The following is a 144,179-nucleotide window of genomic DNA, read 5'->3' as shown; positions in this document are numbered from 1 at the left end:
TCAATGCAAGGACAGAGCAGCCCACTTGATTGGCCCCCATCTCATTCACTTCTTTCACCCTGGCACACCATGGCAGTAGCGTGTATCATCTACAAGGTACACTGCAACTATGCACCAAGGATTCTTCGAAAGCACCTTCCAAACCTATGACTTTTACCATTTAAGGCAAAGCCAGCAGACATGTGGGAACACCAAGACCTGCAAGCTCCCCTCCATGACACACATCATCTTGACTTGGATCTTAGTGGGCGGCACGATGGCACAGTGGTTAGCACTGCTGCCTCACAGCGCCAGAGACCCGGGTTCATTTCCAGCCTCAGGCGACTGACTATGTGGAGTTTGCACGTTCTCCCCGTGTCTGTGTGGGTTTCCTCCGGATGCTCCGGTTTCCTCTCTCAGTCCAAAGATGTGCAGGGTCAGGTGAATTGGCCATGCTAACTTGCCCGTAGTGTTAGGTAAGGGGTAAATGTAGGGGTATGGGTGGGTTGCGCTTCGGCGGGGCGGTGTGGACTTGTTGGGCCGAAGGGCCTGTTTCCACACTAAGTAATCTAATCTAAAATCTAATCTAATCTATATTATCAGTCCTTCATCACTGGATAAAAATCTTGGAATTCTGACTTAACTGTACATAACTTAAGGACTGTAACAGAACAAGACAACAGCTCACCAGCAACCTCTCAAAGGCAATTAGGGATGGGCAAACAAATACCAGCCTAGCCACAAAGCTCATTTCCCATGAATGAATAAGTAAGTAAAAATTTATGCATGGTCTATTTTAAGCACTTTTATACAAAGCTTCATTGGCTATAAAATGCTTTACAGAGATGTCCAGAGGGCATGAAAGGCAATATATTAAGGCAAGCTTTTCTGCTCCCAAGCTCTTCCATATAACATGCAGACATTCATGCAGTGTGGGGTAAGTAACAGATAACCATGAGGCATTCATTTCAAGAAAAACAAAACCCAATTATTTCAACTGCAAACAGCCACAATTCTCTGCAAGCCACACTGAGGTTATAAATGTCTTTTCTAAACACAGCAAACTGAATTTGTAGTTTTTTTAAAAAACAACTTCTGCACAGAGGAGGAGGACAGATATTATTGAGCGAGAACAGCTCATTCCTGCGTCAGCTAGCTAACCTCATTGTTATTGCCTACATTGGTATACCTCGTTCAGCTGGGCTCTTTACCTCTGGACTGAAACAATAATTTTTGAATCAACATGAATGTTTTGCTCCGATGGTAACAGTGCACTGCAAAAGCTGCTTCAATTATCAAGCACCCCTCATTTCTACATTCATTGTCACTAGTCTGGTTTGACCCTCATGGTTTAAAACCTGCTGTTCCTGTTATCCCATACAGGCTGTAAGCAGCTAGGATGACACAAACTGAAACAGACATGCCTTTGATCTCATAACAGCGAATCTGCGAAAGCAGGTGTCTGCCACAGATTAGTAATTGTTATGTTAGAATAATATGTTAAATATTCATTGGTACGTACTTCATAGCATTGGACAGATTGCCTTGAACTTTAAAAGGAGTTGCAATTCTTATTGAGATTTTTCTAAATAACCCTTTCTAGGGTTTAAAGCTCAACCAGAGATCAAATGAAAGTCTATGAATTTTATTTTTGTTGGAACATTTCAGTGCTCCAAATATGAGCAGGATATCATTGACAAATATCACACTCTTCAAACATTCCGCATACATAAAGGTTCAGTACAGAGAGGTGCAATGAAGTCAGACACAATTATACATGCACAATATATAAAAATTAACAGTGTAACCTGATCAAGAGTTTGCCTAGCTTAGACAGACTAAACAGTTACCTGGGATTGATTAAAGTGTGATAATCTAATCAAGGGACTGGTTATAAACTATAACATTGCCCTTGAATGTGGCAATATAATTAGAATCCCTGGGCTCAATTACTAGTTGTAATTAATTTCCAAATTTCCATTAATCTATACGAGCACAGAATACATAGCACTGAAGTAGGTCATTTAATGCAACTAGCACATGCTGGAATCAGAGTCCTGCAATGATATTCCAGTATATCACAACCATCTGTTCAATATGCAACAAATTATAGTGAAAATGTTTATACTCACTGGGAAAGTAACAAGTTACGAAATCATCCTCAAAAGAAAGAAAATATGAACAACATTTCTGTGGTCTAGAAACATAGCAACAGGAGCAGACCATTCAACCTTTCAAGACTACTCCGCCATTCAATATGATCATGGTTGATTGAGCTATACACCCTAATCTCACCCTCTCCCCATATCTGTTGATCCCTTTAGCCCCAGCAACTATATCTAGCTTCTCCTTGAAAACACAATGCTTTGGCCTCAACCAATTCCTGTGGTAGTGAATTCCACAGGAATTTATCCTTATCCCCATCTTAAGGTTTACCCTTCACCCATAAACTAATGACCTCTGGTTCTGGATTTACCCGCATCATAAGGAACATTGTTCCTTCATTTAATCAGTTTAGTCCTGCTAGAATTTTATAGATTTCCTTCATTCTTCTAAACTCCAGTGAATTCAATCTCTCCTCATATGTCAGACCTGCTATCCCAGGAATCAATTCAGTAAGCCTTTGCTGCACTCCCTCTATAACAAGAGTATCCTTCCTCAGATAAGGAGGCCAACTGCACACAATATTCCAGATATGGCCTCACTAATGCCATGAATAACTGCAGCTAAAGATCCTTGATCCTGTACTCAACTTTGTTGCTAAGTAGGCCAGCATGCATTTTGCGAGACACATTAATCTTTTGTGTGGTACTTTGTCAAAGGTCTTTAGAAGTCCAAACAAGCCACACCAACTGGCTCTCCAATTCCCTCCCCAATCAATTCTTATAGCTGGATCCTCAAAGAATTCCAGGAGATCTTGCAAGTATGATTGCCCTTTTGTAAATCCACTCTCACTCGGCCTGATTCTACCACTGTTTTCTAAGTGCTCTGCTATTAAATCCTTGACAATGGACTCTAGCATTTTCCCCATGACCGACGACAGACTCCCTGGTCTATAATTCCCTATTTGCTTTATATCTTCCATTAAATAGCAGGGTTACATTAGCAATCTGTAGGAACTCTTCCAGCGTCTTAAGAATCTTGGAAGGTAACCACCAATGAATCCACTATTCCTAGGGCCACTTCCTTAAGTACTCTGGGATGTAAACGATTAGACCCTGAGTATTAATCTTTCTTCAATCCCACCAATTTCTTGAACACCATTTTGTTACTAATACAGATTTGCTTTAGTTCCTCCCTCTCAATAAACATGTGTTCTCCATTATTTGTTGTATTATTTGCATCCTCCTTTGTGAAGGCAGAAGTAAAATATAAATTTAGTTTATCAGCCATTCCTTCTCCCCATTATAAATTCTCCTGCTACTGACTGTAATGGACCTACATTAAGTTTTACCGATCTTTTTCTTTTTTCAGTGTCGAGGCACTTTTAGTCAGTTCTTATGTTCTCTGTAAGTTGACTTATTTTTCCCTGTGTCAATGAATCCCTTGGTCCTCCTTTGCTGACTTCCAAACCGCTCCCAACCCTCAGGTCGGTTTCTTTTTCTTGTCAATTTATATGCCTCTTTCTTGCATCTAGTACTATCTCTAATTTTCCTCATAAGCCATGTCTTAGGGACTCTTCTCTTTGCATTCTTGTGCTAGACAGGAATGACAATTTTAATAGTTCACCCATTCACTCTTTGAATGCTTGTCCTTCCCTACCCACTATCATTCCTTTCAGTAACATTTCCCATCCATCAAGGCCAACTCACACCTCAAACCATCATAGTTCCCCTTAAGATTCAGAACCCTCGTCTCAGACTCAGCTGCCACAATCTCCATCTTGAAAAATTCTATCACATTAAGATCACATACCTCAAGGGGTCTCACAACTACATTACCAATTATTCATTTCTCAACACATAGATTAGTCATGCTACAGCCTTCTGGATTCAATACTCCATTCAATTATTTCACATCATAACCGTTGCTCCCACTTGTTCAGAAAACAGGTGTCGGTTCTGCCTTTGTCATTTTCTGATTCTTGAGACGCACCATGCTCCTTTCATTACTGCCCTCTTTCACTGTGCACCATCAGTCCTTCTGGCATTTAATTGCTGCTACCTTTCACCCAACCAGAGCATCCCTTCTGTCCTTGCCCTCCTCCATCTCCTTCCTTACTGTACACTCTCATACATTTTCTGAGTTCTAATGAAAGGTCATACACTGGAAATATTAACTGCTTCCCTTTCCACGGGTGCTGTCTGACCTGCCAAGCGTTACTGCATTTTGGTTTTACTGTTCTACATCAGTTCTCAAGCAGCTTGATAGTGACTGTTTTATTTTAGTATTTCTCCAAACTTTACAAAGAACTGTGGATGTGAAGACCTGGAGAAATTGCTGAAGAAACACAGATCTGGAAACAACTGTGGAGAGAAAGCAGTGTGCTAAAGAAGAGTCACTGGATTCAAAACTTAATTCTGCTTTCTCTCCATAGATGCTGCCAGACCCGCTGTAAATTCTCCAGTAATTTCTGTTTTTGTTGGAGAAAATGTATTGCCTTCTTCAGCCAATACCTTTTGCCAATAGATAGTGACAATCAAAAACTACCCTCCAGTTTTATTTTGTCACTTCTGGGAAAAGTTGGGCCTTGGGAGGAATGAGGGAGAGAGAGAGACAAAAACCACACCAAGACAAATATAGCAGCAGGAGGCCATGAGACCCAACAAGTGGGTTCCACCACTCAATGTCATCATGAACTGATAATTCCTAAATTCACTTTCTTGCCTTTTCCCATAACCCTAGATTCCTATAATAATTAATATCCTGTCTGTCTCAGGCTTAACAATCCAGCCTTAACAGGGCACTATTGTAAAGAATTTCACAGATATTCACTACCCTCCTAAAAAGGAAAAAAATCATTTGTATTGGTCTTAAATGGACAAGGTCCTTAATTGGAGATATTGCTGTCTGAAACTAGTTCCGCCAAGTCCCTTATATCTTGCAGGATTTAATGAGTCTGCCTCTCATTGTTCTGAGGTTCACAGAGTAAGGGCCCAAATTCTAAGAAAATCCCTCCAGACCCAGAATCAATCTGTGAAACTCCTCTGGCCTGCCTCTAATGCCAGTATATCTTTCCTTAGACAATGACAAAAAATTATTCATAGTATTCCAGCTGTAGTCTGATTATTGCCTAGTCAGACTAGAGTTTTGATCAACTTTGCTTTTTTGACCTGAAAATCTGCCCAGGCCCCCACTCAAGCATAAGGATGAGGGTGCTTTGGTCTTGATCAGGAGCAAAGTGCTACACCAAAAGATTACTGAAAGGACATTTATTTTAGGGGAGTGTTTGGGTGAATCAGACCAGACAGATCAAAGACAATGTCTGTTATTGACGGTAATGGTTCTGAAAAGTTTAATGTTCACATTACACTAGTCCCATTCTACTGATGGGACTGTCTGTGGGTGGAGTAGGGGGTTCAACCTTATGTTTCCGAGGTGAGGCGTGGGGCAGGGGCACAAAAACAGAGATAGGCCATTCAGCCTTTATAGCCTCCTCTGCCATTTATTATGATAATGATTGATCATGTAACTCAAGAGTTTGTCTCTGTTTTCCCCCCCCATATCCTTTGAGCCCTTTAGCCCCATGTCCCATATCAGACTCCTTGAAATCACATGATATTTTGGCCTCAACTGCTTTTTCCAAATTCCACAGGCTCACCATTCGTTGGGTGAAGAAATGTATTCTTGTCTCAGTCCTAAATGCTATCATCAGGAACATCCTTCCTGCATTTACCCTGTATAGTACTGTCAGAATTTTATATGTTTCTATGCAAGTGTTCTCCTCCAAACCACCCTCCACTCTTCTGAAGATCATTACATGCGTCAGTTCCGCCACCCCAGGAATCAGTCCTAGTGAACCTTTGCAGCATTACCTCCATCACAAGAACATTGTTCCTCAGGTATGACAACCAAAATTGCACAGACTGCTCCAGATGTGGTTGCACCAAGGCCCGATACAATTGCAGCAAGACATCCCTGCTCGTGTAGTCACATCCTCTCACTATGAAGGCCAACATACCATCTGTCTTCTTTATTACCTACTGCACCTGCATTCTTATCTTCAGCAACTGGTGTCTGAGAAAACCCAGCTCTCATTGCACTTTCCTCTCTCAGTCTATAGGCATTCAGATAATAATCCACCTTCCTGTTTTAGCTATCTAAGTGGACGATCTTACATTTATCCACATTGTACTGCATCTGCCATATATATGCCCACTCACTCAGCTTGTCTAAATCCTCCTCACGGCTCATCTTTCCACTCAGCTTTGTTATCTGCAAGTATGGTGATAACTCATTAAGATCCTGGCAATTATGATGAAGTGTAGTTACCTACTGCTATCATGCAAAAAAACCTTCCCTGAGCATGGATGTCCTGCTGAGATTCTGGTGAAACCGCATTTGGAATACTGTGAGCACCTTTGTGCGTGTACCTAAGGGTAGAGGTGATGGCCTTGGAGGGGCCAGGACTGGTCATCTAGGAAAACACCACATCCTGAGCAAGATTTATCAAACGGAAGCAAATTACAACTCAAGAGTAAGTTTCTAATTAGTATTTGTGCCAAAGCTTTCCACCTTTCAGCGAGGAATAATTTGCATTTAGAGTAACAGCTACAATAACAAGATCACAATTACATGCAAGCTGTTTTTGGGATTTTCTTCATACGGCAATAACTCATTTAATGTTTTGTAAATAGTTAAAAAATCATGGGTTACACGAATATTCGGGCTGAAGAACAGGATCAAATCTGAGGAAATATGCCATGGTACCCAAGCAGCCTCACTTGTTGAGAGATTTATCATAACTCTGCTGCACAGAACACATCTATTTTTTAAAAAATTCCTACATCTCAATCCAGTGACCACACAATGTCAGAACACTTCATTGCCAAACCATAAGTCAATGCATTGACCTGTTAAAATTCACCTCAATAGTGATGCATTGACCTGTTACTTTGGGGAGAATTCTGATATTAATTCATCTTTCAACACTAAAGATTTTGCATATTCAAGTTTCGTTCAAGTCACAACTTTGGTGACTGATAAAGTTGATCTGAAGAGTTTTTAACCTGCTGCCATGGCTTATTAGTGACTTGTGACATTTCCTGTTTGTGTAATCTCGTGAGTTGTTGTGATCTGGGATGCAATGTCTCAAACAGAATATTAAATAAATATTTGGATAGAGAAAATGCACAGCACCACTGGGAAAGAGCAGGGATTTCAAATATTAATGTTCTAAATGAAGGGTAAAGATAGATTTCAGGTCAATAATATGAAAAGCATGAATCAATGCATTTTAGACTGGAAACCATGCATTAAGGCTGTGCACAACATACACCAGCTCAGGATTAAGCTGTAGTATGGGGACATAACAGTGTTGACAGCATTATACAAATGTTTCACATATCCATTAAAAGAGACAGCACTTATAGGTCATAACTGCTTCTGAAGTTACTGTTTAACCAGCTGATCTTCAAACTTGCAAAAGTACACAAGCCAAAGGAGATCAGCTGAGCCATCTGACTAACTGGAATTTGAACAAGTCTCAAGTCTCCAAAACCCAGATTTTGTAACTGGGCAATACCTTGATGATATGATTATGTGGATATGTGAATCTGCTTTTGGAGATTTCCTGGGGCAGTGAGTGTGGTGGAACTCAATATTCACTTGTGAATATCCAGGCATTTTCAGCCATTCAATTCCCTTACTTAGGATACCATAAAGAGCCGTAGCAGATTTTCTCAATGGTGCGATCAATATTTCATGTATTAAACCATAAGTCACTGTTTCAAAAGCATAGTATTACAGACCAAATCAGTGGCAGAGCCTTTAACCGGTGAGGTTAATGATGAGTCTCTTACCTTGGAAGAGAGAAGCATCATGAAAACAAATTTGGAAGATTTGTCATCTTCATTAAAGAAATAGGTACAAAACTGCCTGGAACTCAATCACAGCAGGAGGTTAACAAGGTGGGAAAGGGATGAAGCACATCATTAGGTTCGGTGCATATAGCTATATGTCCAACATATTCTTCACATGTCTTCACAAGTGCTAGATGTTGACACTTGAGGTGAAAGAGAATTCGATTCATTGGCACGAACACCACTCACCTCTACAAGTTATTTTTAAAAACAATTAAGAGACTTAAGTTTTTATTAAATATCTACAAATTTGACAATATAAGAACTAAAATCTGGGGTAAAACAAGTTGCAACATTGATCTCTGTAGAGCTTAAAAGGAATCCTACTGAAAGAAAACATTGTTACTTAAATATGTAGTTTATTCACTCAAAACATAATTAAATTTCTGATTATATCTACATCAGCAAGATACATGTTGCGGGAAAAGATTTTCCTTACTAGGCTAGAAGCTAAGAACCCAAACCAGTTCCAGCCAGTCAAACTCAACAAAATGCCAGAAGTCATTGGTCTGGTTTATTACAAAGATCAGCTGCAGCACATTATAACCTTCAACAGTTCATTGTACAATAAACTTGCTGTAATAGTATCATAATCAATCATTAGCCTGTACAACAGTGACTACACTAAAAGTACAATAATTCATTACAGGTGGAATTCTTTGCAGTGTTTCTGAGAATTAATCAGGGGTTATATAAACATGGACCTTTCTTTAGAATGAATGCCATCAGATTCTGGACAAATTGGTACTAATGCACTTGACAATTATACCCTTGCAGCCACTACCTTTACTCTCATCAATAAACATGAAAGAAAACAAAGCTCCCATTTAGTGGTGATCTATATAATAACCATTTGATATGCATTTTACATTGTGAAAATACATTTTACTGTGACTTTAGTTGAAATTTAATGGCATTACCTTCACTGAACTGCCCACTATTAACATCTGGGGGAGGGAAGGAGGGAGGGAGGACCATTGACCAGAAATTGAACTGCACTAGCAACAAAAATAGTGCAATTAGGCACTTGTACTGAAGTGATAGCGTCCCCACTTGTGGGCCAGAAGGCCAGGTTCAAGTCTCAACTGTCCCAGAGGTATGACGTAAGATGTCAGAACTGGTTAATAAAAAGTTTATCAATACAGTTTTGAATTCAGTAGCAAGCAACTAAGGTCCCAATTCCCCAAAGCCTAGCTGCCTTTACAAGTCAGCAGTCTGATGGAATATTCTCCAGTTAACTAGGCAGGTGTTGCTCCAACACCACTCAAAAAGCTTGACATCATCCAGAACAAATCAGCCCCACTTGATTGGCACTTCATACACCAACTTCAACATTCCCACTCTTCACTGATACTAGCTGCAACAGTATGTACCATCTGTGTCATGCACTGCAGTAACTCACCAAGCTCCATTCACAGCATCTTCCAAAGACAAGACCATTGCCACAAAGTTCAAGAGCAAATGACACACAGGAACCTGCCAGCTCCCCTCCAAGCCCTACATCTTACTTGGACGTATATTGTCATTCCTTCACTGTCACTCAGTCAAGTTCTGTAACTGCTTCTCTTACAACACTGTGCGCCCTCAGACCACAAAGATGGCAGCAGCTCAGCACTACCTTCCCCCGAGCAATAAATGGTGTTCCAGCCAGCAATGTCCACATGATAAAATTAATATTTTTTTCAAAAATTAAGTATTCTTGGAAATCCTGGCAAAGCAGTAAGTACCTATCAGCAGTGATTCATTGCCTATGAAATGCCTTAGGCATACAAAGCCATTGCAGACCCATGTCCTTCAAGGTAGTTTCTTTAGAATCTCTGAGCAACATTGGACATCTATAATAAATCAAAAAGTCCAGCTATCATATGCAATCAGTCAGCTGATGGATTTTTTTCATTAAAGGGTTTGTTAGAGGGGTTGAGTAAAATCAGAGTTAACCTACCAACAATTTTGGACAATTCAATATTTTGATGTTAGAGAAATTTCTGAAAACTTTGTAAACTTTCACTGACCCTAACAATGATTTTCCCAATGAAGTTCCAATAAGACGCATTATTTATTTTTAAATTTCTCAAGAATTGCTTGACAGCGCCCAATGAGGCAGCCACATACTTTTCTACAACAGGTACATCAATATAACAGCTCATGTTAAACGATACAGAAGCTGACTTTTGTTAAGAGATGGCAATAAACTGTCAGACTGCCCTGCCACCTGTATCAGAGATAACAGACAAGAGAAACCCTGTCCCACTGAACCGTCTGCCAGAGTGAATCTGTTAAGATTGTTGGTATTAAAACTGATGAGTGGATTCATTGGAAGTATGAGCATGGTTAAACTATTCAGCTCTTCAAACATGTTCTGCCATTCTTAACTCTTTCATCCTACCTACCTTTGTAGGTCAATCAAAGCTCTAATTCAGTCTTGAGAATATTCATGTTCCAGCCGCCACAACCTTCTCTGAACTGCTTCAAGTGAGTTGATCCCACCTTAAGCAAAAAGACCAAAGCTGTGCATGCATTCCAGATGCTGCCTCAATGCTTGTAACAAGACTTCCTTACATTTATTACAAAAGGGGTGGAGTATAACATTCAATTCACCTTTCTAATTTTTTTGCCATATCTGCATGGTGTTTTGTGGTTAGCATGAGGATGGATAGATCCTGCTGCACCCCAACATTCAGCAATATACTCCATTTAAATAATATTTTGCTTTCCTATTTTTCTTACAAAAGTGAATAACCCACCATCTGCCAACTTTTGGCATACACACTTAACATACCTCTGTTCTCTGCAGATCTTTTACACCTTCCTTAGCAGACATAGCCACAATACAGTAGTCCCCTCATCCAAGTCAATTACATAAATGAGAAGATAGTTAAGGCTCCAACACTGATCCTGTATCACTCTGCTAGTTGCTTTGCCAACCTGAAATGACCCCTTTATCCTGACTCTGGCTAACCAGTGGTAAACAATCCTCTACCTTGCTAAGAGATCACCAACAAACAACATGAATTCTTATCACATGCAGTAAATCTTTGTGTGGCATCTTTTGAAATGCCTTTTAGAATTCCGAACGCATGACTGACTGGTTCCCTTTATCCAACCTGTGTCACTTCTTCAAAAGAACTTCAATAAATGTGTCAAATAACGTTTGATTAAGTTGGAGGGCCTGGAATAAGTGAATGGAAAGGACTTAATTCTCTTAGCAGAGAGATCATTGACTAGGCGGTCAGATTTAAAGTGATTGGTAGGATTAAAAAAAAACAGCGGAGGAAAACAGCACTTCATCCAAAGTGTGGCAGGGGTCTGGAACTCTTGAAAGAACCTTTGAATCATTTAAAAGTTATCTGGATAGCTACCAACAGTCCTAACTTCTCCAGGGATACCAAGCGTTAGAAGATGTGATTAGCCTGGGTAGCTCATTTTTCAGTTTGCACAAACATGATTGGTAAAGTGATCGCCTTCGTATTGTTAATTTTTCAATGTTTTCTAAATGTTAAATAGCTGAGAGGTGGAATTCACAGGGAACGAGAGAGGATGGGGAGGGACAGTATATGAATTACACTTTAGGAGGACTAGAACAGACAATGGGCTGAATGGCTTTCTTCTGCAGTATGATTATTGTTTGATTATTACCCTTTTACAAATTCAAACGGACCTTGCTTGATTGTATTCTGATTTTCTACATGCTCTTCTTCCATCTCCTTAATAATGGATTAAGAATGCTAGACTAAAGATGATGCTAGACTAACTGGCTAAGAGTTCCCTACTTTGTGCTTCCTCCCCTTTCTGGAATAGTGATTTACACTTGCAGTTTTTCATTCCAACTGGTGCTTTCCAAAATCTAGACAAAGTTTTAACCAATACATCCACCTCTGTAGCCGCTTCCTTTAAAGCCCCATGATGCAGGTCATCAGGTCCAGGAAATTTGTCAGTCATCATGGACACCATCCATGGATTGCTGAACCCGATAAAGTTGTGAGATAATTAAGCATAAACATCAATACATCATGCCAAATGCAATGCTCTAGAAATCCACTCTTACCAGGTCGGAGGGACAGGAGGAGAGACCGAGAGCAAACAAAAGATCGGAAAGCAAAATGCCAAATGAATAATTATTTCACAGTGCTTTTCCAGACTTCCCTACAGTGAATTACAGAATGGAAGTTTGGGAAGGTAACAGCCAAAACCAAGTTCTGGAGGCTAATTCATACTTTCATAGAATCTCCTAAATGCCCACCTCATTTAGATGTACAAAAAAACAGGAACTGTAGTCAGCCATACAGCTCCTCGACCCTGGTCCACCTTCCCATACAATATAGACTAATCTTTTACTTCAACTTCACTTTCCTTCCTGCTACCCATATCCTTTGATTCCAAGAGATCAAAATCAGTTTGTCTCATCCACAGTTCTCTGGAACAGAAAAACAACTGAGCCCTTGGAGTGGAGAAATTTCTCCACAGCTTCGACCTAAATCATTAACTCCTTATCCTAAGACTGTGACCCCATGCTCTAAATTACCTCTTAGCATCAATAGGCCGTCCATAATTTTCCTGATTTTAAATTAAATAACCCCTCAATGAAGGAATAAATTTAGTGAAACTTTGCTATATGGCCTCTAATGCAAGTATATTCTTTCTTCAATATGAAGATCAAACCTCCCACGCTATCCCAGGTGCAATCTCACCAAAGTGCCATAGAATTGCTGCAAGACTTCTAGATCCCTGTACTCAAAATGCCTTGCAATAATAGACAACATAACTGTATTCCTTATTACTCACTGTAAAAACATGTTAACTTTGTTTTGGTTGTACAAATACATCCAAGTGCCTTTGACCATCAACATTTACAAGTTTCACATATTTTCTGTTTTTATGACAGCTTGGTCTAAGTGGTAAATTAGTGGTAGAAGAGGAAATGTTCTCCAGAGTCTGGGGCTAAGGGAAATTGTTAGAGCAGAGCAAGTATAGCTTTACTCCACATCTAACCATACCATTCTTACACTAGATATGATTTGATATCAAGCAGCCAAAATAGAAGAATATCATTCTGATCACAAAATTAGGCAGGAGCTGCACTGCTGTGAACTCCTCCTTCATGTTTCAACAGTTCAAGTAATGAATAAGATATTCACTTTTTAACATCTTGAATACCTACATCCTACAGGAATACCTACATCCAGAGTACAAGAACTGAAGGCCTTTGAAATAAGGCCCACAAGAGCACATACAATGCAAGGAATGTACTTCTATCACCTTGATTTGTACCCCGATTGTGGTTTATTTTGTAATATGCTGTGTTCAGACTAGAAAGCTGCCTATCTGAACTAGAAAAACTGATGTTTTTCTTTGATTGTTTTTAATCAGCTCCACTTCTGTTTTCAAGGTGACAGCAGCAAGTTTGTTCCCAGTACATGAACTCATGGCAGGGTGGCATTGGTACAGGTGAGATTGCGCTGAGAGAGGCAACATTTTGCTCCAGTGGTGAAGTGCGGTTGCAGCAGTGTGGGTTTGGCAGCACAGACTTGAGGCATCAGGGCGAAGGAGCCCGAATCCAGATCAATGGCTGAGCTAGAAGCGGGAGCTGCCCCAAAGACACCTAACTTTATGGAGACAGGACTAAAAGATATTTCTGGATCTATATTCTGTATTTTGGTTTATTTTCTGTATTTTAAGACAGTACTCGACAGTGGCAACACTAAATAAAACTTTGCAATATATACAAAATATGCATGAGAATAAATCAAAAAATTAATCTACTTAAGTACAAAGCACTTGTGGGAAACACTGCCTAGATCATTAGAGATGCTCCAATGGTTTATATGTGAGAGATATTTTAACACATGGCAACATATAAACCAACAGAAATGAAGAAATTCTTAAACCCAGAAACAGCCCATTTGACCTAAACATCTGTTATGTTCTTGAACTGAAATCATTATAGAGGTCTTCAGCATCACATTTTACCATAATTCAAAGTATTCATGACCAAAGAACAAAGAAAAACCAATACAATTCAAGGAACAGATGCAAAAACTCAGATCAAACTAACTGTTGGGATGAATATTGAAGCGATCATAACATTGTTCAAGGAAGTTCATCCCATTTCTTAACCAATAGCCTCATTTCAAAGCCATTTTCAGAACAAGAATACCCATCAACCAAGGATGTCTGCTGATCACCACTAAATATTTAAAATCCAATTGCCCATTCTGAATCTAGAACAAAAACCAAAAATTAAGATACACATTAGTGTTAAAAAAAAGAAAAGCTCTGTTTAAAAAGTCTCCTTTTCACAAGAAAGTGATCCTGCTTTCCAATCACATTCAGACCCAAAATCAATCGAGCCTATCAAAATGTGAATCTACATTCAAACTAAAGATACAATTTTTAATCCTTAAAATCAAGTGGAAACACGTTCCAGTTGTCAGGGCCTCTGTGTGCCTGTCCCAGGACACTTTCCAATGGATGACAAGGTGGGCCGTGTTTCTGGAAAATTCTGGTTCGTTCCCAACATCCAGCTAACTGGGCAGCACGGTGGCTCATTGGTTAGCACTGCTGCCTCACAGCACCAGAGACCCAGGTTCAATTCCCACTTCAGGCAACTATCTGTGTGGAGTTTGCACATTCTCTCCGTGTCTGCGTGGGTTTCCTCCCACAATCCAAAGACTTGCAGGTTAAGTGAATTGGCCACGCTAAATTGCTGGTAGTGTTAGGTGAAGGGATAAATGTAGGGGAATGGGTCTGGGTGGGTTGCTCTTTGGCGGGTCAGTGTGGACTTGTTAGGCCGAAGGGCCTGTTTCCACAATGTAATGAATCTAAACAAATCTAATCTAAATTGGTTCAGGGGGATGGAGACAATAAAATTCAACCCAAGACCATGATATATGGTGGGATACCAGCACGGGAGACAACAGTGGATAGTAGATGAGCTTCACAAGATGGAAGGGGTGGGGTCACCTGATACTTCAGACACAGAGTCCAATGTTTAGTCTTATGCATTCAGCACTGAGATTGATTTACTACTACTTACAAATGTCGTGGAATATTAGAAAAATGAATGAAAATTGTGTCAGAGTACATCAGCCACAGTCTCTATGCAGAATGGACACAAAGGACTAAACTTCTGCTTCTGTCTTTTTAATGTTCAGGAAATTTCCATGACTTTCCAGACAGAGAATATTTGAGATACAGCATATGTTCCAAAACACTTTTTTTGACAGGGGCCTGGCAGAGAGCGGGGATACGGCAGGAACTGGGCGGCATGGCAGGGAACTCAACAGCTCGAGCCAAGAGATTCACCTCCCTTCCCAAAGACAAATCCTCAGCAACAGCTCGCGGCCTCTCCCCCAAACCGAGGGACCCTTTCTCTCACCGAAACTCGAGTCCTCCTCCTCCTCCTCCTCCTCACCTTAGCCCGGCTCCGCTCAGCCTGGCTCTCCTCCTGGATGCTGTAGCCCTGTTCCCTCTGCTCCTTGTTGGCCAGGGGCCGGCAGCCGCTCATGGAGCCCGAGCGCTCTGTCCTGATGAAGAAGCCAGCCAGGGCTCCGCTCTGCTGGGAGGCCGCGGTGGTCTGATGCGGGGAGTTGGAACCGTCCGAGTCCCGGCAGTACACCACCCCGCTCTGGGACACATGGATACTCGGAGCGCAGCCCATGGCGAGCGGCCGGCTCCAGCCTCCCTGCCGGCCCCGGCCCCGGCCCCTCCTCAGGCCCAGGGGCAGCCGAGCATGGTCTCCCGGCCCAGGGACAGGGACAGTCCCCGCCGGAGCCGGGCCCCCGGGGGGATGGAGTGAGGGCGGGGGGGACGGGGAGCTGGTGTCACAGCCGCATGGCCCCCGGGCCTGGACTCGGGCTGTGGTACCGGACCGACTCTCTCCCACTCCCCCGGGGCTGTCCGCAGCTCCACTCCCCCGGGACCAGATCCTCCGACACAGTCACCGCCCGCGTGTAGATCCGCGGCTTTCTCCCGGGTCCGCCTGCCCTCTGACCCCACTGCTGCTGACGTCAGCGCCGGACGTGCTCTGATTGGAAGCTGAAGCCGAGGCGGGAACTCCCTCATCATTGACACCCACAACACCCTCCCCCCACTGACCCCTGACCCCTCACTGACCCCCCACCTCATTGACCCCTGACCCCTCACTGACCCCCCACCTCATTGACCCCTGACCCCTCCAGACCTCCCCTCACAGATTCCACCACATTGACACCCCCGAGACCCCCCAATCGATCTCCCAGTCACTGACATCCCCCGCTCATTGACACCCCTCTCACTGACCCCCTCATTATTCATGCCCCTCACTGACTGCCCACAGACAGACCTGCCTCACTGACCCCCCACTCCCAAGACCGCCCCAACTGCTCCACTGACCTCCCTCCCCCATTACTGACCCCACCCCAAGGAGCCATCCCTGCTAACTGACCCCCCTCACTGACATTCCCGACCGATACTCCCAGAGACCCCCCGCAAAGACTGACCCCATTCACTGAGACCCCTCCCCTCACTGAACCCCATTCACTGACTCCTCCCCTTACTGACTACCCACACTGATGCCCCAAGACCCCTCCCCTCACCAACACCCCTCACTGACCCCTTCCAGAGAAACCTCTCACTCAACCCCCTTCGTCGACGCCCCCAAAGTGACCCTCACATATGCCCCTTCACTCACTCCTCTCATTGACACCCCGCACAGAACCCCTCCCAACAAACTCCCCCCATGATCCCTTCACTAAACCGCCACAGAGCCCCTTCACTAACCCCTGACCCTCCTCATGGACCCACTTACCCCATCTTTCAGAACCACCCCCACCAACAGATTCCCCATCATTGATTCCACAATCTCCCTACCCAGAACTTGTGCCCAATTTAGACCTGGACAGTACCTCACACGACAAATTAACCTCCACAACCAAAATAGAAATTGCTGGAAAAGCTCAGCAGAGGTGGCATAGTGGTTCAGTGATTAGCACTGCTGCCTCACAGCACCAGGACCCAGGTTTGATTCCAGCCTTTGGTGGCTGTGTGTGTGGAGTTTGCACATTCTCCCCGTGTCATGTCTGTGTGGGCTTCCTCTGGGTTCTCCAGTTTCCTCCCACAATCCAAAGATGTGCAGGTTAGGTGAATTGGTCCTGCTAAATTGCCCATAATGTTCAGAGGTGTGTAGGTTGGGTGCATGTGTCATAAAACATGTAGGTTTATAGGTTGAGGGAATGAGTCTGGGAGGGATACTCTTCGGAGATTTGGTGTGGACTTGTTAGGCCTGTTTCCACACTGTAGGTGTTCTATGGTTTAGGTCTGGCAGTATCTGTGGACAGAAATCAGATTTAATGTTTTAGGTCAGAACCTTCCTTAGGTTCTGCCAGACTTTCTGAGCTTTTCCATCAATTTCTGTTTTTGCTTCTGATGTACAGCATCCGCAGTTCTTTTGGTTTTTATTTAAGCTTATCCTCATTCCCCCCAAATCCCCACCTATCCTGAGGCACCAAACCCTTTTCCCCAATACCCTTCAAAATTCATTCCAACTCTCACACAGACATGCCCCAACACCCCAAACCCCCCAAAACCCCCTGTAAAAAACTTGCAGATGCCCCCAAAACTCCAAACTTTCCTCTGAGAACCACAAACAGCTCCAAGATCCTCAAAAAAGCTTCACGGAACCCCCAAACCCCTCAAAAATACTCCAGATGCCTCTTGGGATGTGAAACCCCAACTCCCCACTCCGCAAATGCCTTGACTGTCCCAACAGATTCCCACAAATACCCCACCACCACCAACCATCCCACACCCACATCAACACCGCTAAAGAGCCTGAATTCCAAATATATCCTAAATCTCCCCTCCCAAAAAAAACCAAACATCCACTCCACATAGATCAGGTGTCTCAAACGATTCTAAACCTCCCTAACCCACCCACAGAAACCCCAACCTCCTCTTTACCACACACTGCCCCCATAGATCCAACCAACCTCAGCTCTGTCTTGCACCTCTAACCATCATTCCGCCTCTGCCTCTCCCTCTCCTTCTATCTTTCACTCCCCCTCTTATCTTCTCCCTCATTCCCCTCTACAGCATCTATGTGACTGTTCTGTGTGCAGTCTATTGCATTCAGAGCGAAACAAATAAACTGATAATGCAAATAGAAACAAATGAGGACATGGGACAGTGGTTAGCACTGCTGCCTCACAGCGCCAGAGACCCGGGTTCAATTCCTGCCTCAGGTAACTGACTGTGTGGAGTTTGCACATTCTCCCCGTGTCTGCTTGGGTTTCCTCCAGGTGCTCTGGTTTCCAAAAATGTGCAGGTTAGGTGAATTGGCTACGCTAAATTGTCCATAGTGTTAGCTGAAGGGGTGAATGTAGGGGAGTGGGTCTGGGTGGGTTGCGCTTTGGCGGGTCGGTGTGGACTTGTTGGGCCGAAGGGCCTGTTTCCATACTGGAAGTAATCTAATAATCATTATAGAGAGATGGCTGCAGCATTAGATAGATGGTAGAGTCCTGTGGAATGTTACCAACCAAAGAAACCTTGTGGTGCAGATGCATAGTTCCTTGAAAGTGGAGTCATAGGTAGACAGGGTAGTGAAGAAGGCATTTGGTACACTTGTCTTTACTGATCAGTGCATTGAGTGTAGGAGTTGGGAGGCCATGCTGTGGCTGTACAGGGTATTGTTTAGGCCACTATTGGAATACTGCATGCAATTCTGGTCTCCCTCCTGTAGGAATGATGTTGTGAAACTTGAAAGGGTTAAAAGATTTACAAGGATGTTGCCAATTTAAGCTACAGGGAGAGACTGAATAGTTTGGGGCTATTTTCCCTGGAGCATCATAGGCTGAGGGGTGACCATATAGAGGTTTATAAAAACATGAGCATGGATAGGGTGAGTAGCCAAGATCTTTTTCCCAGTGTATGTTCAAAGGAGTTCCAAGCCAGACAGTCTAGGTCTAAGTGAGAGGGGAAATGTGTTAAAAGGGATCTAAAGTGCAACCTTTTCCCATAGACAATGGTGCTTGTATGACATGAGCTACCAGAGGAAGTGATGGAGGCTGAACAATACTACATTTAAAAGACATCTGGATGGGACTATGAATAGGAAGGGTTTAGAGGGATATGGCCAAATGCTGGCAAATAGGACTAGATTAACGTAGGACATCTGATCAGCATCGATGAGTTGGTCCGAAGGGTCTGTTTCTGTGCTGTACAACTCAATGACTATCTGCATAATTTCCTTTGTTCAGAAATGATAAAATTGCATTATTAGCAGTTCTAAGACTTACTCATCCTGAAATGATGGTTTATCAAATGATGAAAAGTTGAGCAGGTGAGGCCTGTATCCATTGGAGTTAAGAATAATAAAAGAAGATCTTATTGAACACAGAAAGAACCTGATGGGACTTGACAGAAGCTGTTCAACTCGGGAACACAGTTTCAAACTTAGGGGTCTCCCATTTAAGGCTGAGAAAAGGACATTTTCTTTTTTCTCTGAGGTAGTTAGCCTTATAATTCTCAAAAGACCATATGATATAAGAGCAGAATTAGGCTCCATTCAATCATGGCTCATTTGTTTCTTAGCTGAAAATGTGTTGCAGGAAAAGCGCAGCAGGTCAGGCAGCATCCAAGGAGCAGGAGAATCGACGTTTCGGGCATGAGCCCTTCTTCAGCCCCATTCTCCTGCCTCATCCCTGTAATTCTTGATCCTCTTACTAATCAAGAACCTATCCATTTCTATCTTAAATACAATCAACAATTGACCTCCACAGCCCACTGTTGAGTTCCACAGATCTACCACCCTCTGGTTGAAGAAATTCCTCCTCATCTCAGTTGTAAAGGGTTAACCCTTCACTCAGAAGCTGTGCCCTGGGGTCCTATGTGAGTCAGTCGGCTGAAAAATGGCAGATGGGGTTCAATCTGGATAAATGCAAGGTATTGCATTTTGGTACAACAAACAAGGGTAGGACTTATACAATTAATAGTACAGCCTTGGGTAGTGTTGTAGAACAGGGGTACGTAGGAGTTCAGGTACATGGTTCTTTGAAGTTTGCATCACATATAGACAGAGTGGTTAAAACGGCATTTGGCATGCTTGTCTTAATTGCTCAGTCCTTTGTGTATACAGTTAGAAGTCATGTTGAGGTTGTACAGGACTTTGGTGAAGCTTCTTCTGGAATACTGTGTCCAGTTCTGGTTGCCCAGTTATATGAAGGATATTATTGAGTTGGCAAGGGTTCAGAGAAGATTTACCAGGTATGGAAGGTTTGAGTTAGAAATAAAAGCTGGATAGGCTGGGATGTTTTCACTGGAGCGTAGGGGATTGTGAAGCGACTTCATAGAAGTTTATAAAATAATGAGGGGTATAAATAGACTTAATGGTAGTTGTCTTTTCCCTAAGATGAGGGATTTCAAGACTAGGTGAATGGAGACAGATTTTAAAAAGACATGAAGGAAAAAGTTTTAACACAGAGGGTGGTTCGCCTGTGGAATGAACCTCTTGAGGGAGTGGTGGATGTGGTTAAAATTACAACATTTAAAAGACATTTGGCTCGATACATGAATATGGGCCAGGATCAGGCAGGTGGGACTAGTTTGGGATTGTATTCTGCATGGACTGGTTGGACCGAAGGGTCTGTTTCTGTGCTGGATGACTCTATGATTCCATGAGTACAGACCCAGAGTCATCAGCTGCTTCTTACATGACAAACCCTTCATCCCTAGGATCATTCTTATAAACTTCTTCTGGACCCTTTCAATGGCCAACACATCCTTCCTTAGATGCAGGGCACAAAACTGCTCACAATATTCCAAATGTGGTTTGACTAGAGCCTTATACAATCTCAGCAGTACATCTCTGCTCTTGTATCCTAGCCTTCTTATAATGAAAGCTAACATTGCATTGGCCTCTGTACTGCCAACTGAACCTGCATGTTAATCTTCAGGGAGTCTTGAACTAGGACATTTAAGTCCTTTAGTGCTTAGATTTCTGAAGCCTTTCGCCATTTAGAAAATAGTCTATGCCTCTATTCTTCCTACCAAAATGTATAGCCTCACACTTTTTCACATTGTATTCCACTTGCTCCTCCTTTGCCCATTCTCCTAACCTGACCTTCTACAGCTTCCCTGCTTCCTCAACTCTTCTTGCTCCTCCACCTATCTTTGTGTCACTTGCAAAATTAACGACAGCGCCCACAGTTCTTTCATCCAGATCATTAATGTATAACGTGAATAGTTTTGGTCCCAACATGGAACTCCACTAGCCACTGGCTGCCATCCTGAAAAAGACCCCATTATCCCCACTCTCCGGCCAGTCAACCAATCCTAAGAGAGGACTGGAGGCTGGGTCTTTGAATGTATTCAAGGTTGGGTGAAATAGATTTTTGATCAACTGCAGACTCACGATTGAGGGATTGTAGGAAAGTGGAGTTAAGGCCCCATTCATATCAGCCATGACCTTATTGATTGGCAGAGCAGGCTCAAGGAGCTAAAAGGCATACTCCTGTTTCTGATTTTTGTATTAAACAATTCATTGAAGGGCAAACAGTTTGAGAACACCGTTAATAAAGCATTACATTTTCTGGATCATAAATAAGAGCAAAGAGTACAGAAGGAGATTATCATTTATAAATGACTGGTTCGACCTCAACTAGTATATTGTGCTCGGTCGTCAGCAGTGAACATCGACAAGGATGTAAAGGTTTTAGAGGGAGTGCAGAAAAAAATTCATAAGAATGGTTCCAGTAACGAGGAACTTCCATTATTGGATAGATTATAGAAGCTGGGACTGCTACTTGGAAATGAGGGATTCAAAATCCATGAAGGGTCTGGTCAACAGTAATTGTTGGCATCGGAGGATCAAGAATCAGAGCATACATTTAAGGGCAGCATGGTAGCTCAGTGTCAGCACTGCTACCTCACAATGCCAGGGACCCAGGTTAAATTTAACTCTTGGGCGACTGGCTGTGTGGAGTTTGTGTATTCTCCCCATGTCTGCGTGGATTTTCTCCCACAGTCCAAAGATGTGCAGGTTAGGTGGATTGGCCATTGGAAATGCATGGTTGGGGTGGGTTTAGGTGGGATACTCTTGAGGAGGTTGGTGTGGACTTGAAATACCTGCTTCCTCACTGTAGGGATTCTATGATAGAAAAAAGTTATGGGGTCATGAAGACAATTGTGTGCAGTGGTTGATTAACATCTGGAATGGGTTCAGTGGTGGATTGGATCAATTGTGGCTTTCAAAGGCGAGTTCATTCCCCAGACACACTGTGTATGGATGATGTGTCGAGTGTACGAGGGAACAGGGGTCTGGCCATTGCCCTGAGTAACCTCTCTGTTCACGAGACAGAGGGAATCCATTGCCCGGTCCTTGGAGCTAAGCTGCAAGGGAGGGGACATGAATGGCATTCAGGTCCCACTCTCACACTGGCTGGCTGCAGTCAGAGAGCCATAGAGATGTACAGCACAAAAACAGACCCTTTGCTCCAAATCGTCCATGCCAACCAGATATCCTAACCTAAACTAGTGCCATTTGCCAGCACTTGGCCCATATCCCTCTAAACCCTTCCTATTCATATAGCCGTCCAGATGTCTTTTAAATGTTACAATTGTACCAGCCTCCACCACTTCCTCTGGCAGCTCATTTCATACACGTACCACCCTCTGCATGAAAAAGGTGCCCCTTTTATATCTTTCCCCTCTCAGCCAAACCTATGTCCTCTAGATCTGGACTCTCCGACCCCAGGGCAAAGACCTTGTCTATTTATTCTCTCCATGCCCCTCATGATTTTATAAACCTCTATAAGGTCACACCTCAGCCTCCAACACTCCAAGATAAATAGCGCCAGTCTATTCAGCCTCTCTTTATAACTCAAATCCTCCAAGCCTGGCAACATCCTATTAAATCTTTTCTGAACCCTTTCAAGTTTCACAACATCCCTTCGATTGGAGGCAGACCAAAATTGCGTGCAGTTTTCCAAAAGTGGCATAACCAATGTCCTGTACAGCCAAAGCGTGACCTCCCAACTCCTATATTTAATATTCTGACCGATAAAGGAAAGTATACCAAACGCCTTCTTCACTATCCTATCTATCTGCAACACTACTTTCAAGGAGCTATGAACCTGCACTCTTTGTTCAGCAACACTCCCTCGGACCTTACCATTAAGTGTATAAGTCCTGCTTTGATTTGCTTTCCCAAAATGCAGCACTTCGCATTTATCTGAATTAAACTCCATCTGCCACTCCTCAGCCCATTGGCCCATCTGGTCAAGATCCCACTGTAATCTGAGGTAACCTTCTTCGCTGTCCACTACACTCCAATTTTGGCGTCATCGGCAAAGTTACTAACTATAACTCCTCCGTTCACATCCAAATCATTTATATAAATGACGAAAAGTAGTGGACCCAGCTCTGATCCTATGGCACATCACTGGTCACATTCAAATTGAATTCCCACCAAATTCACCACGCCACAGAATTTGTGTAAACATTTGACTCTCAAACATAATGCCGAACTTCAGTCCATTCAAACAATTTAAACTCAACACCAGAAATAAGATGCAATTAAGCTTTTATTGAGAATAACAAATGAACTAAAAATCACTTACAATGTTCATAACATATTGCAGAAAAATACGAACAAACCATTGAACCATTGCATACTAAACCTCATCTTTACTGAGAGTATCAAATTTTCAACACAGTCATCTGTTTTAATGGAAGGAAATAGTGTTTGCAATATTGAGCTGCTAAATCCTATCATACAGTTCCAAGGAAACAGTGGCCTATGACGATTACCAGGAGGGAGGGAGGTCATCTGGGATTCAGACCATGGTGTAGTGGTTATGTCTGCTTCAAGAACAGAATTCCCAACTTCCACTAACGGAAGTTAGTCCCAAGAAGTGGGTATCAAATCAGTCTCTGAGACTGGCTCCTTTCTATATATGAAAATGTTCCAACAGCAAAATTCAAGAGGACCAAAAAAATGCAAAACCCCTACCAGCAAAAGTGGGCGAAGAAATGCTTACGTATTCTGAGAAAGGGTCATTGGACCCGAAACATTGAATTTGATTTCTCTCCACAGATGCTGCCAGATCTGCAGAGCTTTTCCAACACCTCCTGTTTTTGTTAAAGTGAAAAATCACACAACATCAGGTAATAGTTCAACAGGTTTATTTGGAAGCATTAGCTTTCAAGATACTGCCTCTTCATCAGGTGGTTGTGGAGCAGGACCACAAGACACAGAATTTATAACAAAAGGTTACAAAAAACTGCGCCATGTTCTTTGTGACCTGCAACACATTATCGATGAGGATGGGCACCTCACCAAGACCTTCCCCACACCTCCATTTCTCACCTGAAAACAACCACCAAACCTCAAACAGACCATTGTTCGCAGCAAACTGCCCAGCCTTCAGGACAATACTGACCACAACACCATACAACCCTGGCAAGAGAACCACTGCAAGACATGTCAGAGTGTCAACACGGCAACCGCCATTACACGTGAGGACACCACCCACCGGGTACGCAGCAGGTACTCATGTGATTCAGCCAACATTGTCTATCTCATTCGCTGCAGGCAAGGATGCCCTGAGGCATGGTACATTGGCGAGACCAAGCAGAGGCTATGACAATGGATGAATGGACACCATACAACAATCACCAGGCAAGAATGTTCCCTCCCTGTCAGGAACACTTCAGCGGTCCAGGACATTCAGCCTTGAACCTTCGGGTGACCAGCCTCCAAGGCGGACTTCAGGACAGGCAACAACGCGAACTGGCTGAGCAGAGGCTGATAGCCAAGTTCAGTACCATTGGAATGGCCTCAACTGGGACCTTGGGTTCATGTCACACAACAGGTGACCCCACTGCACTATTCACTCTCTCAACACACACACACACAAACATCTACATATTCACACACTCACGCAGACCCTCTCTCATATACAAGCTTTCTCTCATATGTACATACGTGCACCTGCCACACTCACACCCACACACACACCCTCTCACAGACTTACATCCCAACTCTCTCTCACACACACACATTCTGTCTTCTGCACACACACACATGTAAGTTTGTGGGGTGAATTTGTATTTGCAGAATTACATTTTATTTTGCTCACAAACTGCATAAATCCATTTAAGATTCTGTAAGTCCCACTTTACAAATAGAACCAGTCTGACTCAACATTGGGACACAGACAGACTTTAACCTCACACCTTTAATGCATTGTCTGAGCTGAGATGGCACCTATTGTTAGAAAAGCTGAAGCTATCTTGAGAATGTAACTTAAAAGGAGTTCTGGGATTTACATATTGAAGAACCGAAACTAGCATATCCCATTGTAAAAGATGAAAGAATTAATCTAAATTTGTTTAATAGATCATTACAGCTCCATGACACTGTAACCCTTTTGCTATAAATTCCATGTCTTATGGTTCTGTTCCACAACCACCTGAAGACCACGTGGTGCTTCGAAAGCTAATGCTTCCAAATAAACCTTTTGGACTATAACCTGGTGTTGTGTGATTTTTAACTTTGTACACCCCAGTCCAACACTGGTACCTCCAAATTATGTTTTTGTTAAGGAAGGGTTAATTCCAGTTCCTGAATAGCAAGCACTTTCCAAACAGTCAGACTGCAGCACCCTCCCCTGGACAAGTGTTTTTAAAGCCGTCTCTATTCTTCCGCTGTCTGGTCCAAGGATCAGTTTACAATAGTAAAATCCCTGAAGTAAACAGCTTTAAATCTGTGAATACCATCTTTTTTAAATGATTTCTAAACAGAAAACTACAGCACAACTTTTAGCTGCTGGCAGTGTTTGAGGGACAGTGCGGCAACCAGGTTCCAGGGTTCAACTGACTCCAGCATTCAAACAAAACCTAGAAGGGACATTTTGAGACCTAAAACAAAATATTTGAGGACAGAAATTATTGTTTTCGTATTCAAAAGACTCGTTAACTTTTAAAACGGCTTCACAAAAAGGAATCCCACGTGTGGCTGATTAAATATTATGCAAAGTATTAGCAATCATCTTGTGATCTTCAGCCAAGCACTGAGATGTCATTGTAAAGCAGCAATTACACAGATTTGCCCAGTCATTGTCCAGAAAGAGATGTGATTTGAGCACCAGCTGACACGGTGTGGGGTATGTGCCGACATTTACAAAATTTGGCAAATCATTTGCCTTGATTTGGCCGTCAAATTGAGACAAGAGACATTTTGTTTTTATATGGGTATTGTACAATTGCCAATTCAAACATCAAATACAAATATGGTCCTTAATAAAATTCCTGTCAATTTAACAAAAAATATAAAATGATCCAGTGTAGTAACTAGCCAAATTTCCAGTAATGAGAATGTCATGGGTAAAGGGAAGAGCAGGTATAGCCTGTCAATTACCCTGAAACAACTGCTGACTTTCACAGGGGAAGTTGCAATGCCAGTCTCATTAGAAGAAGAGGAAATGTTTGGAAGCTAGCCAGAGAACCTCTGTTGTAGATCACAAGGGAATTTTAACACGTTCTCTGAAAGGAAGAATAAATGATGAAAGGAAGCTTTAAGCAAAAAGGCATTGTTCAAAATAAACCTAGAATTCATGCATGTGCTTGACCAAAGTGATTCACCAGCTTGTGTAGGTGTTCAGGTCCGATTCCAGTTATCAAAGGAAAATGAAGAGGCCATTCCAGCCTTTAAACTTGTTCTGATATTATGTTAGATCAATTACTAACCTTGACTACCAACAATTTCTCCATATCCATCTTTTCTGGGGGAGCATTTAATTTCAACAACTGATCGATATGATTAGTTACAGTAGAAAGAATGGTAAAAGGCAATATTATTAAAAGGTTATAATTTTAAAGGGGGTGGAGGAACAAAGAGAGCTGGGAAGTATATTAACACCAAATTTGATGATAATAAGACAATTTGAGAGATTGTGGCATAAGTGTATGGGATCATTGGCTTTATTCATAGAGGCATGAAATACAAAAGCAAATGGCTGATATATTGTGTATAATTCCACACTTTAGGAAGGAGTTTGAGGCCTTGGGGAGAAAGCAATGGAGTTTTATTAAAATGGGTCCTGGGATGACAGACTTCAGATGAGAGAGAGGAGAAACTATAGACATTGCAGAAGGAGTAGTAATTCAAGAGAATACATTTAACATAGGTGGCAAAAGAACCAGAGGTGAATTGAGGAAGAAGACTTTACACAGTGAGTTGTTTTCATCTACAACTCACAGTCTATAAATTGCAGAGGAAGGATATTCAGCAACAGATCTACCAAAGGAATTGATAAATATTTGAAGGACATAATGGTCAGGGTAGTGGAGGAAAAGTATGGGAGTGAGGAACTGTCTTGTTCTTACAAATATTAGACATAGGCACAATGGAGCAAATGGCCTTGGTGCTGTCTCAGTATAAAACCCAACCCTTTTGTGTGAAGTGTTTGCTGGCATTACCCCCAATGGCTGAGCTCAAAGTTTGAAATAATTCACATGTTTAAGATTCCCCAAAGCAGAATTTTACTCTATCTGCTCTATCACATCCTTCAATTTTATTAATCACCTTAATTTATCTCCTACCATTAAGTAAATAGAAGTCTAGTCTATGAAACCTATTTTGCCCGAACACCGTATTTAACAAACAAAATTTTCATCTCTTTGTATTCCAGGCCCCTGAAATAAAGATCAATTTTTCATTAGCCTTTTAATTATTAATGACATGATCCCCTACAATACTCAGTCAAAATACGATTGGAGAGTGCCATGGCGACGAATGTCACATGTCCAGCAATGGAAGCCTCCCCCCAACGAATTTGCATGGCGGATGGCGACTTTAATTGTTGCAATTCCTGGAGAAGGAAAACAAGAAAAAAATTGAATTAATAGTAGACTAGTTACTTGATAACCCCAATGTGGTCTTACAATAGTGGTAATATGATTTACTGAGCTGTAATTCTCACACCAAAATCTGAAGACCCATGAGGACAGGACCCATTGCTTCAATGGTATGATCTGGTAGGTAGGAGCTTGGGAAGCAGGAACACAGTAACAGGGCCTGATGCACTCATATGGAGATTGGTAAGCAATCATCGGGAAGTTCTGGCACCAAGGTTGTTCCAAAAGCAGAAAAATAACAAATAACCAGAGCCTTGATTAAGAACCCCAAAAGAAAAGACAAAGAGCTGTCAGAGGCAATGTGAATTGATTAAATAAGCAGGGAAGGAAGGAGTCCTCACGTTAGCACATTAAGACTCTAGAATGTCAAAACTTCTGCACCTTGTTCACCAAGTACAGCAGCTGGGCCTCAGATTAAAGTTATTGTCTGCATTACTGGTTGTGTCCTGATGTCAGAAGTATGACCTGCTGGTAGCAGGTTAGTCAAACAGCAGCAAAGGCAGAGAGTGTGCAACAACCCAAAACACACCAGCTGTGAAATGTATGGGTGAACAGTGGAGAATTACACCTAATGGATGCCAATGTTCCCAACATTGAGCCTAACTCTACTCCAGGAGTGGTGATGAGGTGAAATTTTCAACAAACACATTGCTGAACCTATCTTGCTCCTTTCAAATGAAAAATGATTAAATTTTCATGTTTCCAATCGCATCAATGCTCACTCCACCCTGCAGTCCTGGTAGAATTTAATGTAAATCCTTTTAAGAAGCCATCAAGAACTTTACATTCAACAATATAAATTTGTAAAGAATTTGTAAGATTATAATTTAGATGAGGTTTCGAAAAACACTAAGCCATTTGAAAAGTGAACCTTTAACTGTAAAAATAACAAATACATTTACAGAACAGACATTAAGGAAGATACCATTGAATCCCTACAGTATGCAAGCAGGCCATTTAGCCCATCGAGTCCACACTGACCCTCTGAAGAGCATCCCACCCAGACCCACCCCTCAACCCTTCATAAAACGGAGTAACTAAAATCAGTTTGATTTATGTTCATCATTCTGTAGTCTTAACATTCATGTGGCCATTCAATTCCTGACTCAAATTGGTTTTTCTGGAAGGAGAGATGAGTCTGATTAGCTAACTGACTAAAGGCAAAGCTACAAATCACACAACAACAGGTTATAGTCCAACAGGTTTAATTGGAAGCACTAGCTTTCGGAGAGACGCTCCTTCATCAGGTGGTTGTGGAGTATAACTTTGTAAGACACGGAATTTATAGCAAAAGTTTACAGTGTGATGTAACTGAAATTACACATTGAAAAATACTTTGATTGTTAAGTCTCTCATCTGTTAGAATGACCATGATAGTTTCACTTTTTTCATATATAAGTCACAAAACTTTTTTTAAGACTCTGTTAACTCACTTTTAGATTAGAATCAGTCTAAGCATTATGGCACAGACAGGGAACACAGGGGGCAAACACCTCCAACATCTCAACATCTTATCTGCACTGACACCAATTGTTATAGTTAACCTAAGAATGGAACTTTTATAAAAGGTTTTGTGATTTACATACGAAAGAAGTGAAACTAACATGGTCATTCTAACAGATGAGAGACTCATCAAACAATCAAGGTATTTTTCACTGTATAATTTCAGTTACATCACACTGTAAACCTATGCAGTCCACAACCACCTGACGAAGGAGCAACGCTCCAAAAGCTAGTGCTTCCAATTAAACCTGTTGGACTATAACCTGGTGTTGTGTGATTTTTAACTTTGTACACCCCAGTCCAACACCAGCTTCAGCCTGAGCTCAGTGCATCGTGCAATCTAATCAATTGAGTTGAATGGTAACAATACTCAAGATAGATTCCCAGGCTTTAACACAAAAGGATTATTTTCTTTAAAAGTGAATTCTAAGGAATTAAAAAAATTTAAAGAAATTGAATTGATGAGGAAAGTAAAAAATTGAGTTTTGGATTTTTTCAGAAAAACACAATCAACAACTTGGATGAGGCAATCAAGTATAATATTTCCAAGTTTACTGATGACACAAAATTAGGATTGTGAATGATGACGAGGAAGTAGGATTTCTGGGTGATTTTACTGAGTGAGTGGATAAGTCTTAAGTTGTTCACTTCTTTTGGAAAATCAGAATGGCAGAGTATTATTTCATTGGTGATAGATTGGGGAATGTTGGGAGTTGGTTGCCCTTATGTACCAGACATTGAAAGCAAGTATGCAGGAGAAAGCAGTTAGGGGAGAATGGCATGCTGGCCTTTCTTTGCAAGAGAGTTTGAGCAAAGAAGTCTTACTGCAGCTGTACAAGGCCTTGGTGAGACCACATTCAGAGTACTACTTGCAGCTTTGGTCTCCTTAACCTATGAAAAGACATACTTGCCATAGAAGGAGTGCAATGAAGTTTCACCAGAGTGATTTCTGGGCTGGTGGATGAGAAGAGGTTGGGTCAACTGGAGTAGATTTCCTCGAGTTTAGAAGAATGAGAAGGGATCTTATTGAATCAAACAAAATTCCGACAGGGTTGGACAAACTGGGTGCAAGGATGATGTTTCCCTGGTGGGGGCAGTCACAGACTCAGGATACATTTTGGACCAAGATGTGGAGAAGTTTCTTCCCTTGGATGAATTCCCTACCAAAGAAATCTGTGGAGGCCAAGAAACTGAGTGTAATTCAGAACAACATAGATTTCTATAAGCTAAAAGTGTAAACTGGTATGGGGAATGTGGCAGCAGGAGTAAGGTGTTCAAATAAAGAATCAGGCATGATTGAGTTGAATTGTGGAGTGGGTTGACTTGCCTTCTCTTATTTTTGACTTTTTTTTCTACGTTTCTAGAACTTTGTGAAGTATTGGACTACCTTTTTTAAAAATGTATTCACAGGATTTGGACATCACTATCAAGGACAGTAATTACTGTTCATCCCTAATTCCCTGAGAAAGTGGTGAGCCATATTTTAGTTGTGTCGTTTGCTCAACCACTTCAGAGGCTCAGTCAGAATCAGAGTCAGAGTCATAGAGTCAATCACAGGAATCCAGACAGAGTAAGAACAGCAAATTTTCTTCCTTAGTGAACATTAGCAAACTAGATGGGTTTTCATGATAGTGCAGTAGTTTCATGGTTATCAATGTTGATACTAGTTTTAGTTTATTCAAAATTAATAATAAGTAGTAATTTTAAAAATTAAAAATAATGTTTGATTTTTAACCATGTTTCACGTATTGTCGCTCTCTCTTACTCTAGATTGCCTGTGGATTGTTCCCAATATTCAGCTCTTTCATGTGTACTTTCTTATTGTCTAACAAGCAGCAAGTAAAAAAGCATTAGTTTGAGTTAGCACTATCCAAGAAAAGAAAGGTTAATGATCACAGTCAGTTGGTCTAACAACAGTAGAACAGAGCAACATGACTGATTGAGATGGAGTACAATGACCCAAGCTCATGTTCTGAGTGCACATGAAAGGAGAACTATTAATAAGGAGTGAGCTGCAGGCTGTAATCACACTGAGTAAAGTTAGGATAGCACATTAACTCCTCTACCCACGAAAGTGTGCCAGGCAATATGGCACAGGACTCTGCAAACAGACTGGAAAATGTGGCCATGTAAAATAATCAATAGTTCAAAAATACCAATTTTCCAGAAGTCAGTGAAGGAGATTTAGTGTTCCTGATACTGACAGCAATGCAGAAGGTTCCTTGTCAAAACAGTGCAGCTGAAGGCAGTGTGTTATAATCAAAGAAATACAAGTCATTGTGATTCATGAACTACCTAGTTTCTCAAACATCTTTTGAATTGTTGTCTCTTCCTTTTCAACCATCACTCTCTTCTCATCCAACATCAGAACGTTCATGGATATCCATTTGGAAGACATCCACATAGGATGATCTGTGGAGAAACATGAGATAGAATTATCACAATCTCTCTTCAAACCATGGGTTTATGCCAATCTGTCCTCTTGGACAATGTTACAGATGTATTTGATAAACTGACCAGATAAATTGACCTTCAAGAAATTTCTAACTTTTTTTTAAAAATAGAGGCATGTTCTCTGTAACTTTTTCTGAGTTTTAAATCCAATTCCAGCCCCTAGTCCTCTCTCCTGATTGACAGCTCATCTCAAAGTGCAGCAGTCCGCTAGTTGGAAAATCACTTTCTCACCTCCTGTTGAAAATGATCATAGTCTCACTCTGCACTCATTCCATAGTCTCACTCTACACTCATTCCATAGTCTCACTCTACACTCATTCCATAGTCTCACTCTGCACTCATTCCATAGTCTCACTCTGCACTCATTCCATAGTCTCACTCTACACTCATTCCATAGTCTCACTCTACACTCATTCCATAGTCTCACTCTGCACTCATTCCATAGTCTCACTCTGCACTCATTCCATAGTCTCACTCTACACTCATTCCATAGTCTCACTCTGCACTCATTCCATAGTCTCACTCTGCACTCGTTCCATAGTCTCACTCTACACTCATTCCATAGTCTCACTCTGCATTCATTCCATTCCACTTGCATCTGACTGGAAAGGTGAATTCTCCCAGACTAATTCAGAATGACAACTATCAGAAAGCTTCATTAAAAATGAAGAAAGTAATGATATTTTTGCCTAATGGACATAGCCATAACTCTTTAAATTCATCCATCACTCCTTTGTAAACAAACCTTAACTTCTGCTTATTGGTCCCCCACTCACCACCAAACAATACCTTCCAGTCCCAGTGGCCATGTGATGGGATACTTACAGGAGCAGGAATAGGCCACTTGGCCCTTCGACCCTTCTCAATCACTCAATTAAATCATACCTTCTCTTCTACCTCATTTTCCTATATTATCCCCATACCCCTGAATATTTTTAAATAATTATCCATCTTGGTGCTCTCTAGAAGAGCCTGGATCACAGATGCCAGTCTAAAGGCTATTCAATTCACTCCATGTGATACCAAGAAATGGCTATGGGCTCTGACAACATGTGTGATGGAATACTCCCCCCTTGCCGAGATGGTGCACCTCCAATACCATCTCGGCAAGGGGGGAGTATTCCATCACACATGTTGTCAGAGCCCATAGCCATTTCTTGGTATCACATGGAGTGAATTGCCACTGTCGGCCCAAGCCTGGATATTGCCCAGATTGTGTTGCATTTAAGCATGGACTGCTTCAGTATCTGAGGAGTCACAAAAGGTTCAGACCACTATGCAATCATTGGCAAACATCCTCACTTCTGACCTTATGACAGAGGGAAGGTTATTGATAAAACAGCTGAAGATTGTTGGGCCTAGGACACTACCATGAGGGACTCCTGCAGAGATGTCCTGGAGCTGAGATGACTGACCCTCCACAATCACCGTGGGCGGCACGGTGGCACAGTGATTAGCCCTGCTGCCTCACAGCGCCAGAGACCCGGGTTCAATTCCCGCCTCAGGTGACTGACTGTGTGGAGTTTGCACGTTCTCCCCGTGTCTGCGTGGGTTTCCTCCGGGTGCTCCGGTTTCCTCCCACAGTCCAAAGATGTGCAGGTCAGGTGAACTGGCCATACTAAATTACCCGTAGTGTTAGGTAAGGGGTAAATGTAGGGGTATGGGTGGGTTCGCTTCAGCGGGTCGGTGTGGACTTGTTGGGCCGAAGGGCCTGTTTCCACACTGTAATGTAATCTGTAATCTGTAATAATACACTCAAGAAGCTTAACACCATCCAGGACAAAACAGCATGGCTTGATTGGCACCATATCCACAAACGTTCACTTTCACTATAATGAGAGCAATGTACAACAAATGCAAGACGTATTACAATAACTCACTAAAGCTCCATGAACAGCACTTTGCAAACCTGTAACCACCTGCCTCTACCATGCACTATATACACTGGAAGGCAATCACCAGCAAGTACCTCTCCGAGCCACACAACACCCTCACCTGGAACTGTATCACAGCACCATCAATGTTGCAAAGGAAGATGATTGTGGAGGGTCAGTCATCTCAGCTCCAGGACATCTCTGCAGGAGTCCCTCATGGTAGTGTCCTAGGCCCAACAATCTTCAGCTGTTTTATCAATAACCTTCCCTCTGTCATAAGGTCAGAAGTGAGGATGTTTGCCAATGATTGCATAGTGGTCTGAACCTTTTGTGACTCCTCAGATACTGAAGCAGTCCATGCTTAAATGCAACACAATCTGGGCAATATCCAGGCTTGGGCCGACAGTGGCAAGTAACATTTGCGCCACACAAATGCTAGACAATGACTGTCACCAATAAGAGACACTCTAACCACTGCCCCTTGACATTCAATAGTATTACCATCACTGCATCCCCCACTGTCAACATCCTTGGAGTTACCATTGACCAGAAACTCAACTAGACTCACCATATAAACACAGTTGCTACAAGAGCAGGTCAGACACTAGGGATATTGCGGCAAGTAACTCACCTCCTGACACCCCAAAGTCTATCCACCATCTACAAGGCACAAGTCAGGAGTGTGCTGGGATACTCCCCACTTGCCCTGGATGGGGGCAACTCCAACAACACTTAAGCCTGACACCATCCAGGACCTGATCAGGTGTACCCGAGGACTCTGTGGGAAACTAGAGAAGTGATTGCTGGGCCTTTTGCTGAGATATTTGTATCATCGATAGTCACAGGTGAGGTGCCGGAAGACTGGAAGCTAATGTGGTGCCACTGTTTAAGGAGGGTGGTAAGAACAAGCCAGGGAACTATAGACCAGTGAGCCTGACCTCGGTGGTGGGCAAGTTGTTGGAGGGAATCTTGAGGGACAGGATGGACATGTATTTGGAAAGGCAAGGACTGATTAGGGACAGTCAACATGGCTTTGTGCATGGGAAATCATGTCTCACAAACTTGATTGAGTTTTTTGAAGAAGTAACAAAGAGGATTAATGAGGGCAGAGTGATAGATGTGATCTATATGGACTTCAGGAAGGCGTTCGACAAGGTTCCCCATGGGAAATTGGTTAGCCAGGTTAGATCTTATGGGATACAGGGAGAACTAGCCATTTGGATACAGAACTGGCTCAAAGGTAGAAGACAGAGGGTGGTGGTGGAGGGTTGTTTTTCAGACTGGAGGCCTGTGACCAGTGGAGTGCCACAAGGATTGGTGCTGGGTCCTCTACTTTTTGTCATTTACATAAATGATTTGGATGCGAGCATAAGAGGTACAGTTAGTAAGTTTGCAGATGACACCAAAATTGGAGGTGTAGTGGACAGCGAAGAGGGTTACCTCAGATTACAACAGGATCTGGACCAGATGGGCCAATGGGCTGAGAAGTGGCAGATGGAGTTTAATTCAGATAAATGTGAGGTGCTGCATTTTGGGAAAGCAAATCTTAGCAGGACTTATACACTTAATGGCCAGGTCCGAGGGAGTGTTGCTGAACAAAGAGACCTTGGAGTACAGGTTCATAGCTCCTTGAAAGTGGAGTCGCAAGTAGATAGGATAGTGAAGGTGGTGTTTGGTATGCTTTCCTTTATTGGTCAGAATATTGAGTACAGGAGTTGGGAGGTCATGTTGTGGCTGTACAGGACATTGGTTAGGCCACTGTTGGAATATTGCGTGCAATTCTGGTCTCCTTCCTATCGGAAAGATGTTGTGAAACTTGTAAGGGTCCATAAAAGATTTACAAAGATGTTGCCAGGGTTGGAGGATTTGAGCTACAGGGAGAGGCTGAACAGGCTGGGGCTGTTTTCCCTGGAGTGTCGGAGGCTGAGGGGTGAACTTATAGAGGTTTACAAAATTATGAGGGGCATGGATAGGGTTAATAGGCAAAGTCTTTTCCCTGGGGTCAGGGAGTCCAGAACTAGAGGGCATAGGTTTACGGTGAGAGGGGAAAGATATAAAAGACACCTACAGGGCAACGTTTTCACACAGAGGGTGGTACGTATATGGAATGAGCTGCCAGAAGAAGTGGTGGAGGCTGGTACAATTGCAATATTTAAGAGGCATTTGGATGGGTATATGGATAGAAAGGATTTGGAGGGATATGGGCCGTGTGTTGGCAGGTGGGATTAGATTGGGTTGGGATATCTGGTCGGCATGGACGGGTTGGACCGAAGGGTCTGTTTCCATGCTGTACAACTCTATGACTCTCCAGGACAAAGCAACCCATTTGATTGGCACCACATCTACAAACGTTCAATCCCTCTATCACCGGCATTCAGTAGCAGCAGTGTGTACTATCTACAGGATGCACTGCAGAAATTCACCAAAGATCCTTAGACAGCACCTTCCAAACCCACAACCACTTCCAACTAGAAGGACAAGGGCAGCAGGTACTTGGGAATACCACCACCTGCCAGTTCCCCACCAAGCCACTCACCACCCTGACTTGGGAATATACTGGTGTTCCTTCACAGTCGGTGGGTCAAAATCCTGGAATTCCCTCCCTATCGGCATTGTGAATCAACCCACAGCAAGTGGACGGCAGCTGTTCCAGAAGGCATGTTACCACCACCTTCTCAAGGGCAAATAAGAATGAGCTTTCAATGCTGACCAGCCAGCAACGCCCAAGTCCCACAAATGAATGAATCCACCCCCCCGCCCGCCCCGCAACAACCAGCCCTGAGGGTAAAAAATACTGTGTGGTCTTTAATGCTTCAGGAAGATGCCTCGCCATCACCTTCTCAAACACCTTTCAGCAATTTGGGGTAAATGACGTCAGGAATACATTCACAGAAAGGTGACTGCAGTGTTCCACATCACAAAGAGTGAACCCAGCTGTCCCAAAGTAATTTGTTAAGGCAACATGATCCCACCACATTAGTCAGTCAGTCAGTCAGTCAGGAGGGTGCGATGCTGGTGTTTTTTCCTCCAGGATTGACTACAGAAGACCGTTTGCGTTTACCATCAGGGATGAGAGGAGTCGGTGGGTAAACGATTGTCCAACCAGCTTTCTTGAAAATCTCGATCTGCAGGGGAAAAGGAACAGAGTCAGGTCATGGTTATGCCCTTGATCAATTGCCAGCCTTCTCCCAGTACGTCTCTATGAAGGCACAGACTGTTATTGGGATGTATTTCAGCTGCCCCCTCAAACATCCCTCAATGCCTATTATTGATGTAAAATGAAAGACCAGTCAGCAGTCTCCAGCAGAACTTTTGACGATCTAATCAGTCAGAGCTACAAAAAAAAGGGCAGCGTGGTGGCTTAGTGGTTAGCACTGCTGCCTCAAAGCGCCAGGGGGGAGGGGCAGAGTGCTGTAAAACGTCAGGCCCTGGGGGGACAGAGTGCTGTAAAACCTCAGGGCCCGGGGGGCAGAGTGCTGTAAAACCTCAGGGCCTGGGGGGACAGAGTGCTGTAAAACCTCAAGCCCTGGGTGGACAGAGTGCTGTAAAACCTCAGGTCCCGGGGGGCAGAGTGCTGTAAAACCTCAGGCCCTGGGGGGTGCAGAGTGCAGTAAAACCTCAGGGCCGGGGAGACAGAGTGCTGTTAAACCTCAGGGCCCTGGGGGACAGAGTACTGTAAAACCTCAGGGCCTGGGGGAACAGAGAGCTATAAAAGCTCAGGGCCTGGGGAGACAGAGTGCTGTAAAACCTCAACCCCGGGGGGGACAGAGTGCTGTAAAACCTCAGGCCCCTGGGGGACAGAGTGCTGTAAAACCTCAGCGCCCGGGGGGGGGGGGGGGGGAGGGGGACAGAGTGCTGTAAGACCTTAGGGCCCGGGGAAAAGAGTGCTGTAAAACCTTAGGGCCCAACAGGGGACAGCGTGCTGTAAAATCTTAGGGCCAGGGGGGACAGACTGCTGTAAAACCTCAGGGACCGGGGGGACAGAGTGCTGTAAAATCTCAGGGCCTGGGGGACAGAGTGCTGTAAAACCTCAGGGCTTGGGGGGTCAGAGTGCTGTAAAACCTCAGGGCCCGGAGAAAAGAGTGCTGTAAAATCTCAGGGTCAGGGGGGACAGCGTGCTGTAAAATCTCAGGGTCCGGGGGGACAGAGTGCTGTAAAACCTAGGGCCCGGAGGACAGAGTGCTGTAAAATCTCAGGGTCCGGGGGGACAGAGTGCTGTAAAATCTCAGGGCCGGGGGGACAGAGTGCTGTAAAACCTCAGGGCCCGGGGGGACAGAGTGCAGTAACATATCAGGGCCCGGTGGCACAGGGTGCTGTAAAACCTCAGGGCCAAGGGGGACAGAGTGGTGTAAAACCTCAGGGCCTGGGGGGGAGGGGGACAGAGTGCTGTAAGACCTTAGGGCCCGGGGAAAAGAGTGCTGTAAAACCTTAGGGCCCGACGGGGGACAGCGTGCTGTAAAATCTTAGGGCCCGGGGGAACAGAGTGGTGTAAAACCTCAGGCCCGGGGGGACAGAGTGCTGTAAACCCTCAGGGCCCGGGGGGACAGGGTGCTGTAAAACATCAAGGCCCGGGAGGACAGAGTGCTGGACAATCTCAGGGCCCGGGGGGACAGAGTGCTGTAAAATCTCAGGGCCTGGGGAGACAGAGTGCTGTAAAACCTCAGGGCTCGGGGGGACAGAGTGCTGTAAAACCTCAGGGCCTGAGGGTGGACAGCGTGCTGTAAAATCTCAGGGCCCGGGGGGACAGAGTGCTGCAAAATCTCAGGGCCCGGGGGGACAGAGTGCTGTAAACCCTCAGGGCCCGGGGGGACAGGGTGCTGTACATCAAGGCCCGGGAGGACAGAGTGCTGGACAATCTCAGGGCCCGGGGGGACAGAGTGCTGTAAAATCTCAGGGCCTGGGGAGACAGAGTGCTGTAAAACCTCAGGGCCGGGGGGACAGAGTGCTGTAAAACCTCAGGGCCTGATGGTGGACAGCGTGCTGTAAAATCTCAGGGCCCGGGGGGACAGAGTGCTGTAAAATCTCAGGGCCAGGGGGGACAGAGTGCTGTAAAACCTCAGGGCCCAGGGGGACAGAGTGCTGTAAAATCTCAGGGCCCGGGGGGACAGAGTGCTGTAAAACCTCAGGGCCCAGAGGGACAGAGTGCTGTAAAATCTCAGGGCGCGGGGGCACAGGGTGCTGGAAAACCTCAGGGCCAAGGGGGACAGAGTGCTGTAAAACCTCAGGGCCCGGGGGTGAGGGGGACAGAGTGCTGTAAGACCTTAGGGCCCGGGGGACAGAGTGCTGTAAAAACTCAGGGCCCGGGGGAGAGGGGGACAGAGTGCTGTAAGACCTGAGGGCCCGACGGGGGACAGAGTGCTGTAAAATCTCAGGGCCCAGGGGGACAGAGTGCTGTAAAACCTCAGAGCCCGACGGGGGACAGCGTGTTGTAAACTCTCAAGGCCCTGGGGGGACAGAGTGCTGGAAAACCTCAGGGCTCGGGGGGACAGAGTGCTGTAAAACTTCAGGGCCCGGGGGGACAGAGTGCTGTAAAACCACAGGGCCCGGGGGGACAGAGTGCTGTAAAACCTCAGGGCCCGGGGGGACAGAGTGCTGTAAAACCTCAGGGCCTGGGGGGACAGAGTGCTGTAAAATCTCAGAGTCCGGGGGGACAGAGTGCTGTAAAATCTCAGAGTCCGGGGGGACAGAGTGCTGTAAACCCTCAGGGTCCGGGGAAAAGAGTGCTGTAAATCCTCAGGGCCCGATGAAAAGAGTGCTGTAAAACCTTAGGGCCCGACGGGGGACAGCATGCTGTAAAATCTTAGGGCCCGGGGGAACAGAGTGCTGTAACATCTCAGGGCCAGGGGGGACAGAGTGCTGTAAAACCTCAGGGCCCAGGGGGACAGAGTGCTGTAAAATCTCAGGGCCAGGGGGGACAGAGTGCTGTAAAACCTCAGGGGCCAGGGGGACAGAGTGCTGTAAAATCTCAGGGCCCGGGGGGACAGAGTGCTGTAAAACCTCAGGGCCGTGGGGACAGAGTGCAGTAAAATATCAGGGCCCGGTGGCACAGGGTGCTGTAAAACCTCAGGGCCAAGGGGGACAGAGTGCTGTAAAACCTCAGGGCCTGGGGGGGAGGGGGACAGAGTGCTGTAAGACCTTAGGGCCCGGGGAAAAGAGTGCTGTAAAACCTTAGGGCCCGACGGGGGACAGCGTGCTGTAAAATCTTAGGGCCCGGGGGAACAGAGTGGTGTAAAACCTCAGGCCCGGGGGGACAGAGTGCTGTAAAACCTCAGCGCCCTGGGGAACAGAGTGCTGTAAAACCTCAGGGCTGTGGGGACAGAGTGCTGTAAAACCTCAGGGCCGGGAGTTCAGAGTGCTGTAAAACCTCAGGGCTCGTGGGGACAGAGTGCTGTAAAACCTCAGGGCCCGGGGAAAAGAGTGCTGTAAAACGTTAGGGCCCGACGGGGGACAGCGTGTTGTAAACTCTCAAGGCCCTGGGGGGACAGAGTGCTGGAAAACCTCAGGGCTCGGGGGGACAGAGTGCTGTAAAACCTCAGGGCCCGGGGAGATAGAGTGCTGTAAAACCTCAGGGCCTGGGGGGACAGAGTGCTGTAAAATCTCAGGGTCCGGGGGGACAGGGTGCTGTAAAACCTCAGGGCCAAGGGGGACAGAGTGCTGTAAAACCTCAGGGCCTGGGGGGGAGGGGGACAGAGTGCTGTAAGACCTTAGGGCCCGGGGAAAAGAGTGCTGTAAAACCTTAGGGCCCAACAGGGGACAGCGTGCTGTAAAATCTTAGGGCCAGGGGGGACAGACTGCTGTAAAACCTCAGGGCCCGGGGGGACAGAGTGCTGTAAAATCTCAGGGCCTGGGGGACAGAGTGCTGTAAAACCTCAGGGCTTGGGGGGTCAGAGTGCTGTAAAACCTCAGGGCCCGGAGAAAAGAGTGCTGTAAAATCTCAGGGTCAGGGGGGACAGCGTGCTGTAAAATCTCAGGGTCCGGGGGGACAGAGTGCTGTAAAACCTAGGGCCCGGAGGACAGAGTGCTGTAAAATCTCAGGGTCCGGGGGGACAGAGTGCTGTAAAATCTCAGGGCCGGGGGGACAGAGTGCTGTAAAACCTCAGGGCCCGGGGGGACAGAGTGCAGTAACATATCAGGGCCCGGTGGCACAGGGTGCTGTAAAACCTCAGGGCCAAGGGGGACAGAGTGGTGTAAAACCTCAGGGCCTGGGGGGGAGGGGGACAGAGTGCTGTAAGACCTTAGGGCCCGGGGAAAAGAGTGCTGTAAAACCTTAGGGCCCGACGGGGGACAGCGTGCTGTAAAATCTTAGGGCCCGGGGGAACAGAGTGGTGTAAAACCTCAGGCCCGGGGGGACAGAGTGCTGTAAACCCTCAGGGCCCGGGGGGACAGGGTGCTGTAAAACATCAAGGCCCGGGAGGACAGAGTGCTGGACAATCTCAGGGCCCGGGGGGACAGAGTGCTGTAAAATCTCAGGGCCTGGGGAGACAGAGTGCTGTAAAACCTCAGGGCTCGGGGGGACAGAGTGCTGTAAAACCTCAGGGCCTGAGGGTGGACAGCGTGCTGTAAAATCTCAGGGCCCGGGGGGACAGAGTGCTGTAAAACCTCAGGGCCCGGGGGGACAGAGTGCTGCAAAATCTCAGGGCCCGGGGGGACAGAGTGCTGTAAACCCTCAGGGCCCGGGGGGACAGAGTGCTGTAAACCCTCAGGGCCCGGGGGGACAGGGTGCTGTACATCAAGGCCCGGGAGGACAGAGTGCTGGACAATCTCAGGGCCCGGGGGGACAGAGTGCTGTAAAATCTCAGGGCCTGGGGAGACAGAGTGCTGTAAAACCTCAGGGCCGGGGGGACAGAGTGCTGTAAAACCTCAGGGCCTGATGGTGGACAGCGTGCTGTAAAATCTCAGGGCCCGGGGGGACAGAGTGCTGTAAAATCTCAGGGCCAGGGGGGACAGAGTGCTGTAAAACCTCAGGGCCCAGGGGGACAGAGTGCTGTAAAATCTCAGGGCCCGGGGGGACAGAGTGCTGTAAAACCTCAGGGCCCAGAGGGACAGAGTGCTGTAAAATCTCAGGGCGCGGGGGCACAGGGTGCTGGAAAACCTCAGGGCCAAGGGGGACAGAGTGCTGTAAAACCTCAGGGCCCGGGGGTGAGGGGGACAGAGTGCTGTAAGACCTTAGGGCCCGGGGGACAGAGTGCTGTAAAAACTCAGGGCCCGGGGGAGAGGGGGACAGAGTGCTGTAAGACCTGAGGGCCCGACGGGGGACAGAGTGCTGTAAAATCTCAGGGCCCAGGGGGACAGAGTGCTGTAAAACCTCAGAGCCCGACGGGGGACAGCGTGTTGTAAACTCTCAAGGCCCTGGGGGGACAGAGTGCTGGAAAACCTCAGGGCTCGGGGGGACAGAGTGCTGTAAAACTTCAGGGCCCGGGGGGACAGAGTGCTGTAAAACCACAGGGCCCGGGGGGACAGAGTGCTGTAAAACCTCAGGGCCCGGGGGGACAGAGTGCTGTAAAACCTCAGGGCCTGGGGGGACAGAGTGCTGTAAAATCTCAGAGTCCGGGGGGACAGAGTGCTGTAAAATCTCAGAGTCCGGGGGGACAGAGTGCTGTAAACCCTCAGGGTCCGGGGAAAAGAGTGCTGTAAATCCTCAGGGCCCGATGAAAAGAGTGCTGTAAAACCTTAGGGCCCGACGGGGGACAGCATGCTGTAAAATCTTAGGGCCCGGGGGAACAGAGTGCTGTAACATCTCAGGGCCAGGGGGGACAGAGTGCTGTAAAACCTCAGGGCCCAGGGGGACAGAGTGCTGTAAAATCTCAGGGCCAGGGGGGACAGAGTGCTGTAAAACCTCAGGGGCCAGGGGGACAGAGTGCTGTAAAATCTCAGGGCCCGGGGGGACAGAGTGCTGTAAAACCTCAGGGCCGTGGGGACAGAGTGCAGTAAAATATCAGGGCCCGGTGGCACAGGGTGCTGTAAAACCTCAGGGCCAAGGGGGACAGAGTGCTGTAAAACCTCAGGGCCTGGGGGGGAGGGGGACAGAGTGCTGTAAGACCTTAGGGCCCGGAGAAAAGAGTGCTGTAAAACCTTAGGGCCCGACGGGGGACAGCGTGCTGTAAAATCTTAGGGCCCGGGGGAACAGAGTGGTGTAAAACCTCAGGCCCGGGGGGACAGAGTGCTGTAAAACCTCAGCGCCCTGGGGAACAGAGTGCTGTAAAACCTCAGGGCTGTGGGGACAGAGTGCTGTAAAACCTCAGGGCCGGGAGTTCAGAGTGCTGTAAAACCTCAGGGCTCGTGGGGACAGAGTGCTGTAAAACCTCAGGGCCCGGGGAAAAGAGTGCTGTAAAACGTTAGGGCCCGACGGGGGACAGCGTGTTGTAAACTCTCAAGGCCCTGGGGGGACAGAGTGCTGGAAAACCTCAGGGCTCGGGGGGACAGAGTGCTGTAAAACCTCAGGGCCCGGGGAGATAGAGTGCTGTAAAACCTCAGGGCCTGGGGGGACAGAGTGCTGTAAAATCTCAGGGTCCGGGGGGACAGAGTGCTGTAAAATCTCAGGGCCGGGGGGACAGAGTGCTGTAAAATCTCAGGGCCCGGGGGAGAGGGGGACAGAGTGCTGTAAGACCTGAGGGCCCGGGGAAAAGAGTGCTGTAAAACCTTAGGGCCCGACGGGGGACAAGTGCTGTAAAATCTCAGGGCTCGGGGGGTACAGAGTGCTGTAAAACCTCAGGGCCCGGGGGGACAGAGTGCTGTAAAATCTCAGGGCCCGGGGGGACAGAGTGCTGTAAAACCTCAGGGCTCTAGGGGACAGAGTGCTGTAAAATCTCAGGGCCCTGGGGGACAGAGTGCTGTAAAACCGCAGGGCTCTAGGGGACAGAGTGCTGTAAAATCTCAGGGCCCGGGGGGACAGAGTGCTGTAAAACCTCAGGGCCTGGGGGACAGAGTGCTGTAAAACCTAGGGCCCGGGGGGAAGGAGTGCTGTAAAACCTCAGGGCCCTGGGGGACAGAGTGCTGTAAAACCTCAGGGCTCGGGGGAACAGAGTGCTGTAAAACCTCAGGGCCCTGGGGGACAGAGTGCTGTAAAACATCAGGGCCCGTGGGGACAGAGTGCTGTAAAATCTTAGGGCCCTGGAGGACAGAGTGCTGTAAAACCTCAGGGCTCGGGGGGACACAGTGCTGTAAAATCTCAGGGCTGGGGGGACAGAGTGCTGAAAAACCTCAGGGCTCGGGGAGACAGAGTGCTGCAAAACCTCAGAGCCCGGGGAAAAGAGTGCTGTAAAACCTTAGGGCCCGACGGGGGACAGCGTGTTGTAAAACCTTAGGGCCCTGGGGGACAGAGTGCAGTAAAATCTCAGGGCCGGGGGGGACAGAGTGCTGTAAAACCTCAGGGCTCGGGGGGACAGAGTGCTGTAAAACCTTAGGGCCCGATGGGGGACAGCGTGTTGTAAACTCTCAAGGCCCTGGAGGGACAGAGTGCTGGAAAACCTCAGGGCTCGGGGGGACAGAGTGCTGTAAAACTTCAGGGTCCGGGGGGACAGAGTGCTGTAAAACCACAGGGCCCGGGGGGACAGAGTGCTGTAAAACCTCAGGGCCTGGGGGGACAGAGTGCTGTAAAACATTAGGATCCGGGGGGACAGAGTGCTGTAAAATCTCAGAGTCCGGGGGGACAGAGAGCTGTAAACCCTCAGGGTCCGGGGAAAAGAGTGCTGTCAATCCTCAGGGCCCGATGAAAAGAGTGCTGTAAAACCTTAGGGCCCGACGGGGGACAGCATGCTGTAAAATCTTAGGGCCCGGGGGAACAGAGTGCTGTAAAATCTCAGGGCCAGGGGGGACAGAGTGCTGTAAAACCTCAGGGCCCAGGGGGACAGAGTGCTGTAAAATCTCAGGGCCCGGGGGGACAGAGTGCTGTAAAACCTCAGGGCCCGGAGGGACAGAGTGCTGTAAAATCTCAGGGCGCGGGGGCACAGGGTGCTGGAAAACCTCAGGGCCAAGGGGGACAGAGTGCTGTAAAACCTCAGGGCCCGGGGGTGAGGGGGACAGAGTGCTGTAAGACCTTAGGGCCCGGGGGACAGAGTGCTGTAAAAACTCAGGGCCCGGGGGAGAGGGGGACAGAGTGCTGTAAGACCTGAGGGCCCGACGGGGGACAGAGTGCTGTAAAATCTCAGGGCCCAGGGGGACAGAGTGCTGTAAAACCTCAGAGCCCGGGGGGACAGAGTGCTGTAAAACCTCAGGGTTCGGGGGGACAGAGTGCTGTAAAATTTCAGGGCCCGGGCGGACAGAGTGCTGTAAAAACTCAGGGCCCGGGGGAGAGGGGGACAGAGTGCTGTAAGACCTGAGGGCCCGACGGGGGACAGAGTGCTGTAAAAACTCAGGGTCCTGGGGGACATAGTGCTGTAAAACCTCAGGGCCCGGGGGGACAGTGTGCTGTAACACCTCAGGGCCAGGGAGGACAGAGTGCTGTAAAATCTCAGGGCCCGGGGGGACAGAGTGCTGTAAAATCTCAGGGCCCTGGGGGACAGAGTGCTGTAAAACCTCAGGGCTCGGGGGGACAGAGTGCTGTAAAATCTCAGGGCCCTGTGGGACAGAGTGCTGTAAAACCTCAGGGCTCGGGGAGACAGAGTGCTGTAAAACCTCAGGGCCCGGGGAAAAGAGTGCTGTAAATCCTCAGGGCCCGATGAAAAGAGTGCTGTAAAACCATAGGGCCCGACGGGGGACAGCGTGCTGTAAAATCTTAGGGCCCGGGGGGACAGAGTGCTGTAAAACCTCAGGGCCCGGAGGGACAGAGTGCTGTAAAATCTCAGGGCGCGGGGGCACAGGGTGCTGGAAAACCTCAGGGCCAAGGGGGACAGAGTGCTGTAAAACCTCAGGGCCCGGGGGTGAGGGGGACAGAGTGCTGTAACACCTTGGGCCCGTGGGGACAGAGTGCTGTAAAACCTCAGGGCCCGGGGGGACAGTGTGCTGTAACACCTCAGGGCCAGGGAGGACAGAGTGCTGTAAAATCTCAGGGCCCAGGGGGACAGAGTGCTGTAAACTCTCAGGGCCCTAGGGACAGAGTGCTGTAAAACCTCAGGGCCCGGGGGGACAGAGTGCTGTAAAACCTCAGAGCTCGGGGGAACAGAGTGCTGTAAAACCTCAGGGCCCTGGGGGACAGAGTGCTGTAAAACCTCAGGGCCCTGGGGGACAGAGTGCTGTAAAACCTCAGGGCTCGGGGAGACAGAGTGCTGTAAAACCTCAGGGCCCGGGGAAAAGAGTGCTGTAAATCCTCAGGGCCCGATGAAAAGAGTGCTGTAAAACCATAGGGCCCGACGGGGGACAGCGTGCTGTAAAATCTTAGGGCCCGGGGGAACAGAGTGCTGTAAAATCTCAGGGCCAGGGGGGGCAGAGTGCTGTAAAACCTCAGGGCCAGGGGGACAGAGTGCAGTAAAACCTCAGGGCCCGGGGGGACAGAGTGCTGTAAAACCTCAGTGCCCGGGGGGACAGAGTGCTGTAAAACCTCAGGGCCGGGGGGACAGAGTGCTGTAAAACCTCAGGGCCCAGGGGGACAGAGTGCTGTAAAACCTCAGGGCCAGGGGAGGGGAGGGGGACAGAGTGCTGTAAGACCTTAGGGCCCAGGGGACAGAGTGCTGTAAAACCTCAGGGCCTGAGGGTGGACAGCGTGCTGTACATTCTCAGGGCCCGGGGGGACAGGGTGCTGTAAAACCTCAGGGCCAAGGGGGACAGAGTGCTGTAAAACCTCAGGGCCTGGGGGGGAGGGGGACAGAGTGCTGTAAGACCTTAGGGCCCGGGGAAAAGAGTGCTGTAAAACCTTAGGGCCCGGGGGAACAGAGTGGTGTAAAACCTCAGGCCCGGGGGGACAGAGTGCTGTAAAACCTCAGCGCCCTGGGGAACAGAGTGCTGTAAAACCTCAGGGCTGTGGGGACAGAGTGCTATAAAACCTCAGGGCCGGGAGTTCAGAGTGCTGTAAAACCTCAGGGCTCGTGGGGACAGAGTGCTGTAAAACCTCAGGGCCCGGGGAAAAGAGTGCTGTAAAACGTTAGGGCCCGACGGGGGACAGCGTGTTGTAAACTCTCAAGGCCCTGGGGGGACAGAGTGCTGGAAATCCTCAGGGCTCGGGGGGACAGAGTGCTGTAAAACCTCAGGTCCTGGGGGGACAGAGTGCTGGAAAACCTCAGGGCCCGGGGAGATAGAGTGCTGTAAAACCTCAGGGCCTGGGGGGACAGAGTGCTGTAAAATCTCAGGGTCCGGGGGGACAGAGTGCTGTAAAATCTCAGGGCCGGGGGGACAGAGTGCTGTAAAATCTCAGGGCCCGGGGGAGAGGGGGACAGAGTGCTGTAAGACCTGAGGGCCCGGGGAAAAGAGTGCTGTAAAACCTTAGGGCCCGACGGGGGACAAGTGCTGTAAAATCTCAGGGCTCGGGGGGACAGAGTGCTGTAAAACCTCAGGGCCCGGGGGGACAGAGTGCTGTAAAATCTCAGGGCCCGGGGGGACAGAGTGCTGGAAAACCTCAGGGCTCTAGGGGACAGAGTGCTGTAAAATCTCAGGGCCCCGGGGGACAGAGTGCTGTATAACCTCAGGGCCCGGGGGGACAGAGTGCTGTAAAACCTCAGGGCTCTGGGGGACAGAGTGCTGTAAAACCTAGGGCCCGGGGGGAAGGAGTGCTGTAAAACCTCAGGGCCCTGGGGGACAGAGTGCTGTAAAACCTTAGGGCCCGACGGGGGACAGCGTGTTGTAAACTCTCAAGGCCCTGGGGGGACAGAGTGCTGGAAAACCTCAGGGCTCGGGGGGACAGAGTGCTGTAAAACTTCAGGGCCCGGGGGGACAGAGTGCTGTAAAACCACAGGGCCCGGGGGGACAGAGTGCTGTAAAACCTCAGGGCCCGGGGGGACAGAGTGCTGTAAAACCTCAGGGCCTGGGGGGACAGAGTGCTGTAAAATCTCAGAGTCCGGGGGGACAGAGTGCTGTAAAATCTCAGAGTCCGGGGGGACAGAGTGCTGTAAACCCTCAGGGTCCGGGGAAAAGAGTGCTGTAAATCCTCAGGGCCCGATGAAAAGAGTGCTGTAAAACCTTAGGGCCCGACGGGGGACAGCATGCTGTAAAATCTTAGGGCCCGGGGGAACAGAGTGCTGTAACATCTCAGGGCCAGGGGGGACAGAGTGCTGTAAAACCTCAGGGCCCAGGGGGACAGAGTGCTGTAAAATCTCAGGGCCAGGGGGGACAGAGTGCTGTAAAACCTCAGGGGCCAGGGGGACAGAGTGCTGTAAAATCTCAGGGCCCGGGGGGACAGAGTGCTGTAAAACCTCAGGGCCGTGGGGACAGAGTGCAGTAAAATATCAGGGCCCGGTGGCACAGGGTGCTGTAAAACCTCAGGGCCAAGGGGGACAGAGTGCTGTAAAACCTCAGGGCCTGGGGGGGAGGGGGACAGAGTGCTGTAAGACCTTAGGGCCCGGGGAAAAGAGTGCTGTAAAACCTTAGGGCCCGACGGGGGACAGCGTGCTGTAAAATCTTAGGGCCCGGGGGAACAGAGTGGTGTAAAACCTCAGGCCCGGGGGGACAGAGTGCTGTAAAACCTCAGCGCCCTGGGGAACAGAGTGCTGTAAAACCTCAGGGCTGTGGGGACAGAGTGCTGTAAAACCTCAGGGCCGGGAGTTCAGAGTGCTGTAAAACCTCAGGGCTCGTGGGGACAGAGTGCTGTAAAACCTCAGGGCCCGGGGAAAAGAGTGCTGTAAAACGTTAGGGCCCGACGGGGGACAGCGTGTTGTAAACTCTCAAGGCCCTGGGGGGACAGAGTGCTGGAAAACCTCAGGGCTCGGGGGGACAGAGTGCTGTAAAACCTCAGGGCCCGGGGAGATAGAGTGCTGTAAAACCTCAGGGCCTGGGGGGACAGAGTGCTGTAAAATCTCAGGGTCCGGGGGGACAGAGTGCTGTAAAATCTCAGGGCCGGGGGGACAGAGTGCTGTAAAATCTCAGGGCCCGGGGGAGAGGGGGACAGAGTGCTGTAAGACCTGAGGGCCCGGGGAAAAGAGTGCTGTAAAACCTTAGGGCCCGACGGGGGACAAGTGCTGTAAAATCTCAGGGCTCGGGGGGACAGAGTGCTGTAAAACCTCAGGGCCCGGGGGGACAGAGTGCTGTAAAATCTCAGGGCCCGGGGGGACAGAGTGCTGTAAAACCTCAGGGCTCTAGGGGACAGAGTGCTGTAAAATCTCAGGGCCCTGGGGGACAGAGTGCTGTAAAACCGCAGGGCTCTAGGGGACAGAGTGCTGTAAAATCTCAGGGCCCGGGGGGACAGAGTGCTGTAAAACCTCAGGGCCTGGGGGACAGAGTGCTGTAAAACCTAGGGCCCGGGGGGAAGGAGTGCTGTAAAACCTCAGGGCCCTGGGGGACAGAGTGCTGTAAAACCTCAGGGCTCGGGGGAACAGAGTGCTGTAAAACCTCAGGGCCCTGGGGGACAGAGTGCTGTAAAACATCAGGGCCCGTGGGGACAGAGTGCTGTAAAATCTTAGGGCCCTGGAGGACAGAGTGCTGTAAAACCTCAGGGCCGGGGGGGACAGAGTGCTGTAAAACCTCAGGGCCCAGGGGGACAGAGTGCTGAAAAACCTCAGGGCTCGGGGAGACAGAGTGCTGCAAACCCTCAGAGCCCGGGGAAAAGAGTGCTGTAAAACCTTAGGGCCCGACGGGGGACAGCGTGTTGTAAAACCTTAGGGCCCTGGGGGACAGAGTGCAGTAAAATCTCAGGGCCAGGGGGGGACAGAGTGCTGTAAAACCTCAGGGCTCGGGGGGACAGAGTACTGTAAAACCTTAGGGCCCGATGGGGGACAGCGTGTTGTAAACTCTCAAGGCCCTGGAGGGACAGAGTGCTGGAAAACCTCAGGGCTCGGGGGGACAGAGTGCTGTAAAACTTCAGGGTCCGGGGGGACAGAGTGCTGTAAAACCACAGGGCCCGGGGGGACAGAGTGCTGTAAAACCTCAGGGCCTGGGGGGACAGAGTGCTGTAAAACATTAGGATCCGGGGGGACAGAGTGCTGTAAAATCTCAGAGTCCGGGGGGACAGAGTGCTGTAAACCCTCAGGGTCCGGGGAAAAGAGTGCTGTAAATCCTCAGGGCCCGATGAAAAGAGTGCTGTAAAACCTTAGGGCCCGACGGGGGACAGCATGCTGTAAAATCTTAGGGCCCGGGGGAACAGAGTGCTGTAACATCTCAGCGCCAGGGGGGACAGAGTGCTGTAAAACCTCAGGGCCCAGGGGGACAGAGTGCTGTAAAATCTCAGGGCCAGGGGGGACAGAGTGCTGTAAAACCTCAGGGGCCAGGGGGACAGAGTGCTGTAAAATCTCAGGGCCCGGGGGGACAGAGTGCTGTAAAACCTCAGGGCCCTGGGGGAACAGAGTGCTGTAAAACCTCAGGGCCCGGGGGGACAGTGTGCTGTAACACCTCAGGGCCCGGGAGGAGAGTGCTGTAAAACCTCAGGGCCTGGGGGGACAGAGTGCGGTAAAATCTCAGGGCCCGGGGGGACAGAGTGCTGTAAAATCTCAGGGCCGGGGGTACAGAGTGCTGTAAAACCGCAGGGTTCGGGGGTACAGAGTGCTGTAAAATCTCAGGGCCCCGGGGGACAGAGTGCTGTAAAACCTCAGGGCCCTTGGGGACAGAGTGCTGTAAAACCTCAGGGCTCGGGGAGACAGAGTGCTGTAAAACCTCAGGGCCCAGGGGGACAGAGTGCTGTAAAATCTCAGGGCCCGGGGGGACAGAGTGCTGTAAAACCTCAGGGCCCGGAGGGACAGAGTGCTGTAAAATCTCAGGGCGCGGGGGCACAGGGTGCTGGAAAACCTCAGGGCCAAGGGGGACAGAGTGCTGTAAAACCTCAGGGCCCGGGGGTGAGGGGGACAGAGTGCTGTAAGACCTTAGGGCCCGGGGGACAGAGTGCTGTAAAAACTCAGGGCCCGGGGGAGAGGGGGACAGAGTGCTGTAAGACCTGAGGGCCCGACGGGGGACAGAGTGCTGTAAAATCTCAGGGCCCAGGGGGACAGAGTGCTGTAAAACCTCAGAGCCCGGGGGGACAGAGTGCTGTAAAACCTCAGGGTTCGGGGGGACAGAGTGCTGTAAAATTTCAGGGCCCGGGCGGACAGAGTGCTGTAAAAACTCAGGGCCCGGGGGAGAGGGGGACAGAGTGCTGTAAGACCTGAGGGCCCGACGGGGGACAGAGTGCTGTAAAAACTCAGGGTCCTGGGGGACATAGTGCTGTAAAACCTCAGGGCCCGGGGGGACAGTGTGCTGTAACACCTCAGGGCCAGGGAGGACAGAGTGCTGTAAAATCTCAGGGCCCGGGGGGACAGAGTGCTGTAAAATCTCAGGGCCCTGGGGGACAGAGTGCTGTAAAACCTCAGGGCTCGGGGGGACAGAGTGCTGTAAAATCTCAGGGCCCTGTGGGACAGAGTGCTGTAAAACCTCAGGGCCCGGGGGGACAGAGTGCTGTAAAGCCTCAGGGCTCTGGGGGACAGAGTGCTGTAACACCTTGGGCCCGTGGGGACAGAGTGCTGTAAAACCTCAGGGCCCGGGGGGACAGAGTGCTGTAAAATCTCAGGGCCCGGGGGGACAGAGTGCTGTAAAATCTCAGGGCCGGGGGTACAGAGTGCTGTAAAACCGCAGGGTTCGGGGGTACAGAGTGCTGTAAAATCTCAGGGCCCCGGGGGACAGAGTGCTGTAAAACCTCAGGGCCCTTGGGGACAGAGTGCTGTAAAACCTCAGGGCTCGGGGAGACAGAGTGCTGTAAAACCTCAGGGCCCAGGGGGACAGAGTGCTGTAAAATCTCAGGGCCCGGGGGGACAGAGTGCTGTAAAACCTCAGGGCCCGGAGGGACAGAGTGCTGTAAAATCTCAGGGCGCGGGGGCACAGGGTGCTGGAAAACCTCAGGGCCAAGGGGGACAGAGTGCTGTAAAACCTCAGGGCCCGGGGGTGAGGGGGACAGAGTGCTGTAAGACCTTAGGGCCCGGGGGACAGAGTGCTGTAAAAACTCAGGGCCCGGGGGAGAGGGGGACAGAGTGCTGTAAGACCTGAGGGCCCGACGGGGGACAGAGTGCTGTAAAATCTCAGGGCCCAGGGGGACAGAGTGCTGTAAAACCTCAGAGCCCGGGGGGACAGAGTGCTGTAAAACCTCAGGGTTCGGGGGGACAGAGTGCTGTAAAATTTCAGGGCCCGGGCGGACAGAGTGCTGTAAAAACTCAGGGCCCGGGGGAGAGGGGGACAGAGTGCTGTAAGACCTGAGGGCCCGACGGGGGACAGAGTGCTGTAAAAACTCAGGGTCCTGGGGGACATAGTGCTGTAAAACCTCAGGGCCCGGGGGGACAGTGTGCTGTAACACCTCAGGGCCAGGGAGGACAGAGTGCTGTAAAATCTCAGGGCCCGGGGGGACAGAGTGCTGTAAAATCTCAGGGCCCTGGGGGACAGAGTGCTGTAAAACCTCAGGGCTCGGGGGGACAGAGTGCTGTAAAATCTCAGGGCCCTGTGGGACAGAGTGCTGTAAAACCTCAGGGCCCGGGGGGACAGAGTGCTGTAAAGCCTCAGGGCTCTGGGGGACAGAGTGCTGTAACACCTTGGGCCCGTGGGGACAGAGTGCTGTAAAACCTCAGGGCCCGGGGGGACAGTGTGCTGTAACACCTCAGGGCCAGGGAGGACAGAGTGCTGTAAAATCTCAGGGCCCAGGGGGACAGAGTGCTGTAAACTCTCAGGGCCCTAGGGACAGAGTGCTGTAAAACCTCAGGGCCCGGGGGGACAGAGTGCTGTAAAACCTCAGAGCTCGGGGGAACAGAGTGCTGTAAAACCTCAGGGCCCTGGGGGACAGAGTGCTGTAAAACCTCAGGGCCCTGGGGGACAGAGTGCTGTAAAACCTCAGGGCTCGGGGAGACAGAGTGCTGTAAAACCTCAGGGCCCGGGGAAAAGAGTGCTGTAAATCCTCAGGGCCCGATGAAAAGAGTGCTGTAAAACCATAGGGCCCGACGGGGGACAGCGTGCTGTAAAATCTTAGGGCCCGGGGGAACAGAGTGCTGTAAAATCTCAGGGCCAGGGGGGGCAGAGTGCTGTAAAACCTCAGGGCCAGGGGGACAGAGTGCAGTAAAACCTCAGGGCCCGGGGGGACAGAGTGCTGTAAAACCTCAGTGCCCGGGGGGACAGAGTGCTGTAAAACCTCAGGGCCGGGGGGACAGAGTGCTGTAAAACCTCAGGGCCCAGGGGGACAGAGTGCTGTAAAACCTCAGGACTGGGGGGACAGAGTGCTGTAAAACCTCAGGGCCAGGGGAGGGGAGGGGGACAGAGTGCTGTAAGACCTTAGGGCCCAGGGGAACAGAGTGCTGTAAAACCTCAGGGCCTGAGGGTGGACAGCGTGCTGTAAATTCTCAGGGCCCGGGGGGACAGAGTGCTGTAAAACCTCAGTGCCCTGTGGGACAGAGTGCTGTCAAACCTTAGGGCCCGACGGGGGACAGCGTGCTGTACAATCTTAGGGCCAGGAGGGACAGAGTGCTGTAAACCCTCAATCCCTGGGGGGACAGAGTGCTGTAATACCTCAGGCCCCAGGGGGACAGAGTGCTGTAAATCCTCAGGGCCCGGGGGGGGGAGGGGGACAGAGTGCTGTAAGACCTTAGGGCCCGGGGAAAAGAGTGCTGTAAAACCTTAGGGCCCAACAGGGGACAGCGTGCTGTAAAATCTTAGGGCCAGGGGGGACAGACTGCTGTAAAACCTCAGGGCCCGGGGGGACAGAGTGCTGTAAAATCTCAGGGCACGGGGGAACAGAGTGCTGTAAAACCTCAGGGCCCTTGGGGACAGAGTGCTGTAAAACCTCAGGGCGCGGGGGCACAGGGTGCTGTAAAACCTCAGGGCCAAGGGGGACAGAGTGCTGTAAAACCTCAGGGCCCGGGGGTGAGGGGGACAGAGTGCTGTAAGACCTTAGGGCCCGGGGGACAGAGTGCTGTAAAACCTCAGGGCCCGGGGGAGAGGGGGACAGAGTGCTGTAAGACCTGAGGGCCCGACGGGGGACAGAGTGCTGTAAAATCTCAGGGCCCGGGGGGACAGAGTGCTGTAAAACCTCAGGGTTCGGGGGGACAGAGTGCTGTAAAATCTCAGGGCCCGGGGGGACAGAGTGCTGTAAAACCTCAGGGTCCTGGGGGACATAGTGCTGTAAAACCTCAGGGCCCGGGGGGACAGTGTGCTGTAACACCTCAGGGCCAGGGAGGACAGAGTGCTGTAAAATCTCAGGGCCCGGGGGGACAGAGTGCTGTAAAATCTCAGGGCCCTGGGGGACAGAGTGCTGTAAAACCTCAGGGCTCGGGGGGACAGAGTGCTGTAAAATCTCAGGGCCCTGTGGGACAGAGTGCTGTAAAACCTCAGGGCCCGGGGGGACAGAGTGCTGTAAAACCTCAGGGCACTGGGGGACAGAGTGCTGTAACACCTAGGGCCCGGGGGGACAGAGTGCTGTAAAACCTCAGGGCCCTGGGGGACAGAGTGCTGTAAAACCTCAGGGCACTGGGGGACAGAGTGCTGTAAAACCTCACGGCTCGGGGAAAAGAGTGGTATAAAACCATAGGGCCCGACGGGGGACAGCGTGCTGTAAAATCTTAGGGCCCGGGGGAACAGAGTGCTGTAAAATCTCAGGGCCAGGGGGGGCAGAGTGCTGTAAAACCTCAGGGCCCGGGGAGGGGAGGGGGACAGAGTGCTGTAAAACCTCAGGGCCTGAGGGTGGACAGCGTGCTGTAAATTCTCAGGGCCCGGGGGGACAGAGTGCTGTAAAACCTGTGCCCTGTGGGACAGAGTGCTGTCAAACCTTAGGGCCCGACGGGGGACAGCGTGCTGTACAATCTTAGGGCCAGGAGGAACAGAGTGCTGTAATACCTCAGGCCCCAGGGGGACAGAGTGCTGTAAAACCTCAGGGCTCGGGGGACAGAGTGCTGTAAAACCTAGGGCCCGGGGGGAAGGAGTGCTGTAAAACCTCAGGGCCCTGGGGGACAGAGTGCTGTAAAACCTCAGGGCTCGGGGGAACAGAGTGCTGTAAAACCTCAGGGCCCTGGGGGACAGAGTGCTATTAAAACCTCAGGGCCCGTGGGGACAGAGTGCTGTAAAATCTTAGGGCCCTGGAGGACAGAGTGCTGTAAAACCTCAGGGCTCGGGGGGGGGACAGTGCTGTAAAATCTCAGGGCCGGGGGGACAGAGTGCTGAAAAACCACAGGGCTCGGGGAAAAGAGTGCTGTAAAACCTTAGGGCCCGACGGGGGACAGCGTGCTGTAAAACCTTAGGGCCCTGGGGGACACAGTGAGGTAAAATCTCAGGGCCAGGGGGGGACAGAGTGCTGTAAAACCTCAGGGCCTGGGGGGACAGAGTGCTGTAAAACCTCAGGGCTCGGGGGGACAGAGTGCTGTAAAACCTCAGGGCCCGGGGAAAAGAGTGCTGTAAAACCTTAGGGCCCGACGGGGGACAGCGTGTTGTAAACTCTCAAGGCCCTGGGGGGACAGAGTGCTGGAAAACCTCAGGGCTCGGGGGGACAGAGTGCTGTAAAACTTCAGGGCCCGGGGGCACAGAGTGCTGTAAAACCACAGGGCCCGGGGGGACAGAGTGCTGTAAACCTCAGGGCCCGGGGGGACAGAGTGCTGTAAAACCTCAGGCCCTGGGGGGACAGAGTGCTGTAAAATCTCAGGGTCCGGGGGGACAGAGTGCTGTAAAATCTCAGGACCCGGGGGGACAGAGTGCTGTAAAACCTCAGGGCCCGGGGGGACAGAGTGCTGTAAAACCTCAGGGCCCAGGGGGACAGAGGACTGTAAAATCTCAGGGCCGGGGGGACAGAGTGCAGTAAAACCTCAGGGCTCGGGGGGACAGAGTGCTGTAAAACATTAGGGCCCGGGGGGACAGAGTGCTGTAAAATCTCAGAGTCCGGGGGGACAGATTGCTGTAAAACCTCAGGGCTCGGGGGGACAGAGTGTTGTAAACCCTCAGGGTCCGGAGTGGGGGAGGGGGACAGAGTGCTGTAAGACCTTAGGGCCCGGGGGGACAGAGTGCTGTAAATCCTCAGGGCCGGGGAGACAGAGTGCTATAAAACCTCAGGGCCCGGGAGGACAGAGTGCTGTAAAACCTCAGAGCCCGGGGGCACAGAGTGCTGTAAATCATCAGGGCCCGGGGGGGAGGGGGACAGAGTGCTGTAAGACCTTAGAGCCCGGGGAAAAGAGTGCTGTAAAACCTTAGGGCCCGGGTGCACCGAGTGCTGTAAAATCTTAGGGCCCGGGGGAACACAGTGCTGAAAACCTCAGGCCCGGGGGGACAGAGTGCTGTAAAACCTCAGGGCCCCGGGGAAAAGAGTGCTATAAAACCTTAGGGCCCGGGGGGACAGAGTGCTGTAAAATCTCAGGGCCGGGGGGCAGAGTGCTGTAAAATCTCAGGGCCGGGGGGACAGAGTGCTGTAAAACATCAGGGCCCGTGGGGACAGAGTGCTGTAAAATCTTAGGGCCCTGGAGGACAGAGTGCTGTAAAACCTCAGGGCTCGGGGGGACAGAGTGCTGTAAAACCTCAGGGCCGGGGGGGTCGGGTGCTGTAAAACCTCAGGGCCCAGGGGGACAGAGTGCTGTAAAACCTCAAGGCCCGGCGGGACAGAGTGCTGTAAAACCTCAGGGCCTGGGGGGACAGAGTGCTGTAAAACCTCAGGGCCCGGGGGGACAGAGTGCTGTAAAACCTCAGGGCCCGGGGGGACAGAGTGCTGTAAAATCTCAGGGCCGGGGGGACAGAGTGCTGTAAAACCTCAGGGCCCGGGGGGACAGTGTGCTGTAAAATCTCAGGGCCCTGGGGGACAGAGTGCTGTAAAACCTCTGGGCTCGGGGGGACAGAGTGCTGTAAAACCTTAGGGCCCGGGTGGGCAGAGTGCTGTAAAATCTCAGGGTCCGGGGGGACAGAATGCTGTAAAACCTCAGGGCTCGGGGAGACAGAATGCTGTAAAACCTCAGGGTCCGAAGTGGGGAGGGGGACAGAGTGCTGTAAGACCTGAGGGCCGGGGGGACAGAGTGCTGTAAAACCTTAGGGACACGGGGGACAGCGTGCTGTAAAATCTTAGGGCCCGGGGGAACACAGTGCTGTAAAACCTCAGGGCCCGGGGGGACAGAGTGCTGTAAAACCTTAGGGCCCGGGGATAAGAGTGCTGTAAAACCTCAGGGCCCTGGGGGACAGAGTGCTGTAAAACCTCAGGGGTCGGGGGAACAGAGTGCTGTAAAACCTCAGGGCCCTGGGGGACAGAGTGCTGTAAAACCTCAGGCCCCGTGGGGACAGAGTGCTGTAAAATCTTAGGGCCCTGGAGGACAGAGTGCTGTAAATCCTCAGGGCTCGGGGGGACAGAGTGCTGTAAAACCTCAGGGCCCGGGGGGACAGAGTGCTGCAAAATCTCAGGGCCGGGGGACAGAGTGCTGTAAAACCTCAGGGCTCAGGGAGACAGAGTGCTGTAAAACCTTAGGGCCCGACGGGGGACAGAGTGCTGTAAAACCTTAGGGCCCGACGGGGGACAGCGTGCTGTAAAATCTTAGGGCCCGGGGGAACAGAGTGCTGTAAAATCTCAGGGCCAGGGGGGACAGAGTGCTGTAAAACCTCAGGGCCCAGGGGGACAGAGTGCTGTAAAATCTCAGGGCCCAGGGGGACAGAGTGCTGTAAAACCTCAGGGCCGTGGGGACAGAGTGCAGTCAAACCTCAGGGCCCTTGGGGACAGAGTGCTGTAAAACCTTAGGGCCCTGCGGGACAGAGTGCAGTAAAATCTCAGGGCCTGGGAGGACAATGTGCTGTAACACCTCAGGGCCCGGGGGGACAGAGTGCTGTAAAACCTCAGGGCCGTGGGGACAGACTGCAGTAAAACCTCAAGGCCCGGGGGGTCAGAGTGCTGTAAAACCTCAGGGCCCTAGGGGAACAGAGTGCTGTAAAACCTCAGGGCCGTGGGGACAGAGTGCAGTAAAACCTCAAGGCCCGGGGGGACAGAGTGCTGTAAAACCTCAGGGCCCTAGGGGAACAGAGTGCTGTAAAACCTCAGGGCCCGGGAGGACAATGTGCTGTAACACCTCAGGGCCCGGGAGGACAGAGTGCTGTAAAACCTCAGGGCACGGGGGGACAGAGTGCTGTAAAATCAGAGTGCTGCAAAAATTCAGGGTTCGGGGGGACAGCATGCTGTAAAACCTCAGGGCTCGGGTGGACAGAGTGCTGTAAAATCTCTGGGCCCGGGGGGACAGAGTGCTGTAATGTCTCAGGGCCCGGGGGGACTGAGTGCTGTAAAACCACAGGGCCCGGGGGAACAGAGTGCTGTAAAACCTCAGGGCCCTGGGGGACAGAGTGCTGTAAAACCTCAGAGCCCTGGGGGACAGAGTGCTGTAAAATCTCAGGGCCCTCGGGGACAGAGTGCTGTAAAACCTCAGGGCTCGGGGAAAAGAGTGCTGTAAAACCTCAGGGCCCGATGAAAAGAGTGCTGTAAAACCTTAGGGCCCGACGGGGGACAGCGTGCTGTAAAATCTTAGGGCCCGGGGGAACAGAGTGCTGTAAAATCTCAGGGCCAGGGGGGACAGAGTGCTGTAAAACCTCAGGGCCCGGGGGGACAGAATGCTGTAAAATCTCAGGGCCGCTGGGACAGAGTGCTGTAAAACCTCAAGGCCCGGGGGGACAGAGTGTTGTAAAACCTCAAGGCCAGGGGGACAGAGTGCTGTAAAACCTCAGGGCTCGGGGGGACAGAGTGCTGTAAAGTCTCAGGGCCCGGGGGGACAGAGTGCTGTAAAATCTCAGGGCCTGGGGGGGACAGAGTGCTGTAAAATCTCAGGGCCGGGGGGACAGAGTGCTGTAAAACCTCAGGGCCCGGGGGGACACAGTGCTGTAAAACCTCAGGGCCAAGGGGGACAGAGTGCTGTAAGACCTCAGGGACCGGGTGGGAGGGGGACAGAGTGCTGTAAGACCTTAGGGCCCGGGGAAAAGAGTGCTGTAAAACCTTCGGGCTCGACGGGGGACAGAGTGCTGTAAAATCTTAGGGCCCGGGGGAACACAGTTTTGTAAAATCTCAGGGCCAGGGTGGACAGAGTGCTGTAAAACCTCAGGGCCCGGGGGGACAGTGTGCTGTAAAATCTTAGGGCCCGGGGGAACAGACTGCTGTAAAATCTCAGGGCCCAGGGGGAGAGAGTGCTGTAAAATCTCAGGGCCCGGGGGGACAGAGTGCTGTAAAACCTCAGGGCTCGGGGGGACAGAGTGCTGTAAAACCTCAGGGCTCGGGGGGACACAGTGCTGTAAAACCTCAGGGCCCGGGGTGACAGAGTGCTGTAAAATCTCAAGGCCCGGGGGGACAGAGTGCTGTAAAACCTCAGGGCTCGGGGGGACAGAGTGCTAAAAAACCTCAGGGCCCGGGGAAAAGAGTGCTGTAAAACCTTAGGGCCCGACGGGGGACAGCGTGCTGTAAAACCTTAGGGCCCGGGGGGACAGAGTGCTGTAAAATCTCAGGGCCCGGGGGGACAGAGTGCTGTAAAACCTCAGGGCCGGGGGGACAGAGTGCTGTAAAACCTCAGGGCCCGGGGGGACAGAGTGCTGTAAAATCTCAGGGCCCGGGGGGACAGAGTGCTGTAAAACCTCAGGGCCGGGGGGACAGAGTGCTGTAAAACCTCAGGGCCGGGGGGGACAGAGTGCTGTAAAACCTCAGGGCCCAGGGGGACAGAGTGCTGTAAAACCTCAGGGCCGGGGGGGACAGAGTGCTGTAAAACCTCAGGGCCCAGGGGGACAGAGTGCTGTAAAATCTCAGGGCCCGGGGGGACAGAGTGCTGTAAAACCTCAGGGCCGGGGGGACAGAATGCTGTAAAACCTCAGGGCTCGGGGGGACAGAGTGCTGTAAAACCTCAGGGCTCGGGGGGACACAGTGCTGTAAAACCTCAGGGCCCGGGGGGACAGAGTGCTGTAAAACCTCAGGGCCCGATGGGGGACAACGTGCTGTAAAATCTTAGGGCCCGGGGGGACAGAGTGCTGTAAAATCTCAGGGCCCGAGAGGACAGAGTGCTGTAAATTCTCAGGGCCGGGGGGACAGAGTGCTGTAAAACCTCAGGGCCCGGGGAAAAGAGTGCTGTAAATCCTTAGGGCCTGACGGGGGACAGCGTGTTGTAAAATCTTAGGGCCCGGGGGAACAGAGTGCTGTAAAATCTCAAGGCCAGGGGGGACAGAGTGCTGTAAAACCTCAGGGCCCGGTGGGGAGGGGGACAGAGTGCTGTAAGATCTTAGAGCCCGACGGGGGACAGAGTGCTGTAAAACCTCAGGGCCGGGGGGACAGAGTGCTGTAAAATCTCAGGGCCCGGGGGGACAGTGTGCTGTAAAACCTCAGGGCCTGGGGGCTGAGCTCGTGAGACACTCATTGAGAGCTATATCTATTCTGCCGGCGTCCCTTCCCAACGGCCCGGGGGTTGGATCTTTTGGGAATTCTGCTTCAACATTCACTAAGAAAAAGTCTAAATGCAGCAGATGCCAGAAATCTGAAGAAGGTGCTGGAAGTACTGTATTCTGTAGCTCTGACAATATCTGAGGAAACATACAATTCCTGTTTCAGATGTCCCATCAGAACTGCAAAAGGTGCCATCCCTGAAACTTTAACCCTCCCCCACTCCAGAAGCTACCTGTTCTGTTGAGCATTTCCAACAAATTCCATTCCCTCATGCTTCCAAGCTGAACGGACGATTACAAATCTTGCATTGCAGAGGGTGGGATGTGGATGTTGGTTTATTCATCTTGGGGAGCAGGGGAGGAGACTGTGGGATCTGGAAAGCAGTTCTTGTCCACAATAGACTCAGGAGACTGACCATCTTCCAACAGAGGAACATACAGTACGATAGACAAAGCAGGAAGTCTCTGGGACAACTTCTCAGCTTCAACGTAAATGCATCTATTCTGTTAAAAAGCTAACATTGTGAACTATCAGGTAGGATTACACTGAGGCCATTTCTCTCAATCCTTCACCAGATCTAAAATTCAGCACTGGAGTCCTGAATTTGGCAGAAGTAAAACATTGGGGTGCTTCTCAATAGCCTCACCTGGTGACAGGGACGGTCTGGATTTGCCAACACTAAGCCAGGTCCAATGATATTGAAGGTTGCATCAATGTGCATGGGGTTCGGATCCTTGAAGGAAAGTGTGTGAACTCTGTATGTTGGTGCAAGGTGTCTCCGCATCCACTCGATCCCCAGATAATTAGTCACCTGCAGGATGAAAACAAAGCCATGGCACAGGGCCTGAACTTGGATTTGTGGTAATTAAAGAGCCCGGATTCGGCTCACTTTAACAGATAGGAATAGATCTAAAACAAAGAACTGCAGAACCTGGAGGGCTGAAAAATATAAATTGTTGGTGAAACTCAACAGTGTGGCATCATCTGTGGAGAGAGAAACACAGTTAATATTTTGAGACCAGTCAGAACACACCCAGGAGTCTCTGCTGAGTTTCTCCGACAAATTCTGTTTTTAATTCAGAAAACACCAACTGGCCTTGGACTGGGAACAGCTCCTGGCTGAGGTCGAAAAAAGGCATTATCCGAGGGCAGCAAAGCACGTACCTGACTCCTTTGTACAAATATATCTCTCCCAGCTCTCATAAAATCGGCAGCATCAAAACACGGTTCAAATTCAGTGGTTACAAACTTCCCTTCAGCTGTAAGTTTGTTTCTGTCCTCCACCGAGTGGATGGGGTAATTCTGGAACAGCAAGGTGTTTCCCTCAGATCCAAGATCACAATGTAATAAAAATAACTTTCAGTGAGACACTGAATGATTACAACTTAAAAACAGACCATTTAGTCCAACCAAGTCAATCCTGTCTCCCTGATGGAAGAATCCCTGCCCGCAGCACCCACCATATTCTCTTTGTTCCAGATAAGAAACCAATTCCCTCTTGAATGTCTGGATACAAGCTGCTTCATCAACTTTCCAATAGTCTGTACCATTTCCTAACAACTGGATGATAATAATTTTCTCCAGTCACCATAGTTTCTTTTGTTAATTACTTTAAATTTGTGCCCTTTGGTTCTCCATCTTTCCAATAAATGGAACAGTTTCCTCATATACACTCTCTACAGAGATCCCATTCTCTATCAAATCTACTCTCAACTCCACTTATTCCAGGAAAGATTCCAGACATCTCCAAGCCAGCTGTGTACCTGATGTCCCTCATCTCTGGAACCATTTTGTGAATCTCTTCTGCACTTTGTCTAACATATTAACATCATTCCTGAAGATCAGTGTCCAATATTGGACAGAATACTCCAACTGAGGTCAAAACAGTTAATAAATTTAACATAACCTCCCTGCTTTGGCGCTCTATGTCCCAAATACAAAGGCCAGTAATGCTCTATCTTTATTGTTGCATAGTTGTGTAGAGTAATTGGAGATTGGGAGACAGGAATTTATAATCTGATGGTTGTAAATTTGCAAAATGGGGAAAGTATTGCATGGTCCCTTTAAAATTCATGTGCTTTTTCTGTTCGTAGTGATTTAAAATGGATGTCTGTGAGCAGTAACTTGAGTTTGCAACTACACAGAGAGCACTCAAACTGAAACACTTGTACTGAAATGGCCATACAATTAGCAGGTCAAGAAGCAGTTTTTATAACAGGTTTTTGAATTTAGCCAATCAGTTTGAACCAGGAATTTAGATACCAAAACCCTATTAAATTTAAATCTGGAAGTTTTGTGAACATAGGACCAATCTTATTGTAGGAAATATTGATATGTCATCACAGAGATAAAAGAAGGGTCAGTTGGACAAAGACCCCAGAGCTAGCTGCCATCCACCAGAGCTAATGGCCCTAACCTCTCAAGAGAGGATCTCTGCCTCCCACAGCCTCATCTAGGTCTTAGTGAAAGCACCATCTAAATAATAATGGAAACAATGATGAAGGAGGCATTCCTGACAGAACATGCAATGGAGAAGACAGAACATTCTGGAAGACACACAACCTGGCTGTAATTTTGAGAGACTAAATTCTGTTTTTCTTTATATGAGTGAGACTTACATTTATTGGAACACTGTACCATTAGAATCTTGTTTTATTCAGGAATAGATAGTAATTAGAAGGTATTTATTTAGTTTGTTAATAGTTTAATTAGTTTGTTCACTGTAAAAGTTGGATAAATAAATTGCTACTTGTTGATTTTAACGTGAGTACCAGGGATTTCTTTTATTTAATCACTGGAAGTTGCTGAAAAGCAGGTTACACCATATTTCACCCGCTGTTTACAGATTATAGGGCAAGGTGCTCCTCTTTGGGGGTTTTGGTGTTGGTTCTTGGTGGGGTCAACATTATTAATCACACCTTCAACCTGTTCTGCCACATTCAATTATTTACGCACATAAACACTCAGGTGTCTCTGCTCCTGCATTCAATTTAGAATGCATTATTTCTTTATATGGAAATGACTAACTTTGTACTACCCATTGTAATTGATTAGCAAGGTTAGATCGCATGGAATATAGAGAGGACTAACTATTTGGATACAGAACTAGCTCAAAGGTGAAAGGCTGAGGATGGTGGTGGTGGAGGGTTGCTTTTCAGACTGGAGCCTGGGACCAGTTCTGGTTCCAGTGCTTTTCATCATTTATATTAATGATTTGGATGATAACAGAGGAGGTATCATTAGTAAGTTTGCAGATGATATTAAAATTGGTGGTATAGTAGACAGGACAGAGGTTACCTGATAGTCCAATAGGACCTTGATCAGATTTGCCAAACAGCTGAGGGGTGTGTGACCATGCTGCTCCTTTAACAAGGTTATAGCGCCCTTGGTTTCTTTTTCAGAGAGGTCATAAAAGACCCTAACTCCGAAAAGTCTGGGGTTGACAGGTTTTAGGGCCAGTTTGATTATACCTAACATATACTTGCCTCAAGCAGAAGGCTTTTAAGTTTTAAAAAAGCACTTGTACAATGAAAGGGGAGTGGCCAGTTCTCCCAGCTCAGCTTTCTCCAGTTTGGTTTGGTTTTTAGCAGTAGTGTTTTGAAGCTGCTGGACCCAAAGAAGTAGGTCGAGGCTGGTACTCTCTTTCTGACATCTATCCTGTAAGACCCTGTGTTTGATTTTACCTTTTGTGCCAAGGGTTGTTTATGGGGATTGTTGCTTGTAGTTGGAACAGCGTCATTAAGTTGGGATCATCTGTTGGGTTTTTGGAGAGGTTAAGTTATTCTGTATTCTGTTGTTTGTGCTGTATTCGGTATTCTTATAAGTAAATTGTTTTGTTTGAAACTAAGTGGTTTGACCAGCGGCATTTCTCCTGAAATATCCACTTTACACCGGCTTAAAAACAACTCGCAAAGTTAGGGTCTGGGCCACCTTCTTGAAATGTTTTGAGGGGTCTGGCCTGGTCCATAACAGATTGGGGGCTCTTTGCAGGATTTGTTCTATAGTTTTAAACTGGGATTAAGGTTGTTGGACTTGAAGGCAGTGAATAGTAGGTGTTGTGTCTCTTGTTCTGGGTGTTGAATTCAGTTGGTTTATACACTGTTTGGGATAGGAACGGCTCCTTCAGTCACCGAGTTTTCTGGGGGAGAATGAAGTGACTTTGGGGGTTTCGCAAAATGTGATTAAGGCCAAGCTGTAGGAATTAGCAGACAAGCTGGAGTTAGAACTGCCTCCTACTGTGAGGTTGGGAGATATAATTACCCAGAAATAGCTGTCCCTATTTGATCTAGGCTACATGTGACTGCAGACACACTACAATGTAATTGATTCCTCTGAAGTGGTGTGGTGAGCCACACAGTTCCAGGGCAGTTAGAGACATGCAACAATGTTGGCTTTGTCAGTGATGCTCCCTTTCCATGAAAGAATGATAAAGTTATTCAGCCTTTATTCACAGTTGTATTATTCAATTGACAAATGCCAGCAGTATACATCTTCTTAACTTCTATCTCTTTTGTAATCCAAGGAATTCTAGTTATGTTCATTCTGCCTTTCCACTTCATGCTAACATACTGTGACTGTGCCTGAACTAACGCTCCCCTGAAGGCAAGTCACTGTTTGGATACAGTTTTGCCTGCCAACCTTTAACTCTAATTGATTTGGGTCAACCCCATTATTAGTCCCATTGAAATTGGCTGTCTCCCAGTTATTGATTCCTAAACCTTATAATACAATGCCAGTCTAGGGAATGCAGGCACAACGAACTGAATGGCCTCTAACTGTACCCTAACAATTCTGTGATTCTATGATCACTGTCCTTTAATGTTCCTCAGCTGACACTTGGCCCACCTTGCTCCCCAGAAGCAGGTCTAGCTGTGCCTCCTTTCTAGAAACATGCAGCAGACAAAAGTTTTCATAAACACATTCTAGCGACACCAGTCCATCTCTGCTCTTTTACACTCATACTGGTTTATTCTCTGTTCAGATATATTTAAAGTCTGTCATTTTGACTACCCTTTATTTTTTGGGAATACTTTCCACCTTTCCCCATGCAGCAGAAATGAACTTTCAGTAATACTTACCATCAGAGCACTAATTATCAATATTTAAACTTAATTTTATTTCTTGATTTGACATGGAGTGTTAAATGAGGTGCTATTCTTTACAAGTATCTTAATCCTAAATGGAAGCATCTTCCCTCTCTTTGAAATAAACTTGGACAAACCAATTGAATGGGCTGGTGAGCCAGAGAGGACTTTAATAAATGGCCCATCATTGTTATTATGGGTGTGTGAAAATCCAGTCCTGTCCATTCCAGAATCTGACCATCTCAATTTTATTCAGTATTGGCTGCACCACTAATGCTGAATCCTTAATAGCTAGGAACAGTTTAATAAAATGTGAGTTTTTGTGGGAACTGTCCATTTGAATTGATGCATACCATGTCATACAGCTTGTCAGACATTTGTGGTTTGGGAGCAGTTGTCCACTTTGCTCCGCGCAGGAAGTAATCTTTGATGAGTGGCCGATATGCTCTATATTCAAAAAAGCGAGCACGCCATGCCATTGGTGCTTCAATGATTTCACTCCCAACCACCAGCAATATGTCCCTCGGCATAGCAGCATACATTCCTGTAAAGAGGAAGTTATTCCAATATAATATAACAAATTAATCTCAGGCAACATCTAATTTAGCAACATCTGGTTCAGAAAGTATAACACAATGGGGTAAACTTTCATTACAGGGAGGACTTAAAATAATGGGCACCAAGACCCCACCCACACCCTTCCTACTTTCATCATTGTCAATTCCTATTCTAACATTAGGATTAAAGTTCATTGTGTAGGAGCTCTTGTCTTTATGAATGAACCCAACTTTGTTTTGGATTCTGAGGGACAAAGGCCAGAAATATTCCAAATGTCATTGGCAGAGTGCTCAGACTCAGCAATCGATAAGGTCAATGGGTTGCTGCCTTTCAACACAAAGGAATGAAATTGTGTCTTAGCCTTTAGAGAAATTCTGATCTGGAGTCACTGGCTTCAGTTCTGGGCACCAGAACTTAGGAAAGGTCTATCAGTCTTGGCTGAGCTGCAGTGATTTGATTTGAATTATTATTATCACATGTACCTAAGTACAGTGAAAAGTTTTGTTTTGTGAGCAGTACAGGAAGATCATAACAAACAAGGACATATAGATAGAAATAAGATCTCTTGTAGAGAGCTCCAAAGAGTGGCTGGTGTCAGGGCTATCTTGAACCATCATTAGTGAGGCTTCAGCGAAATGATATCAGAGTGAAAGCAGTTAAGTTCAAGACAAATTGGATAAACAAGGCTTCTTCTTCAGTGTGGAAGCTTAAAGTTACCTTGCAAAAATTTTTTAAACATGGTGGCAGAATTCAATAAAGAGGATAAAATCTATTTCCATTGTTGGAAAATTGAGAGTTAAATCATGCAGGAGTGAAATCAGACAGTATGTGTGTTAATAAGTAACAGAAACAAGAACTGGCCATTCATTCTCTTGGACCGGTTCCAGCGTCCAATAAGATCATGGCTGATGTGATTGTGCTTTGGTCATCGTCAACTGCAAAGCACAAGGAGAATACCAGCTGGGGGTCCAGCTCCTCATTACACTCTGTGGGCATCACCTAAGAAAAGGATGAGCTCCATAGACAATCTATTTGTTTGTTAGATTGTCTGCTGAGCTCACTCAGAGATAGGGACCGTATTGCAGAGCAGATAGCTGGTGATTCACGACCACAAAAAGAATCCGAACCTTTAGGAAACATAAGAACATAAGAAACTGTGTGAAGTTAGGAGAAAGTTTAATATCCAATAGTCCATCAGCTTTTCACAGAGTCGACAATCACATGACCATACAAATGTACTGTTCCCTCTTAACGGGCCTCCCACTGATAAATGTAACTATTCCCCAAATATATGTCTTTATTTGAAATTGTCACACTCTGGTATTTTAGAAGAGTATTTCAAGGAAATTGATAACTTTTACTTACCTGTAGATTCAAAATCTGGCGTCTTGTAATAGTCAGACCAGTCAATGATCTCCGGGCGCCTGACAGTGATTCCCTCCCCACGAAGAACATTACACATCTCCTCAATTTCAGCAACAGCTTTCTTCACATGCTCCTTTGGAAAATTCTGACCTCCATGCTTCTGGTAAAAGGGCCAATTCTTCTCATAGGTGTTAGCCTGAAAAAGGAAACTACATCAGGCTAATCCCCAAAGACAAAGGAAACTATATCAAGGCTAGTCCCCAAAGACATGAACAGAACTGGCTGTTTAATTTAAAGCTGAAAATGTGTTGCTGGAAAAGCGCAGCAGGTCAGGCAGCATCCAGGGAACAGGAGAATCGACGTTTCGGGCATAAGCCCTTCTTCAGGAATGAGGAAAGTGTGTCCAGCTGGCTAAGATAAAAGGTAGGGAGGAGCTACTTGGGGGAGGGGTGTCGGGAATGCGATAGGTGGAAAGAGGTCAAGGTGAGGGTGATAGGTCAGACTGGGGTGGGGGCGGAGAGGTCAGGAAGAAGATTGCAGGTTAGGAAGGCGGTGCTGAGTTCGCTGGATTTGACTGAGACAAGGTGGGGGGAGGGGAAATGAGGAAACTGGTGAAATCCGAGTTCATCCCTTGTGGTTGGAGGGTTCCTAGGCGGAAGATGAGGCGCTCTTCCTCCAACCGTCATGTTGTTGTGGTCTGGCGAAGGAGGAGTCCAAAGACCTGCATATCCTTGGTGGAGTGGGAGGGGGAGTTGAAGTGTTGAGCCACAGGGTGGTTGGGTTGGTTGGTCCGGGTGTCCCAGAGGTGTTCTCTGAAACGCTCCGCAGGTAGGCGGCCTGTCTCCCCAATATAGAGGAGGCCACATCGGGTGCAGAGGATGCAATAGATGATGTGTGTGGAGGTGCAGGTGAATTTGTGGCGGATATGGAAGTTTCCTTTGGGGCCTTGGAGGGAGGTGAGGGGGGAGGTGTGGGCGCAAGTCTTGCACCTCCTGCGGTTGCAGGAGGTGCAATTTAAAGACCTGCCTGACGCATTTGGCACATTCACTTCTAGACCAGAGTTGTAGTTTATAATGTATTGGGACATCTGTGTTAAAACTCTGTATACTGCTAAGAAGTCTTCCTTCAGTTCAGATGTTATCTTGAGGTTCTATCTGTTAGCCCTGTGGATGTGAACAATCCCTGGCCAAGGTTTGAAAGGAAGGAATTCTCCTGGAGTCAGCATTCTTCCCTCAACTGACATGATCAAATGCAGTGCCCAACATCATAATCATTAAAGTATTTCATTGTGAGAACCACTCAGATATTTCAGAATAATCAGAAGTAAAATCATTCACATCTTGTGTATTTGAAGTAAGCGATATGAGCTTTCTCAGGTCCCATGTGATACACTGGTCAGAAAAGTGAAAGCTTATGGTATCCACAGGAAGGTGACAGGTTGGATCCAAAGCTGACAGGAAACAAAAGGGTCACAGTTGGCAAATGTGTGTGTGACTGGTTCCAGTAGTATTCTGCAGGACTCAGTACTGGATGCATTGCTGTTCGTAACATATATCAACAATGTAGACTCAAGTGTATGAGATAGGTTTAGGAACTTTTCAGACGATAGAAACATTCGCAATGTGAGTTAGTGCAGAAGGAAGATATAGACTGCAGTAAACTAAAAATAGAAGTCAAATGGGCAGGAAACTGGCAAATTCCGAGAAGCATGACATAATGCATTTGGGGAGGGAAGACAAGACAAGGCACTGGGACTGACTCCTCGTTGTTGTGTAGAGGAACAGAGGACCTTAGTTTCAGGATCAGAGACCCCTAAAGGTAGCAGAATGATAGACAAGGGTACTTAGCAAGATAGAAGGGAAACTGCCTTTTGTTAAACAAGGCTTGGGGTGCAAGAGCATGGGGCTATTCTAGAATTATCTAAAGCACTACGGTCTTACATATTAATATCATCTCACAATCTTCTAAACTCCGATGGATATAGACCCACCTGATCCAACCTTTCCTCACGAGAATCCGAGAATCACTCAGGTGAACCTTCCCTGAACTGCAATCAATGCAATTACCTGCAAACTTGGTTTTCACCAGCACATTATCAGTAGGTGCTCTTGATAAACCATAAAAAAAACTACCCAGGGTATGTCCAGAATACTGCAACTGACTGCAATGCCTGAATATTTAAGGCTGAAATAAAGTATATCAGTGATGAGTATACCCGTGTATTACGTTTCTATTGCTTACTGCGTGTTTTTACATTGATTTTCAGAGGCATGTTGATGTTTTTAAACTTAGATTTTTTGAGGGACGTTGATGTCGGGAATCTTGGTTTGGTTCGGGTTTAGGGCGGTTATGTGTGTCTCTTGATTCTCTGAAAAATTTGATTAACCAGCACATCCCCCCATGTGCCGGTTAATAAAAAAAGTCTGCACTTTATTTAAGTGTTTAAGCTTTATCCTTTAATCGAAGAGTCCAAGAGTAGACATAACATAGCTGGATAATATTATGATGGGCCTAGATGGAGTGGGTGAGATGGACTTACTTGCATCACCAATCAAGAGACACAAACTAATTTGTAAGAGTTATAGGAGAAATGAGGAAAAGTGTTTTTCACTCAGGCTGGGAGTTCTGGAATTACTACCCGAAAGAGTGTGAGTGTCAGATATCCACATCACATTAAAAGAAGATTGGAAATGAGCTTGAACTACCAGAACTCACCGGGCTACAAAATCAGGAGCTGGAAATTGGGATAGCTTGGATGCTGCTTTTTAAGCTATTGTTGGCCCAATGTGCTGAACGGTTTCATCCTGTGCTGTAAATACTCCAAGCTTCTATAATAACTTTACTTATTCTTGTGAAAGACAATCTTATTCACGAATTTACCCAATGACCAAAGATGTAACCTTTGATCTTCAGCAAAGCTATTTCATTTTTAAATTCTGATTTTCTGCTTGCACTCTTCCATGTTGTTGTCCAGGATCTAAAAAAAAGTCCATTGTACCCTGGACTGATTCGGTGCTATTTTCTAACTAGTCCCAAGGATGTTCATCAGGGTAGGTTGGACTTCCTTTACTGTGATATCACCTCCATTCTGGGATCTGGGGTTGGATGTGCACATATTTCTACTCTGTAATCAAAGTTGTTCAGGAATTCAGCTCGTTGTTAGTCTCAGTGTTGTGTATTTACTTGTAGCAAATAAATAAAATTTACATAATTAAATTGTAACTTGTAGCATATTTAGTTTTTACTGTACATTGACTTGATTGGACAGCGTTACTACAACTGACTATTCAAAATGCAACAAAATAGGAAAAATAAAAGATGCCATTCAAGGACTTGAATGCAAATGAGAATGTTTCACAACAAGGTTACATTGAACAAAGGAGATAGGCTGACTAAAGATGTCTTATCCCTCAGACAAAATGGCAACAGACCAACTTTTCACAAGCAGCCTTTAAACTATCAGACACCTATTACTGAGGCCAAAGTGATCAGCCCCAGATCAAAAAGCAAATAAACCTTAATAATGAATATAAAATGCAATCCAAGTACAGAATATTAGAATGAAATCATCAAATGATAGAAGATGTAATAAAGATTTCAATGTTCCTTCTAAAGATGTGAAAAAGAAGCACTGAGCCTCAGAAAGAGTAAAGAAATAACCACTGTTAGGTTAACAAAACTGGATAAATGATGTCACCATGAAACAGCAGCTCCACACGATGACCTATCATCTTATCCATTCTGACTTAACAGCATTGTTACTGATGACTCTTCACTGTCAATTCCACATTTGGATGAAGAGGTTGATATTATTATTTGGAAACATGGTTTCAAAGGTGGACAGAATAATGTATAGCATTAGACATTGGAAAAGAACAAATTTGATTTATACTTCTAATTTCTGTGGATTAAGAATGAAAGGAATTGGGGGATTCAGGATGGTGGTGATCTGATAGGTCTGCCTTTTTCTTAAAGATTTGATACCCTACAGTATGGAAACAGGCCCTTCGGCCCAACAAGTCCACACCGACCCTCCAAAGAACAACCCACCCAGACCCATTCCTTCACTTTACATTGACCCCTGACTAATGCACTTAACACCACCGGCAATTTAGCATGACCAATTCACCTGACTGGCACATCTTTGGACTGTGGGAGGAAACTGGAGCACCCGGAGGAAACCTACACAGACACAGGGGAATGTGCAAACTCCACATAGACAAAGTGCCTTGCTGAGCTCTGCACAACCCAGGCAAAGTGGTGCTTTTACACTCCCTTCACTTGCCATTTTTGTAATAATCAGCAGTTTTTAGTCCCCTGAATCTTTGTACATTATCGTGAGCGATTTGGGAAGATGACCAAAGGTAAAGGGCTGCGTAGATCGCAACAAGCAGGACAGTGCCCTGCAGCAATGGACACAGCATCAACCTCCACAGAAGCTCCTTTGAACTTTACTGCGCAGCAGAGCCTGGATTCGGAGATTCTCAAACTCCAAGAGAAGTTGAATTCAACGATGGAGGAGACCCGGACTAGACTGGAAATGATCTCGACCATGCTGCAAAAGCATGAGCAGGAGATCCAGCGTCTTGGACAGTGTGTAGAGAAAGTGGAGCAGCGGAGTACGGCTTCAGAGACCGCAACAGAATCCTCGGTGGTTTGGAACTAGGCCCTGGAAAAACTGGTATGGCAACAGTGAAACAGGTTGAGAACTTCAAAAATCGAGGCCCCAATCGGACCAGCGGCTCCGCCCAGTCCTAGTTCAATTCCATACTATAGAAACAAGCAAATTTGGAAGCTTCGAGAACAATCCACAGGCCCTGATCTACAGGAGATAAAAAAAATTATGTTCTTTCAGGATGTTTCTGCGGCTGTGATCCGCAAGAGGAAGATCTTTGATAACGTTAAAAAAAGAGGCTGAGAGACTTGAATAATGAGTACTCTATAAGGCACCCGGCAGTGTTATGTTCCAGTCACTGAGTGGCCGCGCAAATTTTTGACTCATCAGAAAAGGCCGGGCATTTTTCTCTTCTTCCAATTCTAAAAGCAGGGAACTGGCTATACTTATTCAGAAGAATCTCCCATGTCAGCTGTTAGACCAAATTAGGGATGAATATGGGAGATTAGTGATCCTCAAAGCTCTAATACCTGGGTAGGAGTATAGGATTTTGAATGTTTAGTGTCTCTCTCCCCCCCCAAGCACACCCCCTTAAGTTTTTACTGGATGCACTTTCCAGGTTGATGGCCCTTCGAGGCGCCACACAATTATAGGGGGAGATTTCAATCGTCTCACGGACCCTAGGGGTCAGAATGCCCAAGGGTCTTCCAGGCACTTCCTCACAATCCAAACAACTGCTGTGGTGAGTTATGTGGTGAGTTGAGGCTGGTGGATGTGTGGAGATGCCTTCACCCTGAGGGTATGGACTTTACCTTCTTCTTAACCCACACAAGTGCCACACAAGGGTTGACATGTTTCTTGCCCCACTGGCTTTTTTGGATTCAGTACTGTCCTGTAGAATTGGGAATACAGCCATTTCTGACCATGCGGCAATATATTTGGAGGTTAAGGCCAGAGGTAATGGGACAGGCTCGCAGCATTGGTGAATGGATCCTTTTCTCCTAAGGACAGCAAGTTTACTGAGTACTTTTCACTGGAATTTAAAATTTTCTGGGATATTAATTTGGGTACAGCCAGTAACCCATCAGTGCTCTAGGAGACTGCTAAAGCCTGTGCAAAGGAACATAATTATTTCTTACTTGGTGACCCGGAAGCGACAGAGGGGAGAGCAGCAGCGTACGCTCGAGGCCCAGTTGAAGGCAGCCAAGACAGCATTACTTTGACCGGCCATCTGTGACCAAGTTACAGTGGATTAGAGCTCTCTGAGCTGCTATGAACTCTGCACTCACCCAGACAGCGAAGAGAGAGATCTCCTTTGCGAAACAAAGGCTATTTGAGTATGGTGATAAGCCTGGCATATCCAGCCAGGAAGTAGAGCGACCCCTAATCTATTACATCCATTAGAGAGGGTACTGTACTCTCACTTGTGATTCCAAAAAGATTAACATGGTGTTTAGGAAATTGTATTTTGATTTTCGCCAGGTTGGCGAAGATGGATTTTCTTTTTAAGAACTTAGACCTTCCAGGTATAACTCCAGAGCAGGTGACCCACTGACAATCCAAGAGATACAGGATGCAGCAAGGCAGCTCCAGAGCGGTAAAGCGCTCCGCCCAGATGGATTTCTGAGTTAGTTTTATAAGGTGTTTATAAATATGTTGGCCTGGCCAATGTTGGACACGTACGATTATTCGTACAGTCAGGACTGACTCCCATCCTCTCTGAAAGAAGTTAATATCTCCCTTATTCTCAAGAGAAGGAAAGCCCCAGAGAACTACGCTTTGTACAGGCTAATCTTGCTGCTAAATGCGGATTTTAAAATTCTGTCAAAAACACTAACACTGAGGTTGGAGAAGTGTTCCCTCTGTTGCAGAGGAGGACCAGACAGATTTTATTGGCGGTTGTAGGTCTTCTAGCAACATTAGAAGAGTACTGAACATGGTCCAGGTGTCCCGCAGAGGTCGATTCCAGGCTTGGTCTCTCTAGATGCGGAGTGTTTGACCGGGTAGAATGGCAGTGCCTTTTTAGTGTCCTAGAACAGTTTGGTCTTGTGCGGGTTGGGGAGGGGCAGCAGTCCATACTAATATCATACAGTCAGACAATTTCATTATTGGTAGAGGCAGCCAACAAGGGTGCCCCCTTTCACCACTGCTGTTTACATTAGTGATTGAGCCATTGGCAGAGGGGATCCAAGGGACCCCAATATAATTTCTCCAGAGGTGGGATCAGGAGGGCATAAATCACCCTTTATGCAGAAAATGATCTTTTTCTATCTAAACCAATAATATCTGTGCCCCGTTTAACACAAAATATTAATTTGTTTGACTCTTTCTCAGTGTATAAAAACCAAGTGTATGAAATCGGAAGCCATGCCCATGGGGGGTCTTGTTGGAGGACCCAATCTTGAAAGTGGAATCCACTTCCCTTTCAGGTGGTCACGGGGAGGTTTTCCACATTTTTATTACTCTTGCCTTTGATCAATTATACAAGGCTAATTTTGTGCATTTGCTTGGGAAGATAAGACAGGACCTTTAATGTTGGGAAGTTCTACCAATATCTCGGTTGGGTCAAACAGCTCTGGTTAAAATGAATGCTCTTCCTTGCTGATTATATCCCATGAGAATGCTCCCTTTGAGGTTACCTAGGCAGGCGTTGCGGAGACTTAATGATAGGTGCCGGATGAAATCACCAAGCCACTTATTAAGCTTGTTAAACTGCAGCTTCCACAGGAAATGGGGGAGGGGGGTGGTGTAGACTTCCCAGATTTCAAGAGACATCAAATAAGTTTCCTATCATCCTCAGTGAATGATTGGGTTTGTCACGACCAGAGGTCAATATGGTTGGACATTGAGGCCTCCCAGGCAAAAGGTCCCCTTATTAATTTGTTATTTATGGACTAAATGAGGACAGTCATAGATCATTGTAGAAACCAGATTGTCATTAACATGGTTAAAGTGTGCGGAATGATGTGACAAAGCAAGGGTAATATATAGGGAGGTCTGAAGTCCATGTGGGATGAGGTGGTTACGGAGGCAAGCACTGAGGAAGCAAATGTGGCTGTGGTAGCGAGTTTGTTTCAGGACATGTTTGAAGAGCTTGAGGACAGAGGAAATGACCTGGGAGTTGCAGTGGGAGAGGGACTCCCTGAGATTCTTGTAGAGAGAGGAGGAAAACTTCTTCAAGGCAGACATCATTGCAAGAGGATTCGCAGTCGGGTTAAAATCAACGAGGTAAAAACAATGACTGCAGATGCTGGAAACCAGATTCTGGATTAGTGGTGCTGGAAAAGCACAGCAGTCCAGGCAGCTTCCTAGAAGCATGAAAATCGACGTTTCAGGCAAATTGATGGATTCTGGCTTTAGGTTACGGGAGTCCAGAGGAGTTTCCTGTTTGGGAGACTTATCTGAGGGGACGTCATGATATCTTTTGATCAGCGGAGCCATAAATATGAATTGTCCAGTAGGGACCTTTTTCGTTATTGTCAAAGTAGGGACTTTATACTGAAAAAGAGCTCACTATTGGTTAATCCCTATAAGCTTGATGTGGAGAGGAGAGTACCTTGATCCACAGGCATTCTCTCGATCAGTACCCTCTACCATTTACTGGGAGGTAGTGTCTCAAAGACATTGAACAGCTCTGCAGGATCCGAACTCAAGACTTGGGAGTGGAGATCTTGTCAGAGGCAGGGAAGGATATTTGGGAGAATGTGAGAAAGATTTTCAAAGTTTGTGAGAAGATTTGTAGCTCGGGTGCTCGTTGTTGTGGTTCTGTTCGCCGCGCTGGGAATTTGTGTTGCAGACGTTTCGTCCCCTGTCTAGGTGACATCCTCAGTGCTTGGGAGCCTCCTGTGAAGCGCTTCTGTGATCTTTCCTCTGGCATTTGTAGTGGTTTGAATCTGCCGCTTCCGGTTGTCAGTTCCAGCTGTCCGCTGCAGTGGCCGGTATATTGGGTCCAGGTCGATGTGCTTATTGATTGAATCTGTGGATGAGTGCTATGCCTCTAGGAATTCCCTGGCTGTTCTCTGTTTGGCTTGTCCTATAATAGTAGTGTTGTCCCAGTCGAACTCATGTTGCTTGTCATCTGTGTATGTGGCTACTAAGGATAGCTGGTCGTGTCATTTCGTGGTTAGTTGGTGTTCATGGATGCGGATCATTAGCGGTCTTCCTGTTTGTCCTATGTAGTGTTTTGTGCAGTCCTTGCATGGGATTTTGTATACTACGTTGGTTTTGCTCATGCTGGGTATCTGGTCCTTCGTTCTGGTGACCTTGAAATTTCTTTCTGTCTAATCCAAGTTTTGAAGAAAAACTTTTGACATACTTTACAAAAACAAAATGGTAGAAGAGAGGAAACAATTGGTCTGTTGTCTACCATTAATGTGTCCCATGTTACAGAGGCAGAGACAGAAACCAATGATTTGAAAGAAAAAAGACTCATCCAGAAGGCTTCTTTAAGTGGCTGCGTATGTTTATATCAGAGAAAACAATTCAATGTCAGCAAAGATGTTGTAAGTTTAAAGTCTCCATGTAGTTTGAAGAGAAAAGAAGTTTGATTTATTTAATGTCAGTAAAATTAACTTCCAGAAACAGAAGATTCTTAAGGAATCCATGTTCAGGAAAAATGAGTTGTTTCATAATTTGCTTCAGGGTCTCAGCAAGGGACATTAACTGAAGAGGTTAGTATTAAGTACAAGTAGAAATTTGCCAGAAAGAAACCATTTGCAGCCACACCAATTTAACAAGGAATTTCAAAGCAGAAACAATGACCCTTCGTTGAGGTTTGAATATCTGTAAGGTTATTGTTGAGAGCAAAAGGGTTGAATTGTTATTACTGTTATTTCTAGACTGTTTTGAATACAATTTGTGTTTATTTGAGTTTTGTGCACAATAAACTTTCTTAAAAGTACTTTGGATTTATTGGTCAATGCATCAAGTACAGGAGTTGGGAGGTCACGCTGTGGCTGTATTGGACATTAGTTAGGCCACTGTTGGAATACGGCATGCAATTCTGGTATTCCTGATATAGGAAGGATGCCATGAAACTTAAAAGGATTCAGACAAGATTTACAAGGATATTGCCTGCGTTGAAGGCCTTGAGCGATAGGGAGAGGCTGAATAGACTGCGGTTACTTCTCCTGGAGTGTTGGAGGGTGAGGGGTGACTTCATAGAGGTTATAAACTCATGAGGGGCATGGATAGGGTAAAAGGACAAGGCCTTTCCCCAGGCCGGGGAGTCCAGAACTAGAGGTCATAGGTTTAGGGTCAGAGGGGAAAGATCTAAAACGGGGCAATTTTTACAGAAGATGGTGTGTGTATGGAATGAGCTGCCAGAGGAAGTGGTGGAGGTATAATTACAACATTTAAAAGGCATCTGGATGGGGACATGAATAGGAAGGGTTTAGAGGGATATTGGCCAAATGCTGGTTTATTGTTACCAGATTAATTAAGATATCTGGTCTGCAGGGACAAGTTAGACTGAAGGGTTGTTTTCATGCTGTACATCTCTCCAATTCTATGACAGCCTCCTGTGAATATGTTCAATAATGGACCACCACATTAACCACATTACAATAATAACATTCATGGTAGACCAAGCCAGGTTTCATCCAACTTGGCCAGTATCACCATTACCTGGAATTGTAACTTATTAAGTTGAAACTTTTCTTGGTATTTATTCCAACAGTTTAAAAAAAATTATTATATTATAGTCTTGTCATAGAGATGGCCAAGATTAATTATTTATTCCTCTTCTGAAAGTGGGTGCATAATTGTGTTTTCTGCTCCACTAATCAGCATGAAATGATTAATTATTAGAGCACCTCCAGTTTCAGTATGGAAAGATGCTTCAGTTATTTTACCTAATAATTAAAGAGTTCATAAATTGATAAAGGAATTAAACATAATCCCTTTCATTTAGTAGTAACATCAGCCCTAGGAAGTTAGCGTTCAAGTCACTTTGATCAAGTTTCTTGGAACTTACAACTAAATCTGTTCCATCCATTAAGCAGCTTGTGACTTGCCCCTCATTACTTCAGTTGCTCTCTCTGGTGGCAAAAACAAAAAGGACAAACCTGCCATGTCCCTGCCTCCCACTAACTGCCGACCTCGGAGTGAGCCTCTTTTTTGCTAAACAAGCCGTATGTTCCTGAAACTTGTAAATAAGGAACAAGGCACTATGCAGAGATTTGACACTCAATGTACAGAAGATTTCTGATATCTGAAATGAAACATCTGAAATTAGAAACCTTCATTAGGTCTGAGAGGATCTGTGAGAAAAGAAACAAAGTAGTGGGTGAATTTGAATATTGACCGCACTGGGTGCAGGGGGGTCCCAGTAAGCTCAATTCCTTTGTCAGTGGCTCAGTCACCTGCTTTTGAGCAGGATTTCTGGCTTAGCTGGTGCTTGGGGATTCAGAAGGCACCAGGACAGCTGGGTGGTTCTCCTGCTGAGCTATGGTCACAGTGATCATCCGCAGGTCCAGGTTGGACACAAGCCAGGTTTGTTGATATGAAAGGACTTGCTCCAGCTGCCTCTCTTCTCCAGTTTTTTCTGTGTCCAAGTCAGCCCTTAAAGAGGAGTATGTAGTGCCTGTCAGAATGTTCAAGATCCTTCACAGTCAGTTATTCAAGTTTCCTTTGTCTTTCTTATGACTTGGACTCTTATTATCGAATCCCCACAGTGTGGAAGCAGGCCTTTTGACCCAACAAGCCCACATCGACCCAGGCCCATTCCCCAACCCGATTACTCTACATTTCTCCAGAATGATGCACCTAACTGACACATCCTTGAACACTATGGGGAATTTAGCATAGCCATGTCAAGAGAGTCAAGAGTCACTTTGTCATTTGTACCAGATACAACGGATACAGTAAAAACAAGACAGTGTTCCTCCAGGACTAAAAGGAACAAACCACACCATCATACACAGTGACATCAAGTGCATAAGAAGTGCAAAGTACACAAGACAACACAGTAATGCCTGACACATCAGGACAATAGCCACAGTGGTGTACAAATTACCATGTGATAAGAATGATAATTAATAAAAACATTGTTCTAGCAGCAATTTGAAGTCATGCAACGAGCTTCAGATGGAATAGAGTCTGATCATACTGTTAAGGAGTCTGATGGCTCAGGGGAAGAAACTGTTACACAGTCTGGCTGTGAGACACTAAATGCTCTGGTATCTTCTGCCAGACAGCAGGAGGGAGAAGAGTTTGAGTGTGGGGTCTTCCACAATGCTCTTAGCCTTTTGGATGCAGCATGTGGTGTAAATGTCCGTAATGGAGGGAAGAGAGACCCCGATGATCCTCTCAGCTGTCCTCAATATCCGCTGTAGGGTCTTACAATCAGGAGCAATTCCCAAACCAGGGAGTAATGCAGCAGCTCAGGACACCCTCAAATGAACCCTCTAAACTGGCGAGGATGGGTGAGGGGTGAGGTGGGGGGGGGGGGGGGAAAGAAGGTGGGCTTTCCTTAGTCCGCACAGGAAGTAGAGACATTGCTGGACTTTTGTGGCTATGGAGCTGGTTTTGAGGGACCAGGTGAGATTCTCCACCAGGTGGATGCTAAGCAATTTGGTGCTCTTCACAATCTTCATAGGGAAGCCATTGATGTCCAGAAGAGAGTGGTCACTCCATGCCCTCCTGATGTCAACAACCATCTCTTTTGTCTAGTCCACGTTCAGAGACACGTTGTTGGCTCTGCACCAACTCACCTGACCTGCACATCTTGGATCATGGAAGAAACCGGAGCACCCGGAGAAAACCCACACAGACAGGGAGAATGTGCAAACTCCACACAGACAGTTGCCTGAGGGCGAAATTGAACCTGGGTCCCTGGCACTGAGAAGCAGCAGTGCTAACCACCGAGCCGCCATGCCACCCTTTTATTCAAAAAGCACCACAGCATTTTTTTGTAATGACATAAGAGTCATAGAGATGCACAGCACGGAAACAGACCCTTCGGTCCAACCCGTCCATGCTGACCAGATATCCCAATCGAGTCCCACCTGCCAACACCCGGCCCATATCCCCCCAAACCCTTCCTATTCATATACCCATCCAGATGCCTTTCAAGTGATGCAATTGCACCAGCCTCCACAACTTCTTCAGGCACTTATTCCATACTCTTACCACTCTCAGCGTGAAAACGTTGCCTCTTTAGGTCCCTTTTATAACTTTCCCCTCTCACCCTAAAACTATGCCCTCGAGTTCTGGACTCCTCCAACCCACAAATATACTTGGTCTATTTACCCTATCCATGCCCCTCATGATTTTATAAACCTCTATAAGGTCAGCCCTCAGCCTCCGACGCTCCAGGGAAAACAGCCCCAGCCTGTTCAGCCTCTCACTATAGCGCAAATCTTCTAACCCTGGCAATATCCTTGTAAATCTTTTCTGAACCCTTTCAAGTTTCACAACATCTTTCCGATAGGAAGGAGACCAGAACTGCACTCAATATTCCAGCAGTGGCCTAACCAATGTCCTGTACAGACGCAACATGACCTCCCAACTCCTGTACTCAATACTCTGACCAATAAAGGAAAGCATACCAAACGCCTTCTTCACTATCCTATCTACCTGTGACTCCACTTTCAAGGAGCTATGAACCTGCACTCCAAGGTCTCTTTGTTCAGCAACACTCCCTAGGACCTTACCATTAAGTGTATAAGGAGAAAGTGAGGACTGCAGATGCTGGAGATCAGAGCTGAAAATGTGTTGCTGGAAAAGCGCAGCAGGTCAGGCAGCATCCAGGGAACAGGAGAATCGACGTTTCAGGCACAAGCCCTTCCTGAAGAAGGGCTTATGCCCGAAACGTCGATTCTCCTGTTCCCTGGATGCTGCCTGACCTGCTGCGCTTTTCCAGCAACACATTTTCAGCATTAAGTGTATAAGTCCTGCTAAGGTTTGCTATCCCAAAATGTAGCACCTCACATTTATCTAAATTAAATGCCATCTGCCAATCCTCAGCCCATTGACCAATCTGATCAAGATCCCATTGTAATCTGGAAGCAACCTTCTTCCCTGTCCACTACACCTCCAAATTTGGTACTATCTGCAAACTTACCAACTGTACCTCTTATGCTCGCATCCAAATCATTTATGTAAATGACAAAAAGTAGAGGACCCAGCACCGATCCTTGTGGCACTCCACTGGTCACAGGCCTCCAGTCTGAAAAACAACCCTCCACCACCACCCTCTGTCTTCTACCTTTGAGCCAGTTCTGTATCCAAATGGCTAGTTCTCCCTGTATTCCGTTTGATCTAACCTTGCTAACCAGTCTCCCATGGGGAACCTTGTCGAACACCTTACTGAAGTCCATATAGATCACACCTACCACTCTGCCCTCAATCCTCCTTGTTACTTAAAAAAACTCAAATCAAGTTTAAGAGACATGATTTCCCACACATAAAGCCATGTTGACTATCCCTAATCAGTCCTTGCCTTTCCAAATACATGTACATCCTGTCCCTCAAGATTCCCTCCAACAACTTGCCCACCACTGAGCTGAAAATGTGTTGCTGGAAAAGCGCAGCAGGTCAGGCAGCATCCAAGGAACAGAAGAATCAACGTTTCGGGCATGAGCCCTTCTTCAGGAATGGTCAGGCTCACTGAGGTCAGGCTCACTGGTCTTTACCACCCTTCTTAAACAGTGGCACCACGTTTGCCAACCTCCAGTCTTCCGGCACCTCACCTGTGACTATCGATGATACAAATATCTTAGCAAGGGGCCCAGCAATCACTTCTCTACCTTCCCACAGAGTTCTAGGGTACACCTGATCAGGTCCTGGGGATATATCCACTTGTGTTTTAAGACATCCACCACTTCCTCCTCTGTAATATGGAGATTTTTCAAGATGTCACTATCTATTCCCCTTCATTCTATATCTTCCATGACCTTTTCCACAGTAACTACTGATGCAAAATACTCATTTAGTAACTGCCCCATCTCCTGCGGCTCCACACAAAGGCCGCCTTGCTGATCTTTGAGAAGCCCTATTCTCTCCCTAGTTACCCTTTTGTCCTTAATGTATTCGTAAAAACCCTTTGGATTCTCCTTAATTCTATTTGCTAAAGCTATCTCATGTCCCTCCTGATTTCTCTCATGTATACTCCTACTTCCTTTATACTCTAAGGATACACTCGATCTATCCTGTCTATACCTGACATATGCTTCTTTCTTTTTCTTAACCAAACTCTCAATTTCTTTAGTCATCCAGCATTCCCTATACCTACCAGCCTTTCCTTTCACCCTGACAGGAATATGCTTTCTCTGGACTCTCGTTATCTCATTTCTGAAGACTTCTCATTTTCCAGCCATCTCTTTAGCCGCTAATATCTGCGCCCAATCAAATTTTCAAAGTTCCATTCCTGAAGGGCTTTTGCCCTAAACGTCAATTTTCCTGCTCCTCGGATGCTGCCTGACCTGCTGTGCTTTTTCAGCACCACTCTAATCTCGACTGATTTCCTTTTGAAAGCTCTTGCCTTATACCATCAAAAATGGCCACATTCCCAGGTCCTGGTCCATATCTGTTGCTCCCAGCACAGCCAACCCACCTTCAACTGTTCACATTTTCTGTTAGCAACCTACCCATCACTTCTCTCACTTATCAGCCATCTGTTAAAAATCACAACACCAGCTTACAATCCAACAGGTTTATTTGGAAGCACTAGCTTTCGGAGCGCTGCTCTTTCATCAGGTGGTTGTGGAGAATAAGGTTGTAAGACACAGAATTTATTGCAAAAGTTTACAGTGTGATGTAACTGAAATTATATATTGAAAAAGACCTGGATTGTTTGATAAGTCTCTCATCTTTTAGAATGAACATATTGGTTTCAGTTCTTTCATACGTAAATTGCAAATTTTTTTAATGTAAAAGTGATATTCTCAAGTGAACTTTTTTAACAATTGGTGTCATGTCGGCCCAGATAATGCATTGAAGGTGTGAGCTGTCCTGTGTGAGGCTGTCTGTGCCATAATGGAGTTAAAAATCACACAACACCAGGTTATAGTCCAACAGGTTTAATTGGAAGCACTAGCTTTCGGAGTGTCGCTCCTTCATCAGGTGATTGTAGAGGACACAATTCTAAGGCACAGAATTTAAAAACCAAATCATGTGCCATAATGGTCTGACTGATTCTAATCCAAAAGCAGATTTACAGAATCTAACATGGAATCATGCAGTTTTGAAAAAAGTAAAATGTAATTCTGCAAGTACAAGTTCACCCACAAACTTGTACATGTGTGTGTGTGGAGGGGGGTAGTGGGAGTTATGGGTGGGTGTCTGTGAGACAGTATATATATGTGAGTCTAAAGAGGTACAAGTCTGAGATAGTGTATGTGTGAACGAGAGAGAGGGTCTGCGTATAGGAGCTGGAAGAGCACAGCAATTCAGGCAGCATCCGAGGACAGGCAAAATCGACGTTTCGGGCAAAAGCCCTTCATCAGGAATGCCTGAACCGTCGATTTTGCCTGTCCTCGGATGCTGCCTGAATTGCTGTGCTCTTCCAGCACCACTAATCCACAATCTGGTTTCCAGCATCTGCAGTCATTGTTTTTACCTGCGTATAGGAGCGTCTATCTGTCTGTGTGCAGTGTAATGGGGTCACTTATAGTGTGACATGAACCCAAGGTCCCGGTTGAGGCCATTCTGTCAAATAAACCTGTTGGACTATCACCTGGTCTTATTTTTAATTTTGTACACACCCCAGTCCAAAACCGGCATCTCCAAATCATCAGCCATCCCTTTGTCTGTCAATCGTCTTTCTCTCTCGCTCTCTGGGTTGTCTCCACGTATTCTATTCACTTTCCACTCCCCTGCCTCCTGGTCATCAACATAAATACCAGCCCTTCCCAGCTACTGTCAGTTCTGATGAAGGGTTTCTGGACTCAAAACATTTAATTGTTTTTCTCTCTGTCAAACCATCGGTGTTTCTCTAGCACTGTTTTTTAATGTTTCCTTGATAGAATTGAATTGGAATTGTGCTATTGTTGCAGAGATCCTTTACCCACTTTGAATACAGCAAAGACTACATCACATAAAATACATTTCATTCCTGAGATTTTAGTGAAACTACATTTTTTTCATTCTGCAGCATATCTGTTCAATGCTCATTTCAACAGCTGTTCTGTTACATTCCTGACATGGCTGATCCATTCCAATCAAAAACTTAACATTCATACCATTTCATTCAGAGTCAAAGTTATAGCAGGCAATGAGAGAAGTCATTCAGCCCATCAAGTCCAGGCTTGCAATCTGTACTGAGTGTGGGGTGCTGGGAAAGCACAGTAGGTCAGGTAGCTTCCGAGGAGCAGGAGAATCGGCATTTTGTGCATAAGCCCTTCATCAGGATTCCTGCTCCTCAGATGCTGCCTGACCTGCTGTGCTTTCCCAGCACCACACAATTCTGATCTTCAGCATCTGCAGTCCTCACTTTCTCCTGACAATCTGTACCGGTCAGTCAATGTCACCCTCCTACTAATTCCCATAGTTTTCACTTTTACTCTCCTTATATGCCAATCCCACCCTGACCAATACTTCTGTTTTCTTGTTTCTGGTCATTGCTTTGCTTTTGCATTTATGACATCGTCCAATCCCTGGCAGGTATCTTCTTCCAATCTTGCTCCAGTTGGTTACTCAAAACAAGACAAAAAAGTACAGACAGTGTCATGTGACCAATGTGTTTCACTCAGAATTTTCAAATCTCTCAATGTTCTTTTGTTTAAGACTTGCTGAATGGAGTGGCCAGACCAGAATCTTCAGCCTTCGTCCCAGCAAAACTTAACCAAGGTTTCCACATCCAGCAGCTGCAGTTCTCTCCATGTCTCATTAATAAAGCTAACACACGGTTCTTATCAGTCTATTTTTTATCGTCCCTTTTCAAGGACAGCAACACAAATTTAAAGAGTCAGGTTATTGCAGTGGAACACAACCAGGATCTTTTGCTAAGTTAAAAATCACTGCACCAGGTTATAGTCCAACAGGTTTAATTGGAAGCACTAGTTTCCAATTAAACCTGTTGGACTATAACCTAGTGTTGTGTGATTTTTAACTTTGTACGCCCCAGTCCAACACCAGCATCTCCAAATCAGGATCTTTTGCAGGTAACAACAATTTATATATTTTTATTTTATAAAATGTTAATACTTTAGAATTTTAGACTGGTGTCAGTATCTGGCTGAATGTTCCCAATTTGGTCAGCAAATCAACCAGGTTAAACTTCATTGTAATGTAATAAATTGCCAATGGGTTAGTATAATCAGCATTTCTATAGAGTGGCATGTTATAATTATCAATTCTTCTGGATACCATGGACATATGAGAGAAACACCTGAAAACCGTGTACTTTACCTTGACTTCCACTGTAAAAGGGGGCACACACGCATTCTCAGGTCTCCCAACAATCACTTCTTCCAGAGTATCCCACTCATTGTAGGAACAGACTGGACAGTCTTCAGCCTTATCCTTGTGATCAGTAACAGAGGAATTCTCTCTGGCTGCAGTAGCAGCGGCAGTCTGAGTGCTTTGGAAAGATTTCTGCACCCATCCTGCAACAGTTCGACCAACCTGAAAGAAAGAAGGAAAAGCGATTGGAAACTTCCCAAGCATCAGCAGGTGTTGTGGAAGGTTTCGCTCCTGGGATTCTACATCGGGTTTGGTGATGATGACATTCCCAGAGTTGGAAATTGGAGGGTCTGTGGAACTAAAAGATTAGAATTCCCAGTATGAATGATACCATTGTATAACATTAACAGTAACTTGTAAGAGGGAGAGATTGACAGTGAGAGCTGGCATCTGTGGGTGTACATATCCCAGGCGATAGTGACAAACCAAGTGACACAAACATCTCCCCCCACACACCCCACAATTCCTCAGGACATTCCAAAAGAAAAACAAGCTGCTCTTCATCCCAAAACAGAAATCTCGAATATGACACAAACATTCCCCTTTCATCTCCCCACACCAATCTGAAAGATAAATGAAAATAATTTTCTTCTGATTTTTTTCTGCACCAATTGCTTGAATTGTCAGAGGATGAGTCTTTCATTCCCGAAGACTTTGCACAACTCAAGAGGTTGTGCAACCACAAACTGAGCTTGAACATATGTAAACATCCCCCCGGGGTAGCATGTTAGCTCAGTGACAGCCTCCCAGCACTAGGTACTCAGGTTCAATTCCAGCCTCGGGTAACCGTGTTGAGTTTGCACATTCTCTGTCTGTGGGGTTTCCTCCCACAGTCCCTAGCTGTGCAGGCAAGGTGGATTGGCTTTGGGAAATGCAGGGATAGGGTAAGTGCGGAGGTGGGATTGTGTGATGCTGTTTGGAGGATCGTTGTGGGTTGGATGGGCCAAATGGCCTGTTTCCACACTGTAGGGGGTCCATGACAATTCACTGGAACACTGTAGTTCACCAGTCTTTCAGATCCACTTGCACCTGGGCTTGGGGGCACCAGGTATTGGTCTGAACAGCAGAGGCAAGCCCTACGGGGCCTATCGATGCCAACTGTCACAAACCTACCCGTGGGGAGCTCTGTGGGAGTAAAGTAGAGCCAAAGAACATGATATCCCACTCTTCCTCATGACAGAAGCTGCCTAATGGTCCTGTGTTTGGGAGAGTCAGGTCAGCTCGGGGTGTAGCTGATGGTCAATGGGGGCGAGGGATGGTGGGTCAGGAGAGTGGGGTGAACGATGATGCACGTGGCATGGGGAGAGTTGTGTTGAGTCAGCTGTGGGAATAACCCAGGTGTTAGACTGGGTCTTGATGGGTCTAACTTCCTGGTAACTATTCAGTTCGGTAATATGGAAGTGTCTCAAATCGCTGAGTCTAGAGCAGTGTCATTGAGGGTAGGGTGGAGGAATTACCAGTTGGAAGTTCAAACTTCCAGGATGATTAACATAAAAATCTACTCAAGACTTCTAAGTTTTGGCACACATCTTCAGTCACGTGCAATCCCTGAGAATTCAGAGTTGCCAAAATGTGAGAGATGATGAACCGACCTTGATAAAGCAGACAGAGAAATTAGATTCCTCTTCATAGAGAGGTCAGGGAACCAGGCAGCTTGTTCATCAAGGACTTGGTAGAAGGGTCAGAGCAGAGTTGAGGATTTTTTTTGTCTTACCCACAGAGTGATGAGAATTTAGAACTCTCAGTTGGAAAAGGCAGCAGAAGTAGAAATGCTTATCACATTTTAAAATTATTTGGAAGTGTACCTTAACTATAACTCAGTCATAGAGATGTTCAGCACAGAAACAGACCCTTCGGTCCAACTCATCCATGCTGCCCAGATATCCCAACCTAGTCCCACCTGCCAGCACTTAACCCATATCCCTCCAAACCCTTCCTATTTATACACCCATCCAAAATGCCTTTTAAAGGTTGCAATTGTACCAGCCTCCACCACTTCCTCTGACAGCTCATTCCACACACATACCACCCTCTGTGTGAGAAAATTGCCCCTTAGGTCTTTCTTATATCTTTCCCCTCTCACCCTAAACCTATGCCCTCTAGTTTTGGACTTCCCCACCCCAGGGAAAAGACTTTGTCTATTTATCCTATCCATGCCCCTCATGGTTTTATAAATCTCTACAAGGCCACCCCTCAGCCTCCAACGGTAGTGGGAAAACAGCCCCAGCCTAATCAGCCTCTCACTGTAGCTCAAATTCTCCAACCCCAGTATCATCCTTTTAAATCTTTTCTGAACCCTTTCAAGTTTTACAACATCTTTCTGATAGAAAAGGTTGCACGCAATATTCCACCAGTGGCCTAACCCATGTTACAGCTGCAACATGACCTCCCAACTCCTGTACTCAACACTCTGACCAATAAAGGAAAGCATACCAAACGCCTTCTTCACTATTCTATCTACCTGTGACTCCACTTTCAAGGAGCTATGAACCTGCACTCCACGGTCTCTTTGTTCAGCAACACTCCCTAGGACCTTACCACTAAGTAATTCCTGATGAAGGACTTTTGCGTGAAACATTGATTTTCCTGCTCCTCGGATGCTGCCTGACCTGCTATGCTTTTCCAGCACCATACGCTCAACCCTTACCACTAAGTCCTGCCCTGATTTGCATTTCCAAAATGCAGCACCTCACATTTATCTATGTTAAACTCCATCTGCCACTCCGCAGCCCTTTGGCCCATCTGATCAAGACCCCGTTGTTCTGAGGTAACATTCGGTTGAGCTACAAACTAAAGGTTGTACAACAGGATTAGGCTAAATAATCTTTTAACCAGCTCAGGAAAAAAGTGAGTTAAATAACCCAGTGTGTGCTGAGGATTTGCTGTGCTTGTGGGAGCTCAGGCTGCAGTTGGAATGAGTTTTCAGGCATTGCCCCAAGAGGTGGAAAGACTCAGCAGCAAAGGATAATTTACATAAGGACCTTTGTAGGCATCACAACTGCAAGACACACATTAATGCCATTTAATATAATAATCCTGAAAACTTTTCAAATTCAGATTTATTTTCATGTTTTATAATCAATTTGAATTGCCATTGCATTAGCAAATAGAGTTGGAGTTTATAATAATCAGTGGATTCGTGATCGAAGCAGTGTCTGCAAATGCTAAGGATCATCTACAATATTTTAGGAGCAGGAACGGTCTTCAGCAACCCTAAATTTGGGAACAGAAAATTAAATTAGCCATGATTCCTGCTCCTGGTTACGATCTAATTAACCCTTTGAGAAAGTGAAGATAATTTGGGAAGTGTACAAGACTTTAAAAAAAAACACATGATTTAATAGTGCCTTGTTACTCATCATCATTTTAATATTTAAAGGGAAAGCTTCGGGCAAGATACTAGTGAGCAACCAAGACTCTGATGTTGCATCCCATTAAGAGGAGATAAGGGAATAGAGCTGCACATATATCAGTGAATGTGGCTTTGTGAACAATTGATAAAATATAAGACAGACTGTGAAGAAATTCAACAAAAGAATGATGGTGGACTGTATTTTTCCAACACCACAATCTACATTCAGAAATAAATGCAACTGTGAAGAGTTGATTTTATGCATTCAGCGTTGCACTTTCATCATAAACAGTACAACTAACTGTCAGCTATTCACAGCGTGAGTGCAGAATGTTTAAACCGGTTTACACTTCACTGTTTCAAGGGTTTGGTCAAGAATCCTGACTGCAAGTATAACATTGGTCAAGCTCTGCGCTGGTATCTACATACAACCTTGTAGTGATAGTCATCCAACAAAATGAAAAAGAATGAATGGCAATTTAATGCTTTGTAATCTGATGACTATTAGTGGGCACTCAAACTTTTATGGTCACTCATACCTCTGTTAGTATCATAGACACAGATCCTCTTTCAAGTCTTTTTCTGGCCCAGCTGTTTTAGGGCAGTTGCTAGGCTAGACAGTTTCTAATTCTAGCCCTCAGGGGTTTAAGCATTTGTGAAAGGGAATGTCAGTCTAAGCAAGATCATGGAGTGATCCTGTACCCGGTGTCAATTACTCAAAAAAGGAGTTCAACTCTCTACTCTGTACAGTATACTAAAACAAAATCAACCCAACACTAACAGGGTGAACCTTTAAATCCTTTACAAAACCTAATTTAACAAAAACAGTGCCTTTTTGTTCCATGGTACAGGCAGTCTAATGATCCTGATGCTGTTTTACACCTGCATGTTTGTTGCTTATAAGAGGATTTCTGGAATTTTCCACTTGGTAGATCTTCAAACTCAAACAGGCCAGTTTGAGAGAAGATACATTTCGACTGGGAGTGAGGGAAATAGTACAAGAAATGCAGTTACATTGGATCATCGCCAAAGTGGAGTGGACACAAGTGGTGTCTTATCATCTGCGCTGCTCCAATCAAGTTTAGAAAACAACCCTGGGAATTATTGCCTCTGAATGTACAAACTTTCCTTGTAAAGTACTTGTTACAATCTGTTACTGTCATATACTTTGCTTTCAACTCAGGGGAACAGGCACAGAAGACAGAATGTAAAAGCTGGACAGATTCTGAATAGGGGTTTGATGTTACAGAGTAAAACAAGTTGAGTGTACCACTCACCCTTCAATTCTGCTATTCTATCTCCCAAATCAAAACGATACAGCCAGGCCCACGATTCTCACCAAGTTCATCATCCCTCAATATCTACTTCACTTAGGGGAATGGTATACGAGCTACTACTGTAATGAAAGACAATTTCTCTAAAAAACAACAAATTTATTAATGCTTAATGTAGTGACAATCTTTGGGGCATGGAGGTAGGTGACCTAATCCACTCCTCAACTTGCAAACATGATCCCTTCCCTGACCATTCTAATGAGACATACTGGGCATTAATGCTGAGCAATGAGGGCATTAGTTAGACAGCTCTCAGGAAGATTTAAGTTTCTGTAATAGATAGAAATCATTTGTTCAGCGCTTCAGTCTGGTGTTCAGCATTGAGGGCCCAGATTGCCCTAACACTTTCCCATCTTTTGCATCTCCATTCTGAATTCACATCTTAAACTGAAATATAAAATATTTAGCAGAAAAATGAGTTCAGTGTCATGTCCCCACAGAGTTGGGGACCACATGTAGTGTGTCAAAGTTTGCAGATGACACTAAGAGGACTGTGCACCTTTGCAGAGAAACATAGATACTTTGAGCAAGTGGGCAAAGGGCTGGCAGATAGAATACAACAGTAATAAATGTGAAGTCAGCCATTTCGGTTGGAGTAACAGTAAAAGGACCATTACTTGAACAGTTAAAATTTGGAACCTGCTGCTATGCAGAGAGACCTGGGTGTGTTTGTGCTTGAATCATAGAAGGTTGGTTTGCCGGTACAACAGGCAATTAGAAAGGCAAATGGAATTTTGTCCTTCATTACCAAAGGGATCGAGTTTAAAATCAAGGAGGTTATGTTGCAGCTGTACAGGGTGCAGGTGAGACCACACCTGGAGTACTGCATGCAGTTTTGGTCTCCTCACTTGAGAAAGGATGCACTGGCACTAGAGGGGATACAGAGGGGGTTCACTAGGTTGATTCTGGAGTTGAGGGGGTTGGCTTATAAAGAAAGACTAAACAGACTGGGATTATATTCATTGGAATTTTGAAGAATGAGGTGGGGTGGGATCTTATAGAAACATATACAATTATGAAGGGAATAGATAAGATAGACGTAGAGAGGTTGTTTCCACAGGCGGGTGACACTAGGACAAGATGGCAGAGTCTCAAAATTAGGGAGAGCAGATTCAGGACAGAATTGAGAAGGAACTTCTTCACTCAGAGTGCTGCAAATCTATGGAATCCCCTGCCCAGTGAAGGAGTTGATGCTAGTTCAGTAAACATTTTTAAAAGCTACTTAGTGAACAGGTAGGAATTAAGAGCTGCATGAGAGGGTGGGCAAGTGGAGAGGCTGGGCACGTGGACCTTATTGAATGGCAGAGCAGGCTCCAGGGGGCCAGATGGCTTCCTCCTGCTCCATTTATTATCCATCTTCCAGGTAAGGTCCTTACTGAAGGGACAAGGACAGTCCTATCCTCCTACACCTGGAGGGTGTTAACCCTTTACTTTTTGGGGCTTGGGTACAACCGAGATTCAGACGGTCAGCTGTGAAGACTGAATAGAGTTGGAGCAATTTAAAGTTTTGTGAAAAGCCCGGTGTGGGGCGTTGACAAGCTCCGAGAAGCTTTCCCTGAGCGGAGACCCTGTGCCCGGGTTCCTGGGGGATATACAGCTGCTCCTGATGGTCCACAGGAACCCACTTGTTACAGATCGCTCTGAGCTGCCGGAATTGGACTGAACGAGCCGCTTTCAGACCAGCCCCAGCTCTTCCCAGCGCCTACCCCCCAACCCCCTTCGGTTAGCGGCACCATCCCGGGATCGGCTGGAACCGGGAATACTGACCAGATTCCCTATGAAATGGGCGGACTCGGCTCCTCTGCTACCTCCGCGGAGACACCGCACCCGGATCATCGCTGCTGGCGGCGGGGGCTCTGTCCGTGACCCGCTCCTCACTCAGACCCTCACTCAGACCCCCTCACACACTCCCAGACACACACCCTCACACACTCCCAGACACACACCCTCACACTCCCGGGATCTCTCTGATTCCAGGTTCCAGCCACCGCCCTCTCCCACATTTAAACTGACCACTCCCCACCTCCCATTGGCTGCTATTGACAGACTCACTGACGTCTCAAACACACCGAGCATTCCCAAAATTAGGAATAACAACACCCACACACACACTCCCCACCCCACACACACACACACCCCTCACACACCCTCACCCCCACACTCCCCCCCCCCCACACACACACCACACCCCACACACACACACACACACCCCTCACACACCCTCACCCCCACACTCCCCCCCCACACACACACCACACCCCACACACACACCCTCAACCCAAAATCACCCCCTCCCCCACCCCAACACACATCCTCACCCCCACACTCACCCCCTCCCCCACCCCAACACACATCCCCACCCCCACACTCACCCCTCACCCCACACACACACAAACACACCCACACACCTCACACACACATACCCCCACACTCACCCCCTCACCCACCCCCACCCCCTCCCCCACACTCACCCCCTCCCATACCCCTCCCGTAATAGGGTGGTTATGGTAGAGGGTTTTAAATTTCTGAACATAGACTGGGACTGCCATAGTGTTAAGGGTTTAGATGAAGAGGAATTTGTTAGGTGTGTACAAGAACATTTTCTGATTCAGTATGTGGATGTACCGATGAGAGAAGGTGCAAAACTTGATCTATTCTTGGGAAATAAGGCAGGGCAGGTGACTGAGGTGTCAGTGGAGGAGCACTTTGGGGACAGTGATCATAATTCTATTAGATTTAAAATAGTGATGGAAAAGGATAGACCGGATCTAAAAGTTGCAGTTCTAAAGTGGAGAAAGGCCAATTTTGACGGTATTAGGCAAGAACTTTCAAAAGCTGATTGGGTGCAAATGTTCGCAGGTAAAGGGACGGCTGGAAAATGGGAAGTCTTCAGAAATGAGATAACAAGAATCCAGAGAAAGTATATCCTTGTCAGAAAGGGAAGGCTGGTAGGTATAGGGAATGCTGGATGTCTAAAGAAATTGAGGGTTTGGTTAAGAAAAAGAAGGAATCATATGTCAGGTATAGACAGGATAGATTGAGTGAATCCTTCGAAGAGTATAAAGGCTTTAGAAGTATACTTAAGGGGGAAATCAGGAGGGCAAAAGGGGACATGAGATGGCTTTGGCAAATAGAGTTAAGGAGAATCCAAAGGGTTTTTACAAATACATTAAGGACTAAAGGGTATCTAGAGAGAGAATAGGGCCCCTCAAAGATCAGCAAGGCGGCGTTTGTGTGGAGCCACAGGAGATGGGAGAGATACTAAATGTGTATTTTGCATCAGTAGTTACTGTGGAAAAGGATATGGAAGATATAGAATATAGGGAAATAGATGGTGACATCTTGCAAAATGTCCATATTACAGAGGAGGAAGTGCTGGATGTCTCTTTATGTAGATAAAATGCAGAGCTGGGCTGAGAAGTGGCAAATGGAGTTTAATGTGGAACAGTGTGAGGTAGTTCACTTCACAAGAAGGGTGGTTAAGAAGGCATATGGTGTGTTGGCGTTTATTGTTGGGCCAATGGGGTTTCGAAACCCCAAGGTCATGTTTCAGCTGTACAAGGCATGAGTAAGGCTGCACCTGGAGTATTGCATGAAGTTCTGGTCACCGCGTTATAGGAAGGATGTGGAAGATTTGGAAAGGGTTCAGAGAAGATTTACTAGGATGTTGTCTGGTATGGAAGGAAGGTCTTATGAGGAAAGGCTGAGGGATCTGAGGCTGTTTTCGTTGGAGAGAAGAAGGTTGAGAGGTGACTTAATTGAGATGTATATGATAATCAGAGGGTTAGATAGGCTGGACAGTAAGAGCCCTTTTCCTCAGATGGTGAAGGCTAACACGATGGGACTTAGCTTTAAATTGAGGGGTGATAGATTTAGGACAGATATCAGGGATGAAGAAGGACTAATGCCCGAAACGTCGATTCTCCTATTCCCTAGATGCTGCCTGACCTGCTGCGCTTTTCCAGCAACACATTTCCATCTCTGATCTCCAGCATCTGCAGACCTCACTTTCTCCTAATACTTGTCCAAACAAATGTCATTTTGATATGATCTCATAGAATGGAATCAAGGTATGCTTTCTGTTAATCCCATTTACTCACACTTTGACTTTCATTGAACACTGTAAGGGAAAAGTTTCTCCAGCAAGAGAATGTCTCTTTACACAGTTATGGACTTGGCTACATTGTTTAAAGAAAAAGGGGTTATTTTCCCTTTAGACAAAACCCTTTATAACTCTCACCAACACTTTATATTTCATCCACATGCAAGCAATGTTTACCTGCAGTCTCTTAGTTTTAATCAATGCTGCAGTTTGATCAAATAACATTTTCTTTTTGAATTTCTTTTTCAGATTTATTCTTACAGTGACCAATAATCCACACAAGTTTCCCATTCAAACTCTAGTATTGCAGCATTTCCATTGTAATGCAGAGTGGGGAGGGGGTGAGTGCTTCTATTGATTTTGAATTTTTGAGGGTGACGGAAAAAAGCCTAGTTTTATGGATTCGCTGACAATCACCAGCTGTTTCTGTTGCCTGTCTAGCAATTACAACTCTTTGATCCTCAACACTGGTTTTTATTATGGAAGGGGGTGAGTTTTTAAATTGCTGTAAGAGAATAATCTCTCTGAGGATGTCATATTTGATTTCAGCCTGCAATGTTTATATCCATCTGTCAAAGACTGCTGTGCTTAAACATTTCAAATTCAGTGCAGGTTTGCACAGGTTAGTTCATTAAATCCTGAAACCTTTTGCCTTTACACCTCAGACACCAACTCATATTCAGCCAGAATAACTCTTTTTACAGCATCATAATCCCTAGAAACAGGGAAGTATAAAATTCCTGTGCTTTACCTGTCAACTTCAGCTGCATACTCTGATAATGATTCTACGGTTGCTATTGACAACTCCTCTCGATCATATTTTTATAACTGGCTTCTCCTTTTGGTCAGTTCATCCGTCCTCCCTTCACAGAGTCTTTCACTCAGCTTTCCTTCAGGTCTTGCCCTACTTTCCTGGTCACTTCTTTAGAAATTGTTGCATTTCCAATGATTTCTAATTCTAAGGTATCATTGACTCGGACATTATTAATCCCATTTCTCTCTTCCCCACCTCCTAATTTAATTTCAGATTTACAGCACCTCTACTATTTGCTTTCATTTGCAGTCATGACCAGAAGCCAAAGTGACATTTGGAGAATGTGAAATTTCACAACCAAGTAAAACATTGTCAGCTTTCAGGAAACATTCTGCATTCAGAGAGAATTCTCAAACTAGGCAGCCAGGCAATGACCCTAATGTTCAGGGACAAATTTGATTTTTCATCCTAATCATAATCAGATACTTGCAGGCAAAAAAAAAGGAAGAGTTAGGACAGCATTAACCTTACCCTGAATGCAACATCAGCTGCTACCAAATCCTCGGCATATCTAATTCTCCAAGGCTTGAAGGAATCCCTGACTATTATACTCAGTAATCCTCCAGCAATTCAAAATATTACAATATACCCAGGGTCTGCAACCCCTCAGCCTCTGAAAGAAGGTTTCAATGCCATTGGACATATCAACATGTTTCAGCACAAAATATTTTTAAAAGTTCACCTTTGCATTAAAAATACCATGATACTGGCACATACTGGGACCAGATTCATAAAATTAATTTTGTATTTCTTACTAGTTGCAATCTCTTGTTTAAACATAGTATTCCTGTCTATCCAGTAGATTAATGATCAATCTAGAACTGGAACTCACTGAAGTTAATTGATTTTCTTTGCAGAATCAAGTTGCTAACAGAAAGATAAATGTTTGTAAATCTGTTGGAAGTGTTTGCCTGTAGCACCAGAACATAATGGAGGGAATAAACTCAGGGCATAGAATTCAGGCAATGGCATCCCCTGGCCGAGAATTTGGTAAAAGGGAAGAAGTGTATGTGTGAATGATGTCCACGGTCATTAACTTACAAATTGTTCAACAACTGGTGGCAAGGAGGAGAAATCCTGTGGATTGCAAAACACCTCAGTTTGAAAAACATTTCCTGCTTCTGTGGGTTTCTCAAAGTTATTGCATTAATTTGTCAATTGAAATATTATACCGAGTAGATAATTTCAGAAGTACACTGAGAATCATATGATAATTCTTGACACTTCCTATTTCACTCCTGGGATGTGGGTGTCACTGCTTGACCAGCATTTATTGCCTATCCCTATTTGCCCTTGAGAAGGTGGGCATGGTTGCCTTCCTGAACCACTGCAGTCCATTTGGTGTAGCAACACCAACAATGTTGTTAGGGAGGGACCTAGTGAAGGAACAGCGATACATTTCCAAGTCAAGATGGTGAGTGCTTTGAAGGGGAACTTCCAGGCTGTGGTGTTTCCAGGTATCTGCTGCCCTTGTCTTTCTAGATAGAAGTGATCATGGGTTTGGAAGATGCTGTCTCAGGAATCTTGGGGAATTTCTGAAATGAATCTTGTAGATGGTACACACTACTGCTACTAAGCTTTGGTGGTGGAACGAATGGATGTTTACGGATGTGGTGCCAGTCAAGTGGGCTGCTTTTCCTGGATGGTGTCAAGCTTCTTGAGAGTTGTTGGGGCTGCACTCATTCAAATGGGGAGTATTCTATCCCACTCTTGACTCGTGCCTTGTAGATGGTGGACAGGCTCTGGAGAGTCACAAATGGAGTTACTCATTGCAGTATTCCTCGCAACTGACCTGCTCTTGTAGCCATTGCGTTTGTATGGTGAGTCCAGTTGAATAGTAATCCCCAGGATGTTGATAGTGGGGGATTCAGTGATGCTAACACTATTGAATCTCAAGCGGTGATGGCTATATTGTCCCTTGTTGGAGATGGTCATTGCCTGTGTAATCTTGCCTGATACTGCTACTTTGAGGAGAAAGTGAGGTCTGCAGATGCTGGAGATCAGAGCTGGAAATGTGATGCTGGAAAAGTGCAGCAGGTCAGGCAGCATCCAGGGAACAGGAGAATCGACGTTTCGGGCATAAGCCCTTCTTCAGGAATGGGGAAAGTTTGTCCAGCAGGCTAAGATAAAAGGTAGGGAGGAGGGACTTGGGGGAGGGGTGTCGGAAATGTGATAGGTGGAAAGAGGTCAAGGTGAGGGTGATAGGTCAGACTGGGGTGGGGGCGGAGAGGTCGGGAAGAAGATCTCAGGTTAGGAAGGCGGTGCTGAATTTGATGGATTTGACTGAGACAGGGTGGGGGGAGGGGAAATGAGGAAACTGGTGAAATCCGAGTTCATCCCTTGTGGTTGGAGCGTTCCTAGGCGGAAGATGAGGCGTTCTTGCTCCAACCGTCGTTTTGTTGTGGTCTGACGATGGAGGAGTCCAAAGACCTGCATATCCTTGGTGGAGTGGGAGGGGGAATTGAAATGTTGAGCCACAGGGTGGTTGGGTTGGTTGGTCCGGGTGTCCCAGAGGTGTTCTCTGAAACGCTCCGCAAGTAGCCGGCCTGTCTCCCCAATATAGAGGAGGCCACATCGGGTGCAGAGGATGCAATAGATGATATGTGTGGAGGTGCATGCAATAGATAACACCTCTGGGACACCCGGACCAACCAACCCAACCACCCTGTAGCTCAACATTTCAATTCCCCCTCCCACTCCACCAAGGATATGCAGGTCTTTGGACTCCTCCATCGTCAGACCACAACAAAACGACGGTTGGAGGAAGAACGCCTCATCTTCCGACTAGGAACCCTCTAACCACAAGGGAAAACAAGGCCCCAAAGGAAACTTCCATATCCGCCACAGATTCACCTGCACCTCCACACATATCCCTCCAAACCCTTCCATTCATACACCCATCAAAATGACTTTTAAATGTTGCAATTGTACCAGTCTCCACCACATCCTCTGGCAGCTCATTCCATACACTTACCACCCTCTACATGAAAAAGTTGCCCCTTAGGTCTCTTTTATATCTTTCCCCTCTCACCCTAAACCTATGCCCTCTAGTTCTGGACTCCCCACCCCAGGGAAGAGACTTTGTCTATTTATCTTGTCCAAGAACCACATGATGAAGGAGCAGCGCTCCAAAAGCTAGTGCTTCCAATTAAACCTGTTGGACTATAACATGGTGTTGTGTGATTTTTAACTATGATTTTATAAACCTCTGTAAGGTCACCCCTCAGCCTCCAATGAAGGAAAACAGTCCCAGCCTGTTCAGCCTCTCCCTGTAGCTCAAATCCTCCAACCCTGGCAACATCCTTGTAAATCTTTTCTGAACCCTTTCAAGTTTCACAACATCTTTCCGATAGGAAGGAGACCAGAATTGCACGCAATATTCCAACAGTGGCCTAACCAATGTCCTGTACAGCCACAACATGACCTCCCAACTCCTGTACTCAATACTCTGACCAATAAAGGAAAACATACCAAACGCCTTCTTCACTATCCTATCTACCTGTGACTCAAATTTCAAGGAGCTATGAACCTGCACTCCAAGGTCTCTTTGTTCAGCAACACTCCCTAGGACCTTACCATTAAGTGTATAAGTCCTGCTAAGATTTACTTTCCCAAAATGCAGCACCTTGCATTTATCTAAATTAAACTACTTAAAATGTGATCACTATTAGTCATAGTTCAGTTACCAATATTTGAAGCACTCTTTAAAAAACTGTTTCTGGCAATAAAGAAACAAAATAATAGTATCGAGTCAACTGAAACAAAGGTGGGGATGGGGTCAAAGGAACAACACTGAACTCAATATAAAAGGGACAAAATATTTCACATATTACAGGGGAGTCAGCTATTTGTCTGTTTTAGAAGAAAAATGATAACCTCATGCATTCTAAATCACAACCACTGTAGTGCACAATTATCAATAAAAATTAAGTTCACAATATAGCAATTACAGCCAACGTGTGCCACAGGCTGCTTTCAGAAAACTACTTTGTAATTCAAATAACAAAATGCAATTTATTTTCTGCTAAGTCACACAGGAATTCTAATTTAACTCCAGTTACAAACATTAATTTGCAAGATTGAAAAGTTCACAAGAAATGTAGTTGCAAGAGTAGGCCACTCATTCCTAATGAAGAGGTTATGTGCGAAACAACAACTCTCCTGCTCCTCAGATGCTGCTTGTTTGGCTGTGCTTTTCCAGCACCACACTTTCTAATGTTACTGACCACTTTGCTCCAATCTGAGCTTCCTCTCAAGATCCCAACCGTCTGCTAATCAAATTTGACCCCCCTCCCCCTCTCCCAATACCACCTGAAAATCTCCAAGAGGTTGTTAGTCTAGTCTGGTAAGATGTAACCTGTCCATCTTGAACAGGTACCAGCTGCCCCAGAACTAGCTTCATTGCCTCAAATCTAAAGCTGTTGAAGGGCTTTTGCCTGAAACATTGACTTTCTTGCTCCTCAGGTGCTGTCTGACCTCCTGTGCTTTTCCAGCACCACACTCTCATCTCTAATCTAAGGCATTCCATTCTATGTAAATTCTCTAACCACATACCCAATTTTTGTATTCTTATGCTCGCAAGCACATGACACTGGTAATAACCGGAGATTAAAAAGGGTCTCAAAAGAAATTCTCTCTTTCCCAGTTCCCCAAAATGTGCTTTCAAGAGGCAAAATAAAAAACATACCTCTAATCTATGGCAATGATGCCAATGCAGATCACAACCACTGGTAAAACTTCCTGTAGATGTGCTAGCCTAAGCCACATGGTGTCCAGGATTCTCTACATGGTTTTCAGCCCAACACCCTGCCATATACAAACTATTTATTACAAGTAGAATAACCCACCAATCCGATTTTTCCTCTGTAATGAAGCAAGTTGAAAAGAGGCTGAAAAAGTAACTCCTGATTTACATCCAGTGTCCCATTCAGTCCAAGCGATTCCCAGATTGGTATATTGATACCAAAGTCTCAGAGATGCAACCTCTGGTGTAACTATCAAAATCAGTGCTTCCAAATAAACCTGTTGGACTCTTATCTGGAGATTTTTAACTTTGTCCACCCCAGTCCAACTGTGACACCTCCAAATTATAGGAATCGGATTAAATTAGATAACTAACTTCAGGTGCTCTTCAATTGAAGTCAACTCATCCTATCAAAATTTGAAGGAAATACGAACTTTGCTTTCAAAGCAATTTGTATAGTTAAATGCAAACTTGGCTAGATCTTTAGAAAGAGATTGACCACAAGATTTCCTCACTCAAAGTTGCAGCTTCTCAATCCAAGCCTCACTCTTCACATTTACAGTACACACAGGAAAACAGATCTTAGGTCTGCACTGAATTTATAAATTAGACAAAGAAAAACATATCAGCATTTCATAATTCTGGAGAAACTTACGCCATACTGCTTTGAGATACATGATTTAATTAAAAATGGCTATGCTGAAATAAAATCTAATAATATTTCTTAACCTTGTGATATTTTATCTTTCAGTGCAGACTCCAAATCAAACCCAAATGCTCCAATGAAAGTCAACATGGACAGATAGATTAAACTTGAACATCTTTGCAAACATCCTAGCTTTACGGCAAATGTAACACTGACAACAATGAATGCTAGTAAATGAATGGTAGAGTTTTTAAAAAATAAAGACTAACTTGAAATTTGGGGACCTTTCCAAATTAATAAGGACATTTCTTCAGCACAAGCATGATTAAGGAAGGCAGTGTCACGTGTTTGTGCACACAGTCTTCTTAAATGAGACAAAAGAATTTTCAAAAATCATATTGTCACCACTGTAACAACATGCTGTCTTAAACTATTTTTAAAAATTGCTATTTCAAAAACTGTTAAATATCATCCATTATCACAGGTAAAACTATACTAACAAGATTTTCGACTAAAAATGGTTTCTATGAAAAGGCAATGTTTCTGAAAGTCATTCAAAAGGCTCCATATCCCTCAGTGTAATTCATACATTTATATTTATTTATAAATAACTGCATGAAATACAATCACAACATGGGAGGTTAATTTTATAAAATTATAGAGTCATAGAGATGTACAGCATGGAAACAGACCCTTCGGTCCAACTCATTCATGTCGACCAGATATCCCAACCCAATCTAGTCCCACTTGTCAGCACCCGGCCCATATCCCTCCAAACCCTTGCTATTCATATACCCATCCAAATGCCTCTTAAATGTTGCAATTGTACCAGCCTCCACCACATCCTCTGGCAGCTCATTCCATACCCATACCACCCTCTGCGTGAAAACGTTGTCCCATAGGTCTCTTTTACATCTTGCCCCTCTCACCCTAAACCTATGCCCTCTAGATCTGGACTCCCCCACCCCAGGGAAAAGACTTTGTCTATTTATCCTATCCATGCCCCTCATGATTTTGTAAACCTCCATAAGGTCACCCCTTAGCCTCCGATGTTCCAGGGAAAACAGCCCCAGCCTATTCAGCCTCTCCCTGTAGCTCAGATCCTCCAACCCTGGCAACATCCTTGTAAATCTTTTCTGAACCCTCTCAAGTGTCACAACATCTTTTCGATAGGAAGGAGACCAGAATTGCACACAATATTCCAACAGTGGCCTAACCAATGTCCTGTACAGCCGCAACATGACCTCCCAACTCCTGTACTCAATGCTCTGACCAATAAAGGAAAGCATACCAAATGCCACCTTCACTATCCTATCTACCTGTGACTCCACTTTCAAGGAGCTATGAACCTGCACTCCAAGGTCTCTTTGTTCAGCAACACTCCCTAGGACCTTACCATTAAGTGTATAAGTCCTGCTAAGATTTGCTTTCCCAAAATGCAGCACCTCACATTTATCTGAATTAAACTCCATCTGCCACTTCTCAGCCCATTGGCCCATCTGGTCCAGATCCTGTTGTAATCTGAGGTAACCCTCTTCACTGTCCACTACATCTCCAATTTTTGGTGTCATCTGCAAACTTACTAACTGTACCTCTTATGCTCGCATCCAAATCATTTATGTAAATGATGAAAAGTAGTGGACCCAGCACTGATCCTTGTGGCATATCACTGGTCATAGGCCTCCAGTCTGAAAGACAACCCTCCACCAGCACCCTCTCTCTTCTACCTTTGAGCCAGTTCTGTATCCAAATGGCTAGTCCTTCATGTGTTCCATGAGATCTAACCTTGCTAACCAGTCTCCCAAGGGGAACCTTGTTGAATGCCTTACTGAAGTCCATATAGATCACGTCTAACATTCTGCCCTCATCAATCCTCTTTGTTACTTCTTTAAAAAACTTAGTCAAGTTTGTGAGACATGATTTCCCACGCACAAAGCCGTGTTGACTATCCCTAATCAGTCCTTGCCTTTCCAAATACATGTACATCCTGTCCCTCAGGATTCCCTCCAACAACTTGCCCACCACCGTCGTCAGGCTCATAGGCCTATAGTTCCCTGGCTTGTCCTTACCACCCTTCTTAAACAGTGGCAACACGTTAGCCAACCTCCAGTGTTCTGGCACCTCACCTGTGACTATCAATGATACAAATATCTCAGTAATATAGCAGCTTGGTAATAGATCGGCAAGCGCAAAAATTTCTGCTTTCTACCACCTTCTGCAAGGTCTGCAGACTTGTAAATAAACAAACATATTACATAAATAACAATTACATTAAAAGTTTAGATTTTAAAATACAAATTCACACTTTTATACTGAAACTTTGTGCAATATTATATTCATGGTATTGTGATTCAGCACATTCTTAAGACAAGTAAGATATGGTTTCTAAACCATAGCAGGGTGGAAATTAGTTTCCAACCCCCATTGGAGAACATCAGATAACCATCACAATGAATCTTTATTCACAAAGTGAATGCCTAGTTTCTCCAGAGTTGTTCATGGCACGACATTTGCCCAGAGCTGAAAATGTGTTGCTGGAAAAGCGCAGCATTTGCCCACCCATTATCTATTTTCAGCCATAATTTACTTGGAGCAATTTAGTTAGTCCTTTTCTTTCTGGGAATAGGCATTTTTGGAATGTAGGAATTACTGGGAGGAGGATCAAGGTCCATCCAGTTTGTTTTTCCCCAATTTTCCTGACAGTATAATAAAAATGCAGTTGATGACTGATCATAACAATAAATTTTGATCATCAGATGCAGATAAGAGGTGAAAAAAATGCTCCAATAATAGAAGGTGGCAGATTCAACAAATAGCAGTGTATCAGCTGACCTGTCTTAGAATTTTTAAAAAATTCATTTATAGGATGAGGGCATCACTAGCTTGGGCACTTATTGCTTGTTCCTAATTGCCCTGGGACCTCAACAGTCAACCACATTGCTGAGGATCTGGAGTCATATGTACACAGATCAGCTAAGGATGGCAGTTACCCTCCCTAAAAGATAATTAGTGAACCAGATGTAGTTTTCCTGATAATGGATTCACAGTCAGACTTTTTTATAGAATCCAAATTCCACCATCTGATGTGGTGGGAGTTGAACCCAGGTACCAGAGTATTGCTGGGGGTCCCTGGATTTACAGTCCAGTCATAATACCACTAGGCCATTGCCTCCTTCAAACAATGTCAACCGATTAGGGATAATGTAGGCCCAGGATGCAGGAAGAATCACAGTACCCTGCCTTTTTGCATTTTATTTTGCATTTTTAAACTTGGAATGCAAATGAGGTCTCAGTCTATTCCAACAATGCAGAGCTCCCTGAATACTGCATTAGCTGTTAGCCTCAACTCAGGACTTGAACTTTCAACCCTTTATTCTGAGACGAATAGTGCTACTAACTGTACCACGGAAGACAATGTCTTAATTTGATGTAAACTAGTTTATTCATGTAAGAAATGCTTATTCCTGTGTTATTGTCAAACTATTAGAAAAAAATTACACTTTCTCCAATAGAACACTGATTGGTTCTTAACATTGCATTCGGGTTCGCTGATGGCCCAGTGCAATATGAGTAAAACAGGTGCAAAGGTTGTGGGAAATTCAATCCAGAGCAATGAAACAACAGTACGACAAAAAACGAACCTTAATCTTGAACATCAATGACAACTGAATGAGAAGCAAAAAATGCTGCAAAGAGATTATGCTTCTTGCAACAAATTATACAAACAGTAGTTACAACACATTCCTAGCACTACAAATGGGATTTCAGCTTTACAATGCAAAAACGCCCAGATTTTTAAGAAAAAACATGGACTATAAAGTTAAACTTTGCAAGTGAGCTAAGCCCTACTCGTACCCACCTTCTCAATTACAACCTGTTTTATAGACCTTGGACCCTTTACTTAAACAGCATCTTAAGTTGAAACAAACAAGGCCAAGAAAAGCCAATGTCAGACTAATAATCTGAACCAAGAGGATCTGAGGGGTGCAGGGGAAATGCTAATTGAACAGCTTTTAATTGAAGAGATTTGGTTGGTTTACAGAATTATTCTCAAGAGCTATTCATTTTAGAAAAGATTTAGAAGGGGAACTATTCTGTTTTAGTATTCGATATTGCACTGCCACCTGGACAGTGGGATGCAGAGCTTTGCACAGCATTCAAGCACAAATGCAAAGGCCCCTTTTGTACCCCAATGGGATGAGGAAGCCTCACAAATAGTATTCGCAAAAATCAGAAAGAAGATCTACAAGAGTACTGAGACCAAACCATTTCACAGCTGCCAGGCATGGCTGGTGTATTACAAAGCAAAAACTAAATCAGAGGGACTCTGAAATATTAACCAATCTTTCTGTTTTCTTTCATAAGTTGATGGGCCCCACTTACATATACATATTTCAAATTTAAGATTTTCAACATCTGAAGCATTTATCTTGTGTTATGAATTCCACTCTCACAATTTGACATTGAAACTCTGCCCTGCCTCTGCCCCACACATAAAATGGGAACAATCCTTTTACTTGTTAACTCCCCTCTTCCTGCATGTTTATCGCTCCTCATTATATTATTCACACGTTGCAGGGTTATTCATTCACTTCGCTCTCTCATTGTTTATTTATATGCCCTCTCCCAACTGGTTTTATCTCCACCTGCTGGGTAAATTGTCCTCTCCTCCACCCCCCCACCCCCCCAAACTGCTGGTTTAATTTAGATCGATCTCTCAGCTGGAAATCTTGCTACATTTGAATACACACTGCACTGCTTCTGTGTCTGAGGAGTTGTGAATAGTGCTGAACATTGTGCAATTCCTGAAGAAGGGCTTATGCCTGAAACGTCGATTCTCCTGTTCCCTGGATGCTGCTTGACCTGCTGTGCTTTTCCAGCAACACATTTTCAGCTCTGATCTCCAGCATCTGCAGTCCTCACTTTCTCCTATTGTGCAATCAGTGGCAAACATCCCCATTTCTAACCTTGTGAAGAAGCTGAAGGTGTTTGGGCCTCGGACACAAACCTGAGGAACTCCTGCGGAGATGTCCTGGAGCTGAGATGACTGACCTCCAACAAACACAACCATTTTCCTCTGTGCCAGGTATGGCTCCAACCAGCAGAGAGTTTGACTCCGATACTCATTGATTCCAACTTTGTCAGGGCTCCTTGATGCCACACTTGGTCAAATGCAGCCTTGACAACAAGGACTCTCACTCTCCCCTTCCCTCTGGAATTCAGCTCTTTTGTCCATGTTTAAACCAAGGCTGTAATGAGGTCAGGAGCTGAGTGGCCCTGGCAGAACCTAAACTGGACGTCACTGAGCAGGTTATTGCTGAGCAGGTGCTGCTTGATAGCGCTGTTGGTGACACCTTCCATTACTTTACTGATGGTTGTGAATAGACTGATGGGGCAGTAATTGGTCGGGTTGGATTTGTCCTGTTTTTTGTATGAAGGACATACCTGGACAATTTTCCACATTGTTGGGCAGATGCCAGTGTTGTAACTATATGGGAACAGCTTGGCTAGAACAGCAGCAGGTTCTGGAGCACATCTCTTCAGTCCTATTGCTGGTATGTTATCAGGGCCAGTAGCCTTTGCAGTATCCAGTGTCTCCAACCCTTTCCTTGATATCACTTGGACTGAACCAAACTTACTGCAATCTGTCAACTGTGACGCTGGGGACCACTTGAGGAAGCCAGGATGGATCATCCACTCGGCACTTCTGGCTGAAGATTGCAGCGAAAGCTTCAGCCTCATCTTTTGCCCTGATATGTTGGGCTCTTCCATCATTGAGGATGGGGATAGTTATGGAGCCTCCTCCTCCAGTGAGATGTTTAATTGTCCATCACTATTCCCGACGGGATGTGGCAGGACTGCAGAGCTTGGATCTGATCCGTTGCTTGTGGGATTGCATAGCTTGGTCTATCCCTTGCTGCTTATGCTGTTTGCCATGCAAGTAGTCCTGTTTGGAGGCTTCACCAGCTTGACATCTTATCTTCAAGTATGGCTGGTGCTGCTCCCAGCATGTCCTCCTGCACTCTCCAATGAACCAGGGTTGATCCCCTAGTTTGATGGTAATGGTTGAGTGGGGGATATGCCGGGCCGTGAGGTTACAGATTGGGCTGGAGTACAGCCCTGCTGCTGTTGATGGCCCTCAGCGCCTCATGGATGCCCAATCTTGAGTTGCGTGATCTGTTCAAAGTCTGTCTCACTTAGCATGGTGATACTGCCACATAATACGATGGAGATTATACTCAATGTGAAGTTGGGACTTTGTTTCCGCAAGGACATTGCAGTGGTTGCTCTTACCAGAACTGTCATGAACAGATGCATCTATGTTACCCTCATCACCTACTGCAGACCCTGTCTAACAGCTATGTCCTTTAGGACCTGACCAGCTCAGTCAGTAGACCTGCCGCTGAGCCACTGTTGGAAATGGATATTGAAATTCCCCACCCAGAGTACATTTTGCACCCTTCCATTTTCAATGCTTCCTCTAAGTGTTTAATGTGGAAGAATATTAATTCATCAACTGAGGGAGGACAGTACATGGTAATCAGCAGGAAGTTTCCTTGCCCATGTTTAACCTGAAGCCATGAGACTTCATGGGATCCAGATTCAATGTTGAGGACTCCCAGGACAACTCCCTCCACTTTGTATCCCACTGTGCTGCCACCTCTGCTGGGTCTGTCCTACTGGTGGGACAGGACATATCCAGGGATAGTGATAATGGGGTCTGGGACATTGTCTGTAAGGTATAATTCCATGAGAATGACTATGTCAGGCTTGACCAGTCTGTGAGACAGCTCGCCCAATGTTGGCACTTGCCCCCAGATGTTAATGAGGAGGACGTTGCAGGGTCGACAGGGCTGTTTCTGCCGTTGTGTTTTCCAGGGCCCAGGTCGATGCCAGGTGATCTGTCCAGTTTCATTTCCTTGAGACTATAGCGTCTGATACAACTGAGTGGCTTCATGTTCATGCTGGCCAGACTGGATAAGGATGGCAAAGGTCCTTCCCAAAAAGGCATGAATTAATCAGCTGGGTTTTTCCTGAAAGTTGACAATGATTTCAAGATCCTTATTAAATTGTAATTCCAGATTTTAATTGAACTCAAGTTCCACCATCTGCTATGGAAAGATTTGAACCAGCGTCCCCAGAATATTATATGTGATCATACCATGAGGTCATCATCTCCCGTGACTGATCTCTTGAATGACGTCATTCTAGCCCAAAAAGTGAAGAAATAATAGTGTAGAGTCTCTTTCCTTTCTTCTTCTTCAGCTTTCTATTTCTTTCAGTTTCTTTTCTCTCATAACCCAATTTACTTCTCTCTCCTTATAGTGTTGTATTTGGCTTAACATTCATGCACCCCTTCTCAGCTTTTCCTCCATTCATTTTTCAAGACTTATACTCTGCGTCAGGAGAAACAATGTTTCCATGTTCTCCAAAGTCCTAGTGGGATTGTACTATAGGCCCTAATGGTCCGCAGGAAATTGAGAAGCAAATTTATAAGGAGATCTCAGATTTATGTAAGAATAGGAGGGAGGTAATGGTAGGGGATTTTAATTTTCCAAACATAGACTGGGACTGCCCATAGTGTTAAGGCTTGGATGGAGAGGAACTTGTTAAATGCATACAAGAAAATGTTCTCATTCAGTACATGGATGCAGCTACTGGAGAAGCTGCAAAACTTGACCTTCTCTTGGGAAAAAGGCAGAACAAGTGACCCAGGCATCAGTGGGGGAGAACTTTGGGGCCAGTGACCATCATTCTATTAGTTTTTAAATAGTGATTAGATTAGATTCCCTACAGTATGGAAACAGGCCATTTGGCCCAACAAGTCCACACCAACCTTCCGAAGAGTAACCCACCCAGACCCACTTCCCTCTGACTAATGCACCTAACACTATGGACAATTTAGCATGGCCAATTCACCTGACCTGCACATCTTTTGGATGGTAGGAGGAAACCCACGCAAACACGGGGAGAATATGCAAAATCCATACAGTCGCCAAGGCTGGAATTGAACCCAGGGCCCCTGGCACTTTGAGGCAGTAGTGCTAGCCATTGTACCACCCATAACAACGGAGAAGGATAGACCGGATCTAAAAGTTAGGAGAAAGTGAGGGCTGCAGATGCTGGAGATCAGAGTCGAAAGTGTGGTGCTGGAAAAGCACAGCAGGTCAGGCAGCATCCAAGGAGCAGGAGAATCGACATTTTAGGCGAAAGCCCTTCATCATCATAACTGAAAGTTAAATTTCCAGACTGAAGGAAGGCAAATTTTGACGATGTTAGGTATGAAATTTCAAAAGTTGATTGGGGCGGATAGTCACAGGTAAAGGGACAGCTGGAAAATAGAAAGCCTTCAAAAATACGATAGCAAGAATCCAAAGACAGTATGTTCGTGTTACAGTGAAGGGAAAGGCTGGTAGGTGTAGGGAATACTGGATGACTGGAGAAATTGAGGTTTTGGTTAAGAAAAAGAAGGAAGCATATGTCAGGTATAGACAGGATAGATTGAATGAAGCCTTAGAAGAGTATAAAGGCAGTAGGAGTATACTTAAGATGGAAATCAGGAGGGCAAAACAGGGACATGAGATAGCTTTGACAAATAAAGTTAAATAGAATTCAAAGAGTTTTTACAAATACATTAAGGATAAAAGGGTAACTAGGGAGAGAACAAGACCCCTCAAAGATCAGCAAGGCGGCCTTTGTGTGGAGCCGCAGGAGAAGGGGAGATATTAAATGAGTATTTTACATCAGTCCTTACTGTGGAGAGGTATATGGAAGATAGAGAACTTGGGGAAATAATATTGAAAACTTGAAAAGTGTTTATATTACAGAGGAGGAGGTGCCCCTCTATAATATAAATGCATAGAGGTGGATAACTCCCCGGGACTGATCAGGTGTACCCGAGCACTCTGTGGGAAGCAGAGAAGTGATTGCTGGGCCTCTTTCTGAGATATTTGTATTATCGATAGTTTCAGGTGAGGTGCTGGGAGACTGGAGGTTGGCTAACGTGGTGCCATTATTTAAGAAAGGTGGTAAGGAAAAGTCAGGGAACTATAGGTCAGTGAACCTGATGTCAGTGATGGGCTAATTGTTGGAGGGGATTCTGAGGGACAGGATTTACATGTATTTGGAAAGGCAAGGACTGATTAGAGATAGTCAACATAGCTTTGCGTGTGGGAAATCATGTCTCACAAACTTGATTGAGTTTTTGAAGAAGTAATGAAGAGGATTGATGTGGGCGTAGTGGTGGATGTGATCTATATGGACTTCAGTAAGGCGTTTAACAAGGGTCCCCATGGGAGACTGGTTAGCAAGGTTAGTACAGATGTAATACAGGGAGAACTAGCCATGTGGATACAGAACTACCTTCTAAGGTAGAGACAGAGGGTGGAGGGTTGCTTTTCATACTGAAAGCTTGTAACCGGCAGTGTTACACAAGAATCAGTGCTGGGTCCACTACTTTTCATCATTTATACAAATGATTTGGATATGAATGCTTCAGGAATGGTTAGTAGTTTGTAGATGACACCAAAATCGGAGGTGTAGTGGACAGTGAAGAAGGCTATCTCAGAGCACAACAGAATCCAGATGGGCTAATGGGTTGACAAGTGGCAGATGGAGTTTAATTTCAATAAATGTGAGGTGCTGCATTTTGGAAAGGCAAATCAGGACTGGACTTGTTTAATTTTTGGTAAGATCCTAGGGAGTGTTTCTGAACAAAGAGATCTTAGATTGCAGGAAAGTCATGCAAGTCAGCAATGTGCGAAATTGTGATGAGAAACCTTTTAACAGTCATGATGTGTGGAGTCCCAGGTAGACAGGATAGTAAAGAAAGCATTTGGTATGTTTCCCTTTATTGGTCAGAGCACTGAGTACAGGAGTTGGGAGCTCATGTAGCGGCTGTACTGGACATTGGTTAGGCCACTTTGGAATATTGTGTGTAATTCTGTTCTCCCTCTCTTGGAAGGATGTTGTGAATCTTGAAAGGGTTCAGAAAAGATTTACAAGGATGTTGCCAGGGTTGGAGGATTTGAGCTATAGGGAGAGGCTGAATAGGCTGAGGCTGTTTTCCTTGGAGTGTCGGAGGCTGAGGGGTGACCTTATAGAGGTTTATAAAATCATGAGGGGCATGGATAGGATAAATAGACAAAGTCTTTCCCCTGGGGTGGGGGAGTCCAGAACTAGAGGGCATAGGTTTAGGGTGAGAGGGGAAAGATATAAACGGGACCTAAAGGGCAACTTTTTCACGCAGAGAGTAGGATGTATGTAGAATGAGCTGCCAGAGGAAGTGGTGGAGGCTGGTACAATTACAGCATTTAAAAGGCATCTGGATGGGTATATGAGAGAAAGGGTTTAGAGGGATGTGGGTCAAGTGCTGGCTGATGGGACTAGATTAATTTGGGAAATCTGGTCTGCATAGGTGAGTCGAGCAGTTCCATCAAATAGATCTCTATGACTGTATGAACTATTACTTTACACGTAAGTGACTGCAGCAAAATACGTGCTGAGCGGAAGGATGCAGGAGGATATTCAATTCACCACAGGGGCCAGAGTTGTCCTAATTTGACAAATTCTGATCTATTAGATGTTAACTGTCCTCCTTTCTCAAACATTTGGTTTACTGAATGCAGTAATCTATTTTTTCCTACTTATCTTGGGCAGTGGCCAGGACTTTAGACTAACACAGGGAGTGTTCAAGAAAGGCAGTCTTTCTAAAGAGAAAGATCAAGGCTGTTGTAGTTTAGCCAAAATCATACAACTGTCAGTAGGCAACAGAATTTAATGAAGGTAATAGACTTTTGTAATTAAGCTAAGATCCTGGACAAACTGTAAAAAGTTTAAATTAAAAGTGTTATAACTGCATGTGCAAAGCTCTTACAATAAGATAAATGAACAGCACCAACACTATTGGTCACCATTAAGGGGACACAGTTGCAGAATAAGTTTTCAATCAAATCACAGATTCACCAAATTGTTACAGTGTAGGAGGAGGCCATTCAGTCCATTGTGCCTGTGGCAGCTCAGTAAATGAGCATTATTACCAATTCCAATATTCCAAGGTAGAAAAGGGAGTCAAAATGGGAAAAGCTGAGGGGGAGGAGGAGAGAACAAGGATGATATGAATAAAGAAGAAAGAAAAGATCTTATTTCTGAAAATCAGAACATGGAGCTAGTTCACGTGGAGCTAAGGAATAACAAAATATAGAACATGTGAGTGGTATAGTTTATTGCTACAATAGCAATGAATTGATGTAGACGGAGAAAGTAAAATATTAGAGAAAATTAGAAAATCATATCAAAACAGATCATAAAATCTCCCCCAAGTCAGTGGGAGAGAATAAATAACAAAAGTTAACATGAGTGCCCAAGAGAAAGAAATTCTAGTCAAGAAGAAGGACAAAGATATCAAATAAAATATTTTATAATGCTCAAAAAAGACACAATTTTTCCTGAGATTTTTATGGCTGTAGACATCAGGATAATTCACAAGAAATACCAAAAGAAAGAATTAACACATTTTCTAAAATATATGAAAAGGAAAGCTGTTTATTGGTAAATGATTTTTTTTTTCGCAATTCTCAAGTTCTTTACAATTTTTTAAAAAGTATCTCTTTTCACAGTGGGAGACACAACAATCATAGGATAGATAGTTAGGGACCAATAAAAATTGAGAAAGAAATTAGTACTAGAGAAATGAATGGGATAAAAGCCAAAGACCCCTCTAACCTGAACTCTAGATTTTAGAATACGCCACATGGATTGTAAGATAAAAACATATCTTGCTGTCCGGCAGACGAGTGCGGGGAATTAGAGGTTAGTTACCCTACCATCAATAGTAGAGAAATGTCAAGAGTTTATTTCTAGGGACACTGTAACAGGGCACTCAGAAAATCTTAGTGTGATAAGGCAGAGTCAACAAAGATTTCTACAGGAAAAGTTTGTTCAGCAAATCTTTTAGAAATGTTGTTGAGGGTGGAACTAACATGTTGGGTAAGGAGGTATCAGTGAATAGAATATATTTGGATTTTCAAAGGTTATTTGATAAGGTTTCATTGAAAGTTAGAGATCATGGTACTCAGAGTAACATACTCACTTGAAAAATGTTTACTAGTGGAATGCTGCAAAAATCAGGACTGGGTCTCAGCTGTTTACAAACCTCAACAATGATTTGAATGAAGATAATGTAACCAGATCTGCCATTGAAGCAAAGCATGGAGAGGAGTGTAAGCTGTGTGGAGGACACAAAAAGCTGAATCTGATAGTGACCTAAATTACGTCAGTTATAGTGCCAGAGACCTGCATTCAATTCCCAACCCACATCCCTCTAAACCCTTCCTCTCATATACCCATCCAGTTATAGTGACAAATATGGCAGAATAGTGAGACATAACTCAACATTGGAAACAACTTACTGCAACTTACTGCACCAAGTTCTGAGTGTTGAGGTAAGATTCTCACTAGGCAGCAGCAAGTTGCATATAACTGGTTGTTAATGACTTTATCATGTTGCCTCATTAATAAGTAGCTTTCTTGAGCAAACTATACAATGAGAATTCCCCAAGCAGTTGCCCGGTGATTTTAGCTCATTGCTGACTGCAAAGACCCTTCATGTTGGCCACCAGCCAGCAGCATCTCAGGGCATGGCCCTTGGCACCAGCCTCATGAACCACTTATTCACAGATACTACCATCCAGCATTCTCCAATCTCTCTTGACCATCATAGCACCTTTCCCATAAGCTTGCAGGCAGGGCACATTGAAAAGCTACAGCAAAGGCACTTTATGCACATAAATACGGACCTACCTCACAGAGTGGACCAGGCTGCATTTCAGGGCTGCTCACTTGCTGTCAGTACCCATGCCTTGCTTACATTAGCAATGTCACACAACCAGGCAGCTTGCCTTTCTGGTCAAGCAAGAGTCCTCCGTCAAGGGATAATACACCTTGCTGTCGGGGTGTGTGCTGTATAAATCTCACACCTGCACCATATGCCAGCAGCTTACACAACAAACATACTCCACATGCAGCAAACGGACAGGCATGTCGTAAAGCCTTAGTATGAAGGCACCCAATAGGCAGGGGGTTCCCGCACATTTAGTCAAGGGCAGTCTCTCAGATCAGTCCAGGGGATGGGCCATTGTTAGACATCCAGTCAGGGTGCTCTTAGACAAGTAGTTGGTGTCCCTGCCATCTAAGGAGTGGGTCACAGTTAGTCCTGTGGATCCATAGCTGCTAGTCCAAGGGTGCACTATCATGGTCAAGGAGATGTTATAGCTACTACTGAAGGGTCTAGATGCTTCCTGCCTGGGGCTGACAAATTGGGTTGCTCAAGGTGGTGAGTCATGGTCAGTTTGTTGGGTTCATTCACAGAAATTAAGGGGAAAGGAGGGATGAGGGATAATGGGAGGAATGGGGGATGCAGCTGTGGGACTGAGATTCACTGAGATTGGGGGCAGCAGGCAAGGGGGAAGGGCTTGATAATTGGGAAATGGGATTTGTGAGGGCGTGGAATGTGGTAAAACATGGATGGGAATGGCATAAAATGGGTAGGAGGTTTGCTGCATTCAAAATCACCTTGGCATGGGGGCTGTGTGTGGTTGTGACAGCATCTGATATGGTGACCTCACGGGTTGGGGGAGAAAGGTGGGCAGGTGGAGACTCATGTTCTCATGTTGGGTGGGAACCTGGTGAGGTGTGAAATCTGTGGGGTTCATAAGAAAGGTCATCAGGATGGGGGGTGCTGAGTGTTTAGGGCCTCAATTGGCAGAGGCTGGAAACCACGTTCTGAGGAGTGTTCATTGTCACCTTCCATTATGCTGGAAATCAAAACTCTGCAATGTGAAGAAAATTGTTGCGACTGTACCTGGAGTACACATAGTAAGTGTCTTAACCTCTGAGGGAGAGGATTGCACAACCCACTGACATGAGGCCCTTTAGAAGGCAAGAATATTACCCCTGGACTATACACTGTTTGGGAGGAAGACATGTGGGTTCCCTTATCCCTAATGTATTCCCTTTATGCTGCACATCTCCCTGCCTCACATGTTTCTGACCACTTCATTCAGGACCAACACTATTACACACACAGGCTAAAGAAGGAGCAGGGAAGAGAGCCAATGGGAATAGGAAATACACCTTGTTCCTCTTGCTTCCACAAACTGCAGCAACCACTCAGCACTGCCTTGGTCCATGGGACATTCTGTGTGGACTGGCTAGTACAGGTACAGCTGGGGTTACACAGAGAATTAGACAAGCAAACAGAACCATTTCAAAGCTGTTAACCTTTATCGAAACATGAGTATTGTTATAGAATACAATGTTTCCCATGCCACCAACATGCGTCTTTCTGTCTCCCACCAAGTCTCAGTGTGGTCCCTGGTTCTGGGTTGGAGGGAGCTTGCTCAGTATTGGAGCCCTAGGCTTTGGAGGTTTGGTCATGTGACTCAGGGTCACTTGTTTCTGGGTGGCCCAGAGATGCTGAGGGTCTTCTTGTGAGGGCCAGGATTGTCTCCTTGGAGTGGGTGAGCACCATGACGTCAGCATCACCCCCCTCCTCCAGATCATTTCATTCAGCAGGATCTCCAGGGACATATCAGAGAATCACAGCTTGGTTTTCCCTTCTCCAAATTCTCGGAATCACTGTCCTTTGAGTAGGCCGGCTTCAGAATGCCAGTGTTTGTCCAAAAATGTTGTAGGTGCCAGAATCCTGGTCTTTCATTGGCTATTTGCTGGGTGGCAATTTCTTCTGGGAATGGTGGGTGGTAAATTGGTGAGAAGGGCACCGTAGAATTAGGGTGGGTACTTAATGAAGAGGGTTTAATAATATATGGTGAGAAATCTCACTCAACCTCACAGAGAGAAACCATTTGTGAAACTCAGTCAAAAAAAATTAAAATTCAGCTCAAAGAATTCTCAGAGGGATACAGACAGATTAAATAAGTGGGAAAGGAGATATCAGACAGTTTGAGATTATTCACCTGGATAGGAAGAATAAAACCACAGAATAATTTTTAAAAGTTGAAAGATCAGTTGGTATGCAGTTTGATCTGAGTGAATCAGAGAGAGTTAACTCACAGATGGAAGAAGTTAGAAAGTCAAATGTTACATAAATATTTATTCAAAGGATTAGAGTATTAGATTCAGTAATTAACAGCACTTACTGCAATTATAACAAGCTCCAGTTAGGTCATATCTGAAGAACTTTACACGTTTGGTTCTAACTAAAGAATATTACAGAGAGAAAGAAAAACAAAGAGTCACCTGATTGATTCTGTAGATGGAAAGAATACCGTGTAAGGAGAGGTTGAGGGCTAGGGCTTATTGTTCGAGTTTAGATAGATGAGGTGATCTCCTTGAAAGTATAAAATGAGAGAGATTTTGACAGGTTCAACACAGAAGACCACTCTGTTGCTCCCTCCTTCATGGCCCTTGCTGGAATCCTCAATATGAGGCATTGTTGTGGTATAATGGGGTGACTTTGTCCTGAAGATGTGTAGATTCAAATGTGTTGGTCTGGTGACCTCCAGGGCAGGTGGGAGTCAGGACTGTTTCTGGGTGTCAGGGTCACTCCCTGGTGATATTCCTGGGACAGCTAATTTATTGTTCAGGGGCCAATCAGAGGCTCTCCAATTTGAAAGGAGCAGCATACTACAATGAGAAAGGACCATCTTCTAAATCTTTAATTCAGCAGTAGTCTGTGTAGTATAATGACTGTAGATTACTCTTCAACTGTGCACGCACTGTGAGATGTCTCTGCACTTCCCTTGGAGACTGCCACACCCTGGCTGCTGTCAGTTACTTACCTCCAGACAGCTAAACTGATCCATGCCTATGTGAATCTGGTAGCTGATTGTAAAGTTCAGTCTGGCGCCAATTTACCTGCATTAAGTTCTTAATGATCCTGATTGGCTATCTGCTGCATAATTGATCTGGAGGTCAGATGGAAACGTGAAATTGGCATGTTAACTGGCAAAGCTAATTTGAACTCCCACCTTCTGAACCTGGTCTCAATCCAGTAGGAAATGCAGATCACTGTGTTTATTAAAAAGTCAGATCAAATGACTTTTAGATCCTAAAGGAATTGAGGGAATAGGACTGAGGTGAAATTGAAGTAAATCGTTGCTGTAACCTATTGAATGGCCTCCCGTTTCTCATTTCCTTCATTAAGTTATTTTTCTAATCAACCTGTTAGAAATGTTATTACACACCCCTGAAGCAGGTGGGCCTTGAACCTAAGCTTTCTTGGTCTAGGGCAGTGTACAAGGTGAGGACTGAAGATGCTGGAGATCAGAGTCGAAAAGTGTGGTAATGGAAAAGCACAGCTGGTCAGGCAGCATCCGAAGAGCAGGACAGTTGATGTATCAGGTACAAGCCCTTCATCAGGAATGTGGGCCAGGCTGGATCTCAGGCAGGGACACTACCATTGTACCATGAGAGGGCTCTATTTCTTTATTGTCTCATGTACCTAGGTACAGTGAAAAGTTTTGTTTTGCGAGCAGTATAGGAAGCCTATAACATGCAAAATTTATATGGTGATTGAACAGAGCGAGGAATAAAATGTTACAGTTGCAGAGAAGGTGCATAAAGCTATCAACATTCGATTTGAAATTCGAAAGCTCTATTCCACAATCTAATAACAGCTGGGAAGAAGCTATTCTTAAACCTGTTGGTCGATAGGTTTAAACTTCTGTCTCTTTTGCCTGATGGCAGAAGGTGGAAGGGATTATAACTGGGGTGGGGAAGGTTTAGATTAGATTCCCTACAGTTTGGAGCCAGGCCATTTGGCCCAACAAGTCCACACCAACCCTCTGAAGAGTAACCTACCCAGACACATTCCTCTACATTTACCCCCAATGAATGGACCTAACACTATGGACAATTTAGATTAGATTAAATTAGATTACTTACAGTTTGGAAACAGGCCCTTCGGCTCAACAAGTCCACACTGACCCTCTGAAGAGCAACCCACCCAGACCCATTCCCCTACATTTACCCCTTCACCTAACACTACAGGCAATTTAGCGTGGCTAATTCACCTGACCTGCACATTTTTGGACTGTGGGAGGAAACCGGAGCACCTGGAGGAAACCCACACAGACACGGGGAGAATGTGCAAACTCCACACAGACAGTTGCCTGAGATGGGAATTGAACGCAGGTCTCTGGCGCTGTGAGGCAGCAGTGCTAACCACTGAGCCACCGTGCCGCCCTAATTTGATGATTTTGACTGCTTTTCCTATTTCTTATTCAGAATACATAATACACAACAACTTTAACAAGCATTTTGTTAACTCATCGCATTTTAATCTGCTCACTGAGATAATGAGGTGTTTGATTAGTCATCGACCACCTGTCCAGTTTCTGAGGATATGCAAAGATTTTCAAACTGAGATTGGACCCATTTCTTTTCATTAATGGCTGGGGAACAACAGCTGGATCCAACAATGTTCCAAAACAATTAAAATAATTACGTGAAGGTCATTTACTCTCCATTTCCTTACTGCCTGCAAGGTGAAATCTCCAGGTTGCTGTCAGTGCTGGCGATGTGATAAGCACAATTGGATCTTCCTTATTCCTCTTGATCATGTCTTTCAACAAACTCCTTCTTTATAATATCCAGGCACACAAATACACATAGTGCCTGTGGGTGCTGTACTTCAAATATCTTGATGTTCTCTAAGTGACTACACATAGAGTCACAGAGATGTACAGCACGGAAACAGACCCTTCGGTCCAACTATCCCAACCTTAATCTAGTCCCATTTGCCAGCACCTGGCACATATCCCCCTAAACCCTTACTATTCATATACCCATCCAGATGCCTTTTAAATATTGCAATTTTACCAGCCTCCACCATATCCTCTGGCAGCTCATTCCATACATTCACCACCCTCTGTGTGAAAAAGTTGCCCCTTAGATCTCTTTTCTATCTATCCCCTCTCACCTCAAACCTATGCCCTCTAGTTCTGGACTCCCCTACCCCAGGGAAAAGACTTTGTCTATTTATCCTATCCATGCCCCTGTTTTAAAAAATTCTCAAGGTCAAGGACCAGGCTCGCAGGAAAGTAGTCTGACACAGAACAAACAGCCAAGAGGCGAGTCTGCTAGAATATAGTTTTATTCCCCGCAGTGTCCCCACAACCAGTCTCGTACTTACAACGGGTCTGGCTTATACTCACTCTACATGTTACCAAAACTGGGAGCCGTCAGTTCTCGTAGAGCGGTTGCCAACAACCCACGCTCGGCGGTTAAACGTAACCCCGGAGCAGACTCTACCGAACTGGAGACTTCTCCAGCTGATATACCCTTTTCCAGATATAAACATTCATGTGAACAGCAGAGCAAGGCTAAAAAACACATTCCATTCTGGTTACATACAGATAAGAAGATTCACACGGGAAGGTGTATAACAAGATTCACACGGGACTAAGCGACACCTTCCATTTTCGGTTAGATTCACACATGTATTGGGACACAATTTTAACCCTTTCACCACAGCCCCTCATGATTTTTAAACCTCTATAAGGTCACCCCTCAGCCTCTGACGCTCCAGGGAAAACAGCCCCAACCTGTTCAGCCTCTCCCTATAGCTCAAATCCTCCAACCCTGGCAACGTCCTTGTAAATCTTTTCTGAACCCTTTCAAGTTTCACAACATCCTTCCAATGGAAGGAAACCAGATTTGCACGCAATATTCCAACAGTGGCCTAACCAATGTCCTGTACAGCCGCAACATGATCTCCCAACTCCTGTACTCAATACTCTGACCAATAAAGGAAAGCATACCAAACGTCTTCTTCACTATCCTATCTACCCGCGACTCCACTTTCAAGGAGCAATGAACCTGCGCTCCAAGGTCTCTTTGTTCAGCAATACTCCTAAGGACAATAGACAATAGGTGCAGGAGTAGGCCATTCTGCCCTTCAAGCCTGCACCACCATTCAATATGATCATGGCTGATCATCCTTAAGCAGTATCTTGTTCCTGCTTTATCTCCATAACCCTTGATTCCACTATCCTTGAGAGCTCTATCCAACTCCTTCTTAAATAAATCCAGAGACTGGGCCTCCACTGCCCTCTGGGGCAGAGCATTCCACACACCCACCACTCTCTGGGTGAAGAAGTTTCTCCTCATCTTTGTCCTAAATGGTCTACCCCGTATTTTTAAGCTGTGTCCTCTGGTTCGGCACTCACCCATCAGCGGAAACATGTTTCCTGCCTCCAGAGTGTCCAATCTTTTAATAATCTTATATGTCTCAATCAGATCCCCTCTCAGTCTTCTAAACTCAAGGGTATACAAGCCCAGTTGCTCCAGTCTTTCAGCATAAGGTGGTCCCGCCATTCCAGGAATTGACCTCGTGAACCTACGCTGCACTCCCTCAATAGCCAGAATGTCTTTCCTCAAATTTGGAGGCCAGAACTGCACACAATACTCCAGGTGTGGTCTCACCAGGGCCCTGTACAGCTGAAGAAGAACCTCTTTGCTTCTATACCCAATCCCATTCTATTAGCCTTCTTCACTACCTGCTGTACCTGCATGCTTACCTTCATTGACTGGTGTACAAGAACACCCAGATCTCTCTGTACTGCCCCTTTACCTAAATTGATTCCATCTAGGTAGTAATCTGCCTTCCTGTTCTTGCCACCAAAGTGGATAACCATACATTTATCCACATTAAACTGCATCTGCCATGCATCTGACCACTCAACTAACCTGTCCAGGTCACCCTGTAATCTCCAACATAGAGTCATAGAGTCATAGAGATGTACAGCATGGAAACAGACCCTTTGGTCCAACCCGTCCATGCCGACTAGATATCCCAACCCAATCTAGTCCCATCTGCCAGCATCCAGCCCATATCCCTCCAAACCCTTCCTATTCATATACCCATCCAAATGCCTCTTAAATGTTGCAATTGTACCAGCCTCCACCACATCCTCTGGCAGCTCATTCCATACACGTGAAAAAGTTGCCCCTTAAGTCTCTTTTATATCTTTTCCCTCTCACCCTAAACCTATGTCCTCTAGTTCTGAACTCTCCAACCCCAGGGAAAAGACTTTGCCTATTTATCCTATCCATGCCCCTCATAATTTTGTAAACCTCCATAAGGTCACCCCTTAGCCTCCGATGCTCCAGGGAAAACAGCCCCAGCCTGTTCAGCCTCTCCCTATAGCTCAAATCCTCCAACCCTGGCAACATCCTTGTAAATCTTTTCTGAACCCTCTCAAGTTTCACAACATCTTTCCGATAGGAAGGAGACCAGAATTGCACACAATGTTCCAACAGTGGCCTAACCAATGTCCTGTACAGCCACAACATGACCTCCCAACTCCTGTATTCAATATTCTGACCAATAAAGGAAAGCAAACCAAAAGCCGTCTTCACTATCCTATCTACCTGCGACTCCACTTTCAAGGAGCTATGAACCTGCACTCCAAGGTCTCTTTGTTCAGCAACACTCCCTAGGACCTCACCATTAAGTGTATAAGTCCTGCTAAGATTTTCTTTCCCAAAATGCAGCACCTCGCTTTTATCTGAATTAAATTCCATCTCCACTTCTCAGCCCATTGGCCTCACCTTTGTAATCTGAGGTAACGCTCTTCGCTGTCCACTACACCTCCAATTTTGGTGTCATCTGCAAACTTACTAACTGTACCTCTTATGCTCGCATCCAAATCATTTATGTAAATGACAAAAAGTAGAGGACCCAGCACTGATCCTTGTGGCACCCCACTGGTAGAAAGTGAGGACTGCAGATGCTAGAGATCAGAGCTGAAAATGTGTTGCTGGAAAAGCGCAGCAGGTTAGGCAGCATCCAGGGAGCAGGAGTATTGACGTTTCGGGCATGAGCCCTTCTTCAGGAATCATTAGGGCTCATGCCTGAAACGTCAATTCTCCTGCTCCTTGGATGCTGCCTGACCTGCTGCACTTTTCCAGCACTCCACTGGTCTCAGGCCTCCAGTCTGTAAAACAACCCTCTGTCTTCTACCTTTGAGCCAGTTCTGTATCCAAATGGCTAGTTCTCCCTGTATTCCATGAGATCTAACCTTGCTAATCAGTCTCCCATGGGGAACCTTGTCGAACACCTTACTGAAGTCCATATCGATCACATCTACTGCTCTGCCCTCATCAATCCTCTTTGTTACTTCATCAAAAAACTCAATCAAGTTTGTGAGACATGATTTCCCACGCACAAAGCCACGTTGACGATCCCAAATCAGTCCTTGCCTTTCCAAATACATGTACATCCTGTCCCTCAGGATTCCCTCCAACAACTTGCCCACCACTGAGGTCAGGCTCACTGGTCTATAGTTCCCTGGCAAGTCCTTACCACCCTTCTTAAACAGTGGCACCATGTTAGCCAACCTCCAGTCTTCCGGCACCTCACCTGTGACTATTCATGATACAAATATCTCAGCAAGAGGCCCAGCAATCACTTCTCTAGCTTCCCACAGAGTGCTCGGGTACACCTGATCAGGTCCTGGGGATTTATCCATCTTTAACTGTTTCAAGACATCCAGCACTTCCTCCTCTGTAATCTGGACATTTTGCAAGATATCACCATCTATTTCCCTACAGTCTATATCTTCCATATCCTTTTCCACAGTAAATACTGATGCAAAATATTCATTTAGTATCTCCCCCATTTTCTGTGGCTCCACACAAAGGCCGCCTTGCTAATCTTTGAGGGGCCCTATTCTCTCCCTAGTTACCCTTTTGTCCTTAATATATTTGTAAAAACCTTTTGGATTCTCCTTAACCCTATTTGCCAAAGCTATCTCATGTCCCCTTTTCCCCTCCTGATTTCCCCCTTCAGTATACTCCGACTTCCTTTATACTCTTCTAAGGATTCACTCGATCTATCCTGTCTATACCTGACATATGCTTCCTTCTTTTTCTTAACCAAACCCTCAATTTCTTTAGTCATCCAGCATTCCCTATAGTTACCAGCCTTCCCTTTCTCCCTGACAGGAATATACTTTCTCTAGATTCTCGTTATCTCATTTCTGAAGACTTCCCATTTTTCAGCCGTCCCTTTACCTGCGAACATCTGTCTCCATTCAGCTTTTGAAAGTTCTTGCCTAATACCGTCAAAATTGGCCTTTCTCCAATTTAGAACTTCAACTTTTAGATCCGGTCTATCCTTTTCCATCACGATTTTAAAACGAATAGAATTATGGTCACTGGCCCCAAAGTGCTCCCCCACTGACCCCTCAGTCACCTACCCTGCCTTATTTCCCAAGAGTAAGGCAAGATTTGCACCTTCTCTAGTAGGTACATCCACATACTGAATCAGAAAACTGTCTTGTACACACTTAACAAATTTCTCTCCATCTAAACCTTTAACACTATGGCAGTCCCAGTCCATGTTTGGAAAGTTAAAATTCCCTCCCATAACCACCATATTATTCTTACAGATAGCTGCGATCTCCTTACAAGTTTGTTTCTCAATTTCCCTCTGACTATTGGGGTGTCTATAATACACTCCCAATAAGGTGATCATCCCTTTCTTATTTCTCAATTCCACCCAAATAACTTCCCTGGATGTATTTCTGGGAATATCCTCCCTCAGCACAGCTATCAAAATACCACTCCGCCTCCTCTCTTGCCTCCCTTTCTATCCTTCCTGTAGCATTTGTATCCTGGAACATTAAGCTGCCAGTCCTGCCCATCCCTGAGCCATGTTTCTGTAATTGCTCTGATATCCCAGCCCCATGTTCCTAACCATGCCCTGCGTTCATCTGCCTTCCATGTTCGGCCCCTTGCATTGAAACAAATGCAGTTTAATTTATTAGTCCTACCTTGTCCCTGCCTGCCCTGACTGTTTGACTCACTTCTGTTCTCAGCTGTACCCGTCTCAGATTGATCTGTTTCCTCACTATCTCGCTGGGTCCCACACCCCACCTTACTAGTTTAAATCCTCCCAAGCAGTTCTAGCAAATTTCCCTGCCAGTGTATTAGTCCCCTTCCAATTTAGGTGCAATCCGTCCTTCTTGTACAGGTCACTTCTCCCCCAAAAGAGATTCCAATGATCCAAAAATGTGAATCCTTCTCCCATACACCAGCTCCTGAGCCATGCATTCATCTGCTCTATCCTCCTATTCCTGCCCTCACTAGCTCGTAGCACCAGGAGTAATCCAGATACTACTACTCTCGAGGACCTCCTTTTTAAATTCCTGCCTAACTCTCTGTAATCTCCCTTCAGAGTCTCAACCTTTTCCCTTCCAATGTCGTTGGTTCCAATGTGGACAATGACCTCCTGCTGGCCCCTCTCCCCTGTGAGAACATTCTTACCCTCTCTGAGACATCCTCGATCCTGGCACCAGGGAAACAACACACCATTCTGCTTTTTCTCTGCTGGCCACAGAAACGTCTGTCTGTACCTCGGACTACAGAATCCCCTAACACAATTGATCTCTTGGAAGCCGACGTACCCCTCGTTGCATTAGAGCCAGTCTCAATACCAGAAACTTGGCTGTTTGTGCTACGTTCCCCTGAGAATCCATCACCCCCTACATTTTCCAAAACAACATACCTGTTTGAAATGGGTATATCCACAAAAGACTCCTGCCCTAGCTGCCTACCTCTCTTACCTTTCCTGGAGTTAAGCCATCTGTGTTACTGTATCTGAGACTTTCCCTCCTTCCTATAACTGCCATCCATCACATACTGTTGCTGTTGCAAATTCCTCATTGCTTCTATCTGTCTCTCCAACCGATCCACTCGATCTGATAAGATTCGCATCCAACAGCATTTATGGCAGATATAATCCGCAGTAACCCTTAAACTCTCTTCAAACTCCCACATCTGACAAGAAGTACATATCACTGCAAAGGCCATTTTTGCTCCTTCATAATCTACAGACCCAGAAAATAACACCGTCTTATTCCTCTACAAACACTGCCACAGGTTAAATTAATAGCTATGGCTTATATTTTAAGTTTAATCAAGAGACTTATCTCCAAAAACATATAATCAAGAAAGAATCCACTGTATCCACGACTGCAGTCTTTCTCTTGGACAGATTTAAAACAACAAATAACTTATCTAATTCTGTGCTGTGAACTTCGCCCAACAGTTCCTCCAAGATTAGTTGTGAATTTCACGTTTGTTAGTTTTCCCAGATGCACTCCCATGCCCAGCGATACACAAATTCAAACAGCAAAGGCAGTAACTGTGCAGGTTCTCTCTCTCTCTCCTGCACTGTCCTCACCATGTGCTTCCTTTGTCTGCTCTTCTCCCTTTTAAATTGCTGTTGTTTTGACTTTTTTTTTCCAAAGTTCCAAAACAATGCAACAGCATATAAAACAGTAATTGCTGCTCCTGGAATTCGAGGAAATCACCTCCAACACCTAAAATACCTCAAAAAAAGGAGCAGCTCTTACAGCCAGAAATGTTTCCCGTCCTCCATCTTTGATTACCCAGATCCTCCTCACATTTCACCCTGCCACCCAGCTTAGTATCATCAGCAAATTTGTTAAAGTTATTAATAATACCATCTTCTATATCATTAATATATATTGTAAAAAGCTGCAGTCCCAGCACTGATCCCCGCAGTACCCCACTGATCACTGCCTGCCATTCCGAAATGGAGCCGTTTATCACTACTCTTTGTTTCCTATCAGCCAACCAACTTTCAATCCAAGTTAGTACTTTGTCCCCAATACCATGCGCCCTAATTTTGCTCACTAACCTCCTATGTGGGACTTTATCAAAAGCTTTCTGAAAGTCCTGGTACACTACATCTACTGGATCTCCCTCGTCCAACTTCACAGTTACATCCTCAAAAAACTCCAGAAGATTAGTCAAGCATGATTTCCCCTTCATAAATCCATGCTGACTCTGACCTATCCTGTTACTACTATCCAGATGTGTCGTAATTTCATCCTTTATAATAGACTCCAGCATCTTTCCCACCACTGATGTCAGACTAACTGGTCTATAATTTCCTGCTTTCTCTCTCCCACCTTTCTTAAAAAGTGGTACAACATTAGCCACCCTCCAATCCGCAGGAACGGATCCCAAATCTATCGAACTCTGGAAAATAATCACCAACGCATCCACGATTTCTCGAGCCATCTCCTTCAGTACCCTGGGATGTAGACCATCAGGCCCCGGGGACTTATCAACCTTCAGACCTAACAGTCTCTCCAACACCAATTCCTGGCAAATATAAATTCCCTTCAGTTCAGGTCCTTCAGCCACTGTTACCTCAGGGAGATTGCTTGTGTCTTCCCCAGTGAACACAGATCTGAAGTACCAATTCAACTCTTCTGGCATTTCTTTGTTCCCTGTAATATATTCCCCTGTTTCTGTCTTCAAGGGCCCAATTTTAGTCTTAACCATTTTTTTTGCCTTTCACATACCTAAAAAAACTTTTACTATCCTCCTTTATATTTTTGGCCAGTTTACCTTCGTACCTCATTTTTTCTCTGCATATTTCCTTCTTAGTAATCCTCTGTTGTTCTTCAAAAGCTTCCCAGTCCTCCGTTTTCCCACTTATCTTTGCTATGTTATACTTTTTCTCTTTTAACTTCATATGTTTCTTAACTTCCCTCGTCAGCCACGGCCACCCATGCCTCCTCCTGGGATCTTTCTTCCATTTTGGAATGAACTGATCCTGCATCTTCTGCATTATATCCAGAAATATCTGCCATTGTTCCTCCACTGTCATCCCTGCTAAGGTATTGCACCATTGAACTTTGGCCAACTCCTCCCTCATAGCTCCATAGTTCCCTTTATTCAACAGAAATATTGTCACTTCCGATTGTACCCTCTCTCTCTCAAATTGCAGATTGAAGCTTATTGTATTATGGTCACTACTTCCCAATGGCTCCTTCACTTCGAGGTCTCTGACCAATTCTGGTTCGTTACACAATACCAGATCCAGAATTGCCTTCTCCCTGGTAGGCTCCAGCACCAGCTGTTCTAAGAATCCATCTCGGAGGCACTCCACAAAGTCTCTTTCTTGAGGTCCAATACCATCCTGATTCTCCCAGTCTACCTGCATGTTGAAATCCCCCATAACAACTGCAGTAACATCTTTGTGACAGGCCAATTTCAGCTCTTGATTCAACTTACATCCAACAAGCAGACTACTGTTTGGGGGCCTGTAGATAACTCCCAAGAGGGTCTGTTTACCCTTAGAATTTCTCAGCTCTATCCACACTGACTCTACATCCCCTGATTCTAGGTCCCCCCGCACAAGGGACTGAATATCATCCCTTACCAACAAGGCCACCCCATCCCCTCTGCCCATCAGTCTGTCCTTACGATAGCACGTGTAGCCTTGAATATTCATTTCCCAGGCCCTGTCCACTTGAAGCCACATCTCAGTTATCCCCACAATATCGTATCTGCCAATTTCCAAAAAAGCCTCAAGCTCATCCATCTTATTTCTAATGCTTCGTGCATTCATATATAGTATTTTTAATTTGTTACTGCCCTCACCCTTCCCATCAACTCCTATTTCACTCAACCTTACAGCATGATCCCTTTTTGAGTTTTCTGCCTCATTGATACAGTTGTCTTTCTTGACTTCACTTATCATTAAGTATATCAGCCCTGCTAAGATTTGCTTTCCCAAAATGCAGCACCTCGCAGTTATCTAAATTAAACTCCATCTTCCACGACTCAGCCCATTGGCCCATCTGATCAAGACGCTGTTGTGATCTGAGGTAACCTTCTTCGCTGTCCACTACACCTCCAATTTTGGTGTCATTTGCAAACTTACTAACTATACCTCTTATGCTCACATCCAAATCATTTATATAAATGATGAAAAGCAGTGGACTCAGCACTGATCCATGTGGCACTCCACTGGTCACAGGCCTGCAGAGTGAAAAACAACTCTCCAACAACACTGTCTGTCTTCTACCTTTGAGCCAGTTCTGTATCCAAATGGCTAGTTCTCCCTGTATTCCATGAGATCTAACCTGGCTAACCAGTCTCCCATGGGGAACCTTGTCAAATGTCAGACTGAAGTGATAAAGAAAGATGTGTATTTATAAAATACATTTCAAGTCCGAACAAACTAAATTCCTGTTGGAGTGTCAGTATTTTTTAGGAACAGAAAACACCTAGTCCAAGGACTTCCTGATGTTGCCTGCCTTGCTGTGTCCCTCTCCCTCCTGATACTGCCTGCCTTGCTCTGTTCTCCCCCTCCTGATGCTGCCTGCCTTGCTGTGTCCCTCTCCCTCCTGATGCTGCCTGCCTTGCTGTGTCCCTCTCCCTCCTGATGCTGCCTGCCTTGCTGTGTCCCTCTCCCTCCTGACGCTGCCTGCCTTGCTGTGTTCCCCCAGCCTCCTGATGCTGCCTGCCTTGCTGTGTCCCTCTCCCCCCTGATGCTGCCTGCCTTGCTGTGTCCCTCTCCCTCCTGATGCTGCCTGCCTAGCTGTGTTCCCCCTCCCTCCTGATGCTGCCTGCCTAGCTGTGTTCCCCCTCCCTCCTGATGCTGACTGCCTTGCTGTGTCCCTCTCCCTCCTGATGCTGCTTGCCTTGCTGTGTTCCCCCAGCCTCCTGATGCTGCCTGCCTTGCTGTGTTCCCCCTCCCTCCTGATGCTGCCTGCCTAGCTGTGTTCCCCCTCCCTCCTGATGCTGCCTGCCTAGCTGTGTTCCCCCTCCCTCCTGATGCTGACTGCCTTGCTGTGTCCCTCTCCCTCCTGATGCTGCTTGCCTTGCTGTGTCCCTCTCCCTCCTGATGCTGCCTGCCTTGCTGTGTCCCCCTCCCTCCTGATGCTGACTGCCTTGCTGTGTCCCTCTCCCTCCTGCTGATGCCTGCCTTGCTGTGTTCCTCTCCCTCCTGCTGATGCCTGCCTTGCTGTGTTCCTCTCCGTCCTGATACTGCCTGCCTTGCTGTGTTGCTCTCCCTGCTGTAGCTGCCTGCCTTGCTGTGTCCCTCTCCCTCCTGATGCTGCCTGCCTTGCTGTGTCCCTCTCCCTCCTGATGCTGCCTGCCTTGCTGTGTTCCCCCAGCCTCCTGATGCTGCATGCCTTGCTGTGTTCCTCTCCCTCCTGATGCTTCCTGCCTTGCTGTGTTCCTCTCCCTCCTGATGCTGTCTGCCTTGCTGTGTCCCTCTCCCTCCTGATGCTGCCTGCCTTGCTGTGTCCCCCTCTCTCCTGATGCTGCCTGCCTTGCTGTGTTCCCCCAGCCTCCTGATGCTGCCTGCCTTGCTGTGTTCCTCTCCCTCCTGATGCTGCCTGCCTTGCTGTGTTTCCCCAGCCTCCTGATGCTGCCTGCCTTGCTGTGTCCCTCTCCCTCCTGATGCTGCCTGCCTTGCTGTGTTCCTCTCCCTCCTGATGCTGCCTGCCTTGCTGTATTCCTCTCCCTCCTGATGCTGTCTGCCTTGATGTGTTCCCCCAGCCTCCTGATGCTGCCTGCCTTGCTGTCTTCCTCTCCCTCCTGATGCTGCCTGCCTTGCTGTGTCCCTCTCCCTCCTGATGCTGCCTGCCATGCTGTGTCCCTCTCCCTCCTGATGCTGCCTGCCTTGCTGTGTTCCTCTCCCTCCTGATGCTTCCTGCCTTGCTGTGTCCCCCTCTCTCCTGATGCTGCCTGCCTTGCTGTGTTCCTCTCCCTCCTGATGCTGCCTGCCTTGTTGTGTCTCTCTCCCGCCTGATGCTGCCTGCCTTGCTGTGTTCCTCTCCCTCCTGATGCTTCCTGCCTTGCTGTGTCCCCCTCTCTCCTGATGCTGCCTGCCTTGCTGTGTCCCTCTCCCTCCTGATGCTGCCTGCCTTGCTGTGTCCCTCTCCCTCCTGATGCTGCCTGCCTTGCTGTGTCCCTCTCCCTCCTGATGCTGCCTGCCTTGCTGTGTCCCTCTCCCTCCTGATGCTGCCTGCCTTGCTGTGTCCCTCTCCCTCCTGATGCTGCCTGCCATGCTGTGTCCCTCTCCCTCCTGATGCTGCCTGCCTTGCTGTGTTCCTCTCCCTCCTGATGCTTCCTGCCTTGCTGTGTCCCCCTCTCTCCTGATGCTGCCTGCCTTGCTGTGTTCCCCCAGCCTCCTGATGCTGCCTGCCTTGCTGTGTTCCTCTCCCTCCTGATGCTGCCTGCCTTGTTGTGTCTCTCTCCCGCCTGATGCTGCCTGCCTTGCTGTGTTCCTCTCCCTCCTGATGCTTCCTGCCTTGCTGTGTCCCCCTCTCTCCTGATGCTGCCTGCCTTGCTGTGTCCCTCTCCCTCCTGATGCTGCCTGCCTTGCTGTGTCCCTCTCCCTCCTGATGCTGCCTGCCTTGCTGTGTCCCTCTCCCTCCTGATGCTGCCTGCCTTGCTGTGACCCTCTCCCTCCTGATGCTGCCTGCCTTGCTGTGTCCCTCTCCCTCCTGATGCTGCCTGCCTTGCTGTGTTCCTCTCCCTCCTGATGCTTCCTGCCTTGCTGTGTCCCCCTCTCTCCTGATGCTGCCTGCCTTGCTGTGTCCCTCTCCCTCCTGATGCTGCCTGCCTTGCTGTGTCCCTCTCCCTCCTGATGCTGCCTGCCTTGCTGTGTCCCTCTCCCTCCTGATGCTGCCTGCCTTGCTGTGTCCCTCTCCCTCCTGATGATGCCTGCCTTGCTGTGTTCCTCTCCCTCCTAATGCAGCCTGCCTTGCTGTGTCCCTCTCCCACCTGATACTGCCTGCCTTGCTGTGTCCCTCTCCCTCCTGATGCTGCCTGCCTTGCTGTGTTCCTCTCCCTCCTGATGCTGCCTGCCTTGCTGTGTTCCTCTCCCTCCTGATGCTTCCTGTCTTGCTGTGTTCCTCTCCCTCCTGATGCTGCCTGCCTTGCTGTGTTCCTCTCCCTCCTGATGCTTCCTGCCTTGCTGTGTCCCTCTCCCTCCTGATGCTGCCTGCCTTGCTGTGTCCCCCTCCCTCCTGATGCTGCCTGCCTTGCTGTGTCCCCCTCCCTCCTGATGCTGCCTGCCTAGCTGTGTTCCCCCTCCCTCCTGATGCTGACTGCCTTGCTGTGTCCCTCTCCCTCCTGATGCTGCTTGCCTTGCTGTGTTCCCCCAGCCTCCTGATGCTGCCTGCCTTGCTGTGTTCCCCCTCCCTCCTGATGCTGCCTGCCTAGCTGTGTTCCCCCTCCCTCCTGATGCTGCCTGCCTAGCTGTGTTCCCCCTCCCTCCTGATGCTGACTGCCTTGCTGTGTCCCTCTCCCTCCTGATGCTGCTTGCCTTGCTGTGTCCCTCTCCCTCCTGATGCTGCCTGCCTTGCTGTGTCCCTCTCCCTCCTGATGCTGCCTGCCTTGCTGTGTCCCCCTCCCTCCTGATGCTGCCTGCCTTGCTGTGTTCCTCTCCGTCCTGATACTGCCTGCCTTGCTGTGTTGCTCTCCCTGCTGTAGCTGCCTGCCTTGCTGTGTCCCTCTCCCTCCTGATGCTGCCTGCCTTGCTGTGTCCCTCTCCCTCCTGATGCTGCCTGCCTTGCTGTGTTCCCCCAGCCTCCTGATGCTGCCTGCCTTGCTGTGTCCCCCTCCCTCCTGATACTGCCTGCCTTGCTGTGTCCCTCTCCCTCCTGATGCTGCCTGCCTTGCTGTGTTCCTCTCCCTCCTGATGCTTCCTGCCTTGCTGTGTTCCTCTCCCTCCTGATGCTGTCTGCCTTGCTGTGTCCCTCTCCCTCCTGATGCTGCCTGCCTTGCTGTGTCCCCCTCTCTCCTGATGCTGCCTGCCTTGCTGTGTTCCCCCAGCCTCCTGATGCTGCCTGCCTTGCTGTGTTCCTCTCCCTCCTGATGCTGCCTGCCTTGCTGTGTTTCCCCAGCCTCCTGATGCTGCCTGCCTTGCTGTGTCCCTCTCCCTCCTGATGCTGCCTGCCTTGCTGTGTTCCTCTCCCTCCTGATGCTGCCTGCCTTGTTGTGTCTCTCTCCCGCCTGATGCTGCCTGCCTTGCTGTATTCCTCTCCCTCCTGATGCTGCCTGCCTTGCTGCGTCCCTTTCCCTCCTGATGCTGCCTGACTTGCTGTGTTCCCCAGCCTCCTGATGCTGCCTGCCTTGCTGTGTCCCTCTCCCTCCTGATGCTGCCTGCCTTGCTGTGTTCCTCTCCCTCCTGATGCTGCCTGCCTTGCTGTATTCCTCTCCCTCCTGATGCTGTCTGCCTTGATGTGTTCCCCCAGCCTCCTGATGCTGCCTGCCTTGCTGTCTTCCTCTCCCTCCTGATGCTGCCTGCCTTGCTGTGTCCCTCTCCCTCCTGATGCTGCCTGCCTTGCTGTCTTCCTCTCCCTCCTGATGCTGCCTGCCATGCTGTGTCCCTCTCCCTCCTGATGCTGCCTGCCTTGCTGTGTCCCTCTCCCTCCTGATGCTTCCTGCCTTGCTGTGTCCCCCTCTCTCCTGATGCTGCCTGCCTTGCTGTGTTCCCCCAGCCTCCTGATGCTGCCTGCCTTGCTGTGTCCCTCTCCCTCCTGATGCTGCCTGCCTTGCTGTGTCCCTCTCCCTCCTGATGCTGCCTGCCTTGCTGTGTCCCTCTCCCTCCTGATGCTTCCTGCCTTGCTGTGTCCCCCTCTCTCCTGATGCTGCCTGCCTTGCTGTGTTCCCCCAGCCTCCTGATGCTGCCTGCCTTGCTGTGTCCCTCTCCCTCCTGATGCTGCCTGCCTTGCTGTGTCCCTCTCCCTCCTGATGCTGCCTGCCTTGCTGTGTCCCTCTCCCTCCTGATGCTGCCTGCCTTGCTGTGTCCCTCTCCCTCCTGATGCTGCCTGCCTTGCTGTGTCCCTCTCCCTCCTGATGATGCCTGCCTTGCTGTGTTCCTCTCCCTCCTAATGCAGCCTGCCTTGCTGTGTCCCTCTCCCACCTGATACTGCCTGCCTTGCTGTGTCCCTCTCCCTCCTGATGCTGCCTGCCTTGCTGTGTTCCTCTCCCTCCTGATGCTGCCTGCCTTGCTGTGTTCCTCTCCCTCCTGATGCTTCCTGTCTTGCTGTGTTCCTCTCCCTCCTGATGCTGCCTGCCTTGCTGTGTTCCTCTCCCTCCTGATGCTTCCTGCCTTGCTGTGTCCCTCTCCCTCCTGATGCTGCCTGCCTTGCTGTGTCCCCCTCCCTCCTGATGCTGCCTGCCTTGCTGTGTCCCCCTCCCTCCTGATGCTGCCTGCCTTGCTGTGTCCCCCCAGCCTCCTGATGCTGCCTGCCTTGCTGTGGCCCTCTCCCTCCTGATGCTGCCTGCCTTGCTGTGTCCCCCTCCCTCCTGATGCTGCCTGCCTTGCTGTGTCCCCCTCCCTCCTGATGCTGCCTGCCTTGCTGTGTCCCCCTCCCTCCTGATGCTGCCTGCCTTGCTGTGTCCCCCCAGCCTCCTGATGCTGCCTGCCTTGCTGTGTCCCCCCAGCCTCCTGATGCTGCCTGCCTTGCTGTGTCCCTCTCCCTCCTGATGCTTCCTGCCTTGCTGTATTCCTCTCCCTCCTGATGCTGCCTGCCTTGCTGTGTCCCTCTCCCTCCTGATGCTTCCTGCCTTGCTGTGTCCCTCTCCCTCCTGATGCTGCCTGCCTTGCTGTGTCCCTCTCCCTCCTGATGCTGCCTGCCTTGCTGTGTTCCTCTCCCTCCTGATGCTGCCTGCCTTGCTGTATCCCTCTCCCTCCTGATGCTGCCTGCCCTGCTGTATTCCTCTCCCTCCTGATGCTGCCTGCCTTGCTGTGTCCCCCTCCCTCCTGATGCTGCCTGCCTTGCTGTGTCCCTCTCCCTCCTGATGCTTCCTGCCTTGCTGTATTCCTCTCCCTCCTGATGCTGCCTGCCTTGCTGTGTTCCCCCAGCCTCCTGATGCTGCCTGCCTTGCTGTGTCCCTCTCCCTCCTGATACTGCCTACCTTGCTGTGTCCCTCTCCCTCCTGATGCTGCCTGCCTTGCTGTGTTCCTCTCCTTCCTGATGCTGCCTGCCTTGCTGTGTCCCTCTCCCGCCTGATGCTGCCTGCCTTGCTGCGTCCCTCTCCCTCCTGATACTGCCTGCCTTGCTGTGTCCCTCTCCCTCCTGATGCTGCCTGCCTTGCTGTGTTCCTCTCCCTCCTGATGCTGCCTGCCTTGCTGTGTTCCTCTCCCTCCTGATGCTGCCTGCCTTGCTGTGACACTCTCCCTCCTGATGCTGCCTGCCTTGCTGTGTCCCTCTCCCTCCTGATGCTGCCTGCCTTGCTGCGTCCCTCTCCCTCCTGATACTGCCTGCCTTGCTGTGACACTCTCCCTCCTGATGCTGCCTGCCTTGCTGTGTCCCTCTCCCTCCTGATGCTGCCTGCCTTGCTGTGTCCCACTCCCTGCTGAAGCTGCCTGCCTTGCTGTATTCCTCTCCCTCCTCATGCTGCCTGCCTTGCTGTGACACTCTCCCTCCTGATGCTGCCTGCCTTGCTGTGTCCCTCTCCCTCCTGATGCTGCCTGCCTTGCTGTGTTCCTCTCCCTCCTGGTACTGCCTACCTTGCTGTGACACTCTCCCTCCTGATGCTGCCTGCCTTGCTGTGACCCTCTCTCTCCTGATGCTGCCTGCCTTGCTGTGTCCCCCTCCCTCCTGATGCTGCCTGCCTTGCTGTGTCCCCCTCCCTCCTGATGCTGCCTGCCTTGTTGTGACCCTCTCCCTCCTGATGCTGCCTGCCTTGCTGTGTTCCCCCAGCCTCCTGATGCTGCCTGCCTTGCTGTGTTCCTCTCCCTCCTGATGCTGCCTGCCTTGCTGTGTCCCTCTCCCTCCTGATGCTGCCTGCCTTGCTGTGTTCCCCCAGCCTCCTGATGCTGCCTGCCTTGCTGTGTTCCTCTCCCTCCTGATGCTGCCTGCCTTGCTGTGTCCCTCTCCCTCCTGATGCTGCCTGCCCTGCTGTATTCCTCTCCCTCCTGATGTTGCCTGCCTTGCTGTATTCCTCTCCCTCCTGATGTTGCCTGCCTTGCTGTGTCCCTCTCCCTCCTGATCCTGCCTGCCTTGCTGTGTTCCCCCAGCCTCCTGATGCTGCCTGCCTTGCTGTGTTCCTCTCCCTCCTGATACTGCCTGCCTTGCTGTGTCCCTCTCCCTCCTGATGCTGCCTGCCCTGCTGTATTCCTCTCCCTCCTGATGCTGCCTGCCCTGCTGTATTCCTCTCCCTCCTGATCCTGCCTGCCTTGCTGTGTTCCCCCAGCCTCCTGATGCTGCCTGCCTTGCTGTGTCCCTCTCCCTCCTGATGCTGTCTGCCTTGCTGTGTCCCTCTCCCTCCTGATGCTTCCTGCCTTGCTGTGTCCCTCTCCCTCCTGATGCTGCCTGCCTTGCTGTGTCTCTCTCCCTCCTGATGCTGCCTGCCTTGCTGTGTTCCTCTCCCTCCTGATACTGCCTGCCTTGCTGTGTCCCTCTCCCTCCTAATGCTGCCTGCCTTGCTGTGTTCCCCCAGCCTCCTGATGCTACCTGCCTTGCTGTGACCCTCTCCCTCCTGATGCTGCCTGCCTTGCTGTGTTCCCTATCATTCCTGATGGTGCCTGCCTTGCTGTGTTCCTCTCCCTCCTGATGCTGCCTGCCTTGCTGCGTCCCTCTCCCTCCTGATACTGCCTGCCTTGCTGTGTCCCTCTCCCTCCTGATGCTGCCTGCCTTGCTGTGTTCCTCTCCCTCCTGATGCTGCCTGCCTTGCTGTATTCCTCTCCCTCCTGATGCTGCCTGCCTTGCTGTGTCCCTCTCCCTCCTGATGCTGCCTGCCTTGCTGTGTTCCTCTCCCTCCTGATGCTGCCTGCCTTGCTGTGTCCCTCTCCCTCCTGATGCTGCCTGCCTTGCTGTGTCCCACTCCCTGCTGAAGCTGCCTGCCTTGCTGTATTCCTCTCCCTCCTCATGCTGCCTGCCTTGCTGTGACACTCTCCCTCCTGATGCTGCCTGCCTTGCTGTGTCCCACTCCCTCCTGATGCTGCCTGCCTTGCTGTGTCCCTCTCCCTCCTGATGCTGCCTGCCTTGCTGTGTTCCTCTCCCTCCTGGTACTGCCTACCTTGCTGTGACACTCTCCCTCCTGATGCTGCCTGCCTTGCTGTGACCCTCTCCCTCCTGATGCTGCCTGCCTTGCTGTGTCCCCCTCCCTCCTGATGCTGCCTGCCTTGCTGTGTCCCCCTCCCTCCTGATGCTGCCTGCCTTGTTGTGACCCTCTCCCTCCTGATGCTGCCTGCCTTGCTGTGTTCCCCCAGCCTCCTGATGCTGCCTGCCTTGCTGTGTTCCTCTCCCTCCTGATGCTGCCTGCCTTGCTGTGTCCCTCTCCCTCCTGATGCTGCCTGCCTTGCTGTGTTCCCCCAGCCTCCTGATGCTGCCTGCCTTGCTGTGTTCCTCTCCCTCCTGATGCTGCCTGCCTTGCTGTGTCCCTCTCCCTCCTGATGCTGCCTGCCCTGCTGTATTCCTCTCCCTCCTGATGTTGCCTGCCTTGCTGTATTCCTCTCCCTCCTGATGTTGCCTGCCTTGCTGTGTCCCTCTCCCTCCTGATCCTGCCTGCCTTGCTGTGTTCCCCCAGCCTCCTGATGCTGCCTGCCTTGCTGTATTCCTCTCCCTCCTGATGCTGTCTGCCTTGCTGTGTCTCTCTCCCTCCTGATGCTGTCTGCCTTGCTGTGTCCCTCTCCCTCCTGATGCTGCCTGCCTTGCTGTGTTCCCCCAGCCTCCTGATGCTGCCTGCCTTGCTGTGTTCCTCTCCCTCCTGATGCTGCCTGCCTTGCTGTGTCCCTCTCCCTCCTGATGCTGCCTGCCCTGCTGTATTCCTCTCCCTCCTGATGTTGCCTGCCTTGCTGTGTCCCTCTCCCTCCTGATGCTGCCTGCCCTGCTGTATTCCTCTCCCTCCTGATGTTGCCTGCCTTGCTGTGTTCCTCTCCCTCCTGATGCTGCCTGCCTTGCTGTGTCCCTCTCCCTCCTGATGCTGCCTGCCTTGCTGTGTTCCCCCAGCCTCCTGATGCTGCCTGCCTTGCTGTATTCCTCTCCCTCCTGATGCTGTCTGCCTTGCTGTGTCCCTCTCCCTCCTGATGCTGCCTGCCTTGCTGTGTTCCCCCAGCCTCCTGATGCTGCCTGCCTTGCTGTGTTCCTCTCCCTCCTGATGCTGCCTGCCTTGCTGTGTCCCCCTCCCTCCTGATGCTGCCTGCCTTGCTGTGTCCCCCTCCCTCCTGATGCTGCCTGCCTTGTTGTGACCCTCTCCCTCCTGATGCTTCCTGCCTTGCTGTATTCCTCTCCCTCCTGATGCTGCCTGCCTTGCTGTGTTCCCCCTGCCTCCTGATGCTGCCTGCCTTGCTGTGTCCCTCTCCCTCCTGATGCTGCCTGCCTTGCTGTATTCCTCTCCCTCCTGATGCTGCCTGCCTTGCTGTGTTCCCCCAGCCTCCTGATGCTGCCTGCCTTGCTGTGTCCCTCTCCCTCCTGATGCTGCTTGCCTTGCTGTATTCCTCTCTCTCCTGATGCTGCCTGCCTTGCTGTGTTCCCCCAGCCTCCTGATGCTGCCTGCCTTGCTGTGTCCCTCTCCCTCCTGATGCTGCCTGCCTTGCTGTGTTCCTCTCCCTCCTGATGCTGCCTGCCTTGCTGTATTTCTCTCCCTCCTGATGCTGCCTGCCTTGCTGTATTTCTCTCCCTCCTGATGCTGCCTGCCTTGCTGTGTTCCTCTCCCGACTGATGCTGCCTGCCTTGCTGTGTTCCTCACCCTGCTGATGCTGCCTGCCTTGCTGTGTCCCTCTCCCTCCTGATGCTGCCTGCCTTGCTGTGTTCCTCTCCCTCCTGATGCTGCCTGCCTTGCTGTGTTCCTCTCCCTCCTGATGCTGACTGCCTTGCTGTGTCCCTCTCCCTCCTGATCCTGCCTGCCTTGCTGTGACCCTCTCCCTCCTGATGCTGCCTGCCTTGCTGTGTTCCTCTCCCTCCTGATGCTGCCTGCCTTGCTGTATTTCTCTGCCTCCTGATGCTGCCTGCCTTGCTGTGACCCTCTCCCTCCTGATGCTGCCCGCCTTGCTGTGTTCCTCTCACTCCTGATGCTGACTGCCTTGCTGTGTCCCTCTCCCTCCTGATGCTGCCTGCCTTGCTGTGTTCCTCTCCCTCCTGATACTGCCTGCCTTGCTGTGTTCCTCTCACTCCTGATACTGCCTGCCTTGCTGTGTCCCTCTCCCTCCTGATGCTGCCTGCCTTGCTGTGTTCCCTCTCCCTCCTGATGCTGCCTGCCTTGCTGTGTCCCTCTTCCTCCTGATGCTGCCTGCCTTGCTGTGTCCCTCTCCCTCCTGATGTTGCCTGCCTTACTGTGTCCCTCTCCCTCCTGATGGTGCCTGCCTTGCTGTGTCCGTCTCCCTCCTGATGCTGCCTGCCTTGCTGTGTTCCCCCAGCCTCCTGATGCTGCCTGCCTTGCTGTGTTCCTCTCCCTCCTGATGCTGCCTGCCTTGCTGTGTTCCTCTCCCTCCTGATGCTGCCTGCCTTGCTGTTGCCCTCTCCCTCCTGATGCTGCCTGCCTTGCTGTGTCCCTCTCCCTCTTGATACTGCCTGCCTTGCTGTGTTCCCCCAGCCTCCTGATGCTGCCTACCTTGCTGTGATCCCGCAGTCTCCTGATTCTGCCTGCCTTGCTGTGTCCCTCTCCCTCCTGATGCTGCCTGCCTTGCTGTGTTCCTCTCCCTCCTGATGCTGCCTGCCTTGCTGTGTCCCTCTCCCTCCTGATACTGCCTGCCTTGCTGTGTCCCTCTCCCTCCTGATGCTGCCTGCCTTGCTGTGTCCCCCTTCTTCCTGATACTGCCTGCCTTGCTGTGACCCTCTCCCTCCTGATGCTGCCTGCCTTGCTGTGTCCCCCTCCCTCCTGATGCTGCCTGCCTTGCTGTGTCCCCCTCCCTCCTGATGCTGCCTGCCTTGTTGTGACCCTCTCCCTCCTGATGCTGCCTGCCTTGCTGTGTTCCCCCAGCCTCCTGATGCTGCCTGCCTTGCTGTGTTCCTCTCCCTCCTGATGCTGCCTGCCTTGCTGTGTCCCTCTCCCTCCTGATGCTGCCTGCCTTGCTGTGTTCCCCCAGCCTCCTGATGCTGCCTGCCTTGCTGTGTTCCTCTCCCTCCTGATGCTGCCTGCCTTGCTGTGTCCCTCTCCCTCCTGATGCTGCCTGCCCTGCTGTATTCCTCTCCCTCCTGATGTTGCCTGCCTTGCTGTATTCCTCTCCCTCCTGATGTTGCCTGCCTTGCTGTGTCCCTCTCCCTCCTGATCCTGCCTGCCTTGCTGTGTTCCCCCAGCCTCCTGATGCTGCCTGCCTTGCTGTATTCCTCTCCCTCCTGATGCTGTCTGCCTTGCTGTGTCTCTCTCCCTCCTGATGCTGTCTGCCTTGCTGTGTCCCTCTCCCTCCTGATGCTGCCTGCCTTGCTGTGTTCCCCCAGCCTCCTGATGCTGCCTGCCTTGCTGTGTTCCTCTCCCTCCTGATGCTGCCTGCCTTGCTGTGTCCCTCTCCCTCCTGATGCTGCCTGCCCTGCTGTATTCCTCTCCCTCCTGATGTTGCCTGCCTTGCTGTGTCCCTCTCCCTCCTGATGCTGCCTGCCCTGCTGTATTCCTCTCCCTCCTGATGTTGCCTGCCTTGCTGTGTTCCTCTCCCTCCTGATGCTGCCTGCCTTGCTGTGTCCCTCTCCCTCCTGATGCTGCCTGCCTTGCTGTGTTCCCCCAGCCTCCTGATGCTGCCTGCCTTGCTGTATTCCTCTCCCTCCTGATGCTGTCTGCCTTGCTGTGTCCCTCTCCCTCCTGATGCTGCCTGCCTTGCTGTGTTCCCCCAGCCTCCTGATGCTGCCTGCCTTGCTGTGTTCCTCTCCCTCCTGATGCTGCCTGCCTTGCTGTGTCCCCCTCCCTCCTGATGCTGCCTGCCTTGCTGTGTCCCCCTCCCTCCTGATGCTGCCTGCCTTGTTGTGACCCTCTCCCTCCTGATGCTTCCTGCCTTGCTGTATTCCTCTCCCTCCTGATGCTGCCTGCCTTGCTGTGTTCCCCCTGCCTCCTGATGCTGCCTGCCTTGCTGTGTCCCTCTCCCTCCTGATGCTGCCTGCCTTGCTGTATTCCTCTCCCTCCTGATGCTGCCTGCCTTGCTGTGTTCCCCCAGCCTCCTGATGCTGCCTGCCTTGCTGTGTTCCCCCAGCCTCCTGATGCTGCCTGCCTTGCTGTGTCCCTCTCCCTCCTGATGCTGCTTGCCTTGCTGTATTCCTCTCTCTCCTGATGCTGCCTGCCTTGCTGTGTTCCCCCAGCCTCCTGATGCTGCCTGCCTTGCTGTGTCCCTCTCCCTCCTGATGCTGCCTGCCTTGCTGTGTTCCTCTCCCTCCTGATGCTGCCTGCCTTGCTGTATTTCTCTCCCTCCTGATGCTGCCTGCCTTGCTGTATTTCTCTCCCTCCTGATGCTGCCTGCCTTGCTGTGTTCCTCTCCCGACTGATGCTGCCTGCCTTGCTGTGTTCCTCACCCTGCTGATGCTGCCTGCCTTGCTGTGTCCCTCTCCCTCCTGATGCTGCCTGCCTTGCTGTGTTCCTCTCCCTCCTGATGCTGCCTGCCTTGCTGTGTTCCTCTCCCTCCTGATGCTGACTGCCTTGCTGTGTCCCTCTCCCTCCTGATCCTGCCTGCCTTGCTGTGACCCTCTCCCTCCTGATGCTGCCTGCCTTGCTGTGACCCTCTCCCTCCTGATGCTGCCTGCCTTGCTGTGTTCCTCTCCCTCCTGATGCTGCCTGCCTTGCTGTATTTCTCTGCCTCCTGATGCTGCCTGCCTTGCTGTGACCCTCTCCCTCCTGATGCTGCCCGCCTTGCTGTGTTCCTCTCACTCCTGATGCTGACTGCCTTGCTGTGTCCCTCTCCCTCCTGATGCTGCCTGCCTTGCTGTGTTCCTCTCCCTCCTGATACTGCCTGCCTTGCTGTGTTCCTCTCACTCCTGATACTGCCTGCCTTGCTGTGTCCCTCTCCCTCCTGATGCTGCCTGCCTTGCTGTGTTCCCTCTCCCTCCTGATGCTGCCTGCCTTGCTGTGTCCCTCTTCCTCCTGATGCTGCCTGCCTTGCTGTGTCCCTCTCCCTCCTGATGTTGCCTGCCTTACTGTGTCCCTCTCCCTCCTGATGGTGCCTGCCTTGCTGTGTCCGTCTCCCTCCTGATGCTGCCTGCCTTGCTGTGTTCCCCCAGCCTCCTGATACTGCCTGCCTTGCTGTGTACCTCCCCCTCCTGATGCTGCCTGCCTTGCTGTGTTCCTCTCCCTCCTGATGCTGCCTGCCTTGCTGTGTCCCTCTCCCTCTTGATGCTGCCTGCCTTGCTGTGTCCCTCTCCCTCTTGATACTGCCTGCCTTGCTGTGTTCCCCCAGCCTCCTGATGCTGCCTACCTTGCTGTGATCCCGCAGTCTCCTGATTCTGCCTGCCTTGCTGTGTTCCTCTCCCTCCTGATGCTGCCTGCCTTGCTGTGTCCCTCTCCCTCCTGATGCTGCCTGCCTTGCTGTGTACCTTACCCTCCTGATGCTGCCTGCCTTGCTGTGTTCCCCCAGCCTCCTGATGCTGCCTGCCTTGCTGTGTTCCTCTCCCTCCTGATGCTGCCTGCCTTGCTGTGTCCCTCTCCCTCCTGATGCTGCCTGCCTTGCTGTGTACCTTACCCTCCTGATGCTGCCTGCCTTGCTGTGTTCCCCCAGCCTCCTGATGCTGCCTGCCTTGCTGTGTCCCTCTCCCTCCTGATGCTGCCTGCCTTGCTGTGTACCTTACCCTCCTGATGCTGCCTGCCTTGCTGTGTTCCCCCAGCCTCCTGATGCTGCCTGCCTTGCTGTGTCCCTCTCCCTCCTGATGCTGCCTGCCTTGCTGTGTCCCCCTCCCTCCTGATGCTGCCTTCCTTGCTGTGTCCCTCTCCCTCCTGATGCTGCCTGCCTTGCTGTGTCCCCCTCCCTCCTGATGCTGCCTGCCTTGCTGTATTCCTCTCCCTCCTGATGCTGCCTGCCTTGCTGTGTTCCCCCAGACTCCTGATGCTGCCTGCCTTGCTGTGTTCCCCCAGCCTCCTGATGCTGCCTGCCTTGCTGTGTCCCTCTCCCTCCTGATGCTGCCTGCCTTGTTGTGTCCCTCTCCCGCCTGATGCTGCCTGCCTTGCTGTGTCCCTCTCCCTCCTGATGCTGCCTGCCTTGCTGTGTCCCTCTCCCTCCTGATACTGCCTGCCTTGCTGTGTTCCTCTCCCTCCTGATGCTGCCTGCCTTGCCGTATTCCTCTCCCTCCTGATGCTGCCTGCCTTGCTGCGTCCCTCTCCCTCCTGATGCTGCCTGCCTTGCTGTATTCCTCTCCCTCCTGATGCTGCCTGCCTTGTTGTGTCCCTCTCCCTCCTGATACTGCCTGCCTTGCTGTATTCCTCTCCCTCCTGATGCTGCCTGCCTTGCTGCGTCCCTCTCCCTCCTGATGCTGCCTGCCTTGCTGCGTCCCTCTCCCACCTGATGCTGCCTGCCTTGCTGTGTTCCCCCAGCCTCCTGATGCTGCCTGCCTTGCTGCGTCCCTCTCCCTCCTGATGCTGCCTGCCTTGCTGTGTTCCCCCTCCCTCCTGATGCTGCCTGCCTTGCTGTGTCCCTCTCCCTCCTGATGCTGCCTGCCTTGCTGTATTCCTCTCCCTCCTGATGCTGCCTGCCTTGCTGCGTCCCTCTCCCTCCTGATGCTGCCTGCCTTGCTGTGTCCCTCTCCCTCCTGATGCTGCCTGCCTTGCTGTATTCCTCCCCCTCCTGATGCTGCCTGCCTTGCTGTGTCCCTCTCCCTCCTGATGCTGCCTGCCTTGCTGTGTCCCTCTCCCTCCTGATGCTGCCTGCCTTGCTGTGTCCCCCTCCCTCCTGATGCTGCCTGCGTTGCTGTGACCCTCTCACTCCTGATGCTGACTGCCTTGCAGTGTTCCTCACCCTCCTGATACTGTCTGCCTTGCTGTGTTCCTCTCCCTCCTGATGCTGCCTGCCTTGCTGTGTCCCCCTCCCTCCTGATGCTGCCTGCCTTGCTGTGTCCCTCTCCCTCCTGATGCTGCCTGCCTTGCAGTGTTCCTCACCCTCCTGATACTGTCTGCCTTGCTGCGTCCCTCTCCCTCCTGATACTGCCTGCCTTGCTGTGTTCCTCTCCCTCCTGATGCTGCCTGCCTTGCTGTGTCCCCCTCCCTCCTGATGCTGCCTGCCTTGCTGTGTCCCTCTCCCTCCTGATGCTGCCTGCCTTGCTGTGTTCCTCTCACTCCTGATGCTGACTGCCTTGCTGTGTCCCTCTCCCTCCTGATCCTGCCTGGCTTGCTGTGACCCTCTCCCTCCTGATGCTGCCTGCCTTGCTGTGACCCTCTCCCTCCTGATGCTGCCTGCCTTGCTGTGACCCTCTCCCTCCTGATGCTGCCTGGCTTGCTGTGACCCTCTCCCTCCTGATGCTGCCTGCCTTGCTGTGTCCCTCTCCCTCCTGATGCTGCCTGCCTTGCTGTGTCCCTCTCCCTCCTGATGCTGCCTGCCTTGCTGTGTCCCTCCCCCTCCAGATGCTGCCTGCCTTGCTGTGTTCCCCCTCCCTCCTGATGCTGCCTGCCTGGCTGTGACCCTCTCCCTCCTGATGCTGCCTGCCTTGCTGTGTCCCTCTCCCTCCTGATACTGCTTGCCTTGCTGTATCCCTCTACCTCCTGATGCTGCCTGCCTTGCTGTGTCCCTCCCCCTCATGATACTGCCTGCCTTGCTGTGTCCCTCTCCCTCCTGATCCTGCCTGCCTTGCTGTGTCCCTCTCCCTCCTGGCACTGCCTGCCTTGCTGTGTCCCTCTCCCTCCTGATACTGCTTGCCTTGCTGTGTCCCTACCCCTCCTGATGCTGCCTGCCTTGCTGTGTCCCTCTCCCTCCTGATGCTGACTGCCTTGCTGTGTCCCTCTCCCTCCTGATGCTGACTGCCTTGCTGTGTTCCTCTCACTCCTGATGCTGACTGCCTTGCTGTGTCCCTCTCCCTCCTGATCCTGCCTGCCTTGCTGTGTTCCTCTCCCTCCTGATGCTGCCTGCCTTGCTGTGACCCTCTCCCTCCTGATGCTGCCTGCCTTGCTGTGTTCCTCTCACTCCTGATGCTGCCTGCCTTGCTGTGACCCTCTCCCTCCTGATGCTGCCTGCCTTGTTGTGTCCCCCCAGCCTCCTGATGCTGCCTGCCTGGCTGTGACCCTCTCCCTCCTGATGCTGCCTGCCTTGCTGTGTCCCTCTCCCTCCTGATGCTGACTGCCTTGCTGTGTACCTCCCCCTCCTGATACTGCCTGCCTTGCTGTGTTCCCCCTCCCTCCTGATTCTGCCTGCCTTGCTGTGTTCCTCTCCCTCCTGATGCTGCCTGCCTTGCTGTGTCCCTCTCCCTCCTGATGCTGCCTGCCTTACTGTGTCCCTCCCCCTCCTGATGGTGCCTGCCTTGCTGTGTCCCTCTCCCTCCTGATGCTGCCTGCCTTGCTGTGTCCCTCTCCCTCTTGATGCTGCCTGCCTTGCTGTGTCCCTCTCCCTCTTGATGCTGCCTGCCTTGCTGTGTCCCTCTCCCTCTTGATGCTGCCTGCCTTGCTGTGTCCCTCTCCCTCCTGATGCTGCCTGCCTTGCTGTGTCCCTCTCCCTCTTGATGCTGCCTGCCTTGCTGTGTCCCTCTCCATCCTGATACTGCCTGCCTTGCTGTGTCCCTCTCCCTCCTGATGCTGCCTGCCTTGCTGTGTCCCTCTCCCTCCTGATGCTGCCTGCCTTGCTGTGTCCCTCTCCATCCTGATACTGCCTGCCTTGCTGTGTCCCTCTCCCTCCTGATACTGCCTGCCTTGCTGTGTCCCTCTCCATCCTGATACTGCCTGCCTTGCTGTGTCTCTCTCCCTCCTGATGCTGCCTGCCTTGCTGTGTCCCTCTCCCTCCTGATGCTGCCTGCCTTGCTGTGTCCCTCTCCCTCCTGATGCTGCCTGCCTTGCTGTGTACCTCCCCCTCCTGATGCTGCCTGCCTTGCTGTGTCCCTCTCCCTCCTGATGCTGCCTGCCTTGCTGTGTCCCTCTCCCTCCTGATGCTGCCTGCCTTGCTGTGTCCCTCTCCCTCCTGATGCTGCCTGCCTTGCTGTGTTCCCCCAGCCTCCTGATGCTGCCTGCCTTGCTGTATTCCTCTCACTCCTGATGCTGACTGCCTTGCTGTGGCCCTCTCCCTCCTGATGCTGACTGCCTTGCTGTGTCCCTCTCCCTCCTGATGCTACCTGCCTTGCTGTGTCCCTCTCCCTCCTGATGCTGCCTGCCTTGCTGTATTCCTCTTCCTCCTGATGCTGCCTGCCTTGCTGTGTTCCCCCTGCCTC

General features: G+C 47.7%; 2 protein-coding genes across 2 annotated transcripts in view; both read right to left on the bottom strand.

Annotated features, from left to right (window-relative positions):
• The window catches only part of pde8a (phosphodiesterase 8A), a 138,992-nt gene extending 123,044 nt beyond the window's left edge, over window positions 1-15,948 (bottom strand). Inside the window, 1 exon segment of the mRNA XM_087981200.1 lies at window positions 15,412-15,948. Within this exon segment, the coding sequence (XP_087837326.1) occupies window positions 15,412-15,657 (246 nt within the window). The 5' untranslated portion in view covers window positions 15,658-15,948.
• Window positions 15,949-23,536: 7,588 nt separating this feature from the next.
• Window positions 23,537-91,716, bottom strand: gatm (glycine amidinotransferase (L-arginine:glycine amidinotransferase)). Its single transcript, XM_087981230.1, has 9 exons — window positions 91,572-91,716; window positions 85,065-85,280; window positions 67,100-67,295; window positions 65,530-65,720; window positions 61,257-61,394; window positions 60,739-60,903; window positions 36,783-36,846; window positions 31,689-31,805; window positions 23,537-27,844 (listed from the first exon to the last, which is right to left on the bottom strand). The coding sequence occupies exons 1-9, from the start codon at window positions 91,638-91,640 to the stop codon at window positions 27,732-27,734; spliced, it is 1,269 nt and encodes a 422-aa protein (XP_087837356.1). The 5' UTR covers window positions 91,641-91,716; the 3' UTR covers window positions 23,537-27,731.
• Between the last annotated feature and the right edge of the window lie 52,463 nt (window positions 91,717-144,179).

The sequence above is a fragment of the Chiloscyllium plagiosum genome, unplaced genomic scaffold (genome assembly GCF_037043375.1).
Source record: "Chiloscyllium plagiosum isolate Xiang-an unplaced genomic scaffold, Cpla_swu_hap1 HiC_scaffold_39, whole genome shotgun sequence".
Lineage (NCBI taxonomy): Eukaryota > Metazoa > Chordata > Chondrichthyes > Orectolobiformes > Hemiscylliidae > Chiloscyllium > Chiloscyllium plagiosum.
This window is presented reverse-complemented; position numbering and strand designations above follow the sequence as displayed.

Coding starts and splice junctions, on each gene's coding strand:
- gatm (XM_087981230.1), bottom strand. CDS start 91,640: ATGATCCGGGTGCGGTGTCTCCGCGGAGGTAGCAGAGGAGCCGAGTCC. Junction 85,281..91,571: donor CCCATTTCATAGGGAATCTG/GTCAGTATTCCC, acceptor TCTTTCTTTCAG/GTTGGTCGAACTGTTGCAGG. Junction 61,395..65,529: donor CTGACAAGCTGTATGACATG/GTATGCATCAAT, acceptor TTGCTGTTCCAG/AATTACCCCATCCACTCGGT.